The sequence below is a fragment of the Eublepharis macularius genome, chromosome 14 (assembly GCF_028583425.1).
Source record: "Eublepharis macularius isolate TG4126 chromosome 14, MPM_Emac_v1.0, whole genome shotgun sequence".
In the NCBI taxonomy this organism is placed as follows: Eukaryota; Metazoa; Chordata; class Lepidosauria; order Squamata; family Eublepharidae; genus Eublepharis; species Eublepharis macularius.
The window spans coordinates 21,651,515-21,794,289 of record NC_072803.1 but is presented as its reverse complement, the minus strand read 5'-3'; the positions used below and the strand labels follow the sequence as shown (position 1 = coordinate 21,794,289).

The following is a 142,775-nucleotide window of genomic DNA, read 5'->3' as shown; positions in this document are numbered from 1 at the left end:
TGACCGGTATAGGACTGCTGCTTCTGCATGGTGAGGGGGAATTTGAGAGAACAGGTGGGGCCCAGATGCCCTTCTCACTTCCACCAGGTCTAATCTCTGGGGATTATTCTGCCTCTCTCCCAAAAAGCCATTTAGCGGGAGAATTTTCCAAGTTGCCAAAACCCAGAACATAAGATAGGCTTATGGAAGCACACCTTGCTGGAATGTTTTGTCTGTCCTGACCCTGCCTCACTTCTTCGGGGTGAAGATGCCCCAACTACTCCAAAAATACAAACAAGGGCCAGCCTAGAACTTTTTTTCTTGCTGTACTACTTTTTTTGTGTATGGCAGGGATTTGAGGAGAAGCTTTTAAATATCGTCCCCCTGCAATCTGAGGTGGAATAGCCTGAGGACTTTACCAGTCTGTTGTGTGGCGTGTGTAGAGCAGGCCTCAATCACATCAGCATTTCTCAGGACATTTTAGCAGGTGCAGCCTCTGTGGGGTGTTTCCTTCACTTGGATTAATAATCGATTCCATTGTTTGCTTACAGTATAACACAATGATGCTGTATCTGTGACACATGAATGGCTAGCTCTTAGGGACAGCTAATTCTCAGGGATATGGCTTGTGTGTGTCTCTCTCTCTTGAAAGAATAATCCATGTCATAAAGTATTGCTCGTATGAACAAGTTATCTTGGGATCTTCTGCAAAAGGAAAGGCTTTTTTTTCTTTAAAGACCATCATAACCTTCATCATATTTATCTTCTGTGGCATCTGACAGATGACAAAAGATCTGCTTATTTTATATTATGTGAGAAAGTGGCCACTCATGCGGGGGGCAGCTCTGCTGACTGAAGTTCCACACTAGAATTCTTAACTTTACCGTCTGCATTTCTCCCCTAGCTAAACTCCTGTTCACATTTGCATATATCAAATATTCCTAAATGCTATTTGGGGAGGATGATATGAAGTAACTAAAAAAGATTATTTTTAAAAATATCCTGCTTTTCCTTCCAAGGACTGACAATTATAATCCTAATACTAAGAACAGTTTTTTTAAAAGCTTTAAAAACAGCAATAGAATTTTTTTTTAAAAAAAAACAAGTAATAAAATGTTAGATGTGGTACCTAAACAGGGGTGTTATTTTACATGCCTGATACTCAAAGTTATACTGGGGAAGAGCCATGGTTTGGTGGTGGAGCAATTCCTTTGCAGGCAGAAGGTCCCAGGCGCCATCCCTGGCATCTTGGAGAATCTCAGCTAGCAAACTGGAAAGACCTTTCTCGGCTTGAAACCCCAGAAAGCCACTGCTGATCAGAAGAGACCACGCTAATCTAGATGGAGTGGTTCAGTCCAAAGCTGCTTCATGTGTCTGTAAAATGAGAGAACTGGAATTGGGGTGTCTTCCGTGCAAGAGCTTAGTAGTCAGATCTTTATTTTTTATTTATGTCATTTATAGTCTGCCTTTCTCGCTAAGACGCAAGGCGGATTACGGAGTGTGAGATTAGTGCAGTCAGTATCAAGGCAATTTCATTAACAATGCCATAGGGTAAATAAACACAAGTTTACAAAAACATAACAGCAAGAATCCAATACAGAGTTGAAGAAATGCTGAAGCAGAACAGAAGCAATTCTAACGCTGACATAGGAGCACATATTTAAAGCAACCAACAGTACCGTAGGCAACACAACAGTATGCAAGGCAAAATAGTGGTGAAGCCTATGGGTGAAGTCTATGGTCCCTAACTCATTAGTGGAGCAACTGAGACCCCTCCCTACAATCCAAAAGCCTTTTTGAATAATTGTGTTTTGCATTGTTTGCAGAAAGCTAGGAGAGTGGGAGCTCTCCTGACCTCCTCAGGCAAGCTGTTCCACAGGGAAGGGGCCACCACAGAGAAAGCCCATGTACGGGCTGCTGTTGATTTTGCCCACGTGCAGGGTGGCACCTGCAGGAGACCCTGTTCAGATGAGCGAAGTTGCCGTGGAGGGACATAGGGAGGGAGGTGGTCCCGTAGGTATGCCAGACCAAGGCTGTGAAGAGCTTTGTATGTGATAACTAATACCTTGAACAGAGCATGGTAACTGACAGGTAGCCAATACAGAGTGACTGCAGAATGGAGGTGATGTTCATGCTCCTGCTCGCTCCTGATAACAGTCGAGCTGCAGCATTTTGTATTAATTGGACCCTCCTAATTAACTTAGATGGGATACCTATGTATAGTGCATTATAGTAGTCAAGTTTTGATGTTACCATAGCATGGATCCAAGTGGCCAGGTCAGCCACGTCGAGGTAAGAAGCCATCTTCCAGGCTAGAGTGAGGTAGTAGAAAGCATTTTTTTGCGTCTGCCTTAACTTTTTTTTGTTTTTCTAGTAGCAGTATTGGATCCCCTAGGCTCTTAGCTGAGTTTGCAAGGGTCAAATAAACTCCATTGAAAGTGGGGTGGGCAATTTCTTTTAAGATTTCTGCCTTCCCAACAAGCATCACTTCCGTCTTGTCTGGGTTCAGTTTCAATTTGTTCATTTTCAGCCATTTCACCACATCAGGACTTGCCAATTCCTTCTCCCATCCTCTTTCGAAGGATCCGCTTCTTCCATCAGAAAAAAAAAAACCGAGTTTATCTTGCATCCTGATTCTTTGTTCAACTTCTGTTTCTGCTGGTACACAGCCTTCCCACCCACCTCCCACTACACCTACATAGTCTTAAAATGTTATTTAAGGACAACCACAGTTGAGAGGGAAGCGCTTCCTGGTAGCTTCTACCATTTGGCCCAAAGGACCCTGTACTGTTGAGAAAGGCTTTTAGCATTTCTCACATCCACCACTTCGGTTAATTAGATATGGGTCTCCCCAAGGCTTGACCAATCCCCATAAGTGCTCCAGTCCACCAGTATTTGTGGCAGACTTAATGCTGTTAATGCTTGCACTATAAAACCACAGTTGAGCATCCCCAGAGGACCTTCCAAACCTCTTTTGGTTTACTTCATTTTTTGTTAATCTCTTACTGATGATCTCCAAGGCAATGCAAAATTAAACACTGCTGTACCCCTCCCTGAAAGACACAGTCTTATTGCTAACAGACTTGGTAAAAAAAGCCTTAAGCCTGCCATAGCTTTGCAACACAATTTAAGAGTGAAAAAGGAAGGCCTCGTGATTTGTTAAGATTTCCCAGAGCGTCCTAGTGCTCACAACCAGTGATGATTTTGAATTTCTCATACCTTCCTTTCTGACCCAAAAAATCTAATATTTGTTCTACTTCTCCCTGGAGCAAATCAAATCCACATTTTTTTATTTGAGGGCCATATGTTTTCTCGTGCTATAAAAAGTACACATTTCACTGTTGTTTGCCAAATCAACATCATGCACATATTCTAAGTAATGACATGCACTATACATATGAGTATCACGTAAATTGTGTATAAATTCAGACATGTATACATAATACAAGTAAATCTATGAAGCCAGTCATGAGGAACAGGGAAAAGAGATAGTTGAGGAAAGTATTTTTAAAAATCTAAAAAGAAACTACTTAGGGAACATACTTTTATCTCTACTTTCTCTGTGACATTATTACTCTCTTTTGTCAGGTACAGAACTAACTAATAGAGAAACCAAGTGAGTTCATCCCTGAACCAGGATTTGAAGGATAGCCAGTGTGGTGTAGTGGTTAGAATGTCAGACTAGGATCTGGAAAACCCCAGTTCAAATCTCCACTTTGCAAAGGAGGCTTACTGGGTGACCTTGGGCCAGTCACACACTCTTAGCCCAAGTGACTTCACAGGGATGTAGTAGGGGAGAGGAGAATGACATAAGCTGCTCTGAGTTCCCACTGGGGGGGGGGGGGGAAGATGGGGTATAAATGAAGCGAATACATAAATACAGATCCACCGCCACACTGAATTATGCTATCTTCTATGGTGTTAACTGGCAAGTGAGCATGTAGTGGCATTTGCCAATCTCATCCCCTCTAAACAGGTTAATGGGCTTTAACCAAGAATGAGAATAGCATCATTAGCAATGTATAAAACGATTTAGCAGAGAACTATCAAGTGTTTAACAAAATATATGGATGGACATGGGACAGTCATAAGGATAGTATGATAAAGGATATGTCCCCTGTTCTTTGCCCCCCCCACCAAATATCTAGCACTTTGAAGTATGTCACCTCTGAATATGGAGGATACAGTTTTTTATAGTACTGAAAACCTTATAAGATCTTGAAAGTCTTATCTTTCATTAATTTGGCTCAGTGAACCCCAACATGTACGGTTGCCAACCTCTAGGTGGGGCCTGGATATCTCCTGGAATTACAAGTGATCTCCAGTCTATAGAGATTTATTCCTGTGCAGAAAATGGCTACTTTGGAGGGTGGACTCTATGACATTATATCCCATTGAGGCTGCTCCTCTCCCCAGGCTCCACCCCCAAATCTCCAGATTTCCCCAACCCTGCTGGTTAAGATGCCTGAATGCATCAGGGTGCCCACCAATATGTTTTCTGGAACCCATTTCCTTTTTCCCAAAGCAAAGCCATTCCTAGCATTTTTCTACTTCACCAGAGCAGGAGGTGTTTCTGAGGACCCCTGGAGCATCATCATCATGTCTGTAGAGAGCATCCATGCAGCAATAGCGGCTTACATCATTGGATTATGTTGGCTTGGAACCTCCTAATGTTTTATGAGACCTCCCAACATTTTATGATTGGTTCCACCCACTCCCATGGCAGCCATTTTGTGGTGGCCTCCAATATCTTTTCTCAAAATTCCAAAAAGATTCGTAGACTTGGCAATGTGGGGAACCCGATTTAGTTAATTCTTCTTTAAAGCCATATGTGCTTAAAGTCAGTGCAACACCGTGGTGCAATAACTCATAAATTGGTAGACTGGATGCCATTTATATTAGGGTATATATTCCAGAACTCCTTTTGCTTTAAGATCAATATTTAGGCTTAAATGGCTTGGGTCCTAGGTACCTGAAGGACTGCTCTCTCCCATATTGTTTAGCCTGCTGGTTAAGATCATCTTATCCAGACTTGCCCTTGGTGCCAACATCTGCAGAAGTAAGGCGGGTTTATGCAAAACAAGGGAATCTGCCCGGATAGTAAGGAACCACAACAAACAAACAATTCCGGGAATATGTGTATAACTATCAATTTTTATATTTTTATATGGTGCAAAAGTGCAAAGTGCAAAATATGGTGCATAAATATATACAATAGTAATAAATATACAATAAATACAATAAAATTCTGATCTCTCTGTCTCAACACGCAATAAATATAATAAATATAATAAAGATACAAAATGCCAATGGTTATGAAATATATTTTCCAAGGAAGCAATGTCCATAGGCTAATTAAGTTGAAAATGTAGCAGCATGCAGATTTCCTCAAATAGAGCTCCAATGCAGATGTGCGGGAGGCATAAGGTGGGGAGTTCCAGTCCAAACTGCAAATAAGTCCACAAGTGCCGACGGGATTATGCGTGCATATTTATACAATTCCCGTTTCGTATAACATACTTCTTCATGGACACAATAACTATGGACTGTGAACAAGAGTAAAACATAGTCAATTGCTAACTCGCCAAACATAGAGAACTCTGTATACACATTCCATCTACTCACCAGCCCCCACTTCACCGGTAGCTCCAGTACTGCTGCTTATGCCATTCTGATTCAATTTCAAAAAGCATGAATTGACAGACAGAAATCATACATAGGAGAGGACTCTCTTAATCCCAAAGCAATAATTGGATGATTGGCCAAATTACAATGAAACAAGCAACAATTACGTAACAGCACAAACCTCAACACCACTTAGATCCCTTTCCGGTTTTAAAGAGACAAGTAATGTAGAATGCACCCTCAGCAAGGCAATACAGTCTATAACCCCCAATGGGTAGGGCAACGCCGGGCATCCACTAACCCAAAAAGCATGAGTAATCCACTTCACTATTGAGACCTCCTGGTGCCAAACTCCGTATTTTAAAGATCCACCTAGACTCTAGTTGCAACAGTTTCCTGGGGCCATCCTGAACCCCCTCCCGAATCATATCAACCACTGTTACCCTAAGGTCTCTAGGGTTATGCTGAAAACTCAAGAAATGTTGGACTAATGGTGCCTCTCTTACCTGATTACGGATTCTAGATATATGTTCCTGCACTCTAATTTTAAGAGGACGTGTCGTGCTGCCAACATAAATTAAAGGGCACCCGCAGCGGATCGCATATATCACATTAGATGTCCGACATGTACTAAATCCACCTGGAACGTCACGGCGTTCAGGGAACAGGTCTTCAAACTTTGTCATCAGGGCACAGACGTTACATTCCCCGCAGGGGAAGTGTCCCCTCGGCGCTCGGTTAGCGGAGCTATGTGGTAAATTTTGCTGTTTGAATTCAGAGCGAGTGAGTATATCCTTAAGGCTGCGAGTTCTACGGAGACCGATCTTTGGACACATCTCGCACCCGGGAATATTATCAACAAGGTGCCAATGCTGTCGGACAATTCTGCAGATGGGGGTGGCTAGGGTGGTGTAATCAATAGCCCATTTTAAATGTGTATTCCCTTCCTTAACTTTGGGAACCAGTAATTGTTCACGCGATGTCCTCAATGCCCGGTTCCTGGCCGAATCAATGGCAGCCGAAGGGTATCCCCTGCTAGCCAGCGCCTTTCCTAATTTGGTGCCACTGTCCCTGAAATCCACATCCTGTGATGAATTCCGTTTCAATCTAAGGTATTGACTAATGGGAATATTATATTTTAGTCGCTGTGGATGAAACGATGAATAATGAAGGTATGAGCACCTATCCGTTTTTTTCTTAAAGGGGCGCACTCCTAGTCTCCTCTCACTACACTTGTAAATAGTCACGTCCAAATAGTTGATACATTGACCATTCCCCTGCCAAGTAAATTTAATGTCCATACTGATCGTGTTGATCCATTGACCAAACTGTTCTGCACTCTCCTGGTTTTCCATAATGGCTATGATGTCATCAATATATCGGCGGTAAAACCTAATGGTCGCCTTGAAAGGATTATTGGTATCATTCAGTATGTAATCCTTTTCTAGTTGTGACATGAATAAATTGGCGATGCTGGGGGCCGCCGCGCACCCCATCGCTACCCCCCTTTGTCTGGTAATAAAATTCCCCATTGAACTTGAAGTAGAACTCGCAGCCTTAAGGATATACTCACTCGCTCTGAATTCAAACAGCAAAATTTACCACATAGCTCCGCTAACTGAGCGCCGAGGGGACACTTCCCCTGCGGGGAATGTAACGTCTGTGCCCTGATGACAAAGTTTGAAGACCTGTTCCCTGAACGCCGTGACGTTCCAGGTGGATTTAGTACATGTCGGACATCTAATGTGATATATGCGATCCGCTGCGGGTGCCCTTTATGTTGGCAGCACGACACGTCCTCTTAAAATTAGAGTGCAGGAACATATATCTAGAATCCGTAATCAGGTAAGAGAGGCACCATTAGTCCAACATTATTTGAGTTTTCAGCATAACCCTAGAGACCTTAGGGTAACAGTGGTTGATATGATTCGGGAGGGGGTTCAGGATGGCCCCAGGAAACTGTTGCAACTAGAGTCTAGGTGGATCTTTAAAATACGGAGTTTGGCACCAGGAGGTCTCAATAGTGAAGTGGATTACTCATGCTTTTTGGGTTAGTGGATGCCCGGCGTTGCCCTACCCATTGGGGGTTATAGACTGTATTGCCTTGCTGAGGGTGCATTCTACATTACTTGTCTCTTTAAAACCGGAAAGGGATCTAAGTGGTGTTGAGGTTTGTGCTGTTACGTAATTGTTGCTTGTTTCATTGTAATTTGGCCAATCATCCAATTATTGCTTTGGGATTAAGAGAGTCCTCTCCTATGTATGATTTCTGTCTGTCAATTCATGCTTTTTGAAATTGAATCAGAATGGCATAAGCAGCAGTACTGGAGCTACCGGTGAAGTGGGGGCTGGTGAGTAGATGGAATGTGTATACAGAGTTCTCTATGTTTGGCGAGTTAGCAATTGACTATGTTTTACTCTTGTTCACAGTCCATAGTTATTGTGCCCATGAAGAAGAATGTTATACGAAACGGGAATTGTATAAATATGCACGCATAATCCCGTCGGCACTTGTGGACTTATTTGCAGTTTGGACTGGAACTCCCCACCTTATGCCTCCCGCACATCTGCATTGGAGCTCTATTTGAGGAAATCTGCATGCTGCTACATTTTCAACTTAATTAGCCTATGGACATTGCTTCCTTGGAAAATATATTTCATAACCATTGGCATTTTGTATCTTTATTATATTTATTATATTTATTGCGTGTTGAGACAGAGAGATCAGAATTTTATTGTATTTATTGTATATTTATTACTATTGTATATATTTATGCACCATATTTTGCACTTTGCACTTTTGCACCATATAAAAATATAAAAATTGATAGTTATATACATATTCCCGGAATTGTTTGTTTGTTGAAGTAAGGCGGATTGGCAACCAGAGACGGGGCTTTTTCAGTGGTGGCACCTTGCCTTAGAATGCCTTCCCTAGGGTTTCCAGGCCCATCCTGGCAACCAGTGGAAGACTGGGTAGGACAGGGAAATGGGGGAATGACTGTCAGCAATGGTGTGATGTCATTTCTGTCACACCTCTAGGAATTGCATGGAACTCTTTGGTAGAACCACAGAGTTTTCAACAATTCCTAGAGAAGACTGTCCTAGTTGTGAGCCATCTTAAGCAGGTCTGTACAGGCAGCATTAAAAAATTCTAAATAAATATATAATGGCATACCACTGTAAGAATAATATTGGTGTGCTTACCTGGCCACAGGACAATTCCCATACCACTGGCTATACATCCCAATGACAGAAGGCAATGCAACCTCCAAGCTTGACTTTTCCTGTTCAAGTACTTCCATAATGTATGCTGAGGCCATTGGAGAAAATCAAGCTGAGGTAATGCACCATGCTTTGAGGAAAACATGGGCCACAGAAGTACATGGGGCTGCCAACTTAAACATTGCATTGCCTTTTATCAGGTGGATATATATTTGTGACTTACTATCAGTAAGTGGTATAGAATTTGCATGTGGTCCCGTAAACACAACAAAACTCTTTTTTACAGTGATATGCTGTTATAAATAAAACAAAACCATTCTTGGTCTGGATGGGAAAGTTTCAGTCTGAATTATGGATTGCTTATCAACAAAGTAGCGGTTGTGGCTCAATGACAGAGTACCTGCTTTACATCTAGAGGATGCAAAAAACTTTCACCCAAGACCCTAGAGAGTGACTAGGAATCAGATCGAAGAATGCTGACCTTGATAATCTGGTTCAGTATATGGCATCATACACCCCTGCTCTTTTTGATTCACATGGTAATTTGTTGATATTCACAATACATTTTATTTCAGTCAGAACTGCTGGTGTTTGTGATTCTTCACAGAGAAATAAAAATAGGGCAACCCCCACGAATGCTGTCCTGAGCTCCTTGGAGGAAGGATAGGAACAGATGAACTAATGAATGGCAAGTTTCTTCCCTTCCAGTGCTAAATTAAACATCATGCAGAGTGGGCAGGTACCGACATCCATTGTACATTCACCAAATACAGGTTCTGACTCAGAGAAGCTGACAAAAAGACAACTCAAAGCAGGCTGATTTTCTAGCTAAGAAATGCCCCCCCGCAACCATATTACGTCAGAGGTATTGAGCTCAGATGCAATGCAAGCTTCACCCTAAACATATTCTCAACTACTACAACAAGGATACACTATGCAGAATTAAAATCCCTATACCTATAACTTGATTCCATGTATCAGATCCATAATTTTCAATGGGGGTTCATTCTAAATCAGCATACATAAAATTTCAGTCTTAAACTGTTGATAATACAGAAGGTCTATATTTTATATTGCTGTGGGGACTTGCCTAAATTCTGGAGTAAAATCTCAGCAGAATATTCATGACCCGGTAGAACTGTAAATTTCCATCACGTACTGTATGCAAAATGAGTCTGTGTCTGCAATGCTACTTGCATGTTGGTGGGATGACTGCTAGAAGGGGACTAACCACTGTAGGAATTATATTTAACTCCTCAGTAGCAACATGGTATTAAAGCTGACTGACAGTGGAATTCTATGCAGAGTTACTCCAGTCTAAGCTCACCTAAGTCAATGGGCTTAGACTGAAGCAACTCTTCATAGGACTGCACTGTTAGTTGCTAAGGTCATCAGCAATTCCAAACACCTCAAAGAAACTTGTTAACAGAGCTTTAAGATATAGGCTGATAGCCTATGCAGTTATGTGTGTAGTGGAGCTGACTCCCAAGTAAACATGCATGAAATTGGACCACAAGTAACAATAGAAAGAGATGGAAAACTTATTTTTTAACATAATTGCCAAACTTAACTTTCCTGGACCTGGGGCACATTTTTAGCCCAACCTGCAGCAGGACTCCAATTTTACTTGTTTATATTTCTGTTAATTCCTGTGGAGTTCAGGAGATACTCACATCTTACTAAACTAAACCCTCAATATTTAGGAGTGGGGTTAATGATGGGGACAGGAGAGACATCAGGAGAACAGCAGAACAGATATTTCAGAAAATCACCATGGAAGGTGATGGGAAGTTGGTTCTCTGCCCCTGTTAGCCAGTTCCTCAATCTTGAGAGAAGCTTCTTCAACACTAACACTCTGTAAGCAGGCCTGGTGCCAGGTTTTGTGGCGCCTGAGGCTGGGGGCAGCTTCAGCACTGTTGCTGCCCCCACGCACACATGTGCGTACACCTGGACTGCATGATGACGTTACGCGGCAGGCAGCTGGGACAGCGTGTGTGCGTCCTCCCAGCCGTCCAGCTCAGTTGCTCCGCACGCCGCCCTGGCCACCTGCTGCGCCTGGCCTGCAGCTGCTGTGCCCGGCCGGGAGTGTGTGCTGGTGGCAGCAGCAGCCTGGGGCGGCTGAATAGGAGGGCTTGGAGGCTGCAGCAGCTGTGGGCCAGGCGCAGCAGGCGTCCGGGGCGGCGCACAGGTGGCTTCCCAGCCCTCCAGTGCTGCTGCCGCCAGCTCTGCAGTGCATGCCCCCGCCCCGGCACCCCCTATGGCACCTCAGCACTCGAGGTGGCTGCCGGACCTGTCTCTATGGACGCGCCGGACCTGTCTGTAAGTAAGCTCCACTAATCAGCAATTGACAAGAGAGTGGATGTAGCAAGAGAGCCACATAAGAAGGGCAGAGAAATGGGGAGGCTGAGAAGAGTTTACAGCAAAGAGACTACTGAGGGATGGGATACTAGCATTTTGAACAACTGGTTATTTGTTACCTTTGACCAACTCACTCCTCTTCTCCTAGGTCATGATATTTTGCTGTGGTCTCTTTGTCATACATCTTAGGAAGGATGGAAGCCCTATATGATGTGGGACAATGCTTCTGTGCTTTCTGTAATGCTGTGGAGGATGCTACAGTGTGTTTCAGGGATTACATGCTATAAGCAGGAGACCTGCAAGAACTTGTGGGGGGCATCTAATTTTCCCCTTCTCTACTATTTCCTCTTTCCTTTCCCTGAAAACCCCCATATGCTCACCTTTCCCTGCTTCCTTCTCTCCTTCCCACCCACCTTTTTATCTGCCCCCCAGGATCTCCAACTATATTAATTATTTATTCCCCTCATTTATACCCCACCTTTTCCCCCAGTGGGGACTCAAAGTAGCGTATATCATTCTCTTCTCTTTCACTGCATCCTCACAACCACTCTGTAAGGTAGATTAGGCTGTGAGTGACTGGCCCAAAGTCACCCAGTGAACACCATGGCAGAATGGCGACTGAAACCTGAGTCTCCCAGAGCCTTGTCTAAAATGCTAACCCCTACACTCATTGGCTTTTATGGGGGAGAACTGCTGTTGAACAAGAGCAAGTAGCTGGGTAAATCATGCAAGTTGTGTGGTACTGAATAGAGATGGGCAGGAATCGAATTACGACCCAAAAAAACGCACGAATCAAGCTGGTTCGTGGTTTGCGAACCAGTGGTTCGTGGAAGGTCGTTTCCGGGAACTTCCAGGAACTGGTCTAGTGGTTCGTTTGGGTCATATTAAAGGGGCAGTTTAAATGGCCATTTCCCCAGGGAAATAGCCATATAAACTTTTCCTGCCTCTTGCAAGCGGCAGGGCCCTTTAAACTATCAGCTGGCAGGCAGCAGGGGGCGATCCCCCCTTGCCGCCTGCCAGCTGATAGTTTAAAGGGCCCTGCCACTTGCAAGGCAGGAAAGGGCCCCTTACACTGTCAAATGCTTCTTTCCCTGTTGCTGCTAAGCGGCCGGAAAGGGGCATTTAAACCCCACGAATCACAAACTGGTTCGTAAACTTGCCCCAGTTCATGGTTCCTGGTTCCTCGTGGTTCAGTTTTTTTGTGGTTCATGCCCATCTCTATTATTGAGTCACTCAGTAGTTGCCTGCCAGGCTGGCCCCCAATGAGTCTTCCCTCAAAGGCCAAACAGTGCTGGGTAGCAGTTGTAGCTGGGTATGTAGCTCAGTAAGCTTGGTCTTATTGAGTCTAAATCCAACACTAACCACTATACTCACAGTCTTCTACTAGGGAGCGGGTATAAACTAGAAAGTGTTAATGAGATGAAGGAGTAGAGAAAGATTATATCTAACTCAGAAGATCAGGAGTTGTGGGCCCTCTTCTCACTCCAAACATTACACAGCTATTGTTAACAGTACTGGGGACAAAACAAATTATCTGCAGACAGGAAGATGTGGGTGATGGGACCAAAACAGAATTGGGAAGGTGGAGTGTGGGGAGTAAATGGTATCCTCACATCCTGTTGCCACATAATTGACAGTCTGTGGATTGTTCTCTGGTAACTCTTCGTAATTCATATGCTTTCTGTACAATGCACTAAAGTTCAGGAGCTGTCTATCAAAGAACTTAATACTATTCACAAATCACAATACATACGAGATATTGATGAATTGGTATTCTAATGAAATGGGATAGTTTTAAAAGAAACCCTTACATAGTTCCTAAATTTCTTACAGAAAAGTGCAGTGGAGAGTACATGTTAAGTACACAATCTAAAGGCTTTTGCATATAACAAGATGGTGCATAGTGCATTGGTTGACTAGCTCCCAGATGCACATCATACTGCTGATACGCACTTACATCTACACGTTTCAACAAAAGTATACATATATGAAAGCTTGGGGCCATACGCACAAAATTACCCTTTCTCAGGCAGGGTAAATGTGAACAAGTACATGGTCACTAGTAAATTTCTAAGCCGCATATAAGTTAGGTTGATTACCACGGTCATCTATTTACATAAAAGAGAAGAGAAAACGGAGGTAATTTTAAGGGCCTATTTAAGTCTGTGAGTTATTCTGGCAAAACGCAAAGTCAAAGTGAGAGGTAGATCACTTCATTTATACTTACCTGAACTTGATATTAAACAAAAATGTTGGACTTGCTATTAGAAGCTTATAGATAAATACATTCCTCACAAAGAATTTGATTAATGCAAGGAACCAACCTTAAGAACTTGTTATACTGGCATGAATAAACCTCTGCCAGAAACCCATTTTAACAAAACTGTATTATCTGAAGCTACTTGTTAGCTGAATTTGTCATTGTAAAAATGGTATTAGCCATTTTTTAATAAATTCCAACCAACCTGCTGAACAAACAATAGTAATTCAGACAAAGTGGCAATATGGTTAGTCAAACACTGAGTTTTTTGTGGCTGGGTGCTCTAGTAATAATTTAGATTGAATATAGCTGTTAAACACTGGTCAACCAAAATAATGTTACAATGAAAAAAAATCAAGCTGGTTTCTCGGGTTATGATGAGATACAAAGCAGAACAGTGCTCTTGAATCTTGAAAAGTTGCACGCTAGGGAACTGCAGGTCAAAATCACACACACACTACATTGTGATTAAAATCCAACCTTCGTGCTTGGCCATCAATTGATTTAGAAACTTAATAAGAACACATTTAAAACCAGTTTTCTGTTTTTTACATGTGCACACCAACAGCAAGGGAAGGGCTCAAAAGTGCTTCAAATGGCATGAGTGAATTTGATATTAGGGAAGATACAGCTTCTCTGACCACCGTGTTGCAATTGTGGAAAAGGCTGCATCTATTCAGCAGTACAAATTCTTCCTCCAGAACTGAAAATCTGGCATGACTAATTATCACTCTTTTACTCAACATTACAGAAGCGGGATTTGAGCTCTCGCTATCACCTTGGCCAAAGCAGCCATCACCTTCTTCCCTGCAAAGCACCAAGTCACCTATATATAATTGCAGCATGTGCTAGAAAAATCCTTTGATCAGCAAGACATAGGGGAGGGGAGATCACAACCCCAAGATGTTCATACTGCTGGACCAGCAACTCAAACAGCAATAAAGTCATTGGGAAGAACAAGACAAAATGCAGTCTGTAGTCCTTCATTAGTGACTTCAGATGGATGTGTTGTGTTACTTATAGGCCTAGCCATTCTACTGGTCCTAGGCATAACTGCAAACATAACGATGTGTAAGGAGCTGCCATTGCTCCAATTTCTTCCAGAGGCAAGGAACTTTGGGCTGTTTTCTGTTCCCAGTGCATCCTGGTGGTTGCTGCCCAGGAGCACCAAGGAACAGCTTAATGGTAGAGACACAAGAAGATCAGGCAAGAAGAGAGAACTGACTGAAGCCTGGATATGAGACAAGTACAAATGAACAACAACCTGATGATTGAGGGACAGGAGCTCACTAGAGAAGGAGTGTAAGCCAGGGGGCCTCTCTCCCAGTACAGAGAGGCTCACTTGGATGTCTGTGGGAATATCTGAGTGGATGGAGATCTTGTTGAGGTCCCACAAACTAGTGGCTATGAGATTCCAGAGTTCCAGGATGGTTCCATCTTGATATTTTGTCTAGGTTACCAAGGTGCCCAGGGCCAGCCTCAGATGTCCCCAGAATTACATAATGAAAACTTCGCTGGAATCCAATTAATCAGGTTTGGTTCTTATCCTAAATAAATTGTGCAGAGCTCTACAAACATTAATGAAAGCAGATAGCATCTTTTGCCTGAGCACCTGTAACACTTTGCTGGTACTTTGGTCAGTGATGGGGGGTGGGGGTGCATGGAACTCCACAATTTTTTTCTCATCTGTATCCTTTGTCCTGAAGACAGATTGGTCATCAAGGCCACTGGGAAAAGTCCCAAGGGGTTGATTGCCTGAGATGGAAGCTGCCTCCCACACCAAGGCCATAGGGGCACCCCTCACTTTGTATGACGAGGAAGAACAGCTGCTAATGGCTAAGCCACACAGGCAAATAGCTAGCAGGCTTCCCAAGCCACCCATAAGCAGCCACTGCAATAAGTGAGCCAGTTGCCTAAGGGAGCTGTGGCTGTGAACAAACTCAAGCAGCCCACAAGCAGCTGTCTGCTTTTCCTCTCTCCCCTCCATTAGGAGGGGCAGGGGCAAACCAGGGCAGGGACAGGGTCCATTTTGTCCTCCCCATCTGCCCCTGCCTAGTCCACTTTCACTGCTGCTAGAACTATTGCATCCTGTTACAGAAGTAAAATAGAGGTACAACCCAGTCTCCAGAACAAGAGAATCTTTGTGTATAATGTGATATAGACTGAAGGTTCACTTACACTTCTGTTGCCTTCAGCCTTGATTCTGAAAACATGCTGTGAGTTTCTTTAAGGAGGTATGAACATTTGCTCCAGGATGCAACACTTACATGCAGTGCCAAGTATGTATACTGCGAAATAAATTCCACTGAGATCAATTGGACTTAATCCCTAGTAAGTGTATTTAGGATTGCTGCCTAAAACTGCCTCACTTTGCAAAAGACAGAATTCCTGAATGTTATAGCCTGAAAGTACATCTTGATGTCAGAACATAAGTGACCATGACAATTCAGAAGACTTTCACAAACAATACATTTATAGCACAACCAATCTGTAGTTGTTACTTTTTTCTTACAGATGGTTTTCTCCCCTTCCAAGCTGCTCCTCCAGTTTAGGGACGTCCTAGCACATGTCATAAACTGTTGCTGGACTAATGCAGTTCTTTTGAGTAGTTGGCAGTGCCCTGTATACTGGGAAGATTTCTCTCTAAACAATCAGTTCAGAATATACCCTTCTCCATCATTTTAGTCTTTGTGGGATTGTCCTACCATCCTGAGTTAAAGGCACTAGCAGATCTTCAGTCATACAAGTGCGGGGAGGGGGGGGGAGGTAGCTGTCCTGCAGCTTTCTCTCTCCCCATAGGTTCCCCAGCCCAGGAACCTGCTCCTAAAGACAGGACAGGTATGAAAATTGCAACTGCCTAGTTTGCAAAGCTGTTCATGATAGGATGTTTTGGAGGTCATTAATTCATAGGGTCGTCATAAGTCAAAGCAACTTAGAACCATGGAATCATAGGGTTGGAAGAGACCTCCAGGGTCATCTAGTCCAACTCCTTGCACAGGGAACTCCAGGCAGGAAATCCACAACTTCCCACTCACCCCCAGTCTCACACCCAGTGACCCCTGCTCCATGGCCAGAAGATGGCAAAACACTGTCAGGATCCCTAGCTAAACTGGCCTGGGGAAAATTGCTGCCTGACCCCAAGATGGCGATTGGCATTACCCTGGGCCACAAGAACTAAGCACTGATGTAACCTTTTCTGCCTCGTGATCTACCTAGATCCACAGAATCAGCATTGCTGTCAGGTGGCCATCTAGTCTCTGGTTGAAAACCTCCAAAGAAGTAGAGCCCACCACCTCCTGAGGAAGCCTGTTACACTCAGGGGCCACTATTAACTGTCAGGAAGTTCTTTCTAATGTTTATCTGAAAACTCTTTTAATTTCATTTTAATCCGTTGCTGAGAAAAGAACAGGCTGTTGGTTCTGGTCCGACCTTCTGCAGCAGTGGATAACAACTCCGCGCCATCCTCTATCTGCCCTGAGCCTGCTGATGCGGGGAGGGAGGAATATAAATCAAATCAAATCAAATAATTAAATAAATAAATAACAGCCCTTCAAGTACTTGAAGATGGTTATCATATCACCTCTCAGTCATCTCCTCTCCAGGCTAAACATTCCAAGCTCCTTCAACCTTTCCTCATAGAACTTAGTCTCTTGACCCCTCACCATCTTTGTTGCCCTCCTCTGGACACGTTCTAGCTTGTCTATATGCCTCTGAAATTGCGGTGCCCAAAACTGAACACAATATTCTAGATAAGGTCTAACCAGAACAGAGTAGAGCGATACCATCATTTCGCTTGATCTGGACACCGTGCTTCTGTTAATACAGACCAAAATAAAATTTGCCTTTTTAGCTACCACATCACACTCCGGACTCATGTTCAGTGTATGGTCTACTAAGACCCCTAGATCTTTTTTTGCACATACTACTGCCAAGACAAGTCTCCCCCATCCTATAATTATGCATTTGATTTTTCCTACCTAAATGCAGAACTTTCATTTTGTTTGTTTTAGCCCAGTTTTCCAGCCTGTCAAGATCATCCTGTATTCTGACTCTGTCTTCTACTATATTTGCTATCCCTCCCAATTTAGTATCATCTGCAAATTTAATAAGCATCCCCTCTATTCCTTCATCCAAATCATTTATAAAAATGTTGAACAGAACAGGTCCCAGGACTGATCCCTGAACCATTAACAAGCACTCTTTGGGTATGATCTGTCAACCAATTACAAATTTACCTAAAAGTAATAGGATCCAAACCACATTTTACCAACTTGTCAACAAGGATATTATGTGGATCCTTCTCAAAAACCTTACTGAAATTGAGATAAACTTTGTCTACAGCATTCCCCTGATCCAGCAAGGTAGTCTGACATGACTTGTTCTTGAGAAACCCATGCTGGCTCTTAGTAATCAGTCATATTTTCTAAATGCTCAAGAACTGACTGTTTGATGATTTGTTCTAGAACTTTTCCAGGTATAGACGTCAAGCTGATGGGTCAGTAGTTACCCAGATCCTCCTTTTTTCCTTGACAACATTTGCCCGCCTCCAATTTTCTGGCACCTCGCTTGTTCTCCAAGAATTCTCTAAAATAATGGACAGACCTCAGAAATTACATCTGCAAGTTCTTTTAATACCCTTGGATGCACTTGATGGCACATAACACACAGTTTTAAGGCAATGGGTGGAAAAGACCTTAGCTGCTTTACAACTCAGGAGCCATGTTAACCAAGACACTAAAAGTGCCAGTTTATAGTCATTAACATGTGATTAATGTGTTCTCATGCTGACCTTCACCTGCAGGTTTCACATGCCAGGGGACATGTGAACACCCTCAAATGTCTGACATTGAAGACATGATGTCAGATTTGAGACTGAAGACAGGCTGAGACACTGTAGATAGCTGAACACTCCCTGAAATTGAGAGGCCCAGTTTGTTACACACTCTTTAATATGAAACAAGCTGCTGCCCCTTTCAGTGCCTTTCACCACAGTAATCTCACCAAAACCAACAGGGCTCCTTGAGGAGCAAGTGAATCTGAGTCAAAAATGTGTGAGAAATTTATGACTTCATGCCAAAAATACCTCAGGAAGAACTAGTGCCTATTTTGGGGAGAGAAGAGAGACAGCACCAGGAATTCTGCTACTGTGAGCAGGGTAGCAGTCATAAACGTGCAATACATGTACTTATGATTTTTTAATACAGAATAGCTTGTGGGTTCAGACCTCTAAAACTGATCCACCTTGATTCCAATCATACCCTCATGGGCTGAAGGGAGAAGCTACCATCATATAAAAAGTGGCATCCATGATAAACGAGACAAAATAAACATAATTAAGCAACACAATCTTTAGTTATTCCAGTCTAAACCCACTTAATTCAACTGTTTTTGCAATTTCAATTGATTGGAGAAATCAATGGGTTTATACTGAAGTAATTCTGAATTTGAATGGCCCGTTAAAGCTGTCTCTCTCACCCTGACACATCCCTGCTTCTTTCCAGGTCTAATTACATTCTCTTCCCTTTTGCTTTCCTCAACCCCGTTATAGGAGCTCAGATCTCAAATACAGATTTATTTCACCCCTGACTCCCCTTTGCCCTAGGCCATTTTCCTATTTAGGCTGTCAGCGGCTTATTTCCCAATAAACACACATAGGATAAGATTGTGTAAGGGATACGCAAGGTCCAGTGGAGAGTTCCTAAAACCCCCGAGTCCATTCTCGCCCCCCCCCAGTAAAGAAACTCAGCCCGATTCCCCTCCCCCACCCCGTTCCTCCCCATCAACGGACAACCGCCCCACTACAGCGCATGCGCCAAATTACATACCTTTCCCGGTTCCCGCCTCTCACCGAGACCCCACCCTCACTGAAAGGCGCGGGAGGTTGAAGTACCGCCCTTGCCCACCAACTCCTGCGCTGATTGGTGAACGGGGCGCTTCACTCTGCAAACCCTTCAAGCCTTGATTGGCGAAAGGTCGCGTGAGGGAAGGTCGAGGAGGGGGTGGGGGAAAACGGATAGCGCTCCGGCTATATAAAGCCCGCGGCCGCCCGCTTTTCTTTTTGGGGTGCCGAGCTCGCTTTCGCCGAGTCGTTGCTGCTGGTGCTAAGGCCACCACTGCTTTTATTATTATTACTTTTATTTCGTATTCCCTCCCACGCCTCGCTGGACAAATTTCCGCCATGGCTAACCCCGTCGTGTTCTTCGACATGTGTGCCGACGGCGAGCCTCTGGGACGCGTCACTTTTGTGGTATAAACAACGGCGGGCGGCGAGGGAAGGAGGGTGGGAGGCGAGGAAGAAGCCTGGCTGAGGCGGCGAGCGCCATTTCCTGGTAGGGCGGACGGGAGGGAGCGAGGGCGGCGGGGCCATTTTGGGAAGCTGGCGAGAGCGAGCGGCGAGGAGCTTTGAGGAGAAGGGCGGAAGCGTTGAATGGAGGGAGGGAGGGCGGGGGAGGGGAGGCCGCCTTGCTGTGGGGTGGGGGGGGGGGAGAGCTGCGCGCGACCCTGGCTGGCGGGCGGGAGGAAAAGAAAAGGGGGAGCGTGGTCGGGACGGCGGGCGGCGCCTCCACGTGGCCTCCGCAGCATGCCCTGAGGGAGCTTGGACGGGCTGTCTGCCTTGCCGCCACCCCTTTGTATGCATGGCCATTCTCTCCCCCCCCCACACACACCATTGTCTTCCTTCTTCAAATCTGAAGCTCTTGACTGTCGAAAACTCTTGAGGATGGGATGGGTTTCTAAGGTGCCCTTGGACTCCAATCCTGCTGTAGGGGATCCGCAATCTTGAACGGAGTTTCACTCCACTTAAATTTCCTTTCTTGAGTCAATAGGGTTAGAAGGACAGAGTTCTGTTTGGCGTTGCACTGAAGAAGCGAGCTTTGACTCTGGGAGGTGTTGGTCTCTAAGGTGCCCTTGGAGCCCAGATTTGCTGCAGGCCGACTTGGCTATCAGCCTGAACAACCCTTCCCCCCCCCCCCCGAAAATGAGGCGTTATCCCTTGTAGGCCGTTGTACTGCATCCGGCGTAAAAACCTTTCCACCTTTTCTTTACCCCCCCTCTTTTACCCAGGCTGCCTGTGCCCCTCCCTTCCGTACTGCAATAAGGCGAATGGGGGGGGGGCGTCCACCTCCCCACGGCTAGAAGCAGCTCCGTTACCGAGCAGAACGGGAAGGAATGGCGGCAGACGGCCGGGCTGCGGGTGGAGGCGGCATGCCCGAGGCACCCAGAGATTCTTCTCCCCTCCCCACCCTTAACTTCTTAAATGCATCTTGGTGTTTTGTCGAACTCAAGATTTCTCGCCCAGACGAGCGGGGTGGGTTGGGGGCTCTCCAGCGGTTCACCGAAGCTGCTTAGCTTTTACGAGATTGTTGCCACCAAGCCTAAACCGCTCCCAGGTGTAGAGCTGTGTAGCTTTCTTTGCTTCCATTCCTGTTCCCTTTTTTAAACTGTGCTGCAAATGTTTGGGTACGTGCGCAGTGGGAGATAGGACAGTCACGGGTGCAGCTGCAATCTTCTTATGCGCCTTGTCTGAACAGTGATTCTTGGTTCTTTGCTGACCCTAAGCCAGGGGCCTTCTGAAACGGAACATTTTACCGTTACTGCCTGATGCTTTCTGCTTTCATAATAAAAGCTAGATCCCACAGTGTGCAGAATTTCAGGGTATTCCTAAGCTGTTGTGCCGCAGCTGGTTTGTGTAAGAAATTCGGTTGCAAGGCTTTCCTGATTTCCAGATACGGGATCTAGGGAAATTTGATATTGGAACTGAGGAACATGCTAGTTGTCAAGTTAATGTGTAGCTGATGTGCAATGTTAACTGCCTTTGCAGTATGCTTGGTGAAATGTCCACAGCAAGCAGTGTGAAGTCTGCAGCGACTGCTGCATATCTTGAAACCCAGAAATCAGGGAAGATGGTTAAGTCTTCTTGTGACAAAGGCATGGTCAGCTATACTAAACATAAGCAATAAACTTGGTGAGATAACAATTGAAATACAGAGAATAAATGGCTTCATTCCCAATTTAGATGATCTTCTCGGTTTCCTCCTAATAGGTGATAAGCCACCGAGCCATTTTTTAGCAGGAGTGTGCCTCACTCTCAAGTATTCTGTTTTCTTTAGAGCTCCCTCTAGGGCTGTTCACTGATCCACAAACATGCTCTGCCAGAATTCTGTAGCTTGATCCATTGATTGACACGTGCCTTGAACATTATAATTATTCGAGCTTTTTCAGCTGAATAAATTTGCTTGTAGGAAGTCAGCACTTGGATTAGTGCTTGCCCATGTTCTGAGTTGATCTTGGGACATGAGTGAGTTTACTCATTGTTTGGAATTACATTATTGAATGCTGGTGGCAGCATTTAAATTCCTCCACAACCCAAGTCTAGTTACTGGGAGAAGTGACTGTTCAATTGCTATATTTCATTCAGGCCATAATGTGCAAGTGTATATGTGCATCCAGGCCAAATGCAAAGTTCACTAACATCTCCTTTTCTCCTTCCTCACAGCTGTTTGCAGACAAAGTTCCAAAGACAGCAGGTTTGTAAACTTGATACCTTAATCACTGCTTATGTTGTCCTAGATACTGTTGTGCCAAAAGCTTGCTTGTCTAGTTGTGTTTGGTTAAATGATATTTTCAAATATTTAAGCACACATAAAAATGTACACTCAAATGCTTGTATCTTATTTCAGAGAACTTCCGTGCCTTGAGCACTGGAGAGAAAGGATTTGGTTACAAGGGGTCCTGCTTCCACAGAATCATTCCGGGTTTCATGTGCCAGGTATGTAGCAGTTTTATGTACGTTCTACAAGGTGTTGTGATCTGCTTAAAGCTTACATCTAAAGCATTAGCACATTTTGTATTGTGACTGGACATTAAAAGAGATGTGGCCAGTATCCTGATATAATGGCTCTTCTTCCCTAAGATTCCACAGTAGTTTCATCTTTTTATTTAAAACATTTCTATGCCACCTTTCCACCCAATGCAGAGACTCCCAAGGTGGTGAACATTAAAACATAATACTGTACTTCAGCTAAACATTGCTCTGCCTTTCAACAGGGTGGTGATTTTACCCGTCATAACGGAACAGGTGGCAAATCCATTTACGGTGAGAAATTTCCTGATGAGAACTTCCTCCTCAAGCACACAGGCCCCGGCATCTTGTCTATGGCAAATGCTGGACCCAATACAAATGGGTCTCAGTTCTTTATCTGCACTGCCAAGACTGACTGGTGAGTACATTTACCAACTCCTCTACTCGAATGGCCTGCTATCTAGTCAGTGGAGTATCCTTAGTGAGCAGTGAAGGGCACGTTTTGCCTAAAATTATTCAAAGAGGCGTGATCATCACTTTGTATTATCTGGATATTTTCTGCATCTGGCCTACTAAATGTTGACCACATGGTAGCTATAAGGAAGATGTGCTTTGAAATGGCTTCATGGAGAGTGGCAAGATTCATAAAAGATTCAACGATGGTTTTATCTTGTTTTTTTCCCCCTTAGGTTGGATGGGAAACACGTGGTCTTTGGGCAGGTGAAAGATGGAATGAATATTGTGGAGGCAATGGAGCGTTTTGGATCCAGGAACGGCAAGACAAGCAAGAAGATCACTGTCTCTGACTGTGGGCAGCTGTCATAAAATTCCTTTGTCTTAACAATCAACCATTCCTTCTGTAGCTGGGGTTAGCACACCACCTGGAGTGCTTTAGTCCCCTGTAACCCTTGTGCTCCTGACTTACTGCTGCTTTTTTATTGGGTTTCAATTTCTGCTCCCTCACAAGTCCAGCTGGACTGAAGACAAGTTTGTTTGCAAAATGAAATAAAACAAGTTAAACCACATGCTAGTTTTGTGTGTTCTGCCCTGGGGCAAGACTTGGAGGTATTCTGATGGTTAGATCTTACTTCTAAGAATGTTGCTTGTCTGGGAATGAGTTCTAAGTATTGAATGATCTTGGAATCACTGTTAGCCATTATAGTAGCGGCTCATCAGTACTTCCTGTTTGGGAAAGACTATAGTTTGATGGCAGGGTAACAAATTCAGTCCCTGACATTTCCAGTTCTTCAAAGGCAAATAACTATGCCTAGGTAGATACCACTGAGTATATATATTAGTGGTCTGACTTGACATAGAGTAACTTCATATTAGCCTCTATGATAACGTCAGATTAACTTGGTCACGCAGTGTGGCACAGCATTATTGTCAGCATAAAAGTGGTGAAAGGTAACCAGCATCTGTAAAGCAGTATTTGTCCGACAGTGGGGAAAACTCCAAAGGCGTCAAGTGATTTGAACTAGGAGAAGGCTACAAGAGACTTCGCCTCTTAATCTCACTTCAAGGCAAAATTTCAAAGTGATGTCTCTGTAAAGGCTTGTCCTTGTACACAAGTGGATGGATTAAAATCACGCCATCCAACCTGGTAGCTGTACATATGGGCAAGGCAACCTCTATTTTCTCAGCTCTGCAGGGTGGTTTTCCCTTTTATTAACAAAGGTATTGCTAACTAGCAGGTTGCTGCTTCCATGCAGTTGTGAATATAGTATTTCATGAGGCATTGTGAGTTGCTGGAGTCCTACAGGGGAAGCTCACTTAGGAGGTGGTCTAGTATATCCTGCCATGATGATCACTAGCTTCCTGCCTAGTCCTAATAGATGTAGCATTTTGTATGTTAAAATGTGCACACTTTCAACACTGTTAACTATGTCTAGCTTGCTCTTTGCTCCAGAACAACGTACGCATCTTAAATGGACTGACTTGGTTGCATATGTTCCTTTTACTGCCCGCAAAAGGGTATCCTTAAATTTAGGGCATAAAGCCTACCAGAGCACCACCTTTCCTGCATTGGCTTCTCACGTGTTTTAAATGCTTTCTGAATGCTCCTGAAAGGGAATTATCCCATGTTTAAGAGTAGATAGTACAAGTATTACTGAGCAGTTGTGGGCTCTTCTGCCTAGGTTAAACAATTAGTTGAAAGGAAAATCTAACTCCAAACATGCTGCATTTACAGGGTGAGGTAGTAATTGATCCATTTTTTAAAAAAAAGCCTGCAAAGTAGTAGTACAGACTTTAGAACCTGACTGGCTTTGTGGCAGTATTCCAAATGCATACTCTGCAACAGCTGTGAGCGTGAATCACAGGATTGGATTACTTGCTTTCCATTGAGATTATTTTACTGCCTCTGTCGATGCCTTGTAAAACATTCTTTGGGGAGGGGCGTAAGAGTTACTAGGTCAATTGGCATGCCTCTGTCCTAGGCCCCAAACATTTTTGGCTGCAACCATAATGGCACATTGTCATGGAGTTTGATACTGCAAAGTGAAGAAAGCACAGAATAGCTACTCCAGGACTCTGGGATCTCAAAGTCCATCCAGGCCTGTAGAAAAGGTGAGTTTTGAACCCTCTTGTGGGTCAAGTGGGAAACTTGGTGGCTACAGTGTGTAGCTCTTCAGTGCATTCTATCTGGCTAGGCTTCAAAAGTAGGGTGGGTTGAAGTCTGGGACCATACCTTAGTGTGAAATACTCCCCAGCCACTTGTATACAGGATTTTACTGTTCATTTGAAACTAGTAAGGAAAAAAGGTTTATTGTGATGACCTTTTGACAGAAATTCTGTTTTAAAAGTCAGGACTAATGAACTCAACCTGGCATAGCTACATAATTTTTACATGGATATTTAATAAGCTGACCCATTCCTAATGCTGCAAAACTGGAACTCTTCCTATTTTTATACCTTTGGATCCGTAGTTCCTGCAAAGCAATTTTATCTGCAGTGAAATGGTACAGGAGTAATAATGTGAGCCAACATGTCTGCAGCTTTTTCCTTTCCTTTTTGTCTCCATTAGCTGAGGAAAGGGGAGGTGCTGCAGACATTACACAACAGGGAGATTCCTGTCCATCTGTTGGCTGAAAATGAGATAGGAGGGAGGATACAGCAAAGGGAAGCCTGTGCTGTGGATTACATCATCTGCTGATCCTGCTACCCCTCTGAGCCAGGTTTGCAGAGGCAGCTTTGCTGACATGGGTTCCTTTTGCTGCAAAGCATCCTAAGGAAATGATGTGGCTAACTGTTAGGTATAAGCAGGGCTCTCCTATGCTTAACAACGAGCATTTGCCTTTGTGAACAGCTGCATGCAATTTATCATGCATTGCCTGCCCTACCATGTACAGGGAGGACAGCAGAACATGACAGCGCTATCACCTTGCTCTGCACTATATTCACCTACAGCAAGAATGGAAGGATTATCTTACCTACCTAGCCTGTCTTCAGCATCCAGAGAAAAGATTAGTGAAGGTGTGTGGGGTAAATAACTCCCAAACAGATAAAACTGCATTAGCCATTTTCAGAAAACATTTAGCCATGGTTGCTTTGGTTAAGGCTCTAGGTATCCTTCCAGGCAATGTCAGTACAATATACCTGAATGCATCAAAAGGTCAAAGTACCACAACGTTTTTACTTAACAGATAATGTAACAAGAAGTGAGTTGCCGTTAGCAGGCTGTTGTGGGACTCCAGTCTTGACTTCTGCTTTTTGTCAACTGAGGGCTACCCATTTTGCTGTAACAAGTGTACTGCACATGCTGTGCATAAAGATGGGGCAGGATCAACCCCTGGCTTTTCTTTAAAAGATCAAGGATAGAACCCAGGAAAAAGTGTCCAATCTTGAGCCACTGGCCACTCTCACAGAAGTGGAATAGCTAGGTCAAAGGACTGTCTCTTTGGAAAGTCTCATCCTTCCCAGGTTTCAAAGGGCCAAACTGCTAAAATCTTACTGTTTTTCTAATAGAAGAGTCTTTGCCGCAACCCAGTAAAGCATGTGACAGGTTGAAAGCTCAGCCATCTGCCTATGAAGTTTGCAACTCTGTGCCCATGTGTGACATGGCTTCTGGGGTGGCCTCACTGCATGTCTTCCCAGTGCCTGCTGCTGCCGTGTTTGTAGTGCTAAGCTAGCCAGTTTTGCAGCTGTATCTCATGCTCCTCTGCTAGGTGGAGTTGCCAGTACTATTTGCCCAGCTAGGAATTTATCTTTGTGGTCAGAATGAAAGGGACAGGGCGAAAATCTACAGTTTCGTAGTTTCCAGTTTAGGATGAAGTCAAAACGAGAGATCTGCTGAATGCTTCTATTCAAAAATAACATGCACAGTGAAAATCTGTCCTGTGATGCATTAAGAGGTGGTTCCATTCACACACAAAAAAGCTACTCCGGATCTATTGACTGCTTTTTTTATGCTGCTCCTCTGTCAAGCTCACAGTGGTGGACATGAAGAGCAAGAGTCCAGTAGCACCTATAAGACTTGACCAAATTTGAAGATATCTGAAGAAGTGAGCTGTGACTCACAAAAGCACATACCCTACCACAAATGTTGTTAATCTTACTGGTGCTACTGTACTCTTGCTCTTTTCTACTACTACTACCAGCAGACTAATACGGCTACTCATCTTGATCTGTCTCAGTGGTGGATATGGTTCTTTATTCTTACAACGACCCTGTGAGGTAGATTAGGCTAAGAGAAAAATATGGTCTGAGGCAGTCGAGTCCCACTCCCCCAGAAGAAATGATCATCTCTCAAGGGCACCCGGTTATCCAAGCCCTTCCCAGTAAGGTTCTGGTTCTCCTGGATTGAATCTGTATCTGCTTCACCGTTCCACAGCGCAGGGAAGGTCTTAGCTAATTGAATCTTCCACCTATGAAACTAGGGGCAAAGGTTACACGCCACCCTTAATCCTAGCAGAGTCTCCCCCCTCCCCGCGCTTGGCATTAGATCGCGCTAGTCTCAGCCTAAGGTCAGGAGCAATACGCCCCCGATCCAGGGTTACCGTCTCCGCGCAGAGCGTGGATCTCGCTATTGCATTGCGTAATTGCTCCTCTCTGCTCTCCGGGGCTGTGCCTTCGCCTCGCTCAGCTGGGGCGCCTGCTCTTTCGCTCCGCAACTTGCTGCAATGCAACACGGCGCGCTGCCCACGTGCGCCGTCTTGTTTTGCGCCCCTATCGCCCCCTCCCCCGCGCAGAGCAAGCCCCGCTCGCAGCCATGATTTCCACTTTCTATGCCAGCTTCATGCAGCAGAAAGACGCAGGGGGGAGCCTAGGCGGTGCAGCCCCGGTTAATCCTAGTTGCAAAACAGACGGGCCAGTGAGAAGGACGCGCATCTTACCATGCAAGGCAAGGTACGTCCTCAGCCCCGCAACAGTCCATTTCATTGCAACAATTTAACTGTAACAATCAAAGCCCTCCCCCCGGACAAAGCCCCCAGAGACTAAGGCACAGCCAGCGCCCTATGACTCATCCGGCTCCGTGGGCGGGCGGGGTTGACAAAGCTGGCGGCGGTAGCCCTGCCCAGTCCGCGCCAGTGGAAATCTACAGCTCCCTCCCTTTTTTTCTTTTCTTTTTTTTGTTGGCGATGGTTAACCTTCAGCCAGTTTCCCTTCTGCTGCCGCAGTTCCCCGGCTGCGAAAGCGGGACGGGGAAAGAGCGCCTTCCAGCGGCAAGTCGTAGCCGGTCTTAGCGAAGCACCAGGCGCGCGTCCGGATCGTTCGGGTGGGTTGAACGGACACCCCCGCAGGGTTTCATTCATTGCGGCTCACAGGTGGAAAGAATTCTTTGACTGTTCTGTCGCTTCCTCTTGGGAAAGTAGAAAATGTCCCACCCACCCTCGAGTCGGAGATGGTTTACTCTCGCGCAGTGCAATCCGGTGCGCGTTTACTCAAAAATAAGTGCCCCTGACTTCAGTGGGACTGACCTCCGAATAAGTGTGCTGCCATAATTGAAAGACGCTCAATAACTCTTGCTTTTATATTTGGATTTCCCCCTCTCCAGCCCCACGAGGTAGTACAGTTATGGATCACGGCTCTTGACTAGGCAATTTCTCATCCATTTATGTAATAGATTTGACCAAACCATGACCTGGTAAGCCAGATCTCAGAAACTAAACAGGGTCAGCCTTGGTCAGTAATTGGATGGGAGACCTCTAACAAAGACTAGGGTTGCAGAGGCAGGCAGGCAATGGCAAACCACCTCTGGTAGTCTCTTGCCTTGAAAACGCCACCAGGGGTCACCATAATTCAGCTGTGACTTGAGGGCACTCCTCCACCCCACCCCCCCAAGCCCAGAACCCTTCATTTAGGGGGGCAAGTAGGCACCTAAGAAAATACTCCCTAAGGAACCGCTAGAGCTTGTATTCAGGTAGTAATGTCATAGGTTTCCATTTTTAATATGTTTATGATTTATAAACTGGGGTGTGTGTGTGTTAATTCTTAGAGCTTAATGAGGTGTCCTATAGCCTTTGATCTCATTCCTTGCAAAACTGGAAGGTGGGAGCAGCCACCTTTCTAAGCATGTTGTTTTTCTTGTAGCTCTGCAAAGAAGGGGGCTAGGAACATTATTCAATAATGAACATAATCATTCAATATTTCATTATTGAATGAATGAAATGTTCAGGGAACCTTTCTAGAGAGGATCAGTCCCCTTAACAACTCTGGATTATATTTTAGCTGGGGAGGGGTGACGTTTCAAGGTATTCCCCAATTATAAAATGTATATTGGGGAAGAGGAGCAGACGAGCCCTTCTAAATCAGATGCCTCCTTCAGCTTTCTGTGCCCTAGAGTTGCCTGCCAGATGCTTCACTGAAGCCCATAAGCAGAGCAGGAAGACAAAAGCCCTCCCTGCTGTCCTCGCCCCCCCTCCCCGCAGCAAGCACTACAGGCTTGCTGTGGCGGGGGGGGGGGGACCTCTGAGCACAGAGGTTCTGATGGCTCAGCATGGCTAATAGCCATGGAAGGATCTATCAGCCCATTCAGACTTACAGAAATAAGCTCAGTAATAGAAGAGGGAGTGATCGAATCTACTGTCAATTATATACACACACATGGGGATCCAAATTCCATGTTTTCTCTCCTTTCTTTCATACTATTTGCACTTTAATTAAAAATGATTTGAGATCCTCCTATAAATTATGCAAAATTCATGGGTTTAATGAGAATCTTGGATGGGAATTTGTTGAAAGGTTGCTATCTCCCAGCTGAGCTCCAGCTGTTTTACATTTAAACTTTCCGGAACTGAAAACAGCTTGGTTTATTTCTGGGCTTTGAAAAATAATAATTGTGTTTTCCCCACCCTTTATGCCAGAAGCTTGAGGTGGTGTGCAGCAACCTTGCAAGGTATGTTAGGGTCACCCTTAGTAACAGGCCAAAGGTTAAAATGGTTAGCCAGGTTAGTCTGTCTGTAGTCAGAGATGTTCTGCCAGGCATATGGTTGAGGCTCGGCTAGGCCTCCACCGGCCTGGTTAGAGGAGGAGAAGGGAAGACCCGATCCCTCCCCATTAGAGCCGTCCACCGTCCAGTTTTAAAATAGCAGATAAACTCCCCCCAGTTCACTGACTGCTGCCGTATATTGTAACTGTTTTTTTAATTTTTATGCTGTTCATTGATTTTAACTGTTTTTAAGGTGTAAACTATTATAAATGTTTTTATTTGATGTAATCCGCCCTGGGCCTGCTTGTGCGGGGAGGGCGGAATAAAAATTGGAAAAAAAATAATGTAGTAGTGGAGAAGAGCAAGAGTCCCATAGCACCTATAAGGCCAAAGGTTATTCAGCAAGTTATGGGCTGAGTGGGAGATTTGAACCTGGGCCTCTCTAATCCTAATTCAATACTCAATAGACACTGTGCTATACATTCCTCCTGCTTTACTCTTAAGGCAGCTTATAACATTAATGAAGTCAATAAAACATAAAAAACAAAACTACAAAAAGCAGTAGTGGCTTATAGCTCCAGCAAGTCCTTCGCTTCTCTGTTGAATAGTGAGTGACACTATTTGGTTCTTTTTGCTTAAGTGGGAAAGCCTGCTTTGAACGCCCCTCCCCACCTCTGTTTTATCTCATTACATTCAGGATAATCTCCATGCAATAGAGGATGTTTCTGTACTCTGCGAGGTTTCAGAGGAGTGGAATAGCTAGTTAGAAACACTTTTTATTTATTAATGTTTTTATTTTATTCGATTTATACCGCACCATTCCCGCAAGGGGTCTCAGGACGGCTTCCAACAAAATACACTGTTAAAATATAATAAAACATTATTGCAAATAGCATAAAATCCAATATTAATCTACATTAATCCAATTAGCGTAAAAATCCAGGTGCCACCAAACAAATCAGGCTACTACAGAGTCACCATAAACCACGGGCGCCGCCATGATGTAACTTCAGGGCAGCTACAAAAGGAGGTTCTGGCAATCAGAAGGGGGGGACAAAATGCTAATCTTATCTTTCATGGATTTGAATCCCAAGAGCTGTTAGTGTGTGGAATGCACTTTAATTATTTTTTTAAACTTTATTTATAACCCCCCTTTCTCCCCAATGGGGACTCAAAGCAGCGTACATGGTTCTCCTCTCCTCCATTTTTTATTTTCATTATTTATATATTTAGGTCTTTCGCTTTCCTTTCTACCGAGGCCTCCAAAGTGACTTATAAGAAACGCAGAACAAATGTAATTTAAAAAAAACGAATGTGTCTTTCTGCTTATGAAAGAAAAGGGCTCTTTGGCCATTTCCACACACGTTGAATAATGCACTTTCAATGCACTTTTGCAATCCTTTTGAAGTGGATTTTTTGTTCCACACATGGAAAATCAGTTTCAAATGTTCACTAAAGAGTATTGAAAGTGGATTATCCAACATGTGTGGAAGCAGCCTTTGATTTTCCTGCCATCCCACCCCGCCATCCTTGTTGTTCTAGAGGGTCCCCCTATCTCTAATGAGCCTTTTATTAAAAAAAAAAAAAACAGTGGATCTTATTCCCGAAAAGTAGTGCTGTGAGATTGCTTCCTGGTGAATGTGAATGGGTTTGGCCTGAAGGGACGAAGCAGGGCCCATGACACAGGAATGTTAGTATTCCTTAATAACTGAGGATGCTCCTCTTTGGTCTTGTTCAAGTATGCATCAAAGCATGGAGAAAATGTCCCCTTTCAGCTGGGTGTGTGTGTGTGTGTTTGTGAGTGTAAGAGAGAGGACAAACAGCCATTTTTGAGTTTTGAAAGAGGTTGACTGCTGTGAGCTGGCTGAAGCACTTTGGATCTCTTTGGGAATCTCTTTGAAGATCTGCTGTTTGTAGGAGATCCACTTTGCTGGTACCCATGCTCTATTGAACATTTGCTTTATTTACAAATATATTTATTTTATTTGATTTATATTCTGCCCTCCCTTCAGGGCGAATTACATACAATATAAAACATGAAGATCTCTCTCTCTCTCTCTCTCTCTCTCTCTCTCTGTGTGTGTATACACACACACACACACACACACACACACAAAAACAGAATTAAAATCACGTAAGTATTATAAATATTTAAAACAGTGTGGCGGAACTCACAGCCACAAGATTTATGGAAGATGGGCCTCTTGGTGGTTATTGGTCATGAAAGCTGAATGGAGCCTACTGGGTTACAAGGAAGAATTCTTCTGATGGCCAGATGCTGGGGGGGACAGTCAGAAGGGGTGGGCTGTCATGTGTGGGCCATGCTTGTGGGCTTCCCCGTGGCATCTAACCAGCCACTGTTGAAAACCAGGTGCTAGACTGGTGTGCCTCTGATCTGATCCAGCACGGGTACTCTTTTGTAAGATTTCAAGGAACTAACAAAAATAATTGGACGGGGGATTAAATTATTTTTTTTATTATTCATCTCTACAAACAGAGGACCTGCAAGGAAGCAGTGAGAGAATTTGGAAATCCTGCCTTATTCTCAACATGATTCTATGAGCCCTCCACACATTTCTTAATCTCCCTGGGTTTGCCTTTTTCTTCCTTTAACTGACCTCTCAGCAGTTCTCATCATTTCAGGCCTCCTTGGGCATGCTCAGTCCATATCGTGCTGTTTTCTTTTGGGTTAATTTACAAAGACGGATATTTCTGTATGCCTGGTAAGTCACCTGAGTATGGCGAGGCCCTCTAGGTTGTCTTTGGGGACCCTAGTTTTGTTGCTTTTCTCATCTGCACAGAGGACTAGTCACTCTGCTATTCAATATAGTTTTATGTATGTATGTCATTTATATTCACCTTTCTCACTGAGACTCAAGGCGGATTACATAGTGTGTGAAATTAGTACAATTATTGGCAAGGACAAGGGCAGGCATTTCCATACAGCGTCAAGAACATTTCCATAAACCATGTCATAGGATAAATGAATACAAGTTTACAAGACATAGCATTAGCGAGGATCCAATATGGGGTTGAAGAATTGCTGAAGCAATTCATTTATTTATTCGTCTTCATATTTGATTTGCTGATCCTTTTAAAACTGGAGCTGGGAGAGTTCCAGCGCTGTTGCGTTATTATAGCTACGCCTGTCTCAGATTGGTCAGTCTTGCTGAGGACCCTACATAAGCGAGTCTGAGCTTCCCTATGGAAAGGTGAAATACAGATCTTTTAAATAGTAAAACAGTCCCTATGGAGTTTTGTGCCACTTTGGCTAAAACGGAAAGAGTTGAAAGAGATGTATTTATACAGATGAGGCTTGAATGTAAACCATCAACGCTGCGGCCTGCCAGGATACTACATTCTAGTTGTTCGCTGCTCTGTTGCCCGGAGTTTAGCATTGCCAGAAAGAATTTCTATTTGGTTTCTCCCATCCCAACACCTTGTTTGCAGTGCTAGTAACTTGCCAGAATTTTGCTTTGTCAGCTGACATTTTCCAGTCTTTCTCTCTGCTTCTTAGCCTTTGTTTTATTTCTGGTGGCAGCGTTCTTATCATCTGTCATGAGGGTGCAGGAAGAATGCTTGTGAGGCAAGGTGGAAATTTTTAGATCCAAGTTGTTTGAATCAAGCAAAGGGTCAAATTGCCCTTTGGCGGCCGGTGGGGGGTGGGGGTTGATCTGTGATTGATTTCCTGGCTTTTAAGTTAAATGCAGCCCAGGAGGGGGAGAGGAAGGACTGGGAAGGGAGTGTTTCACTGTTTTCCATGAGCCATTTCCCCCCTCAAATTCCTCCTCCTCCCAACTTCCATTTGCCCCCATGGTATTTTTGCTCCATATGGCAAACTCCAGCAAAAGCGAGGGTAGTTCTTGATGTAGGAGTAAGCAAGAAAGGAGAGTAGTATTGTTTGACATTAGTCCAAACGCAGTTTAGTTAGTGGTCCTTTGGCCATCTTTAGGCGTCTAACTGCTCAATATAAACTATTGCTAAGAAAACTTAAACTAGGAGTTCACACTTGGAAATCATTCTAGAGTCATAGGGTTGGATGGGACCTCCAGGGTCATCTAGTCCAACCCCATTATGGTCAGTTAGCAGTCCTTACCCTGAACAGAATAAATGAAATCAGGAATGTAAACCACCTAATTCTTGGCATAATTGGTGCGATCATGGCCCATCCCAGTGTGGTTTTAATCTGTTAGAAGGGAGTGGCATCCCACTCCACTTCTAGCACTTGGAGGCAGGCTCATGTAATGTGAGCCAGAGTGCTATAACAGTAGTCACAGGGCTTTTTTTCTGGGAAAAGAGGTGGTGGAACTCAGTGGGTTGCCTTCGGCGAAAACGGTCACATGACTGGTGGCCCCGCCCCCTGATCTCCAGACAGAGGGGAGTTTAGATTGCCCTCCGTGGAGGGCAATCTAAACTCCCCTCTGTCTGGAGATCAGGGGGCAGGGCCACCAGTCATGTGACCGTCTTCAAGAGGTTCTGGAACTCCGTTCCACCGCATTCCAGCTGAAAAAAAGCTCTGCGTAGTCAGAACGTCAGACCAGGATCTTGGAAACCCTGGTTCAAATCCCAACTCTGCTGCTGAAGCTTGCTCGGTGACCTTGGGACGGACACACACTCTCGGCCTAAACTACCCCACAGGATTGCTGTGAGGAGAAGCTGGAGGAGAAGAGAATAATGTAAGCCAATTGGGGAGAGAGGTAGAGTATAAATGAAGTACATAAATACATGAAATGGATGACAAGGACATTTTAAAGATCTGTTCAGTCTATTTTTTAAAAAATCTGGAAAACAATTGTCTCCGTGCGCCCTGTTCTTCAGCCCTTAGTGCATTAAATTGCTCTTGCATTAATTGAGGGCTATGCACAAGTATATGCTGTATTTGTAAGTTTCTAGACTTCACAAATGTAAACCATATAAAACATTAAGATTGGGACTGGTACCTTTTTTGTAGCAGAGGTTATATCCCTTTGCTAGCTTTGTGACAAGCAGAAATTCCACAGAGGTAGCTTTTAAAGGCATTGAGCTTTGTTAGAAACAAAAGGAGGCAGATACCTTAGAGTTGATAATCCTCTTCACTGGGCATTGATGGTGGGAGGAACTTCTCGAAGCCAGAAAAAGAAGGCAGAAAGTTCTTTTATGAGATCGTCCTGGGTCTGTAGTATATAACTGGTATCACTGGGAATTGTGATGAAACATAATTGTCTCCTAGGAATGCAGGAGGCCTTTGATCTTGCTTTAGGTTTAATTTGCATACTACAATATGATTGGCTACAAAGACAGCTGAGCAGGTAAGTGACCAATTCTTGTAAAGATATAGACTGCACCTGCTATCTGCTTCCTGTCAATCCAACGTTAATTCATGTCTTCTTTATCACATTGGCTCATCTATTTCTTCTTTATCACATTGGCTCCTTGTACCTCTCCCAACGTTCTAGGATGAAGTGATCATCCTACATGGACTTATTGGAAAGACTGTTGTATCCAAAGTGATCCAGTTACCATTCCTTCATGCCAAAGGTTTAGCATCTCTGACTGGGTACACAAAGGCGTAGGGTCCTTTCCAGAAATACTCTCCACAGCTGGAACAAAGCAGAATCCGTGAAAACAAGGGAGAGACAAACACTCAAGGTGAGATCTTTATCAAAACTGATATTATATTGACAGAAAAATTGACATCCATTTGGGTGACGCAGAATGCTTCATTAAAGAAAATGGACAGGAAGGCAGTTTTCACATCTAACTAGCCATCAGGGGTTACTAGTTTTTGGACTATGCATGTGTTTTGCACAAAAGGTTTTGTAGGTTAAATAAATTGATTTATTATTATATTACTGTATCTTGTGTACTCAGAGCAAGCTACAGTATTATTTAGAACAATGCACCGTGATCTGTGTGTGTGTGGTTGGACGGACTGCATGTGATACAGCAGCATTGTTAAACCGAAGCAGGTAAACATATCTAAATCTGGTCAGTGCCATGGAAGTCTTGGGACTTTTATACCAAGCCCCCTTGAGTTCCATCATGCAAGAAAGGTGAGATAGATTTATATAGAAAAAATGAAACCCTGCCCTCAAGTCATAGCTGACACAAGTCAACCCCTGGTGGGGTTTTCATGGCAAGAAACTAACAGTGGTAGTTTGCCATTGCCTGCCTCTGCAACCCTAGTCTTCATTGGAGGTCTCCTATCCAATTAATAACCAAGGCCGACCCTGCTTAGCTTCTGAGATCTGATAAGATTGGGCTCTTCTGTGCCATCCAGGTAAGAGCATATTTATGTATACATTTCAGTAAATATTCTACACTGGTGCCATATAATAAGCTGTTTTAATTAGTAATAATTCTGAAATACTGGAGTGGATAGGAAAAGACTTCTCTAAAGCTGTAATCTTTGTATTGTTTACAGTAGTTTGTTGCTTGTAGTTTGTTGTTTGCGTTCTCTGGTTCTGTCATCCTAGTCCTATTGTGTTATTCCTTGGCTGTCTTATGCTGTCTGATCACACATGTCCTGTAATCCACCTTGTGTTTCAACAAGGAAGGTGGACTGTAAATAAATAAGTTCTGATGAGTGTGAACCCAAGTTGTCAGATCTGAGACAGCACCTGCCCTTCTTAAGTGTTACATTGAGGAGAGAAGTAAGATTGGAGTCCAGTAGCACCTTAAAGACCAACAAGATCTCCAGTGTATAAGCCAGGGGTGGCCAAACTTTCTTAATGTAAGAGCCACATAGAATAAACGTCAGATGTTTGAGAGCCACAAGACATGATGCATTGAAGTGACTTCAGATGAAGAGGTGGGTTTGGGGGAGTGTCCTGAAAGTGACATCACAGGAAGGGGTGGGGTTTTGGTGCAGTATTCTGGAAGTGACATCAGAAGGGGTGGAGCTTGGGAAGAAACATCACCTGACCTTTGACTTGGAAGTAAAATCACAACAGTGATGTCACATCCTTGCTAGGTTTCACCCCCAAAGTCCCCAGGTATTTTCTGAGCCAGACCTGGCAATCTCAGCATTTTAATTGAAAATATGAAAGACATGGAAAGAAAGAAGGAAGGAAAGGAAAAGGGAGGGAAAGACATGGAAAGAAGGGAGGGAGGGAAAGACATGGAAAGAAAGGAGGAAAGCGAGGGAAAGGAGGAAATAAACTAAAATAAAATGTATGGCCATGGTGATACTCAGAGACCACCGGGAGCCACACAATATGTCTAGAAGAGCCACATGTGGCTCCCGAGCCAGTTTGGCCACCCCTGGTATAAGCTTTTGAGAGTCAAAGCTCTCTTCAGATAAAAGAGAGCTTTGACTCTTGAAAGCTTATACCCTGGAAATCTTGTTGGTCTTGAACGTGGTACTGGACTCAATTCTTGCTCTTCTATTGCAGACCAACTCAGCTACCCACCTAAAGTATTAAGGAGAGAAGAATTTCATTAGGTGCAATGCTGGCGCAAGAAAAAATTAGTGCCAGCTAAAATCCTCCTAAGTAATGTGCAATGTATGACTGGGCAATGTTGGGGTTTTTGGTCAATGAATAACCTTATCAGCCAATAAAGCGTTCCACTTCTTTTGTTACTTTTTTGAGCGTGTGTAATGGCGCCACCTGGTGGCACTTGCATAAATGAACCCTTTAGATCACTGCAGGCATTTGATTTTCTTAGAGAAATGGCTGCATGCATAAGTCACAGCAGAGAGCAAGGTACCACGAACCCCTTTTCTCTTTCCTCAGCTGCACACACTAACCAGCCAGCTTAATGCTGCTGGAGTAGTTAGTCCAGGGCTCATTTGGAGCCGGAACGCACAGGAACAGCGTTCCGGTAGGTCTAAAAAGAGGTCACATGGGTTTTGGCCCTGCCCACGTGATTTCCTCCGAGTGCAGGCCCAGTGGTGCTGGGCTCCAAAGGAACAGTAAGCTGCTTGGATTCATTCTGCCCTGCTCTGTTACTTTCATTTGTGAGGGGGGGGGGAGGGAGAGAGAGAGAGAGAGAATGCCGAGTGGTGCTGGCTTGGCTTCTGACTGGCCATTGGAGTATTGATTGGCGTGCAGATTTTTAAAAACATTGCTTTGGAAGAAACTGCTTCCACAGCATAAGGATCTTTACTGTGTGACTGAAGGTATGTTGCAGCGGCCATTTTATGGCTGGCTTCATCTTCTGCAGCAGGGTTGCCATCTCCAAGTTGGGAAACTCCTGGAGATTTGGGGGGGGGGTGAAGCCTGGAGATGGCAGGACCTGGGGAATGAAAGGACCTCAGCATGGTATAATTCCATAGATTCTACCCTCCAAAGCAGCCATTTTCTCCAGGTGAACTGACCTCTGTGGCCTGGCAACCAGTTGTAATTCCAGGGGATCTCCAGCCACCACCTGGAGGCTGGCAACCCTATGCAGCAGACATTTTGTGGCAGCCATTTTGTTGCTGCACCCACCACACTGTTTCAGAATTCCAAATGTGCCCACAGGCTCAAAACAGTTGGGACTCCTTCCTTAATCACTGTACCAGTGGCTCAGAACAGCTGTCGTTAGTCTTATCTGTAAAACAGCCCTTAATATGACTGTCTTAGGGTGGGCACCTGACAGGAAGATTCCTGTGTTGTTTGCAGCTGCATCGAGAGAAAATCAACAGGTGCAGCTTTTTGGATTGCTATACAGTTATCAGCGGGAAAACCTCCTGTTGGATTTTGCTCACTTAAAGTCACAGGGTTCTCCTTCTGAAAAGGAAAGTGGACACTCCAGCCTTTCAACCTAACTCTTTTGCAACAGGAAGGGAAGTGAAGGAACCTGGATCCCACCTGAGCAATGCTCTCTGTTTATTAAACCACACTTACTCTGCATGTCCCCTTCAGCCGTAAGAACATAAGCAGAACCTGACTTGATATCAGACAGATGTAGGCTAGCATTGTGTTTTCACAGCATCCAGCCAAATGCCCCCCAGAAGCTCAGAACCAGGACAGGAAGGTAATAGTATTCCCCGTCATGTTGCCCTCAGCAGCTTGTATTACTAAGTATACTATCTCTGAATATGGAGGTTCCATTTTTTCCACATGGCTGGTGGTTTCCCATAAAAGGAAAGAAGCTCTGAGATCTCCATGGTAATGCAGGGATACAGAGGTCAGCTCTTGTTTAAATATTTATACCTCACTTTCCTCTGCAGTGGAGACCCAAAGTATCCTTTCCTTGATTTTATCCTCCTAACAACAGCCTTGTGAGGCAGGCTAGGTGGAGAGTGTGACTGGCTCAAGGTCACCTGGAGAATTTTCTTAGCAGGGATTCAAACCTGGGTCTCCCAGATCCTAGTTCCACACTCTTAACCTCTACACCATACTGGCAAAGGCACGCACAATTCCATCCCAGCTTCCTGGGTTCCAGGAAGGCAGGGAGGGGAAATACACAATGCAACTAAATGAAATGACTGATGCTAGAACTAAGTGGAGGGCTGAAGTGATAAGGCATCACATGCCATTCTCCTGGGCCAGTGAAAGTGAAATGGACCCCTCAGATGCTTGTATTGCTATGGAGATCCAGCTCTATCACGTGCTTGCCCTCTTTGTCTGGTACAGCTCCTGTGCTTTTAATAGCTGCAGGTGAAGCAGAAATTCAGTGGAGGATTGTTTTCCCCCAGCATAGAAATGTAATAATGGGGAGAGCCTCCTATGCTGATTTTACTTCTCACCATCCTGGCAAGGCACAGCAGCCTTGCCAGAAAAATAGTTGGCAACTGTGCACATCCAGCAGGACATATATACTCAGGAAACCCTCAGACTGATTGCACGTTATAAAATGCTGCTTGAACCAAGGTGTGCTGTGTTTTGTAACCTGTAGACAAACACAGAAAAGTCAGGGCTTCAGCACAAAATAGCCAATAGGAAGCCACCTCTGAAGTCTTGAAAACTACGGGGGACGCCGTAAGTCAGCTATGACTTGGCAGCACTTTCTGCCACCATGTCAGTCGAACCTCACCAGACATTATTAGTGCAAGCTAGTTGGATAAAAAATGAGCGCTAGGACCCAAAAGCCACTTCCTCTTTTGGAGAGTAAGGCATTCTGGGAACTGTAGGAACAATCACAGTTTTGAATCATTTCCTGTGCCCCCTCCCCAGTCCAGTCCATTATAGCAAGTTCTAAAAGTAAAACAGCTGCTTAACTTTTTTTTTAAGTTGGCATAATAGAGATTGATCAGGTTTAGGGGGTGTGGAAGGGATGGGCTTTGGGGTAGGGCAAAAGACTGGGCATTGGGCTTGCTGTTGGCTAGCTTTCTAGGAGTGCCCAGGGGCTTCAAGAGAATCTGTGCAGGCTTTATGCCCAGCAGTACAAAACTCAAAAGATTGTCTTAAAAAATGCTATAAAGCATCTCTTCCTTTCCTTGCCTTTATACCAAAGGCTCTTAATTCCATGCACTTTTTGAAGGATTCCTTCGTATAGGCAGGGACATTGGAGGGACTGGCTGGATCCTTCATCTGCTGCAGCCCCACCCCACCTTCCATTGGTCTGCGTTACTCCCTCACTTTCCCAATCACCCTGGACCATCTGGCTTCCGTGTCTGTTCAGGAGATAGCAGCAGCATGAGAATCCAGTGCTGACCTCTTCTTCTTCCCCGGGCATTTTAAAGTCTGCAGTTTGAAACTGGAAGTTGCTTTCCATCTAGTATGACGAGATGGATCCCAGGAGCCTAAACCCAGACCCCCTTCCCTATCTCCTCCTCTTGCAACAGCCCCAGAGAGAAGGTCACAGCCCTGCCAAGCTCCAGGCTATTTCTGGACTTAGCTGCAAGGAACACTTCTCCCGATTGCTATTTTTGCCTGTAGACCATAGCCTGGAGGGAACGTGTGACTGGCTGTCAGCAGTTGTCTTTCTACTCCAAAGAGGGTGCTGATTGGCCAGAAGGGTTGAAAGGAGGGGGGAGAATCATATAAACAGTGGGAGCACATCCATTAAGGGTGCTGATGCTCAAGGCAGGGCTGGCGCTTCCTTTATTCGTGCTAGCCTTTTGCTGAGGCACTGTCTTTCTACCAGAGCAATGTCACCCCACCGCCTTGTGATCGTGCGGCATGGAGAGAGTACCTGGAACCAGGAGAACCGTTTCTGTGGCTGGTTCGACGCCGAACTGAGCGAGAAAGGGAGAGAGGAAGCCCAGCGTGGGGCTAAGGCTATAAAGGATGCTGCTTACGAGTTTGACATCTGCTACACCTCTGTGCTGAAGAGGGCTATCCGCACGCTCTGGTATATCCTGGATGGCATCGACCAGATGTGGCTGCCCGTGGTGCGCACCTGGCGCCTGAATGAACGCCACTACGGGGGCCTGACAGGCCTCAACAAGGCTGAGACAGCAGCCAAGCACGGTGAGGAGCAGGTCAAGATCTGGAGACGCTCCTACGACATCCCCCCACCTCCAATGGATGAGAAGCATGCGTATTATCAAATTATCAGCAAGGTGAGCGCTGACATAATCCAGTAAGGGAATTGGTCACCCAGAGAGGAACGGTGTTGCCAGCAAATTTGGCCATTGGATGGAGTCCAAAATGTAGCAGGAAAATATGCTGGGTGTCTAGGATTTTTGACTGGAGGTATATTTTAAAACTAGGGTGATGTGTGATCAAAATGGAGAGGGTTTATTTCTTTATTTAGATATTTATATCTTGGGTTTCTCCTCATTGGGGACCCAAAGTGGCTCTTCCGTTGTTCTCCCCTCCTCCATTTCTCTTACAACAACAGCCCTGTGAGGTAGGTTAGGCTGAGAGAGTGTGACTGGCCAAAGGTTGCCCACTGAGCTTTCATGACAGAGCGGGTATTCAAACCTCGGTCTCTCAGATCTAGTATGGCACTCTACCCGCTGTGCTATGCTGGCATTCTGCAGTGTTCCAAGGACAAAGGAAACTGTAATGAAAGGCAGAAGAGGAAAGGTAAAAAGAGCAGGGAGAAAAGATTTTGCAGGGAAAATTTGACCAAGCCGATAAAACTTATTTTGGACCTGCTTCCTCATCCACCAGCTGCAAAGGGCAGCTGGATGTTGAGAAATGGAACATGGTTCTTAATGCCTTGATGATAACCTGTTGCGGGCCGTGGTGGCAAGACACTCAACATCTGGTTGGTGGGGCAATTTCTATCATGGATTCATATATTTAGAAAATGGATATGCTGCCTCTCCAGAGATCTGCTCGGGGTGGTTCCTTTCTTTTGCACGCTTGGAACCTTGATTCTCCCAGCCAAGCAGCCTATAGCCAGAGGGTATATCTTGGGAAAGAGCCCACTTTTATGGGATGAGGTTGGTACAAAGTTTTAAGAGCCCAGAGGCTTTTCCTCATTGTCATATAGCATTCGTGGAATCTTGTCAAAGGCGTGAAGACGTGTCTGCCTCCTCGCCCCATGTGCTCCCTCCCCCTCCCCCCTCCTGCAGGACGTGTCAGTAGGTGGGTCCTTTTCCTTTCAAGTTGCAAAAGACCCTTTAACCTCTGTTCTCCTTCCTGCTTGCCGCACAGTTCCCCTCTTTGTTGCTCATACACCAAAGCTTTTATCATTCGCCTTTAAAGATATGGCCCCCGAAGCATCAAGTGGCACACCAGGATCTCTTTTGGGAAACCACTAGTGGTGATCTAAAAAGCTGTTGGGCCTTGCCTCCCAAAGGAATGTTGCTATGCCCTGCCTTTGTCACTCTCTGATAGCAGCTGCAGGAAGCTGCTGCGTTGTTAACAAAGGCCAGTCTAGTTTACCAACATGGGGGTGTGAGCAGTCTTGTATCCCATCTCTTTCCAGATCCCTTAACTGGCCTGCTGATGAATTCAGAGAAGAGGGGTGCCCTGCATAGTCACCATTTAAAAACCTGCCGCATGGCCTCTCTAACAGTAGGGAGGGGGGTGGCATTCAAGGCCAGCATTACTGACCTTCTAGGTCCTTAGATTTTTGACAGACTGCGGATGGCTGGGTTGCCAGATCCGAGTTGGGAAATTCCTGGAGGTTCGGGTGGTGAAGTCTTGGGAAGGCAGAGTTTGAGGAGGGGAGGGACCTCAGCTGCGTGCGATGCCGTAGAGTCCACCTTCCAAGGTAGCCATTTTCTGTAGAGGAATAGTTGCCTGGAGATGGTTGTAATTCTGGGAGATTGCCAGCTACCACCTGGAGGTTGGGAACCCTAGCTGAAACTGCTAGGTTTGACCTGAGGGTTAGAGACTGCAGACTGCGACGACTGTGGGGCTTATAGTTCTCTGACTTCACCCTGAAAGGGAATGTAAAACTTGGGGGGATCAGCAGAAGAAATCCTCTTGTTTCCAGCATTGGTGAGATCCGACCTTTGATTGTACGTTGCATCATTAAAATGACAGGAACACCTTTGCTCTTCCTATGACGTGTCCTGTCTGATTGGTGGATCCCAAACATCTAAGCCTCATCCCTCTTTCTAGGTATAACCTTTTGCCTCTTTGTTGCATTCTCCAGGCAAGGCGCTATGAAGGTTTGAAGGCTGGAGAGCTACCCACTTGTGAGAGCTTGAAGGATACCATTGCCCGTGCCCTGCCCTTTTGGAACGATGTGATTGCTCCCCAAATCAAAGCTGGCAAGAGGGTACTAATAGCTGCTCACGGCAACAGCCTTCGGGGGGTTGTCAAGCACTTGGAAGGTAAGGACCTCCTTGTGTCACCTTACCAATCATTCTGTGACTTGGTGGTTTTCTTGTGTTTCCCTGTCTGTCTTAAAATGGCACATTATCCAGTCCAGAGGGGGAAACTGCGGGGCATATGGGCTGCAGTGACTATCTGCACGGATCCTGTAACTGCATCTTGTGAATGCTGAGACTGACACAGCATTTGAGTTCACGCTTCTGAAAATCTCAGCCATTCTTCTTTAAAAAAAAGCAAGTTTGCAGTCCATAAGGCTGTGAAAATAGACTGCTTGATGAAATCTTAGGATCCAGAGAGGCTTCTGAGCAGGACTTCTTATAGTTGATGATTGGGCTTCAGTGACTTATCCTGCAAAACTTTTTAAATATAAACTGAAGCAGAATAAATTGTGCAGATAAGGCAGGTATATGCATATCCAATACATTTAAATCATTGATGCAGTTCACAGAGTTTTCCACTCCTGGAATTTGGGTTGCAGAATTGCACTCTTTTTAAAAATACATATTAAATGTACACAACCCTTCCTTCCTTGACATCTGCAATCTGAACTTTTGCAAAGAAGTAATTCGGTGACCCAACGGTCAGCAGTGTAGAATCTGTCGCTTAGGAGATCTAGTGCAGAGATGCATCTCAGATCCCGCAGCCTGCTTTGCACTGTAGTGGGTTTTTTCAGCTCCATAAAATGATCTTGCAGGGATGCTCATGGAATGCCGCTGAGACCAGGGTGCCCGAGTGGACATCTGGACCGTGGCCATGAGGATGAACTATCTCGCTTACAGGCGACCTTTAGCCGGGCAGAGTGCCAGGCCTGTGGCTTCCCAGCTATGCACCCAGCCTACTTCCTGCTCAGATCTCTATGGCTTCTGCTTGCTTCTTGAAATATACCCCAACCTTTCTGGAGCATTTTCTGAGGAAGCATTGTTCAGGAGCGTAGGGCATCCTTGCAGTATATAGAAATCAGCAGGTGAAGCGTCTGCCATTGCCAAAGCACCCACATTTCTCAGACATACCTGCGAGTGGCTGCAGCTAGGGGTGTGCAAGATACCAGGAGCTGTTCTCTTAATAAGGTTACCAGGTTGCTGCCCAGAGATCCCCTCTGTGCCTTTAGATCTACCGCGTAATCTGCGCTTTCTGTTCTTGCACCTGCCTCTCCCTTGCCTGTTACATGGAACACGGCAAGTCCTGCTCCGGCTTCCAACCTGGCAACTGCATCACATGGTGTTACTTCTGCATTAGGAGGCGCTCAGCCTCCAAGTGTGGTCTGAGCGGTTTTCTAGAGGCCTGCTCAGCTTGGCAGTGTTGCCATATATGAGCCCCAAAGAGCTAGTTTAGCTGTGTAACCAGCTGCTACCATGGACTGGACAGGGCATTGTTCCATGCTCTAACCTACAGACTTGCAGCCATTTACCGTCTCCCCTCGGCTCCCTTTTCATCCCAGTTGTGTAACGTGATGAGAACGGAGAGTGGGACTGGGGACATGTTTGCCTAGGTCAGACTTAGTAGAGATCTTGTTATGTGTGCTTGGAAAGTTTGGGTTGATTGGAGTGTTGTTGTTGATCTTCCCTCTTTCCCTTCCCAAGAATGCCAAAGTCATCCCCACCCATAGTAAGAACACTTTAAAAGCATCAGTCTGTTAAACAAATGCTATAAAAAAGGGCCCGCGTGCACGTTTAAAAACACACTTATCAAACAACAACAAAAAGCAGTCTCGAGATGGACCAAATGAAATAGTACTGCAAAGGAACTCACTTGTGGAACTCCTTGCTACTAGATGAGGTCACGGCTGCTGACTTAGATTTATTTTAAAATGGGTTGGATAGATCTGTGCAAGTTAGGTCTCTCATTGGCTGTTAGCCCTGATAGCTAAATGGGACCTCTGAGTTTGGAGGATGATACCTCGGCTTTGCCCACAGGCCCTGTTTGTGGGCTTCCAAGTGGCATCTGAGAGGCTGCTTTTGGAAACAGGATGGACTAGAAGGGTCATTGGTCTGATTCAGCAGGGCTGCTCTTATGTTCCATAAAATGGTGGCAGAAAACCAATAAAAGTAGTAAGAAGGAGTGGGAGAACTATCAAAAATAGAGTAGCACTAAAAAGCTTTAAAACTTGTTTAGTGGTCCCCTGGTCCTTTTCTCATGGTTTGCAATTTGATATTGCATCCGTTGCTGAACTTTCTGTAATGAAGGGGCCTGAGTGAAATAGGGGATCGAAGCAGAACAGCCAGAACTGAAATACTGGTAGTCTAACAAATGTCAAGTGACTTGGCTGTATTTCCATACTACTAACATTTAGCTTTATAATTTTATTAAATCAAGACCTAATGCATGTTGATCACCCATGTGCTATTTCTCCCCATTGGTCGCAAGTTGGCAACAACTTTGCTTAATGCATACAGAAGATACAGAAGCATGGACCCAAATGTACACAAATTGTATTGGGGTATATTTGCTACCCTAAGCCAAATTCCAGTATACCTTTTGGGTAGTGGTGGTGGTAGTAGTAGTAGTAATAACAACAACTACTTTCAGTTTATATACCACCCTTAAGGACAACTTAACACCCACTCAGAGTGGTTTACAAAGTATGTCATTATTATCCTTAGAACAATCACCCTGTGAGGTGGGTGGGGCTGAGAGAGCTCCTAGAAGCTGTGACTGACCCAAGGTCACCCAGCAAGCTTCAAGTGGGGGAATCAAACCTGGTTCTCCAGATTAGAGTCCCGTTACTCTTAACCACTACACCAAACCGGCTAGTAGAATGTCATCCCCAATAATTTGGGTTTGTGGTTGCAGAAGTCACTATGTTTTGCAATAGTCTGATCCTATTTCAAACATCTATTATTATTAATTCTTATTCATCTGGTATTTGAGGGTCTTTTTCTGCCGCTAGCCTTTGTTTCTGGTGAGGATAGATGTTGCCCAGGAAAACCCATTGTTTGCATCAACCTACAGACAACTTGTAGCACTTCACTTCAGGGCTTCCCTGGATCAGTTTTCATTTGCAAAAACGTATACAACCTTTTCATTCCAATACGATGAAAACATAAAGCTGCTTTACATTATATTATTGGATTTGTCTGTCAAGATTAGTATTGTCTCTTCTGACTGGAACTGGCTTTCTGGGGTGCCAGGCAGGGGTCTTTCATATCACCTGCTTCTTAATTCTTTAAACTGAGGGCTAGTGTGATGTAGTGGTTAGAGTGTTGAACTAGGATCAGGGAGACCCAGAAGTTTGCTGGGTGATCTTCAGCTGATTAGACATTCTTAGCTAAAGTTAGCTCAACGATGGTTGTTCTGAGGATAAGGTTGTTTTGAGGAGAGCCAGTTTGGTGTAGTGGTTAAGAGTGCGGGACTCTAATCTGGAGAACCGGGTTTGATTCCCCACACCTCCACTTGAAGCCAGCTGGGTGACCTTGGGTTAGTCACAGCTTCTCGGAGCTCTCTCAGCCCAACCCACCCTCACAGGGTGTTTTGTTGTGCGGATAATAATAACATACTTTGTAAATTGCTCTGAGTGGGTGTTAAGTTGTCTTGAAGGGTGGTGTATAAATTGAATGTTGTTGTTATTATTAAAATGGAGGAGAGAAGAATAATATAAACCGATATGGGTCCCCATTGGGGAAGAAGGCAGAGTATAAATGAAAATAAAACTGGAATGTCAGGGCTTGATCCTGGGACTCATTCTAAACAGATGCTCTACCACAGGGCCACAGCCTCTTCGTGTATTATATACACTGCAGCAAGGAAATTACCCCAATGGTGAAAAACAATTGATTTTTGAGGGGTTGTTTCATGCTGCACTGCTACTTATGCAGAGAAAGCTGTAGGGATTAAGTGGCTGTGCTTTGAGGACAATGTCCTGAACGGTTGACGTTGGCCCACTTCTCTATGTGTTTTGCCAAAGAAAGCATAACCCAGGGTGACTTTTTTATCCCAGATTTTTTAAATTGGGCGTAATAGTGTGTGTTTTCCTTATATATCCATGGATGGCAAGGCTAGAGGTGTCTTTTCTTTTAAACAAAACTTGAAAATTCAGAAAAAGGACTTGGCATGTTTGCTTGAATAGCTTCTAAACATATGGCCTGTAAGCCTTTTACTGCGCTGGAACTGCTCTCTGGGCTCCAGCACAGTGTTTGGGATTGCATAAGTTTATCGGTGGTGCCCTGGTGAGCGAACCAACCCTTCTTTTTGATGTTAGCTGGTGGTTTTGGGATTCTAAGACCTAAACCTCAGTCTCTCTGTCCGCATTCAGTGTGTTCTCCTCTGCACTGCTGGTGCTTCCAGACAGACGGCTGACAATTGGACGGACCGCTTTTGCTGGAGTGAATTCTATGCGTGTTGACTATTCCGTGGTTGATTTGAGTCCATCCAGGAGTGCAACTGGTTGGGAAACGATGGCTGAGCATGTGTATATTCAGACTTTTAGCACAGCGGGCCTAGGGTTGCTCCCAATCCAACCTGAACTCTCTGCCACTTGATACAAGAGCTGGGTGCTCTGTGACCTGTGGGCTGCTGAAGGTTGTGTTGCTATTTCCAGTCTGGAGTCACATTACAAGACTTGAGAGTTCTCGTTCCCATGCTTGGCTACCGGCATCTGACTCTCAGGCCTTGCCTATAGCCTTCTGTCTATCCCAGGATTCTGTTTCTTTGGCCTCTATGAATTGAGCCTGGTCCTGAAAGGTCATGGGCATTCCAAGGAGGTCTCTCACAATTCAAGAGGAAAAGACGGCAGTGTGCATTTTAAAAATGGAGGAAGCAGAGCCCTACAGCCTCAGGACTTCTACAGTGCCCTCTACTGGTCACTGTTGAGACTCTCTCTGTCTCTGTCTGTCTGTCTCTCTCTCTCATTGCTGCTTTGTACCATAACCATATTTGTGAGGGTATGCTGCTTGTGTTGTCTGTGCTGCCTGTTGGTGTACTTGCAATGAGCAGAACCCACATGCTATCTTTCGGACTTGACAGTGAACGTTTTTTATTTATAGAGATGGATTTACAAGTAGGAAATTGTACCTGCCTTAGTAGGTGGTTCTTGAAGGTAAATGAGTTTCTTGCAGGGTTTAAATTCTCTGTGTGTTCCAACATAATAGTTAGTTGAGGGGGAAAGCAGTTACTGGTATACTTCTTCCTCTATAGGGTTAGCATTTCAATAAATTTACCTCTGAAATTTCATCTGGTTTCATTTGATTACTTTTATATCAAAAATTATTCCAGCAGGTTACTTACGTAATTTTTTAAAAAAGGAGTCCAGTGGCATATTATGGATTTAACAACATTTATTTCAGTATAAGTTTTGCATTTCAGTATAAGTTATATATTTCAGTATAAGTTATGCATAGTGGCATAAATCCATCAGATCTAATTTACATACACAACAGAGGCGAGTTTAAAGCTAGATCCAGTCGAAAGAGTAAACTGTTCACTCAACAGGAACATGAGACACTTTCAGCTGTTGTTAGTAGAAATGTAAAATCCAGTGTAGGATGAAGTGAGATAAACGGATACAATAGAAAGTACAGAGGTATAGCTGATGTAATTGACATCTGTGTGGGATGGGAATGAAAGATAGTGAGTAAAGAATTACTTGTCCCTATTAAGACCTGGCGTAAAGATAGTGTTAAACCTTTTGATGAAGGTTTTCCTTTCAGGATCAGAATGCCTTGGAGAGCCACAAAGACAAAAGAGTCCTGCGGCACCTCATAAAATGTGAAGCACCTTAAAGACCAACAAGATTTTCATGGTTTAATTTTTGTCCCCTGGAAATCTTGTTATCTTTAAGATGCTACTGGACTTGAATCTTGTTCTACTGTAGACCAACACAGCTACACACCTGAAGCTAGGGTGTGTGAGCTATTTAGAATAATCCTTGGGGGTCAGATGGTCTTCTACACAGAATGAGTTGGCAATATCCAGGGATGTTAGAAAGGGTTACACCGCTTCAGGCTGCAGGTAGGAAATGCTATTTTTGATTGCTCCTCCAAGGAAAGGGAAAATAAACCTCCCTGCAAACAAAAACTAGTGTAAGAACAGTTTTGTGCAAATTATCAAAAATATTTTTTTATGGGAAAGCTAGAACAGGCTCAGGAGAGCTGGGTTGGAGGGGAGGGGTGGACGAGGGTCTCTGATATGTAGATGATCCAGCTGTGTGGCAGATGTGTGGGTTGCACTGAACTTCTAAAATGAACCTGCCGAAGTTCAAGAATTTTAACATGTCATGTGCCATGGAAGCCTCTTCCTGTCATGCCTAGTAGTGCCAAGTGATTGTGGTTGCTCAGCAGACAGAGCTACTCTTCATTTTCTCCGTGTTGAAGCCTGAGACCTCTTATTGCAAACAGAAACTGCAGATTGAGCAAAGTCTCAAATTCAGCCCTAGGTTTGAAACTTTTACTGGATTCTTTCCTGCTTTTCAATCCAGAAGGCTCATCAAATCAATTTGTGTAAATAATAAAATGCAATGGTTGTTGTGGGTTTTCCGGGCTGTATTGCCGTGGTCTTGGCATTGTAGTTCCTGACGTTTCGCCAGCAGCTGTGGCTGGCATCTTCTGAGGTGTAGCACCAAAAGACAGAGATCTCTCAGTGTCACAGACGTGACACTGTGACACTGAGAGATCTCTGTCTTTTGGTGCTACACCTCTGAAGATGCCAGCCACAGCTGCTGGCGAAACGTCAGGAACTACAACGCCAAGACCACGGCAATACAGCCCGGAAAACCCACAACAACCATCGTTTTCTGGCTGTGAAAGCCTTCGACAATACATCAATAAAATGCAACTGTAAGAAAAACTCAATTAAATTGGAGCAGTATCTGTCCTCTCCAGATATTGACCTAAAGTGATTCTCCTTCAACCCCAATTCTTACTAGGCTGCTGCAGGTTTTCCCATCCCTTTCTTCTCCAGGGCTGGGAGTTTGATCTATGCTAAGCTATCTTCAGCTCCCTTCCACCCCAGGACAGGATCTTTTCACTGCCTTGGGGTTGAGAAGATGTCCATTGAGGCAGTGAGTGATAGTTCTTGTTAGAAAATTGCTGGCTAGACATTCCATAGTCCCCTTAGTCCCCACGTGCAGTGCTGTTCCTTGCAGCCAGGTATATTCTCCAGAGCGCATATGATAATTGGACAGCATGGTGTAGTGTTTGGGATCTGGGAGGACCCGGCTTTGAAACCCCGTTTCTGCCATGGAAGCTCACTGGGTGTCTGTGGACCAGTTGCACTCTTCCAACCTTACCTACCTCACAGGGTGGTTGTTATGAGGATAAAATGATGCAGGAGAGAAGAATGCTGTTGTAAGTATTTTTGATTCCCCTCTGGAGAGAGAAGTGGGGTGTAAATATATAAAATAAACAAAATGGACTTCAGGAGTTTTAGAACCAGGTATTGACTGCCAGTTGCAGACGACCAATGAAGAAGGTGCTCTTGCAGGACCCATCTGAACCTGTTCCCTTTCCCCACCCAGGAATGTCCGACGCTGCCATCATGGAACTCAACCTCCCAACTGGGATTCCCATTGTGTATGAGTTGGATGACAACCTGAAGCCGACAAAGCCTATGCAGTTCCTGGGTGATGAAGAGACCGTGCGGAAGGCCATGGAGGCTGTGGCAGCCCAGGGCAAAGTCAAAAAATGAGAGGGAAGAACAGTGGGTTAAATAAATGGTTGAACCAAAAAAACACCCCTTGGAGTGAGTGAAATGTGTCCATTGGGAGCTCTTTGCTGCACAGCAAGGGTGGGCAGTGGGAGGAAAAGATCACTTTGGAAAATGGGTTATTATTAACAATCTTCTGCTAACTAGTTCTTGCAAAATATATTTTGCCTGAGGTCTGATTAACGCCATACACAATAAGGTCTTTGACCTTAGGATGATTAAAAAAATATAGAAGAATGTTTTCTAAAACCATTGACCAGGACCCACAGTTATTCTTGCTAAACTCCAAGTCTCTCTACACAAGACATTTGACATGTGAAGAACACGTGTCAAGAGATGCTGTGTTGGCCAGGAAAGGTAGTTTAAAAAGACAGAGCAGTCAGCAGGGCAAAAGCTTTGCTTTACGCTGGAGTTGTGTGAAGAGGCTGTGAAATGCCAGAAGGGAAACACCTCTCCAGGTCCAAGCCCTGCTCTGGAAGGCAGCTCCAGCCCATTTCCATTCCTTACTGCCCTCTGGTTGTGATCCCACACAGTTTTAGACTGGAGAGGTGAAATTGACACAGCCTTCCGAGAGGCAAAGTTGAAATTAAGAAACCCTCTAAGGAGCAATCTCTGCTGGCTCTGTCTTTTTAAACTATGCTTCCCGGCTAGCATTGCATCTCCCTACACTTGATAAACACATGTTGAGGCCTCTCATATAGAGTGACTCTTGAGTTGGGATCCCTGAAAGCATTCAGGAAATCCTGAAGATGCAATTGCTAATAGCTCAAGAAACTGAATGCATTAGACACCATTTAAAACACCCACGTATGATATTGTCACATGTCCCAGTTTCTAAAACTAATTGAAATGTTGTAGAGTGCAGCTGCCATAGGGGGTGGGGAGGGGGTTAATTTAGGATCTCTTGATTACAGACCCAAAGCAGATTTATTTAAAACATTTATAATACTGCCATTGCACCCAACTTAGGTCTCCAAACAAGGTAGCAAACAATCAAAACAATGTTAAAATACGGATAAATATATATAAAATATTTAAAACAAAACATGAGCACAGAGACAAATAGCTTATAAAAACAACTACTTTCAGGCCCTCATCGGCAATTTCCTGTGACTGACAGGGGACTGGAGAAGTTCTTTATATTTGCACATTGTTTTTTTTAAGCATGCTTGATTTACAAAATGGTATTTTTCAAGAAACTAGCTACAATCTTTCTCTGCTAATTGTTTCTTTCCTGTTCATGTTTGTCGTTTCATTAGTAAGTTCACACTACTTTGCATGATATTTATTATTTTATTTATTTAAAACATATCTATGCCCCCTTTTCCATTAAAAACATTTTAAACATTAAAACAGCATTTAAAATATTGAAGAATTCAATAAAAGCATACAAACACAACAGTATGTTGAGAAGCCACATGATATTTGGGCTTGCCATTTTTTTTGTGACAAGCTTAGAGCCCTTCCCAACACTGCATGCAGAAATTGAGTGCCCCCCCCCACACACACACACACTGGATATGGAGTGATTGTGAAAGCCACTCTTGAATTTCTGCCCGTCGTGCAACTGCTAAACACATAAGAGTTTGTGTTGCATAGAAAAAAGGGTTGTACACACACATGCTGGTACTAAATGTGCTTCCCTTTAAAAGAAATTCATTTTTTTTTCATATCTCAGGCTTGAAGTTTGTTCTCATGTATATTTGAAAACATTTTAGTACTGGATATAGGATTGTTGGTGTTAACAGTTGCCTGACAGACAAATGAACGAATTTCAGCAGGTGAACCGTTTACTGCAGAGGCAATGATGGGACAAGCTTTGTATATTATATTTCCGTTTGGGACACAGTTAAAAGCACAGGAATGTTACTGGGGAAATGTTGGTAACCTTATGAATAATATTTTTTCCAAATGTCGTCTCTCTCTCTCTCGCTCCACCACCAATGGTGATCCTGTGCAATGCTACATAAGATTAGAACAGCCCGGTTCTTGTGATTCAAAAAATACTAAACCATACAGTCTAGAGAGATTAGTTTCTTGGGAAAGGAACATGACAGCATGATACCAGATACATATATATTCAGATTTTTGCATTCTGTACTGGTTAATCAAGAATTGCTATTTTTTTAAAAAAAAACAGTTTTCTGTAGACTCAATTGTTAGTGTAGATTGGCACGCTCCCTTCCCTGATCATTTTGCAACCCTGCAAGCACCCTGATTGTATGACAGGTAGTTGAAGAGTGTAAACAGATGTCTAATCGGTATTAAGTTATAATAAGGTATGGAGAACTTTGAAAAGAGTCCAGTAGCACCTTTAAGACTAACCAACTTTACTGTAGCATAAGCTTTCGAAAATCACAGCTCTCTTGATCAGATGCATGGAGTCAGTTCTCTCTGACGAAGAGAGCTGTGATTCTCGAAAGCTTATGCTACTGGACTCTTTTCGATTTTGCTACTACAGACTAACATGGCTAACTCCTCTGGATCTATGGAGAACTTGACACTGAGGAAATCACCATTGTACAAGTTGCCCAACTGAGACTGAAACTCAAAATGCTTAGTTTAAAATAGATTCCACTGAAATCGGTGGAAACTTTCTCTGACTAAATATGCTTAGGATTGGGTTATGAGTTATCTTAATTCAGCCTTCTTGTAAAGATGCATTTTAATACCATTTTTAACTGTGTGATCCCATATTCATAGGAATATGAGAAGAACTTTGTTGGATCTGACCAATCTAGTCCAGCATTCTGTTTCCACTGGTGATTAGACATATTCGCTATGTGTCTTGCTTCATTCAGTACTCTGATGAGACTTCTGTGATGGTTGTAAAACAATGGGGGAGGGGGAATGTCATTTTTACAGGGCAGAAGTTTCATTTTGATTACAAATTAAGGCAGCCAGACATGAACAATTTCTCATACTGCACACGTATCTTCCCCGATGTTCTTGTGCAGTAACGCCAGCTGCTGCTTTGCAATAATGATGGTGCTGAGAAAAAGGTTTGCAATTTGTGATAGACCATAATTTGGAGGATCCTAAGCTATTCTTGTGAATTATGCAAGAAAATCAAACCAGCACAGAGTCAACAATGTCTTGGCCAGGCAGAAGATTGTGTTGTCACTACCAGAAGTGTAGCAGGGAAGGCTTTTCTGATGCAATGCAAGATCAAAGTCCTCTTCAGTTTGCCGTACCTGCCAAATCTGAGCACGTAAAACCATGGAGCCGTTCTGTTTTAGTCATTCTCAGTTTCTTGAATCCCCAAGCATTAAAATTAACAAAATGTTTATTTTAAAAGAAGTTGTCTATGCCTTCCAAGGCCATTGGGCTATTAAGGTTGGTATTGTCTACCCTGATGGGCAGGAGCTCTCGTTCTCCCACTAGGCCGCAGCTCAAACTGTTTACGTGTATATTATTCTCCAGATTTTATCTTCAGCTACAGCATTATGGGAAAGTTAGGTTGTCATCTAATCTAGAAGCAAATCCCAGTGTTTTCTTTTAAAGAATGACAGTCCATGTGAAAGTCTTAAACAGGTTGCCATGCTACACCCAGCTAGAAAGTTCTCCGAAATGGAAGCAAAACCTCATTTGCTTTTAGCTTATCCAAGAAGTCTGAAGGTAGGCAGTAAGTGTTAAAATTCTTCCCGTCTGTCCTCCAGCTTGCACCAAACAAATGATATATTGAGAGTTTAGTTGCACAAACTTGGAGTGTTCTTTGATCTTCCCAGGTGATAGCTTGTGAAAATATTTGAAGGTAACAAAAGAGCTGTCCCAAGGGCACCAAACAAGCAGAAAATACAAAGAGCCCTTAGGAAAATGCAGTCAACAATTATCCCAAATTCATATATTTAAGGTGCTAAAAGTGCTCAGTGCGAGTAAGTCCATCATATGAATTGTTCCATCATACAATTTGTCATATAACAAATATCAGCGATGGTATGAAATCACAAATTTCCTTCAGACATCAACAGTGGTAAACAAGTCACAAAATTTCTACAAGCAGTACATGTAAACAGTACATAAGGTGCTTGGAAGCCCTAATAGTCCCATATAAAGCCAGAATTTTCCACAAGAATGTAGCTTCCAGGTCACAGAAGTCTCTTGAGTAATGTACGCTGCCTACGGGGTTCGCCAGCATGCAAAACGTCCAGTCCTGTTTCTCCCCAAAGGCTTCTTCATAGGCAAGATATCAAGTAACAGTCAATCTCATTCCACCATTGCAATTCCTTCCAGTCAATCTAGTGTCGTCTCAAATACGAATTTGGGATAATTGTTGATTGCATTTTCCTAAGGGCTCTTTGTATTTTCTGTGAAAATATTTGAGCAGGTCAAGCTAAAATGTGGAAAACCCTGGGCAAACTGGATTATTATCTAGTACTGCATAAAATGTTTTTTACGTTCCTCTCACTATATTGCTTCATCAAATGCTCAGTTCACGGTTGAACCTACGGTCCTCAAACTCTGCATGGATCTGCTCCACACGCTTCCTCAACATACGATTTTGGCGTTATAAATTCCCTTTCACGGTTCTTCCGTTTTGCCTTCTTTTTCCCTTGCTTTTTCACGGACTTCCTTGGACTCTGAGGTTATTATGAACTTGGCCTCCTCACTAGATCGCATACTTAGGATGGCTCCAGCTCATATGCCCAGCTTTCTGCTACCTCTGTTCGCCAAGGTGTGAGAACTGTGCCTTCAGAGAACACTTGTAGTTCTGAGAGTTCAGTAGATTGGAAATGTAATCTCGATTGGCTGCTATTTCAGATGAAAATCACTTTGTTTTCAGTCTTGGTTTTCTTGTCTTTAAATTAGTTGACAATAATGCTTTCCTAGTCTGGGCTGTTTGTGTGCAGTGAATAGAAATGCATTAATTTGAACACATTAGCTTTTCTGAGTCACTGACACAAATTGTTGTGGTGACGGATGCCTCAGAAAATGTTAAATGGAAATGAATAATGTTAAATTTTGTGAGAGTTTGGGTGGTGTTTTACTATGTCAGCTACAAGGTCATGTATATACACTGTCTGCATAAGGTCCCATCAAGTCTCAGCTGGCTTATGGGGACCCCATAGGGCAGGGGTCCCCAACCTTTTTGAGTCTGTGGGCAGATTTGGAATTCTGATACAGGCGCAGCAAAAAAATGGTTGCCATAAAATGGCTGCTGCAGGAGATGGAGCCAGCCGGAAACGGCTACTACAGCTTATCTTCAGTCACACAGTGAAGATCCTCGTGCTGTGGAAGCAGCTTCTGCCAAAGCAATGTTTTTAAAAATCTGTACAGTCAATCTGATCTCCTGTGGTCAAAAGGGTTCCCAGGTGCCCGCCAGTGGCAGGCAAACTGCCCGGGGTTTGCTACCTTGCCTGTCGACCCGCCAGTGTTCAGTGGAAGTTGACAAGCTCCAGGAGGTTGGCAGGGTGTGCCCTGGGTGGCACGGCATGCTCTAGCATGGCGCAGCAGCCCAATTTGGGCCCGAATCTCTCCTGAACTGGGCCGCTGTGGAGCATAGCAATGCTCTACAGCGGCCCAATCTGGGCAGAATCGGCCCAAATTGGGACTGAATGAGCCCGGAATGGGCCCAAATCGGCCAGAATCAGGTTGCTGCAGAGAGCAGCAGTGCTCCTGCTCTCTGCAGCAGTCCGATCAGGGCTGGATCGGCCCCCTGTGGAGCTCAGGAGTTCTCCCAGGGTGGCACGTGCCCTGTACAATGATGCCGGGAGAACGTGAGTGCATGAGGAGATCATAATGGGAATTGCCAGGCCTTCCAGCTCCCGCCCAGGGGTTAGGAGGACCTGGCAACCCTAATGGTCAATCAAAAGCCATGCTCGGCAAAATCCCTACCTGTTCCACTCAGGGCTACCAGTCTCCCAGTGTGGGTGTGGCATCCCTCACTCCCAGCCTCTGCCCCCTGCCACCTCTCATCTGGCCAGCAGGGGAGAAAGGAGTGGAGAACGGGCCCAGGAGGCAAAATACCACCCTACCCCCACTCCGGGCAAGCCTGCAGCTGGCAAACTGTGAACGAGGGTGCGACAACGTAACTTCCGGAAGTGACATCGTTGTTTAGGCATCTCAAGTGTTCCAAAGGAGCTCAAGCAGGGCTTTTTTTCAGCTGGAACGTGGTGGAACGGAGTTCCGGAACCTCTTGAAAATGGTCACATGGCCGGTGGCCCCACCCCCCGATCTCCAGACAGAGGGGAGTTGAGATTGCCCTCCGCATCACTGAGCGGCATGGAGGGCAATCTCAACTCCCCTCTGTCTGGAGATCAGGAGCGGGGCCACCGGCCATGTGACTATTTTCTCCTAGGGCAACCCACCAAGTTCCATCACCTCTTTTCCCAGAAAAAAGCCCTGAACTCATGCATCTTGAAGCAACATGAAAATGTTTTCGCCAGCTTTACAGTATTAGAAAACAGTCTTTAATTCCTCTTACGGTGTCTGGCACTCCAGACAAGCACTCTGTAGGCGCCTAAAAAGCCTGAGGGTGTAGACCCACCACTAGTGGTGTTTTTGATCTCTTCCGTCTCTCCTTTAAACTCCCTTATTGTTGTTTTATTTTCTGCTTGCCACTGTTAAGAATTTACACTTGCTTTCTCTTCTTCACAGATTCAACAGTGATTAAAATATTGGAGGCATTTGTGGACATCTTGATGCATGTCAGCCATTGCGTTGGACAGCATAAGACTGGGGGGGGGGGACCCTTTTCTACCACCTCATCACACTTTGCTAGGTTTGTTTTCACCCTACAGCCTGTCTAATTTCACATACACACATCCGCCTCAGTAGGAGCTGAAAGGCTCTCAAATAATTGTTCTCTTGCCATTTTCCCCAAGCCAATCACAGCTATTTCTGTTGTCTCTTTCTGCCTTCTCCAACCGAGCATCAATTGCGAATTAAAAAGGACTGTGTGTTATATGATCAGTCCCCTTCCCCCTTCCACTTGATTAAGGAAGCATTTAATTAAGATGGGACTTTAGACTAATCTCTAATGCTCATCTCTCTCCCCAGGCTACCTCTCCATCAACAGCTTGTTTTTGTTTTTTTGTTTTTAATCCTAGGTGATTTGATTTTTTTTAAATCCTAGGTGATTTGATTTAATGCCCTCTGAGACTGGATCAAAAAGGCTTTGCTGAAGGCAGACGTATTCCCATGATGTTGCACTTGAATGCCTTTCTAAAATAGCATTGTTTGCTAGAGTATTAGATAGGAAGTAATTTTTAGAGGGGCAAACGACATGTTAGGATTTTAGGCTTCCACTGACCTGACTTTGATTCAGACAATCTCGAGTGTGGAGGAATTTGTTACCCGAGCTTGTGAGGCCACAAGTTGCGTCCAGAGCAAAGTGCAGTGGGAGGAGAGACTTCATTTTCTTCCCACCCCAACCCCTGTTCTTTCTTCCCAACCAAAATGCCCTGGGGGTGGGATTTATTTGCTCCTTTGGGGGAGGGACTGCACATGTACTGATGTTAGATTGAAGTCACTTGGATGATCTTGGGCCAGGCTGTTTTTGTCTCCCCCCCGCAACCTCTCATCCTAAGTTACCTTGCAAGATTGCTGTGAAAATACCAGGAATGCTGTCTTGAGCTCTGTGGGAAAAGGGAAGGATAAAAAAAGATAGCTAGACAGACAGGTACGTAGGTAGACACAGGATGTAATAGATCTGCCAGAAACTATCTCAAAAGCATCATGAGTCAGAGCTGCACAGAGAATGACAAGGTTTGGAAAATTATAAAGGGTTTTTTTAAAGCATCAAAAAAAATTATATTTTTTAAGAGCAGTAATTGCAAGATCTTTTAATGTTCCTTTCAGCATCACTGTATCGTGCCTCTTCCTGCATAATAGTGGTTCCAACTGTACGGCTTGTTAAAAAGTTTAATGGCCCTTGAAAATGAAAAATATCCACAAATTCTGCTTGGAGACTGGTAACAGTTTCAAGATATGATCTTGCATTGTACAATATTATGATTGTATCTTATAATACATATAAAGGACTTTATGTTTAAAGATCTGTTTTATAGTCTTTAAAAAAGTGTAATAATTAAAACATGTTCAAAAAGCCCCCTACTTTGTATAGCCAGTCAAAAATTTCTGACATCTTTTAGAAATTCTTGGCCAGAACAATTTTTTTCTAATGGAATTAAATGGCAACCAATGATTCTACTGCAAACAACATTTATTTCAGTGAAGCAGATTATGCAAGTAAAGTATAACGTATAGAGGGACTTGTTTTCCCTAATGTATTGTTTCTGGTAGCTATGGGGAAAGGAAAACAGCCCACTCAAAATCGTGCAAAACTCCTTTCAGGCTTCTAATACTTAAGCAGGCATTGTCTTTGAGCACCTTTCATCATATTTCCACTATCATAAGGGACTGAAACTTGCTCTACATGTTTCAAAATGCAGAATTATTTTTTAATTTCTATGCTTACATGGAATCATCAAGCTGTGGATATAAGATGGTATCATTGGTTCAACAAAATATTATTAAATGTAACTGGATTTCCCCACACTGAAAAGTCCAACAACAGCAAAGCAGGATTTCCTTTGGAAAGGGCACCATAGACTGATGGTGTCTTTGTAGTTTTTACTGATTTACAAATAAACAGGCAGAATATTTTCAGGAGCAGACAATACCACCTCTAACCCTGCATCAGTTTCCAGGAGACAGTGATTGCACTTCAAGATGCTTCACCATCAACCAACTCACAAGCTCTTGCTCTTTCCGTCCAAAATCCAAATTGCTTTCTTTCTAGCTGATTCTTTGTCCTTCCGCCAAACATTCTGAAGGTTTGCACCACCAGGAAACATTCAGCCGTTTTGTTAAATCCCTGATCACCTCTCAAGTTTGTGTGATGGCAATGCCTAGGTGACCAACCATTTATAGCAAGACTAACAGTTATTAGATCAAGATCAGCTCACTAATTCAGTTTAACAGTTATTAGAAAGTTATGAACAATTTCTGTGTTAATTTCAGCCAAGAGAAAATGTAATTAGAAGCCCTGAACAACCTTTTTATATGTAGAGACAACCCAAACAATAACTGAAAAATAGACATAAAAGGATGGATATGTAAGAGCCATACTCATTTTAATTTTTTTTCCAAACTCGAAAGGGTCTAATAAATCCAGATCACTTGCCAATTCCAGGATGAGTGCTTTAATATATTTATATACTATATTTTATACATTTTCTGTTTGTATTCAGTGTAGTGGCCTAAAGCTTTTGCTGCAGGAATCAAATCACTTATTAATTTACCCTCAATTTCCCGCTCATGCAGCCAATCCTGGGTGGTGAATATTGAATTGAGGTGGTGCGCCTGGAAGCTGGTGAGTGCACTGCGGAACACTAGAGCAGAGATGTGAGTCACGTGTGCAGGGACACTCTTTTGGATTGCATCGGGTAGGCCAGAGAAGTCACTTGGCACTGAACACAATCTCTGGATCTCACCCATTATTTCAATTAAACAGAGCTGTCGGCACAGTCCGGGGATGTTTCTACTCATGGAAAAGACAGACAATTGAAGGCCTTAGTAAATTGTTCCAAATAACCATCCCTGCCAGTTTGTTCCTGGAGCTGTTGAACTAACCCTCTATTTAGAGCTGCTTTTTTATTTTATTTTATTACTTCCCAGCCTCTCACCCACACAGGCAGGGAATGAGCCGTTAGATGTTTTTCCCCACCTCCTTCCTACCAGGGTGCCAGCAAGACAAAGGATGAATGGATGAGCTGGTCTGACTCCTCTCTCTCCTGCCACAGCTGGGTGGAGGCTGGGCTTCTGGTTTGCACTTCTGTTTCTAAGGCATGCCAGCGCTACTGTGTAAGCATTTGATAGAGTTGTTGTCCTAGAGGAGAGGGGGAAAAGGATGCTGCCTGGAGAGTGTGAACATGCCCTTTCCCCATGAGTAAGCAGTGCCCAATATGAAATGGTTCAGAGTTGAGAGCTATTCCTCTTTCCCAGGATGGTGCAATAAACACAGCAGGAGTGGTGCCCACAAAAATACCTGGCCTGTTCTTTGCCAAACTGGAGGAAATTTGGGCTGATTGTAATGACTTTGCTGGGAAAGTTGAGAATACTGAGAACATTTATTTAATAATAGCTTGATACCCATGCTTTGCTATACACATATACGGACTCCCAATATTTGTTTAAATAGCCTGCTCCTGGACTATTTTAATGACTTTTAAAAAATTATTATTGATTTTATGGTTTTATCACTTTTAATGTATTTTTTGAATGTTGTTAGCCGCCCTGAGCCCATCTGTGGGGAGGGCGGGGTATAAAGCAAATAAACAAACAAATGGTATTTAACTACTTTAAATCCAGTTATAATACTTATGGGCATGTAACATTTTTTAGTTTGTGGGGGGAGTTGTTGGCAACCCTAGTGAACTTTTAGGGGAAGACTGGGAGATGCATTGTACTTCAGGACACATTCAATGACTCTCAATAGCAACTGCATACTGTTTAGAATGTGGGGGGTGAGGACCAATCAGGCCACATATGCAAATGACTGCTGTGTTCCAACTGTCTCTGGGGGAGGGCATGGCATGAGGTGTGGAATGTGAGCCCCAATCAGCCCGCATATGCAAATAACCTTGAAAGGCTGGCACAATCAGGGAAGAGTAGCCAAGCTGACAGTGGGCGGGGGCGCAAACAGACAACAGCCTGCCAGCCACACAGGGAAGCTGTATCCCTTTGGGAAAACATATTTTACCCTCTTTTACCCCCTTGGGGGGCAAATTTCTTATAATCCCTTCTTAGTGGGTGTTTACATCATGAAAGGAATGTTCTCCCCAAATTTCATGTTTCTAGGTCCAGGGGTTTGGGCTGGGCGTTGATGAGTCAGTCAGGACACTTGTCTTTATATAGAGAGAGTTCTTTTAGGACAGTACAATAAAACAAAAGCTCTTAAGAAGTCACATTTCACTTCTCCTGATGAAATGCTCTCTGACTCACAAAAGCTTCTGCTGAGTTAAGTTCCCTTAGCTTCTAATGGACTCCTGTTTTATTTTGCTGCCACAGACTAACACATCTACTACCCATCTGGAATTACCTGTCAGAACAGGAATACTGACTTAGTTGGCAACTATTTTTAATGGTGGCCACAGTGACAAAAAAAGTTAAGAAATTCCATCCCTCGAGGTTGCCGGTTGCTGTTTTATTTCAAATCAGAATCCCCAAACCTTGTAGGCCATGTAATTTTCATTTGGAAAATCCAACATTACTTTAAGCTTTTAAGTTCTCCAGAACCCTTATCATGATGGATGTTATCAAAATAAAGGTGGGGAGATGCTCACAAAAAAAACCACTAGTATACTAAGCAATTAGTGTGGGTGACATATTTTGATGTCCTTAGCTGCCTATTTTTAATCACAAGGGGACCAAATCTCCCCCGCCCTCACACACACACACACCAGTGGCTTGCTCAGAATCCCACTTTGTCCCCACCTGTCTTTGATTATCTGAAATGGGAGACTGATAGAGACCAGAGCAGACCTCTAAGGAAGGAATTTTTCCTCTCACTGGGGTATCCAGGCCCATAGACTAAATCCTTCCCCCACAACTGGTATCTCAAATGCTGTGCTGCTGGAAAAGATCAGTCAAGCCTAGGAAGAGGAGAGTTCCTTCCTTTCCCAGTGCAATCTGGTCAATGCTGTCTTTCCTGAACATATTCCAGGGTATTGGTTTGCAACCCATTGGTCTTGACTATGGTGCCGCTCCAGTTTGGGAAATGCCTGGAAATTTGGGGGTAGGGCCTTTGGAGGATGGGATTTGAGGAGGGGAAGGATCTTAGCAGGCTATAATGCTATAATGGCCATCCTCTAAAGTAGCCATTTTTTCCAAGGGAACTGTCATCCGGAGGTCAGTTGTATTTCCAGGAAATCTCCAGGTTCCACCAGGAGGTTGGGAACCCTAGTTGCAATCCACAGGTGGGCTATTGAACTGTACCTGCCAGGCTGTGAGCTCCTAGATAAGTCACCTTTTTAAAATGGTTTCAGGTGGGTAGAACAGCAAGATTTGAGTCCAGTGGCATGTTGAAGACCTACAAGATTATCAGGGTGTAAGCTTTTGAGTGTCAACTCTCCCTTTGTCAAATACCACATATCTGAAGAAGCATGGAATCACAAAAGCTTACACTCTGAAAAACTTGTTTGTCTTTAAGGTGCCACTGGACTCAAATCTCACTTTTAAAAGCACTTTTTGGAAGGACCTTCTTGATAGGGTGCATGCATAGAGAGCAAGTACACCACACCTGCTGTCTTTGCACATATGTTAAGGAACTGAAGGACAATGAGGCAGGATCACGGATAGTTCCACGTTTCTGTAGAACCCCCCCCTTGTCCTTCCCCATTGGTATTGTCCTTTCCTCTTCTAAACATTCCTCCTTCTCAGATTGGCCTCTCACCTTTGGCTCCCTTCCTCCTTTCATCACACCCTGAAGACATGGCTGAGGGGACAAGCTATCACACCCCAGCAGCCTGCTCCATCCTCCCTGCGCCTTGAGCAGAGAGAAAGAACACCTACTGGCAGCTTGTTCAGTCCTTATTGTGGCTGCTACTCTTCTTAGGCCAGGGAAGAAAAAACAGAGTTGTTGCTAAATTAGCAATGCTCTATGGGTGGTGGCAGAATTGGGGGGCCCCAGGCAGCCCTCTGGTTCTGCTAACAGCCCTGCCTTTCCAACTACTGATGCTGGCCAGGGGCGTAGTCATTCTGAGCTGGAGAGGATTCCTCCAAGTCATTGACCCTTGGCTTGTTCCTCACAACAGTACTTCTCCTGGTACTCAACTTACTGTTCTTGGCTCTCTTAGTCCACCATCCATGGTTCCAGCCTTGACAATAGTAAGGTTGTCTCACTCCCCCTCTGATATCACATTACTATGATATCACATAACTTTTGGTCACATGCTCACAGCTCATTGAACCCCGTGTTGCCACCTGAGGAACGAAAGGTTGGTTCCAGTTTGGAAAGGTTGAAGACTGCTATACTAGAGAATCCATGCAGGGATGGATAGACCGGAGGGGGCACTTCTCCCAATATATACTTGTGTGTTTTATTCCTCCTAGCAATATATAATGTCTGCTCCTTCTTTGAGGGAAGTTAGATCAGCCACAGTCTGTGGTGGGGCCTTTTCTGTGGCAACTCAGCTTCCAATGAGGTGAGGGCAGCAGTGTCTATATTGACTTTTAGTAGAGCTGTTTTGGAGAATAAAGAAGGAGAGCCACCTTTAGGGTTTTTTTGTCAACTGTATGGGTTATAAACTTACCAATGGTGGTCTCAGGTTTTTAATTTTTTTAGAAATTAAATGGTTTTAATGGCAGATTGGATTCACGTTTGGAAACTGCTTTGCATTTTAAAGGCAAGGGCGGTATACAAATAAAGAAAAGAAAGCACGCCAACAAGCACTGCCCTATTGCACCACAAGTGTGAAAGCACTCAAGTAGCCCTTTGAAAAGCAAAGAGCTTCAGCAGGGTTTTATCTTTTCTCAAAGCAGTACTTTGTCATTTTGTGCGTTTTTTTGGTAAACGTTTTAATTCAGTTCTTCTCAGCACTCAAATTCACAGTCAGAATCCTGATGCCTAATGGTTGTCATATGCTCTTTCTGGTGTCACAGTGCTGCTTTTCACTTTTCAAAGCCCCAGTGATAATTGGCACATCAGTGCATCAGAGTCCCCTGTTTGTGTTCTTCCACTGCATCTTTGTCTCAGAGAAGAAGACTCGGCAGCATTTTGACCTTCTAAAAGCTGAAAGGAAAAAGACAAGGCAGGCATCCTTTTTCATCCATACTACTTGAAAATGCAATCAGCACACATGATGGAAATAATAGGTTTTGTTCCCTTATATGGCAGTTTCAAGTGTGCACAGCACTTCAGCATTTATACACAGTCAGAACAATCCTAGGAGGGCAATTAATACTCTCATTTTCCTAAAGGGAACTGACACACACACACACACACAAAGAGAACCAGTTTGGGGTAGGGGCTACCGTGTCGGACTAGGATCTGGCCAACCCAGATTTGATTCCTTGCTCTGCCATGGAAACTTGCTTGGGTGAACCTGGGCCAGGTACATAAAACTCTCAGCCTAACCTACCTCACAGGTTTTGTTGTGAGGAAAAAATTGAGCAGAATGACGTAAAGCTTCTTTGGGTCCCCATTGAGAAAAAAGACGGAGTAGATCAAGTAAAATAAAATAAAAAATAAAACAGACCTCTAGAGAACAGAGATGCAGAGGTTCACCATTGTAACATTCAAATGGCACTGATAAAATGGGAATAGGAGGCTCTCACTCAACTGAATCTCCATTTGAAATTTCTGTATATTTAGCATTTTTAAATGAATGGATGTTTACTGTCCTTTGCTTATTTTATTGTGTCATAACCACCCTGGGGGCTTTATAGTAGAAAGGATGTCTATAAGTGAACTAACTTGCTACTATATTTCATATATTTGTTAAAGCACAGGAACTTGAAGGGGGAAAGGGGTGGCAGCCCCACACTGCACATGGACTTCAGTAATGTGGCTGCAGCTAAGCAACCCCCCCCCCACACACACTTTTTTCTTATGCTTGGGTATTTCCTCTCCAGGACCACTTGCAACTTGATTTGATGCATGTTCACTCAAGCCATGCTTTGTTAAATGGGGCTTACTCCCAAACTATCATGTATTTGATTGCAGCTTTAAATTCCACTAGAGCTCATCAAAGCTTTTCTCTTGGACCTTTTTTCCCCCTGGACTGTGTGAAATTAGGTTAGGAATCAGCCAGTATCAGGCCATGTTGCTAATCCAAAAGTCAGAGTGATGTATGGGGGAGCAAAGAGGAAGAGCAGTCGGAAGAGGTAGCAGCTCAGCCACACAGAATGTTTTTTTAAGAGGACCATTGCTCAGCGGTACAGCACATGCTTTGTACACACAAAGTCCCAGGTTCAAGCCCAGACATTTCCACTCAAGCAACTCACGTGCTGAGAAAAACGTTTCTGTGCTTGAGACTTATAAACAGTTGCTGCTTACTCAGAGAAGGCAATGCCCAGCTAGATATACAAATGTTCTGATTCATGGTATGGTAGTCTGTATGTCCTGAAGTGCTCCTGGAAATACACTCACTGCATTCACTATTAAAAATCAGTATCACAGAAGACATTTTCATGGGAATGCACTCCTGGCAGGCACATCTTCAGAGCAGTACCCTAAACCAAAGTGGGCAACGGGACTTGGCATATGAAATACCCCTCCCAAAGCAAAAGTTGTGGAATTCTGTCTACAAGGACCGAGCAAAATATGACAAACCGATGTGCACCACAAAGCTGTGCAAGCTTTCAAGTCGCCCCAAACTCTTCATCCAATTGGACATGTAGTATAAAAAGTTTAAGAAAGGGATGGGCACAGGTGATTGATGGTTTGGAGGATGGTGAGTTATTGGGATGGTGGTGGCCTACAGTTAGAGCAGCCTGAAGATGGGATGGGGTGGCTGAATTTCAGATGTCAAGATCTGCAGGTGCAGAGATTATTCCATTATGTGCTTCACACACACTCTCTCTTTTTTGTGGTTGGTCTTAATAAAAGGTATGATTTGAGGAGGTGCTGTATCTCAGTGGGAGAGCACCTACTTTGTATGCAAAACGTCCCCGGTTCAATCTCTGGCATTTCCAGAGATCAGGTAGCAGGTGATGGGAGCGAGATCCAAGAGAACAGCTGCCAATTTGAGCACCAATGGCCCAATGACTGTTTCCCCTGTTCAAGGCTTTGCTTTTCGAAATTTCCACCAGACTTCCTACAATCTTTGCAGCGGGCTCCTCTCCGCATCAGGACTCAAGCAAACACATGTAGGAAAACAGGAAGAGATTGTTCTGAGCACGTGCAGAGCTCCCAGCAGGGAATAAACGGTAACCACGGCTCCTTTCTTACCGCTACATAGATATACTTCCAGGATTAGATATAATCCTTTCTTCCAGGGATATAACTTTTGTATCAGATTCCGTTCCAGCCTCTCTCATTTGGGGTGGGGTGGGGGGGTTCAGAAGAAGGGGGCGGGGGGCTTGTTTGTACAGCGGGTTTTTTATAAAAAAATCACAAACTCGTGGCTGCAGCCCCCTCCCCCCAACTCACACAAGAGGCGATCGCGCGCGCCATAGGGGCGCGCGTTCAGACGTCCACACGTGGCTGCAGCAGCACCGACTGCAACGCGGCGAATGGCTGAGGGAACACGCGGTGAGCTTCAGGGAGGGATGCCCAGATCGCAGCCCGACTGCATGCACGGAAGTCGTGGCTGGGAGCTCGGCGGGTGGGGAGAAGAAGGGTCTTGGCTACCCGCGGGACGCCGAGAAGGACGCCCCAGGCGAAACCGGAGCGGCGCTGCTTTAGGCGAGAGCCGAGAGGGAGGGTTATTCGGAGAGGCTCCCCCGGGGTCCCTCCCCCCCCAGGCCGCCTGCTCTCCGGGACCGTCCCTTTCTTTGCCGGGGGCAGAAGGGAGTGGGTGGCGTCTCCGCTGCTCAGCTTTTCCAGCCCAGCTGGAAGCATTAGAGCGCCCCGCTTGCCTGCGAAGGGCAGTTCTCTCTCTCCGTCCGCGGCCAGGCTAGCATCTGGGGACAGAGAGGGAAATAGGGACACGGCAAAGCGTCGTTTCCTTCAGAGGAGGCTGCGTTACCAGCTCCAGGTTGGGAAATTCCTGGAGATACGGGGGTGGGGTCAGAGCCTGGAGAGGGCAGGGTTTGGGGAGGGAGTTCAGCGGGGTATAATGCCACAGAAGAGCAAGATTCGAGTCCAGTTGCGCCTTTGAGACCAACTAGATTTCCAGGGTATGAGCTTTCGACAGCCAGAGCTCATAAGTTAAAATCTACTTGATCTCTAAGGTGCAACTGGCTCAGATCTTGCTCTTCTACTGCAGACCAACACGGCTACTTACCTGAAACTAATGCCACAGAGTCCATCTTCCAAGACAGCCATTTTCTCCAGGTGATTTGATCTCGGTGGCCTGGAAATACGTTGTAATTCTGAGAAATGTGCAGCCACCACCTGGAAGTTTAGACTAAAGAACAACAGGGATATGAAGTGCAGTCAAAAACGCTTCAATTAATATATTGAAGTTGGCAACTCTAGCAGGAGGGTGCACTCTGATTCCCATGGCATGCGTTATTAAGGAGCCCATACTGTATGGTAAAGGGGGAAAGCCCGGGATGTGTGAGTGAGTGAGAGAGAAAGACTTGCCCCTTGGGACGGAGTGACTGCTGGATGTGAGGAATGGACCTACATCCTACCTTGATCCAGGGTCCCAAGCCAGGCTTACAGAACATGGGCCTGAAAACCTGCTAAGGAGTGGCAATGGAGGGAGAGGGCAGGGGGGCTCATCATCAGCCCTGGTTGTTTCCATTTTCACGAGTGCCCGGTTGATCCTCTTCTCATCATGGCCGAGAGTTGGCTTGTGAGACTGTGAGTGGAGATTTCAATACTCTCTTCCCCCTTCAGGAGAGATACTCTAGGCGTATGATTTTAATTGTGGGCAGCAGTCAGGGTGGCGCTGTGGTTAGAGTGCTGGATTAAGACCTGGGAGACCTGGGTTTGACTCCCCACCTTGTCAGGGAAGCTTGCAGGGTGCCCTTGGACCAGTCACTTTCCCACAGCCTAACCTACCTCACAGAATAGCTGCTGTGAAGATGAAAGAGAGAACAGTGTTGCCAACGGTTTTGGGTTCCCCACTGGGGAGAAAAGCGGGTATAAATATTTAAATTATTTCTGAAAATGTGTGGCCGCTGCTGTTGAGATATTTGTGAATGAATATTGTAGACTGAGTGATTCCGCACACGTTGGATAATGCACTTCCAATCCTCTTTATAGATCATTTGGAATGGATTTTTTTGTGCGTGGAACAAAAAATCCACCTCAAACGATGGAAAAAGTGCATTGAAAGTGCATTGTCCTACGTGTGCGGAATCAACCTTAGATTAAGCAAACTGGATCCTAGAATAAAGGCAGCTGAAAACCTTGTTCAGTGGATTTCATGTCATTTTAGATTGCCCTATAGAATTGGATCCAGAATGTGCAGCTCGTTATTTTTTGGATCCCAGAATTTGGTTTAAAACCACGTAAAGTGCATGGCACGTTATCTTCAAGACAGGTTGCCTGCACAAATAGGTTACTTGTTCTTTTATTCCTCCAGTGCATAGACTTCTTCTGGTTGGTACCTTTGGCAGTGGGTTGACTTACATGGCTGAGTTCTGCAAACTAACCACATCCTTGATTTATCTCCCAGGACACAATATGGAAGGAGGAGACTAGGATGCAAATGGCATGTTTGTTCTATGGCGATAATGATTTAGAACAAGTATGTAGAGTGGACGGCAGCGCATACCACACAAGAAGAACCTCCAAACCATGGGGCTCAGCTGCTGAGTACATCCCATTTTAAAACAAATCTAGCTCTTCTGCCAAACCATCTCTGCGAGGGAATTTTTGTGCCTATCTGCACTAGCACCAAATCAGAAGGTCTCTGTTGAGGGAGAAAAAACCTCTGAAGAATCAGGATTTTAAACACAAAGATTGCGCTAGTGTCCACCTCTGACCTACAGAGGCCCTCTTACGCCCGTTTGTTCCTTTGGGTGGCCATGTTGGCATTTCCTTGGCTCCCAGGGCAGCTGCCCACCAACACCTCTCCTCCAGGGTCCATCATGGCTATTTGGCTGGACAGAATCCATAACTTCTCCGTTGATTTCAGCGTCTCACCAGGGACTCCTCATCCGTGTCTTCCAAATCAGTGTCAAAGAGATTGTGAGCTGGGTGTGTGGTGCTCTGAGGGGTCTCAGGCTGGCAGCTCCCTGGGCCCAGCCATCTCCTTAGTGCTGCCCATCATCTATGCCCTTATCTGTGCTACTGGTGTCCTGGCAAATGGACTGGTGATCTCCATAGTGCTGGGCTGCAAGCAGAAGATCGTGTCAGACATCTACATCCTGAACTTGGCAGTGGCCGACTTACTTTTTCTGGTTGGGATGCCATTCATCATTCATCAGCTTCTTCAGGAGCAAGGCTGGGTTTTTGGAGATTTCCTGTGTTGGGCGGCTACTACCATGGATCTCAATAACCAGTTCAGCAGTGTGGCCATTGTCACCTTGCTCTGCATAGACAGGTACGGGCTAGGAGAGTGGAGAAGTAAAGCGAGGTGGGGAAACTTGATTTCCTGGGTTCCTAGGAGGAGAAAGCAATGTAATTGGGGAGGAGGGCATTGAAGTTGCTGGAGAGAATAGGCTAATGTGTGGCGTCCCAGTTTGTGATGCCTCTCTGTCTGCTAGTTAAAAACCAGTATTGAAAGATCCCATCTCTAAAGGAAGAATCGGGAGGCCTTACATAGTTTTTTTATTCACAGTGGAGGGAGCTTGTAGAATTGAGAAAAAGGATTTCTCTCCTCATTCTTGTTTCCCCCCTTTGGATGGGTATTTGGTAGCATTGAAAGAATGTCCTTTTTCATATAATTTTGATAGTACAAGTGGGGGACTTGGAAGACTCACAGTGTGGGAGGACTCTCCTTTCCTTGCTTTCTCTCTTTCTTGTCTTTCCTCTTTCCCTTCCCTGGTAGTGCCTGCAGATTTTCTCCTTCTCTTCTTCCCACCTCTCTACTTTCTTACCCACCTCCATATTCAGCTTTCCCTCCCCCATGGCAGCCTTTCCTTTTTCCTTCTCTTCTTCCCACTTCTTTACCTACCTATTTCTCTCTGTTGAGCTGAAAATGAAATGTGGCCTTAGCAGACTATTACCAGGAGATGTGGGCTGTGATGGGGCACCTGAGGCCGTGTGTACCTACAAGAGGAGCCCCTGCTGCTTGGGACAAATGTTCCGTTTTGCAGAGGATTGAGACAGCTCTAATCCGTGCAACTTTTTGGTGATGCACAGTGACAAGGAGGAAGTAGGAAAAGTGCTTGCCAGGATGGAAACGCAAGCTGGGGGAGGTTTGCGTGTCTTTAAAAATATATATGGAAAAAGTGCTTACGGGATTATGAGGCGAGAATGGGAAACATTTGAGAGGGATAAGCTATCCAGAATAAGTGTATGTTTGCTGTGGTTGTTTGTATGTAGAGAGCATGATGGCCCCTTTGACTCCAATCTCTCTTCCCCCTCCCCAGATACGTGGCAGTGGTATACTCCTCTACCATCGGCCAGAAACGGACCTTGCGCTGTACAACTCTGATCAATGCTGGTGTATGGGCTGGAAGCCTAGCTCTGGCCACGCCTGCCATGCTGTATGCCCGAGTGCAATGGGATAACAAGACTGAGATCTGTCTCCTTGACTTACCAGGTCCTCACAGTATGTACTGGTACACCCTCTACCAATCACTGGTAGCCTTCCTATTGCCCTTGCTGGTGATTACCGTGCTGTATTCGTTGACTCTGCACCACCTCTTCCGTGCCATGCGACGTGTGCATAGGAAGGCATCTGCTCGCAGCCGGAAGGTGACCCGCATGGCACTTACAATCATTGCTGCCTTTTTTTTCTGCTGGACACCCTACCATGTGCTGCAGTTGGTCAACCTAACAGCCACACCTTCTGCTACCTTCTTCTACTTGTATCAGGCTACTATATGCCTCAGCTACGCCCACAGCTGTGTCAGTCCCATTCTGGTTATTTTCTGCACTGAGTTCTTCCGTGAGAGGATGGCGCAATCCAGGTAGGACTGAGAAAAAGAAAAGGTGTGGTGGGAGGAAGTTCAGTGGAAAGGAATGTCTATCATGACAGGATCTCTGTAAACTTACCATCATCCCTCTTTTCGGCTGTACTGTTCTTAGTAGACAAATCCAAAATAGGACCCGAGTTCAGATCTTCCTGGAACGTCCAGAACCCTGTCAACCTGAAAGGAAGGGCTCTGGCTCAGTGGTAGGAGTACATTCTTGGCATGAAGAAAGTCCAATGTTCAATCCCTGGACCCAAATCTTGCTCTTCTACTGCAGACCAACACAGCTACTGAAATTTTCGGATTGAGATTCTGTAGTGCAAGGATCTCCATTCTTGTTGAACTTGTGGATGCTTTGAAGATGGGGAGTGGGCACCACCACAAAATGGCTACCATGAAATAGTGGTGCCAATCAGAAAAGGCTAGGAAGTTGCAAACTTAGGTATGGAGGCAGCTCCTTCTGAATGGGTGCTTTTTGCAGACACAAAGGGTCTTCCTGGGTTCTTCTGAAGCACCTCCTGCTCCAGTGAGAAGTACAAAGAAAGCCAGGGCTGCCTTTTTGCCTTAGGGAAGTAATACATAGCAGAAGTAGCAGGCAGGTGCCAGGAAACCCATGGGTGGCTGTCAAGCCTCTTGAAAGTGAAGCAAAGATAGACCAGTGGTGGGATTCAGTAAAATTTCAGCTTCATAATTCAGATTTCCCAGCAAAGAATTACAGGACCTGGGAAGACTTACCAAGTGATCAAATACGCAGGAAATAGTGGAAAGGAATAGTGTGTAAGTTATAAGGGAGCAGTGCAAACCTGGTGATATATGGTGAAGAAGGAAAAATAGGGAAGGGGAACGGATGGGGTCAGAGTCCTGGAAAGGTGTGCAGGGCATTGTGATGACTTGTGGGGCAGTGGGGCATGGCAAGAGGGATCTTCCAGAGTTGGATCTGAGTGAATCCTAGCAATAGTCAATGCCTTAAGCTCTAAATCCAGTCATGCTCAGCAGCCCCTTTATCTCCTGTCTGAGTCCCTCTCTTTCTCTCTTTGCAGGTACTGCAGATTTCTCACCAGGTGGAGAAGGACAAGGGGAAGAACTTCCTTTTCTGTCCCAGAAATCACAGCCACGGTGTATAGCCCACAAGTCAGCCACGTTATGTCTCCATGCTATCACAATCCATTTGGGCCAGAAAAGCCTTTGTGTTCCCTCTCTGAGACCACTGGATTCAGTGATGTTGTCAGCGGGCATGAGGAAGGTGTTGAGGTTCAAGAGCCTGTGTGATTGCTGTATGGACGTGGTAATGAAATTTCTTCTGAAGCACATGGCTCAGGGCCTGTTGCAGTTCTGGAATGAGGTTTGGGAGGTGTTGAGGAAGCATATCCCAATCCAGGAGCCTCCTGGGAGCAAGAGGGATAGAAGGGCAGGATCAAATGGAAACCATCTAAGGACTCTTGTAGAAGAATTTAGATGAGGACATTATGAGTTGTGGGTGGGATGGCTTGTGACACAGCAAGGTTTTGGTGTTCTGTGCTGAATGAGGTAAAAACCCTTCATGGTCAGCACTCTTTTAAACATCCAGAAAAACTGGGAGAAAAGGTCTGGGCTAGTCCGTGTGTAGAAAATATTGAGAGGAAAAGAAAATGTGAGATTTCTGGATCCTTCCTGATGAGGGAGGAGAAGACTGAGGGAAAGGCTAAAAGGATATTGTAAGGACAAGTTATGTTTGTGGGCTCATGGTAAAGAACACAAGTGGGATTTTTTTTTAAACCAATCTGACAGAATAAATAGTGAATACAGTATTGTACTCTTGAAATTATGTGTGTATGTGCTATCAAAGCATACTTGACAGGAAGTAAGTCGGTTTGAACGTAGTGAATTTACATCTGAATAAACACAGGATTGGGCATTTAATTAAGATAATCAAAGGCAATGTGGATCATGTGTACATAGGCACATTCCTGGCACTTATACTTATTTTACATACAATTCAGATAATATACGGTCACAGCAGCATCCTAGACAGCCGTAGATTACTGTCCTCTAGTGTACATCTAGCTAATCTCTGATTATATTTTATCCTGATACATAAGTCAGGTGTTTCAGTGAGATGGGAAAAAAAACATTGCCTTCCCAAAAGAGTTTTTTAACACCTTAAAGACTCAGCATATTTTTTGCGATATACACTTTACTGTAATAGATCTCTCATCTGAAGTGAGTTGTTGTCCTTGAAAGCTTATGCCACAAATCTGTTTGTAAGGTATCACAAGGCAGTTCTGAGTATTGCTAAAACATGCTAGCATGGCACGCCTTCTGAAACATACTTGTCCTAAATACCATGATTTGAGAAACATTGTAAAAACAAAATTAATTTTTGAAGGGTAAAAAGAAGCTTTGGGTCCAGATAGTTTGTTTTAATAGCAGAACAGTTGTTTCTGTGTTTTAGAGTGGCTTTTAATAAATTTGAAGTGATTGGAACCGCAATGCTTAAGCACTGTAGCAATCCATATTTCTTTCTCTTTGATACTTTGTGGATTGTCAGCCTCAGAGTTGGTGGCATGTGACAACTAATGAAAGTCAAGACTATAAAAGAAGAGTGCAAACAAGGGTAGAAACTGTTTTTGCAAAACTCTGCAGTTTTTTTGTTACTGTTCCTGATTTTTCACAATAAGCAGTAGCAGTTTGCAAATTCTCAACTTCCATGGAATTCTTTTTCGTTAACTTGCCTACAGAGGGGGGAGGGAGATGCCTGAACATCTGTTGGGAATATTGCAGAGGATCCTGGAGCCTTTTTAAGGGTATATGCTTAGGGTGAAGACAGACATTCATTCTAAATTACATCTATAAGTCTAAAGACAGCTGTTCTGAGCCACTGGTACAGTGATTAAGGAAGGAGTCCCAACTGTTTTGAGCCTGTGGGCACATTTGGAATTCTGAAACAGTGTGGTGGGTGCAGCAACAAAATGGCTGCCACAAAATGTCTGCTGCATAGGGTTGCCAGCCTCCAGGTGGTGGCTGGAGATCCCCTGGAATTACAACTGGTTGCCAGGCCACAGAGGTCAGTTCACCTGGAGAAAATGGCTGCTTTGGAGGGTAGAATCTATGGAATTATACCATGCTGAGGTCCTTTCATTCCCCAGGTCCTGCCATCTCCAGGCTTCACCCCCACCCCCCGCCAAATCTCCAGGAGTTTCCTAACTTGGAGATGGCAACCCTGCTGCAGGAGATAAAGCCAGCCATAAAATGGCCGCTGCAGCATATCTTCAGTCACACAGTAAAGATCCTTATGTTGTGGAAATAAGATTCACATCCCGCTTCTTTCAGGAAAGCTTTGCAAATGATTCCTTTTATATCTGCTACTCTTGTTCACCCTATAGAACAGCCTACACTTTATAATCTGGAATCTGAAGCTCCCCTAGAAAACCAATTACTGTAGGACCTCCATCCCCACCCAATTTGACAGTGTGTGCATGTGGGAGGAGGGATGGGGTTAAAGATATCCAGCAATGGAAAGGGAGAGTCATTGGCTGTCCCAGTATACCATCCACCCTAACTTCCAATGTAAAACAAGGGGCTTTCATTTTCCCGGAGATGTCAAAGTAATAAATGGTGCCCATAGGGAATGATGGCCAACAGTGGATTTCCATTTTTACTGGCTCTAGCCTTTTAAAAAACCTCTATGATGGGAATTACCAAAAAGATGTCATGTTAACACACAAAACTGTTGAGTCAGACCATTGGACTACCAAAATCAACACTTGCTATTCAGACTGATAGTTGTCCTCCAGGGTCTCAAACTCAGGTAGATGTCTTTCACATACTTAATCCTTTTAATGGGAGATGCTGGGGATTGAACCTGAGACCTTCTGCACACAAAACAGATGTTCTCATTGATGAGGTAAGGCCCCACTCACAAATAAAAAGCAAGCTGCTTACATCCAAATAATGTTTAAAAAGGACAGCTGCTAGCCTTGTAGTGAAATAATTCAGTAACTTTTAAACCTCAAGATGGGTATCAGTGTTTGTAGCAGTAAAAGAGAGTCCAGCAATAGCTCCTATAAGACTAACAAAATTTGCGGTAGGGTATGAGCTTTCGTGAGTCACAGCTCTCTCCTTCAGCTCACTTCTTTTGAAGAAGAGAGCTGTGACATATGAAAGCTCATTATTACAAATTTTGTTAGTCTTATAGGAGCTACTGGACTATTGTTCTTTTCTACTATTTTAAACCTCAATCAGGCCTATCCAACAAGAAAAGACCGAGGGACCCTCTTATATCGACAGTTTCAGGTGGGTAGCTGTGTTGGTCTGCAGTAGAACAGCAGGATTTGAGTCCTTAGAGGATTTGGCACCTTAGAGACCAACATGATTTTCAAAGTTTAATCTTTCCAGAGTCAGAGCACCCTTCTTCAGATATGAGATATTTGGTACCTGAAGAAGAGAGCTCTGACTCTCGAAAACTCATATCCTGAAAATCTCGTTGAGTGTAACGGGAAGTTGGACGGAATGTTTTCTGTGTCGGACCGGAAGCGTTCGGAAGCGCCGGGACTCGGGGTTGCCGTGACAGCGGAAAACTCGAGGCTTCGGGGGCTCGTTGCCCGGGGAGGAGGCTTGGCAAGCGGGGGCGTCTCCACCACCACCGTCGCGCCCGTGGGCCTAGCTTCGGGGCGGCAGAAGCTGGCTCGTTTCCCGGAGCGTCGTCCCTCCTGGTGACCTCCGGCCATGGAGCGCGCCGCCGCTATGACGGACATGTACGACCAGGCGCTGCTGGGCATCTTGCAGCATGTGGGAAACGTCCAGGAGTTCCTCAACATCCTCTTCGGCTTCCTCTACCGCAAGACGGACTTCTACCGCCTCCTGCTGCAGCCAGGGGACCGGCTGGGCTTCCCCCCGGGGGTGGCGAAGACCATGGCTGTCAGGGTGGGTATAGAGGTGGGCTTGACCCTTCAGTCGGCCCTAGGGTGGCCGTCCCGCAGGTGGGGCCTGGAGATCTCCCGGAATACTAACTGATCTCCGGACAAGAGAGTTCAGTTCCTTTGGCTACTTTGGAGGGTGGACTCCATGGCATTATACCCCATTGATATCCATCCCGTCCCCAAACCCTGCCTTCCCTATGCTCCACCCCCCATATCTCCAGGAATTTCCCAACCCAGAGCTGACAACCTTAACTGGGCCTCTAGTCTGCTCTCCTCAAATCCAAGTCGAGAGACCTGTCTGGTCTTTTTCTCAGATCTCTAAATTATCCCAAGAAGTTATGCAGTCTCTTTTATTAGCACCTTTTTGCAGGCTTTGTTCAAGTTTTCCCTATTTGTTGTTTTATGAGTGTAAACATTTTCTTACTGTGACAGAGAATTACAGAAGAGTTTTAGAAGTCCTCATGGAGGTAACCTCTGAGATCTGTTTCCCAAATACTGTGGAAGTAGCTGCTTACTAGGAATCTTTGCTCAGATAAATGAGCTCTGAATGTTGAAATTATTTGGTGATTGATTGCAGAATCACATAATTGATAGCTATAGGTCCAAAATTCCTCCCCTGTTTCATAAAACATTGAAGCTCCTTGCTTTAATTATTAAAAATCTCAGCCTTTTCTTTTGGTATATTGTGAACTCCTAGTTCCAAAAGCTGTTTTGATTTGCTGGTGACAACAAGGTGGTGGTTGCAAGTCTCTCTTCTCTCAGCTCACAATGTTGACATATTTTAAAATTATGAGGATCAGCTAAGTGGAAAAAAATATCCAGTCAAAGTTGCCTAGAAAACCCTGGAAACAAACATGGAGCTGATGAATAATTTCACTGCCTTTCCTTTGTCATGAGGGCATTGTTGTTCAGTAGCCTGATCTAGAAACACTTTTTACTATAGAGTATAAAGAACAGATTGTAGAAATAGATTGTCATTTCCACTCTTATCTATGAACAGGCCTAGACTTGAAGTGGTGCTACCTGTACTGTATTTGGAGGAAGGGTGTATTGGTACCCCACACCCGCTAATGTGGTGTGGAGGTTAAAGCATTGCAGCAGGACCTGAACGACCAGTGTTCTGATCTCCATTGTACCATGAAACTCACTGGATGATCTTGGGCCTGCTTGATCTACCTTGCAGGATGATTGTGGGGATAAAATGGAGGGGCGAAAAGCTGTCCCAAGCTTCTTGGAGGAAGGCAGAATGAAAAGTGATAGGCAGAGATGGTGTCTGGTCTTAAGTCATCTAGTCACCTTCATAACAGAATAGGGATTTGGACATGGGTGTTATCAGTTCTATTCACCGCAACATCAGCTGTCTGATTTCATCTTATTAGAGCTTCTTTAGCAAAACTAAGAAAAACCAGATCTGAAATATTTTTATTATGCTTGTAAGCAAAACATTTCTCATATTTCCAAAATGCTCTTGTCCAAGGTCCTATCTCATATTCTTAGCTTTCCCAATGCTGTCACATCAGAGGCTCCCAGATCTGATGTAGAACAAGGAGGACTATTTTGATAGTTTGAATTAAAAGTTGTTTTCAAGACTTTATGTATGTCCAGAAAATGAAAAATAAGATTGTTACTCTTGTTTTTTAGCAAATCCTAAAATAGGTAGTTTTTAAAAGAGAAAGAAAACCTATGTTTATGAACAATAGAAGGGACAGGTGTCAAAATCTTGAATATGTAGCTAGCAGTATAATCCTAAACAGAGTAAGCCCATTTATTTCAGTGCACTTTGAAGGGTATAAACTTTGCTTAGGATGCATTGTAAATCCCCTACTTTGTTCCTGCTTTACCACTTATTGCCCTTTCTGCCTTAGCAACTGCTTTTGGGGATTATCCCACTGCACAAAGTTCCATTTTACTCTGTATATGTTTTGAAGAAATTACACAAGGCTCAGGCTATTTCTCTGGAAGATTTAAATGTTGGTATCAGGCTGTTTTGGTATCAGGCTAAACACTGGTGTGTACTGTGCCCCTTTCCTCCAGGCAGCACGTTCGCCTACATACCATGTTTTATGTACCTTAAATAATACACTTTGAGACATAAGTTTGGCCTCAGATTTATATGTACTGTAGCCTCTGTATCATTAGGTTATTTTTGGCATGGTTGGTACCTCTAGAATGGCTACTGAGTTATTTTTGACAGCAGCTTTTTAGAAACTGGGTATCATCAGTATGAATGGATCAGAATATGGCCATTGGTATGCGGTGGGGTGTTTGAGCTGCTGGTCTTATTTGCATGGGGGATGGATGCAAATAAATGGCAGTTATGAGAAAAACAAGCCTGCGGTTCTTACTAGTGGAATGCTGCTGGAGTATCTTCACTCCCACCCTGCATTGTACTTGGCTGCCATTAATTTCCTAAAAACCTACGGATTTCCAAATAGGAAACATTTCAATTGAATACTTCTCTGTCATGTGTTCAAGGCAGATGCCAGCTAATGCATAAATCAGTTTGTTTTGTGATAATGATCTTTGTCCCAGGTGTATACATTTACGTTTATTTTTGCTCCTGATTATTCTTCTTTTTGAGGGGGGACCATCTCTAATTTTGCATCTTAAGCTTTTTTTATGCAGCATCCCGCCAGGAGCTTTTATTTACCTGGTGACTGGCTCATTTGTTTTTGTTTTGTTTCTCCTTCCTGCTGTGGCTTCTCATTGATATGAATAATATACACTGACCCACCTTTACACATTTCACTATTGTATTATTTAGGGGTATAAACTGCAAGCTAATGCAAGGTGCAGGCAGGAGTGCAACTGTTGCTTTTCTGAAATGAGTGCCCTATTCCCCAGCATTCTATAGTTGGCTGTTGTATGATTTGCTGTCTCACTTTCAGGCATTCAAAAATTTTGAAGATTTGGCCCGTCAAGATGATGAGAGAAGACAGCGTGAACTTCAGGAGAAGCTGAAGAAAAGAGAAGAAGAAGCTACAGCTGTTGCAGCAGAGGGGATGAAGGTGCCTGTTGTAGCTGAGGAGGTTGAGATCAGCTCAGCAGCAGACCAGAACTCTGCATCAGGTGATGGAAAGGCTGCCGAAGCATCAGATTCTGTGACAGTGCAGGAGGAGGTAGAAGCAGAAGCCACGAGCACAGTGGCAACTCCACCAGTAGCTGCTTGTCCCGTAGAAGCTCAACCAACACAACCGCCAAAGTGAGTGGCTGCTACAGTGCTTGGTAGAATGTTTTGCCTAAGTGGAAATGAAGTGTTGAGGTCCAGCCAAGGATGTGGTTTAGTCTGCCATTCTGTAAGCTTCAGTGGAAGAGGTGTAGCATTGCTTAACGAGGTGGGACAACTCGAGAAATTTCAAACATGGGACAGTCTTTCTGCTCCAGTGAATTAACATAGCACAGCAGCATTCCAGTCTGCATATGCTGATGTATCTGTGAAAAGGTGGCTTAGGCAGTGCATTTGCCAATCTACCTGCCTAAGAATAAAGGAGAGGTGTCTACATGCATATGTAAGAGCATGTGTTCTGGAATGTCTTTAGTTATAGTAGTGTACCTGCTAAACTGGTTATGTTGATGTAATGAGTCAAGTGCTTTAGGGAGAGCCCCTGTAATTTGGAAGGTTCAGGGCACCTGCTCCCAACTGTTGAGTGCTTGGAGTTTTGAGGCAAATGGCATTTGAAACTTTCACATCTGTTTGATGAAGATGTAACCATAAAGTCAAACATATATTGCTTTTCTCCCCTCCTCCCACTCTGGTGGGACTTCCAGTTTTTCCTGTGGAGTGCCTCACAATTCTAGGTTGGGCCATGCGTGTATGTTGCGGAGCAAAGCTAACATTTGTTTTGCTAACTCATTTAAAAATATATTGGAAATTAGTTTAAAAATCTTCCCCCTTAACCTTCTTCATTTCTGTCACGCTGCTGATGTTTTCTGTTCCTGAGCTTCTGCTAATATAAAATGATATCAATGTTTGAAGATAACCTTGTAAAGATTCTTGTCACTAGAAATAATTTTGAGAAAAAGGCACTTTTGCTCTTTTATCTGGATCAGCTGATGCTGAAGGGCTGGGTCCAGCTCTGCCAACCAGCATGTCAGCTCCCTGCCTCTTGAGAGGAAGTAGTTCTCTCTTGAGAGAGCTGGGTCATCATAATGAGGCACAGGCAGGTTATAGCCCTGTCTTTAACAGGGACATAGAAGGGCAAGTGAGAGTTTCTGGCTTCCTACTCCAGACTGCTTAGGAGATGAACCAAGGAGTAGAAGAGGGAATCCTCACGTGTCTCCAGCTGAGGTCATGTGGGAAGTGGCCTGAGGCCCAGGGCTGCTCAGTGGGAGGCACCAAAATGTGCCCTTTGACAATAGTGTAGTCATTGGTTAGAGTGTTGGTCTGGGATCTGTGACACCCATGTTCAAATTACTGTTCTGCCATGAAGCCTGCAAGGTGACCTTGGGCCAATTGCACACTTTCAGTCTTATCTTCCTCACAGGGGTTTTGTGTAGATACAGTGAGGAAGAGAGAACCATGTATGTTGCCCTGAGTTCTGTGAAGGAGCAGCAAGATAAAAATACCACAGACAGAGTGACTGGCTAGATGATGATGTAGTAGTAGTAGTAGTAGTCATAGTAGTACATGAGTCACTCCAGTCAACTTTGTTGAGACTCTCTTTCCTGGTGATGTTTAAAGGTGAAACTATTGCTCTTGAAATCACTTCATACCCAGGATGTTTTGTAACGTTTTTTGGAAGTCTAGACTCTTTTGTTAAAATGAGCCGTATAAGTAATACTTGTTCATTCTAGCATGAAGAGCCACCATGGAATTGTCTGCATTGTTGCTTTTTGTCATTGGCCATGTGATTTGACATCTTCAGTTTAGAACCACTTGGGATGTCCTTTCTCTTAAATACATATGTATATTAGATGGATGGCTTCAGGTGGGTAGCCATGTTGGTCTGCAGTAGAACAGCAAGATTCAAGTCCAGTAGCACCTTAAAGACCAACCAGATTTCCATGGTATAAACTTTTGAGAGTCAAAGCTCCTTTTGTTAGATATAACATTCAATTTATAATAACATTCGATTTATATACTGCCCTTCAGGACAACTTAATATCTACTGAGAGTGGTGTACAAAGTATGTCATTATTATCCCCACAACAAAACACCCTGCGAGGTGGGTGGGGCTGAGAGAGCTCCAGAGAGCTGTAACTAGCCCAAGGTCACCCAGCTGGCTTCAAGTGGAGGAGTGGGGAATCAAACCCGGCTCTCCAGATTAGAGTCCCGCGCTCTTAACCACTACACCAAACTGGCCCTTTGTCAGTTATCTGATGAGGGGACTTCCGAAAGTTATACCCTAGAAATCTTGTTGGTCTTTAAGGTGTTACTGAACCTGAGCATTAGATGGAGAATTACACTGTCTGCTAATAGCATTCACTGAATATATTGATTTATGGTTAGTAAGGCCTTCGTGTTGTTTTGGCTTAATCAGCACATTTGGGAGGCTGCGTATGGGCTTGAATTATCAGGCTTCCTCTGTCAGATTTGCTGTCGTTGGTCTAGGTTTGCCACTGGGTGGTGGTGGTGTCCACTGAATGGATAACACTGGCTCAAATGCATATTGAAGAATCAGTAAGTTTCTTACTGAGCCACCCTTAGACAAAATCAGTTGACAAGATTGCATGAATAATGTACATTTTGAGCAACAAATGGATGCAAATGAAAACAGTTTCTTCCTTTTTTAACTGAAGACAAAAATATTTATTCATAGGGCAAATTTTACTGTAGATGGTTTGCAGTGCAAATCTTTGGGTTTAAATTGGAGTAACTCTGCATAGGCCTGCACTGTTCTGTTCTTCCCGGTCCATGTAAAATAAGGGGTTATTTTAGCTGTAGGTAGTATGATACCTTTCAAACTGTAGTTGCTGTTTATGTAGTGTATAGACAGCATGCCTCTGTTTCTTCAGTTCAATTTATACAAATGCATATCTTTGAATAAACCTAGTATGCATTTTTTCTGACTGCAGAAATGGGGCTTCTTACTCAAATTTGGGATGTTTTAAGGTGATTATATGGTAATGAGACAAGCAATTCACGAAATGTGCTCTGCCAAAGTAGAGGCACAGGTTACTGGGACTCAGGATCATCAGGCAGTTCAGAGGCTTTGGCTTCATAGAAGGAAAACTGTATCTCTAAATCTCTCCTGTTCCTTGACCATTGGGGAGAAGCAACTCCCTTAATTTTTATTTATATATTTATATTTGAAACCTGAAATTAGTCTCTTGTAGACAGTGCCACAATGGTGTTATTTTCATGCTTATTTTATCAAAAAGTCAGACAGACTTTTTGATAAAATAAGCATGAAAATAACACCACTGTCTCCTGTGAATTAATATGGACATAGACCTCCTTGCAGGACTGATGTTCAGCTAAACTTTCTGAGCATTCTTGCTATTTGAAAAGAGAGACAGACAGACTTTGAATAAATCTGCAGAACACTAGACAGTGATTGATATGTGTGCTGTCCCATGTGACACACTGATAAGATGGTGTTCATCTTGAAGTTGGCAAGAATGAGTGTGAGTTTCACTCTTGACCAAACCTCAAGAGCCCTGCCTGGGCCATCAAGGTAAGCATAACTTGTCAGGTGCATGACAGCCTCTCGTTAACTCAAGAGCTATATTATCCCGCCTTCTTTTCTTGCTTGTATGCAACACATCATATCTTTGCAAAACTCTATAACAAACCCCTAGTTTAGTGAATGTAAGGAGAAGGTGTATTCTTTTCCCCTAGTGATCCTGCCGAGGCCTACTAATTTGGTTTGCATCTGCACAACGTCTCTTGCAAGATGTGTCACCATCTGATCCTTGTGCCTCAAACTTCTGAAGGATCCAAGCAAGGGAAAAGAGTGCATATTTTGCTGCCATCTGTTTTGTTCAGGACTGTGAATTGCACCCCATTTTGTGCCCAGACGTTCCCATCTGCCTTGACAAGCGGTTTGTTCAATAATTTCGGATGTCTGAGCTCAGCTCCTTTTTTATTTTGAGAGCCTTCCTTCTCACTTGGCCCTCTTTTTAGATTTTACTGTGCATACATTTGCCTTTCAACATTTAAAATAGTGTCTTGTGTACCGCAGAGCAGTCTGCCTTCTTAGATCTATTTACATTGCTTGACTCTGATTCTCAGTTCCTCCTTCATACTTTTTTTTTCTGTGCAAAGCTTGAACTTCCATACTTTCCATTTTCTTTTGGAATTTCTGATGTTGACATTATTTCTTAGCAAGCTAGTAATTTTCAGATTTTTCGCAATGCTTTAGTATTGGTGTTTTTCTCTGCATCTGCAATCTGGAGCTGATGATGTTGAAACTGTATGAGGTCTGAGCATGGCAGTTAGATATGTCTTGTGTGAATAAGCCTGCTGCCCAGTCTGGAACTTGATATCAAGTAGGATGGCCCAGCATAGGGTAGAAATGTCTGCTCTTCCATCTCTTTGTTTGCTGTCTTAAACAGGAGCCACTGCCTTGGGTTTTCACTCCCAGCTAGAGAGGAGTTATTCCCAAAACCTGGGCTCGGATCACTATACTCTTTTGATGGTATTTTTGGAGCTATGCCATTGTGTCAATGCAAGGTTAGAATGAAGACAGAGGCAGGGATTTAGCAGAATAGTTGGAGAAAGCTTACTTAGAGAAATCAGAGTACTAGCATGCAGTCAGAAAAAAATTAAATATGTTGCAGTACAAAAATACTAAGGACCTTAAGGACACCTAGTCTTCAGTTCCAGTACTCACACAATATTTATCCATACTGCAATGCATATCTGAAAGACAATTAAAGAGGAGATCGGAAGAAAAGGATAGCAAGGAGAATAGACCTACAGCATTCCAAATACTAAGAATTTCTGGAGCGGGGGTGTCACTTGGCAAGCATGCCAGGCAGATGTCTAGCCAGCACATCAAGTAGTAATCAAAGAGTTCCAGAAGAGAGAATGGTAAGGAGCCTAGGAATGAAAAGCAAGTCAGGACCCTGGGTACACAGCTGAAGCAGAGATGAGCATGAGTTAGAAAGCAGCTTTTGTTATAGTGGCTGGGAACAATAGAAACAAAAGTTTGATTTTTGTACAGTTGATGGGAAATGGAGTTTTACTTCATTTCTAATCTAACTGGGACCCAAAGCAGCTTATATCATTCTCTCCTCCCTTCCTTCCTCACAATAACCCAGTGAGTTAGGTTAGGTTGAGTGTGTGTGAGACTGGCCCAAAGGTGCTCAGTAAGCTTCCATGACAGAGCTGGGATTCAAACCTGGGTCTCCCAGATCCTGGTTTGACATTCTAACTTCTATACTGCACTGGCTGCTGTTACCTGGAGGAAATCTCTGGCTTGACTGAATGGGAGGGATGGAGGAAGGCTTGAGGTCAGGAGAGGTTTTCAAAATACAAGTCTTTCTGAATAAAGGGGAGCTGGAACAAGACTTAGGTAATCACTGGGAATAGCCACTTTTAGTCACAGGCTGAGATCACTGGCGGTCTTTTTTTTTTGTGAGGCTAGGTTGAGTCCAGGCAAGAGGACTTTATACTTTGAATGCATTGAAATGTTTTTAGAATAATGCTCCTGGAGCTGACTGTACCTCATTGAGTCATCTCTCGAGGCTTCTCTTTTTGTTTCAGGGGCTTCGTCTTTCCATAGCCAAATTAGGTGGCCTTTATAATCCATGATTAAAACTCTGTTTTGCATATGTGGTCCACCCCTGCCTTTCTGCTAGTCAGTCTCACCTCCTTTTGTCTTGTACCCACGCACACTTTCTGATGGAGGCTCACAAATTATTCTAATAAACTACGAGGGCAGGCAAGATATCTCTTGGACAAGTGGGCTGGTCACAATCAAAAGAGGGCTAGAGGTGACAGCCACAAAATAATCATGGCAAAACTGTTGCAGCATCAAGCACATACTTTTGTGGAGAGGATTGTTGAGAGTGGTACAGAAACTCACTGGAAAGGGAATGTTAGGTAGGCAATAATGATGGGATGAATATGTACTTGAAAAATCTGTTGCTGTGATCTCACCAGACTGCTTGCAGAATTGTGCTAGCTACTTAGCTGTTGTAATTTGCCGGAGCAGAAAGATGCTTGGCAAATTCAGTTTTCTCAGTGTGAAAGTTGCTTGAACAAGAATGTAAGTAGAGGCTGGGTCTGTAACATATTATGTCTTAATCAAAACACAAAAAAACAAACAGGAATCACAGTGTAAATAACTAAAGAACAAACAACACTGTGATTTATGGCTACTATATTATATCATTAAATGACATCTGATCCTAACATATTACATTAATGGCAAAAAATCACAACAAATAATGTGAACCAGTATCACAAATTTAGAAAAGTCTCATTCTTGTGATATTATAAAAGAGCTTCTGTAATAAGTTGTAGTAGGACAAGCCAATGAGCATCTATATGTAAGGCCATTTTGTAGTTGACCTTCCTCAGAAGTTATTCTTAACAAACCTTCCTCAGAGGTTGTCTCCCTAAAATTAACCATAATCATCATAACATAAGGGACACCATGCTGCTTAATAGAATTTTAATATTATAAAGGAGAATGTGCTATATGACTTACCTATTGTTTACAATTCAACATTACCATAGGGTATAAGCCAGTCCAATACCCTTTCTTTAATCGGGTACAAAGCCTTCTGCTCTAATACTAGCAGGCAAAACACTCTAAACATATTAGCAACACACCCTTCTTAAGAAAAACTGTCCCCAGTTAATTCCATGCAGTCGCATGTGAAACTACCACATCCTTAAAGGTACAGATCACAATTATAGTAATGATCATTATCAACTATTAAAATATTTATAACATCAAAATACAGCCACTCGTTTCTTTCCTCTAAAACTTGACAAAAAGAGAAGTTCAAGCTGGATGAATATTTTTATATGGTGGTGATTGGCTGAGAAAGCAGTGGCCTCTGTTTTAGGGCAGTCACATTTGATTTATCTGATTACCACTGCAGTAGTACATGAGACAAAATGGAGAGCAGGAATCATGCTGCAGTGCTGCTTGTTGTGTTCTAAGGATTGTTTCCTTTAAAAGTATCCTAGAAAAGGAAATATTTTCCTTGGAGCTTCCAAACATTACACCTACTTTGACATTAGCCTGCACTTGGAAGATTCTCTCCTGGAAATAAAGAAGCATGGCATGACAAGAACCAGAACTTTACCAAGGGAAACTAGGCTGTTTTGATGAAATGAAAGCCACATAGAATGCACCCCAAGCTCAGCCCTCTCCACTTCAGGGGAGAGTAGTTGAAGCTGCTACATGGAGCAAAATTAGGTTACACAATAGGAACAGCAGAATTAATGCACCTGTGTGACCCTGTTTGTGGCTCGCTCCCTTTCCAAAAGTACTGCATGCCTGGAAGGTTCCCATGACCTAGAATTAGAGCAGTAAGTTTCAAAGGTCAGGGAAGCAGAGTAACCATGTCATGCCACTGGGCACCAACCGCTACTTTCGTAGCCAGGATTTTTAGTACAAGTGACACAGGACTACTGCACGTAATGAGCACTGCAGGAAGATTCTTTGTTGCTTTGGAAGATACCTCAGATACAGGAAGCTACAACAGAGGATCAGTTCACAGGTATCACACTGGAACATGCCTGTGTGTAGGTGGCTATCATAATGGGTTCCAGACATGTCATTAGCATCAGTAAATATGGATCATATCCCCAACTCTGCTGTAGCAGGAAACATTGGAGTTCTACCAGGGGGTGGGATGCTTTGACATTGACATAGCCCCTTAGTTGTATTAGAAGTCCGGAGGCAGCATAGCTTAATTGTCTGGGAACAGCTGGCATTTCTGCTTCAACTGAGTAAGAGACTGTACTAAGCATCCATGAGCCCCAGTATCCTGTTCCCTGACTGGCATCTCCAGTAGGTTGCCACAGAAGAGTTGTGGACGGTACTGAGGATTTGCAAGGATGTGGCTGCTTGCAGTGCATGGAGGAGTTTAGACTGATGTAGTGGAGAACTGCCCCTGATTGCATAGAATGTATGTATACAGACGTGGGTGCAAAGCATGCTTGAAAGAAGTCTTCCCGCAGCTAGTTCCTAAATGAGAGTCCCTTGAAGATGTGCCATTGGCTTAGACACTAAGATGGAAGAATCTGGGCATTTATGGGTCTCTGTATGGCTTTCATTTTCTTACAGGCATGATAGATCATATTCTGGAAGCAGAATGCAAGCACGATCATGCAAGATTACAGTCTGGTTCTTCTGATTTTTTTTTCTTGCTGTTTTCTTGATTGGCAGCTATGTAGATATGGTTCACATTTCAGTGTTGCTATGTTGTATGTCTCAGGAACAGCTGGAAAGCAAGCCAAGGAAACACAAGTGAGTTCTCTTTTGTGCAATTGCCTCTTGCTGTTCTTGTTGTGTATGGTACTGTGAAGGTTCAATTGATTGCCCAACAGTGGCTCTTGATGGATTTGTACAAAGCAAAATATTTCAGGGGTATTGCAGAGGGGAGATGTCTTACTAGTAGCAAACCTTTACAAGATGCTGGAGCTTTTTGTTCATATTTTATTATGGCAGGATGAGTATCTTGGCTGATGAAGGTGAATAACTTGGAATATTTGATAGCAGCAGGATTTTTGTTTAGTGCTCTGATACATGCCTTGGGCAACCCCCCCCCCCCCATCACTATTAATATATTATGAGGCTTCTACAATAATCAATGTATGTGTTTACCTTTCCTAAGGAGCTCCATTGGACCCTCTCAGTGCTATGTGGTAAATTAAACTGCAAATGATCTAGGCTCTTCCAGTGAGCTTCATGGATGGGCACATTTATACCAGGTCTCTTCACAATAAAAGAACAATGAATCTTTCTTGCTGCAAGAACAAGGTTTCCATCTGTTGCCTAAATTCTGTTATGGCTGGGACCTGACAGGCCATCTCGGTGCATATTCACCAGTCATAGTTCCTCAGCAGAGAATGTCCCACCACGAACTTCCATTGATTTGAGTTGTCAAAAATATGGTACCCAGAATGGAGCATCGTCACATGTTTTTGGAGGGATGAAGCATTGAACGTAGGAATCTGTCTTATATTGAATCAAAGGATTGGTTTATTTGGTTCAGTATTATGTATTCTGACTGGTTGTGGGTCTCCAGCAGAGAACAGTCTTCCCCGAGAGTCTTCCAGCACAGAATCCAGGGATTCAATCTAGGGCTTTCTGTGCACAAAGCCTTTACTGCTCCACTAAGCCATGCTGCCTCCCCATCCTATAGAAAATATTTTCTCAACTTTGGAGTTATGCACAACTCTTGTCATGCATAATCAAAAGGTAGCTTTCACTGATGGAGAAAGCACAGCTATTTATAAATGCATATATTCTTGGCCACAAAACATTTAGTGCCATCAAATGGTTTTTGTATGCAATATGCTGGCTTGTCAAGGAAATGACAGACAGTTGTAGTGACCAGAGATGCCCAAGATTTCTGTTTGGTATTGACCTACATATTTTAGAAGAGGCTGTTATTGTTTTTAATAAGCTTGGGCATCTAGAAGTTAGGCATAATTTTTTAAAAGCAAGGCAAAGTAATTAGAATAGGAACATTTGAATTTTTTTTAAAAAAAAACAACCACCACCAAATTCTCTCAGGTGCAGCTAACAAACGGTTCCATCCATAACCACTTTCCTCTTGTTCAAGGGAGAGTTAGGCTGGGCCCATGTAATTCGTACCGGGGGCCTTGAGTGTGTTCTGTCAAGTACACCACATGCTACTTTTGGCATGTGTAAGTAGGGCAGCTGTGACTAGTGCTAGGCAGATTCTGACAGTGTCTGCTGAGTCTGGCTTTCTGATAGGCTTGTCTTTTGTCACCTCTCACCATGGTCTTGAATTAGAGCGTCTTGGCTGCGGATTCTCAGCCAGCTGAGCAGGCTGGCGCATTTAAGGCACTTATGTTTAAGGATGTATGTTGGTACAGAAGAGCAAAGATGAAAAAAGGCCGAAACCTTCATTGTATTGTTAAACATAGCGTTACATACTAGGCTGTGGTACCGTGCCAAGTAGAGAGGGAGCTTTGCTTAAACTTAATTTGTTGCCATTTGACATCCTCTTGGTGCTTCCTATTTTGCGTATGGTGTAGAGTTGCAAATTCTAGATCTGCAGTTGAGGAAAAGTTATTTGAGGAAGGCATGGCCAATTGTAATAGTGTAAACACAAGTATTTTGCACATATTCACAGGTGTGTATATTCTCTTTTGCTGGCACACCCTTCTGCCTCCCCTTTTTAGAATTGTTTTGATTGGAAGCTCTTTCAAAGGAAGAGGTACTTGAGGAGTTTCAGGAGGAGGCATGCTTTTATGGCCCTGTTTTCACTTTCTTGGTGTGATGGTAATGAAGTAGTTTTTTTGCTCAACCATTGCTGCATTGGTCCTGAAACAGGTAAAAGAGAGGCTCTGGTGAGATGCTTCATTGCAGTTTCTTGGAGGCTCCTATGAAGAATGGTTCCGTAGATACAACAGGCTAAAGATTTGCAGTATGATACAAGGAGAATAGGGGGCAGTGGAGGTCTTCCAGAAATATGCCCCCGTCTGGTCTGTGGTCATATTGGGGAATGAGATTGTTGACAAGCAAACGAGAATGGCATTTGTTTGTCCCAATGAAACAAATATAATAAATGAGTTTGTTTCTGTCCCACATTCATTTCTGCAGTGGAACTTTAAGTGGCATTCGTAGGGATCCCAGGAGGCCTCTTCACAAGCACTGACCAGACCCTGACCTGCTTAGCTCCAGCAAAGTTGCTGCATTTTTGTCCTCCATCCATATACTGGGCTTACAGAAGATGCAGTCAGTTTTTTTGAACTTCATGGGCTGCTTGGGCAATTGCTCCTGATGCCCTTCCTTTCCGCTGTAATAATGAGACCTTGACTACAGTTGTAAAATCTCAACTAGGGCCAGACTGTCGAGAGCAGGAAGCTTAATCAGCTGTCAGAACTCTAAATGTGGCTGCTGAGCTCAAACGCACCAGCTTTTCCGTCTTGCGGTTATTTGCTTTGGGATCTGGGTGCCTCACTTTGGAAATGAGGCTGCAAAGCCCAACTTAAACATTGCTGGACCTACATTTTCTATTTCTCTCGCTGCTTCTGTTAATAAAGAAAAAGCTCCAGGGAGGAGGAGAACATGTGACAGGTTTAAATCAAACATGGCTGCTTTGCTAGAATCAGTGCTCCTCAAAATGGGGAAAAGCCAGTAAAGTCTTTTCCAAAACAGATTCTGCACCTGTTAATGCAGCATTGTGGCTTCAGAAGTGAGTCGTTCAAACTTGTTCAGCTTGTGTATTGTTTAGTTTTATACAGGTTTAAACTGGTATTGGAAAAAGTAAATATGTCCTGTTTAGCTGCTGGACAGCCCTATTATAATGTATTGTTTATCATCTTTTAAGAAGTCTCTTCTCAAAGTGCGTGCAGCAATGTAAGCATTTTGTGAAGTTCCCTGGAGCCATTTCTTTAAAAAGGCATGTCCTGCTACCCTTGGCCCAAATTTCAGTGGCAGTGGAGTCTAGCCTTCTGTCAGTGACTTCATGAAATGCTTCTGCCTGCCAGAAGCTGTGTTTTAACTTGGTAGTTGAGTCCTTGCTGCCTGCCCTGCCATAAATAACTTGCAATAGGTAGCTTTCATTCTGCTGCTGCTGCGGGTGACTGTGAACAGTAAGCATGTTTTCTGAGCAGAAGTATATACTTTGGAAGGCAAAATATTAGGTTTTGATTGAGTGACACATGAAACAAGTTCTCTTTAAAAAGCTTTTCTACCTTTCATTTGTGAGATGCCTACAAGTAAAAGCGTGCCTAGTAAAGATACACTTCTTTTATTTAGAAAATATGTATGCCCATTCTCAAGACCTGCTCAAAGCAGTTCACAACAGAATAAAATTAAGCATACAATAAAAACAAATCATAACAGTAAAACATAATAAAACAATCCCAGTCAATAATAAAACCTAGCAATAAAACCACCATTAAAAGCAAGCCAAGGCATAAAAGCTCATTAAAGGGAGCCATGTAAACTGATATTAACAAAACAGTCCTCAGGTTTTTAGATGGCAAGAGCTCACTGAACAGGCTATGAGGGCACAGTATGAGCAGCTGTGTTTTTTTAAATCCAGCTCTGGGCCCAGCTGTCTATGTAAGAGCATTTCTGGGCTTTGAGTTACTGCTGGCAAACAATTTAGCAGCTGTAATTAAATGTGCAGCAATGGCAACTGTGGGAGTATTCCTGGACGAGGCTTTAGGCTTGCAACTGAATATGAAAATGTCCTTGGCTCCTTGCAAGAGATGTGTAGCATTGGTCCATCCAGCCTCGTATTTAGTCACTGACCAGTGCTAGATTGAGCTGGAGAGCGATTGAAGGTTGATCGATCCATCCGCTAACTAATCTGTGCCCTGCTAGCTACCTCATCGTCTGTTCCTCATCTTGAATGAATTTCAGCTGTGTAGTTCATGCTTAACATTCTCGCAGGGATACCTTAGTGTTTCTGAAAGCTGGTGAGCGCAATAAGAATATGTTTAAGTAGTACAAGTGGTACAATCCAAGCCTTGAAGAAGGGCTGTTCATTTGAAATTCATGCTTGGCGGGATGTGCTGCTAAGTAAGGAGCGTGATAATTAACTCATCTGCACACAGTTGCATACTGTTAAACAAGATTGGGTGATTGAAATAATAACGATATCGACAACGTCATTAAAGGAGTTTTTCCATGGAGTTCTGCCATTGGCAAAAGGAGGGAAGGAACCAAGTATTCATAATTTCCCATACACCAAAGCTTGCTAGCATAATATCTGTACCTATATAACCTGTGGAGGATCACCAACAGTGGTTAAGTAGTTCGGCTACGAATCAGCACTCTACTGGTTCAGATCCCACTACTGCCATGAGCTCAGTAGGTGGCAGCCACTCTTCTCAGCACTGCTCTGGGTGAGGCACTAATCTGTCTAAAAGAGTGGTATATAAACGCTGTTGTTGTTATAATAGACCTTCTTCCACTAACAACAGCAATCAGACTGGGAAAGAGAATTCAATTGATGCAGAATGCTGCAGCTTGATCATTATCAAGAACTAGAAGGAGCATGAATATTACTCTCATTCTGCAGTCACTCCATTGGCTGCCTATCAGTTCCTGGGCTCAAGTTATTGGCTATCACATATAAAGCTCTTCATGGCCTTTGTCCATCATATCTATGGGACCACCTCTCTCTCTTTGTTCCGCCCTGGCAGCTTAGCTCATCTGAACAGGGCCTTCGGTAGGTGTCACCTTGCACATGGACAAAATCAGCAGCTGTTTGTATATGTGCGTTCTCTGTGTTGGTCTCCACCTTATGGAATGGCCTACCTGAAGAGATCAGGAAAGCTCCCACACTCCTGGCATTTCACAAACTATGCAAAACCGAATTACTTAAGACAGCTTTTTACTCAGATAGGGCTGTACTTTAAGGAAGTGGTCTCGAAAGAGATGCATTAGTAAAGGGGTAGGGAGGCTTTATAACTATGTACATAGATGCAGAGGAGTTAGCCATGTTAGTCTGTGGTAGCAAAATCAAAAAGAGTCCAGTAGCACCTTTAAGACTAACCAATTTTATTGTAGCATAAGCTTTCGAGAATCAAGTTCTCTTCGTCAGATGCATGTTACAGAGACTGGTCAAATATAGAAGAGGAGGAAGGAGAAGGGGAGGAGAGAGAAGAGGCAATTAGTCTTAAAGGTGCTACTGGACTCTTTTTGATTTTATAACTATGTACTGTCTGTTGCTGTATGATCCTGCTGGGTAGTGTTGTTTAATATATTGGGCTTAGAATTGCTTATGCTCTGATCCGGCATTTCTTTAGCTCTGTATTGAATTTCTGCTGGTTTTAAATCTTTGCAAATTTGCATGTATACCCCCTGTTACATTGTTACTGAAATGTCTTTAAAATGACTCTACTGATATACACTGTATAATCCGCCTTAAGTCTTTGTGAGAAAGGCAGAGTATAAATGTTTTAAAAACCCATTTCCTCATTTTGGTAGGTTCTGGTTATGATGTTATGAGCTTGTTATGAATGACTTTCTCCATTTGTTAAATTTCGGTCTATTCCCTGAAGCCGCTTTCTCATGTCATGGAGACCTGCATCTGGTATCTTGTTGGTATTTCACAGCAGCTTTTGCTGTGTTTTTTCCATCACTGTGACAACAACTTCTTCTGCTTTAGACAGCACCATAAAGATTTATTCCTAGGTAGAATGAAGAAAATGCTGAAATTCAGTGACTAAAAGTAATTATTGCTGAAATAATGTGAAATATAAAGCACTCTGATTCATTGAAACATTTGGCTTTATACTGGACACCTACTTTGGCTGACACATGGAACTGGCACTGAGATGTATCTGAGGTGCCAGTCAGTTGTGTGTAATGGATATGCCAGTTCCGGAGCAGAGGGAATATTTGTGGCAGGGTTGTAGTGAAAGATCTGAGAAGTTAAACATTTTATGCTGATTAGTATAGTATGCAGGAGACTTATAGGATATTGTTGGAGAGTAGATTAAAGCCCAGAGTGTAATAGCTGGAGCTCTAGTATCAATAAGGCTGTAGGGAGCTGTAAAGAGCAGAAAAATCTCACACTCGCACTGCAGCTGCTGGAAACCCTTCCTAGACCCTTTCTTTTAGCAGATGCTACTTTAACCTTTTGTGTAGCCCACGTATCTCTGATCCGTGTGTTCTGTGCCATGTGCTGAGTGAGTGTTGCTGGGCACTGGGGTAAACAGTTTTCCTTCTCTTGCTGCGAGGGATCATAGTCCACTCGCTTCTATCTGTGCTTTTATTTTCCCTACTGCACTTGCGCCTGAATTGTTAATTCATTATCTGGAGCCTTAGTTACTGCAGTGCAGGTGTGAAAGAGGTGATTTGGGATGAATTATATCAGGCTGTTGAATAGGGTTTTTTTTAGCTCACTACCTTGATTTGGGGAGTTGGTGGAACGCCCTACTATTTTTACTTGGGAGCTTTACAAACTTTTGCTTTCCTGTGGCCTGTAAAGTTCAAGGGCAAGCACTGAGATTCTGCCTAATCTGGTGTTTGCTTAATGATAAATAACAGAGGTAATGTGCATGTGATTCTTAAAGTATGGAAATAGCACAGCAGACAGTTGCAGAAATGCTTGTGTTCTAGAACTTTACCACAGCCATTATACAGCCTCATTACAAAAATGAAGCAGCAAGACTTATTACCAGCACAGATAGCCCCTGAAGTATCATATGGTTTTCAGGCAGGCACAGGACTAGGTATTGGAAGCAGTTGCTTAAAAGATGCAATTTTAGTTTCCCTCAAGCCAATTCACCAGTTGCAAATGGGAAATTTAAAAAAAATGTTTTGGGATCAAATTCCCAGGTCCTTTGTCTTGTTTAAAAGTGGCAAGTCTTGCAAAGGACGCTGAAGGTTAAAGAAGAGAGTATTTCTGAGACTACTGAGTTACCTTCCTGTCCAGTCTCTGTATCAGGCATCTGACGAAGAGAACTTGATTCTCGAAAGCTTATGCTAAAATAAAATTGGTTAGTCTTAAAGGTGCTACTGGACTCTTTTTGATTTTGCTACCACAGACTAACACGGCTAACTTCTCTGCTTCCTGTTCCTGTGACCTCAGGTGGGGGGAATGGGGCATGTGTGGTTTCATTGTTTCCAGACTGTTGCATGTCTTCCATGGCTCCATGCTGTTGAGTTTGAAAATTTCACCACCACTTATGTGCTCCAAGTCTTCATCTGAGAGGGGGGGCTTTGAGGTACAGGAATGAGGAATGCCTTGCTGCTATTTCTCATTGGCCTGTGGCCTACTGAAACTCCATAGCCTGCTGCTTCCACTGCTAACCGGTAGATGGTGCAAGCGTATCCTTTATAGTCAGAAGGGAGACTTCTGCCAACTACATTACTATTATTAATTTGCGTAATCCACCAGTCTCTTAAACAACTGCATAAGGATTTTATAGGGGTCGCTGCGTTGTGTTGCAGCAAAGACCACACAAAATCTTGCAGCACTTGGTATATCTATTGCAGCATAAGCTTTCGTGGTCCAGAGCTCATTTTGTTAGATGCATGAAATGGTCACCCAAGTGGATTTATGTACATAGACTGAAGGAAGAAAAACCCCCATGTTTTTTACAAAAGGAGAGGCTAGAAAGTCAGGTGGTATGTCACAGGATGGGATATATACTCTGCATCTAACAGAGTGGTCTCTGACCTTTGAAAGCTGAGGTCAAAGTAAGTTTGTTAGTCTTTAATGTATCACAGAACTGCTGTTTTTAATAACAAGTTTGAAGCTACATGGGATTTAAAAAAAAAAGATCATATGGCATATTTTGTTCTAAATGAAATCCTAGGGAAATAATATAAGGAAAACCTAAAGTTGAATGTGATTTCTGGTTCCAGAAATCAAAGGAGAGAGACTTTGTTTTCTAGCCCAAAGAAGAGCTATTGATATCAGATAAACAGAAAAGATGGCATTTCTGATATGTAATTCTGTGCTCAGGGAGAGGTGGGCTTGAAAATAGGGGTGAGTAAGAACGAACGTAAGTAGCCTCAAGCCTCAGCTCCCCAGGAGATACCATATATAGCTTTCAAAAACATACTTATTTGAACATCAAGGCTAGAAATGTGCTTTTTTTAAAAAAGAAACTGGTGGAAACTGGACTTTCTTGCACTTGGATGGATGAATTACATTAAGGCTGGAAGCCTAATTCTGGAATTTGTAGTGCATCTGTGGCAGTGTAATGAATCTAAGTGGTGTCTATTAGCATGAAGATGGGTATGCTGAGCCTTATACAACAAGGACTGAGGCTTCTGTTGCTTGGCAGAGTTATTCCTCCTTCCCCTCCCTCCCTGGAATTACACTGAATTTCTGGAAATGCTCTCTTCCTATTTTGATGCTTTCCATTGCCACTCATCTGTCAATAGAAGTATCTCATATAAAATCTTCCATGTCATCCTCAATGCACTCCTTTGTCATCACACTCCAGTGTTTCTGGCCTCACAGTTAATTACTTTGATGGACTCTTCTTGCTGTAGGCCATTGTCAGGAAGATGATTTGAATGCCTGACCATTGAAATAAAGGCAGGTCTATTTTTCCTGTAGATGGGTCATCTCTGTGAAATTCCATGCTTGCAAACGTGCTCATTTGGTGGAGTTTTAGGAAAGTCCCCTAACTGCATCTCATACAGTTTTTGTACTTGCTTGAAACTTGGTTATTTTAGCGAAATAGTTTTACATTTCACATGAATTTTCTCCCAAGTTTTTAGGGGCCCTGAACAAGGAAGTATCTGGGGTTCACCACTTTTTTCTGAAAGGATATGTAGTTATTTGTAGACTTTTCTTAACCCTGTTGTGATCAGCTAGGGTTTGATCTGAAGATGGGAAAACATTAGTAGTAGGGGCACATTTGGTTGCTTAGCAATAACTAGCGCTTCTTCATCGTCCTTTCTAAGGATAGATATCAGACTAGTTTTTGAGGATCTTGCTAAATTGTCGCAGGGTGTTAGGGAATAAATCTTTGTGAGTGAATGATGGGTTGATTCCATCTTGACCTTATTAAAGCACTAGGTGGATATTGAGATATTGCTTCCAATGTGTAGTTGTGGCCATCATTTTACATGGCTTCACCATATATTTGCTGTAGGTCCTTTTGGTTGTGCCATTCTCTGCTGTCTTGCATAGAAACTTCTGCATGTCATTTATCGCTCGTAAGCCACCACAGTGGGAGCCATTAACAGCTTTTGATCAACTTGTGACACGTTTTTGTTCTCAAAGAGCACAAAGTGACTGAAATAGAAACTTTTCCTAAGGCAGAAATCCATCAGACAGTTTAGGAAGTTGAGTGTCTTTTAAAAAAAATGAAAATTCTGTGCTAAAACACCCCAATTTTTGTGTTACATTTTGGCAGGAGAAGGTATGTTGATAAAGGAACATCATTTAAAGACGAAGATAGTTTGAGCCACACAGCAAGCACACTGCTGCCCGAGTGTTGAGATTACTGGAAAGCCTTTATTTAGTCTAGTTGTAGACTCCTTTTCTGATAAAGAAATCTCAAAGGCAGTTTACAACATGCTCAAGAAGATAAATAACATAATTTCAGATGTTTTTTCGAGTGGTCAATTTCCAACTCAGTGGCTGTTTGGACACGGCAGGTCTTCAAACTCATCCAGAAGGTCTTCACGGAAGAAGCAATTCTCAGCTCCTGAGAGAGGTCATTCCACAGTTGGGGGGGGGCAGTGGGAAGCAGCCAAAAAAGCCATCTTCTGGGTTCCCGCTGGACAAACCTCCACTACAGGTGGTTCTCAGAGAAAACCCTCTGGTCTGATCTCAGGTTGGTTGATATGGGTGGAGATGGACCTTCAGGTACTCAGGGCCTAAGCTATATAAGACTTTAAAGGTCAAAACTAGCACCTTTTGTTGAACCCAGAAGCAGTTTGGAAGCCAGTGTAGTCAGCATAATGCGATGATCACTCCAGAAAGTGCCTGTCAGGATTGTAGTTGCTGCATTTTTGGATCACTTGAACTTTCCAAACTGTCTTCAAATGCAGACACATGTAATAGAAATCAAGTCTGGATGTTAATAAGGTCTATGTGACTGTGGGCAGGTTGCAGCTGCTGAAGTGGCCTCAGATGTTGAAAGGTGTTCTGGGCTACTTCCAATGCTTGATTGTCTAAAGACAGTGATGAGCTTAGAAGCATCCTCAAACTGCATGCCTAGTCTGTTGAGGGAGTATAACCCAATATTGGGAGAACCTACATTTCTGATCAGTCTTAACTCCCCACCCCATGCAATTTATCCTCTACCGTTTCCAAAGATCAGTTTAACACTTCCATTCTCCCTGGATTTCTACGAAAAGGAGAGAGGAAAAGCTGTGCGTCATCTGTATGCTGGCACTGGGCCCTGAATCTTTGAATAATTGCTCAGGAGTTTCAGGGATGAGGTTGATCGTTGTGGTTCCCCGAAAGGCAATGACTATGTGGCTGAGCGTGGGTCTCCAAAGATCATCTTCTGGTGCCCACCTGCCGGGAAGGAATGAAACCAGTGTACTAATGTTCTCCCCAGTCTAACATGGTGGACCAAATAGATGAGGACCAGTGGTGCTGCACTCCCCCTGTCGGCTGTCTGACATAGATCATTTAGTAACTGGCTATGCATCCAGATTGAAAAAGATCTAGATACTCTGCTTCATCTATGAATGGTTGATGTTGCTTGGCCATCACTGTTTCCATTACCTTCCTGCCCCAAATGGAGACTGGATATTGTCCTATTATTTAAGTGTGACGTGTTGGACTACTGTCAACAATGTAGGCATTGCTCCTTTCTGTAATTCATGATTACTTCAGATCCTCTAATTCCACTGTGATACAGGCTCCAGTGCAAGGGAGAAGATGCTCAGGAGCAATTGAATTGAGCATCCCAGTTCTTGTCTCCACATGACTACCAGGGCAGCCATGTCAACAGGAAATCCCACAGAGCACTAAAAAAAAATCTCTTGGATCCTTCTTTGAAGGCAATTGGTCCTTTGTGCCTGCAGAGGCCTTGAATTACCTTTAGTTAAAATCCTACTGGATAATTATCTATAGCAGTAGAATAACACTGATTTACTCTAACCTCAGACTAGATGTTTCACCACCTGCACAAAACACCAAATTAAGGTAAGAACACCTGTATGGATGGAAGAAGATATTTTCTGAGACAGCTCCATAGTTGCCATGGCAGTTGTGAATTCCTTACCCACACCAGAAAGTGTCTTCTCAGCATTCATATTAAAATCCCTTGAGACTAATAGCAGGCAGTGGGATGGAAGAACCACAGAAGAATCTCACTTCTGTTTGAAGATTTCAACTTCATATACAGACCTTCAAAATTCACACGTTGATGTTTAGGATGCCTGGGAAGGGAGAATGTTATAATGGTCTTGATATGTATATGAATCATGAAAGCTTAGATTGTAGAAGTGGTGCTTGTTTTTTAAAAGTATTCTTAAAAATCCAAGCTCTAGTCATTCATCATATTTAGTAGGGAATCATGCATGACTGAAATTCTGGATCAAGATGAGTAGCCATGTTAGTTTGTCTGTAGCAGCAGAAAAGAGCAAGAGTCAAGTAGCACCTATTCTTCAGATACCTGAAGAAGTGAGCTGTGACTCACGAAAGCTCATACCCATCCACACATTTTGATAGTCTTATAGGTGCTACTGGACTCTTGAAATTCTGGAAAATCACTAGCCTACAGTTTCACCTTTTGAATAGTAGTAGTAATCTTGATCAGTATAAACATAGGAACGAAGATCAGATATGCTGTTAATAGGAACAAAGATCAGATATGCTGCTTCTCAGTGGTGCCTGGCTTTAAAGTTTTCACCTCCCCCCAAATGACACATTGAAGCAAAAAATAGAACAAGACAGAATGCACAGACCCACCCATCGTCCTGCTACCATCAGTGAAGCATGAGCAATGCTGAACCCTTTATTTAAAAGCTGATGCTTTCCCCACCCTCTACTCCCACAGTTTCAGTTTTCGGTTCTGATTAGCTGATTATGCCAGGTGGTTGAAATTAAAATGGATCTCTCTTCCTGTGGGCCAGCACAGATGCAGAGCTATAGCAGGCTATTTGCTATGGTCACGGGATTGGGATTGGTCCAAATAGAGGTCAGGTGTCTGCAGGGCAGGTATCTCTAGGTGATCTAAGCAAATACTTGACTGCATCTTCAGTTCTGCGTCTAGGTACAACACGGGGTCACTTTCCTGCATGAGACCACTGATGGCCTTAGCACTTCGTCACTAGGAACCAAAGGTCTCTTAGCAAAGAACATCGATTTTATCCACCTCTCAAAACTGGAACTAGCTTTGTACTGCTCGTTTGAGGTGGGCATATGCAGGGAGCTCAGCAGGTGGCATGGGCAGAGGTTTCCGAAACTGGATCCTCTTGAAATCTAATGAGATACCCGCCAGCCAGAGACAGCCAGGCATCTCAGAGGCTAGTGAGAATCAGGCTGAGATAAGTTAGGCTGCGTGTGTGTAACTGGCCCAAGGTCACCCAGCAAACTTCCATGGCAGAATGGGGATTCAAACCTGGGTGTCTCAGATCCTAGGATGGCATTCTAACCACTGTACAACATACCACTGCACCACACACACGCAACCTACCACTCCTTTAATATTTTCTTTCACATTTCCTTTTAAAACAGCATGCCAGGTGCCAAAGTAGCCTTTAGAAAATCCTAATATGTATTCTCACGTTTGTTTATTTCACTGGTTAAAAGAGACTCTCACTCCAATTAATCAGATAAAGACCTAGTTGATTATTGACTGAGGTTGACACCCTTAATTCTAAGCTATGCTTGTATTCAAGCATAGTCTCCCACCACTTGTGCTCTAAGAGTTCAACCCCCCCCCCCGACACTGCTTCACCCGTCACCTTGCTGCTAAGAAAGGGCAAGTATGGCTTTGACAGGCAAGTGGAGACACTGGAGTAAAGTTCTCACATCACTTCTCTTTTCCAGAACCGCCAGAGGTACTGGCAGAGAACTCACTTGAAGATGTCCTAGAAATTGCAGACTCTGTTGCAGGCTGGAAAATCTCTTAACTATGCCTCTGCAACTGTAAAAATTAGAAATCCCTCTAATTCGAACCTTTGGATGGTAAGATAAAAATTTATTATTGGTGGAGAAGCCCAAGGGATTAATTCAATGTTTTAAACATATAAATTAATGGGCATGCCTAACTTGTCCTCTGTGCATTAGAAAATGGTATTTAGTACCCACGTCATGTCAAGGTTTGTGGGTCAAAACTAAAAACTAAGATGATGCCTGAAAATCTACAGAAGGACAATGCAGATGACAGTAGAGAACTTCTGCACCTGCAGTGTGATCATGGTGACCTGTCAGGAGATGCGTTGCTTATATTCAGCAGTAGTAAAAACTTCTTAAAGTCATCAAGACTGAAGAATGTGAGCAAGTTTATCAAGAGAGTACATATTGTGAGGAACTGGATACTGTCTCTCTGTTTTCCTGTTCAATTTGTTCTCCAGCCCTTTTGGCTCCTGAAGTCTCCAGGCATTTTAGGAAGCTGGAATCAGCCAATGGGGAGGTTTGTTCTGTGCTGCCATAACAACTGTCTCCATGGAAATGGAGATCCAGTGAGAGAACTTTTGCAAAGTCAGTTTCAGCACCCGTCTTATCATTGCTCCATTTCAGAACCCATTTTTAAAAAAAGAACTAATGTCAGCCAGCCACGGAGCTAGCAGTCCATGTCTTTCGATTTTCCCATGTCTTTCTCTCTATCTGGAATTGCATTACGTGCCTGTGGAATGTGGCACTAGTTAACACAAACCCAGATTGTTTTCTTGCTTTCTGGGGTTGCCCTTTAATAACGCACATTTATATGTTGCTCTATAAATAGTAAGCCTCAGTATTTATGTGTGGACACAGAGGGTGGAAAACGAGGTTCAGCAGCATTGGTGAGGGTCCCACATTAGAGAACACCTATCCTTGCAGAAAAATATGAGCTTGGGCTTACCCCTGCCTACCCTTCTAAAGCCCTATTAACCCGGGCTTTCTGTGCACATTTCTCTTATCCTGTCAAGGAATACTCTCAGCTGCAGAGAGAAGCATGAAGGTACAAGACCTGGGAACGTTGTCCCTTTGTTCTTCAAGTTCCCGGAATGCATTGCAGGCCTCCTCAGAGTTATCTTGCCCGTTGGTTCCCTGTAGCCGTCAGATTAGAACTCCTTTTGGCAATGAATGGTGATGACTGTCTCTTTGCTGTTCCCAAGCAATGGTGGGATTGGGCTTCAAGGGCACCGTAACAATCTTTTGCACATTCTCAGACCTTACTTCATCCACTCTAATTCTTTTGGTAGAACCTCTGCTGCTAAATCCTGCGATGTGGAGGGGGAACCACGCACATGACTTCAGAGCCCAGTTCTTCCCTCTCCCTTTGACCTTTTTGGTGTTGCAGAGAGAGCCTCCTTCTGCAATGAAAATTTCACAGGTGCCTTCTTTATAAAACAATGATCCTTGGTCAGCTAACACTTCTTGGGTGGTTCAAAGTTTAGTGGTAGAATATAGCCTAGAATATAGCCAGTCTCTGAATTTTAGCTGTAATTTGAATTCGTTTTTGTTTCTGTGTGTCGCTTCAAAGAGTCAATTTTAGCCAAAAAGTAGAATAATAATATAAAGTAATGTAAAATAATAAATTAACTCTGTTCCTGAAACTGAAATATCAGTATTTCAGGGTATTCTTGGGCTTGTGTAATTTTTTTCTTTGTCTTGATTAGATATTTGCATAGGCCTGTGACCCATCCCCTGGTCAAGGCCGTGTGACCCGTCCTGTGTCGTGACCTTCCCTGTTACGGAGGGACCCTCAAGGCTTCAGACTGGAGATGGGAAAGGGTGGCACCACAAGATTCCTCCTTCCTGTACCCTCCCCTCTCACACTGTGCCTGAGCAGGGATACTCCATCCTCCCTCCATCCCCTGGCTGCAGATCCTCCTTAAACAGGCCAGCCTTCCAATCCCCTCCCTTAACTTGCTCGTCCCTTTCACCTTTTCACCCAACCAGAAGTGTTCTGGAGCCCTGCCTCAACTGCAGCTGCTTCTTGCTGTCTTTTCCAGGCAGGTATTGATGATGTGACTGGCCCCACCTGGCTGCCAAACACCTGCAGCCTGTCATGCCTGTTCTGTGCATGTCGTGCCCGGGCTGTTGTAGCTGCCAGTTGCCCCTGCAAGTCTGGGGCGGGTCCCATTGCCGGACAAGGCCACAACCTTTTTTGCTTCCAATTTTTTTGTGCCTAGAGTTAGATATACAAAAACTCATTTTTGAACATGTATTGCAGCAGTGTAATGCTGTAGTGACTGAACAAATGCAGTGTCATAGTTGATGGGAAAAGAGACTGAATGCTATAAGTGAAGAGATCGGGGCAAGAGGCATGGATTAGGAGGAGGGAATTACTTGTACAGTTTGAGAAAGGAATGAAGTCATCTTTTCTGTCTCTTCATATCTTGTCCGCCCCCTCCAGTACTTTACTGGGCTGTGTGGCCATTATTTCATACAGGTCCCAGACCCTCAAATCAACTTTCCTAGGGCAAGGACTGTGGATTCCTGGATCTGGTTTATTATATTAAAAGGTTTAGAAAAATAATCCCTGTGTTCCCTGGCTCAAAGACCAAAGAAACAGTGAATTCCAGTGTACTTTTTTTAAAAAATCTCTGTTGTAAACCAAGTTACTTTGGATGCTGGAATACTTCTAGCTTAGAGCACCAGGATTTTGATTACCTGAATTTGAGAGGAGGTAAGGGCAGACAGGAATGACAGATACACCGCCTAGTACTCAATCAAGTGTTGCACCCCTTGGTGTATGCAATCCGTGTAGTTGGCAACCTCATTAGGAGGATTAATCTCCCCAATTTGTCTCTTGTCTTGTAGACAATATCAAGATGCCTCTAATTCTGCAGCATGCTGATTTTTAACTAAAACATAGTGCACCCTGGTGTTGATTAAAGCTTGCTAATGGTCCAAAGAATGCAGGCTGCAATTTTGAGTTATCAGCAGTGTGAATCGTCTCTATTCATCAAACTGATTAGTGGCCCTTACTTGCATAATTCCGAAAATGCAAGCAGCCCATTTCTGTTCAGATAGATGTATTAAAATGCTCTTTTAAAAATAAAACTAAGCATCAGTGTTAGATCAAGCTCGAAGGCTTTAAACATATCCTGCTTGACAATGCGTGTCATCATCACTGGGTTGAAAGCCCTATATAGATCAAGGCAGTAAATATTTGTCTCAGTCCATAACTGTGGAAAAAAGAAATTAAAGGTGTGTGCCGAGAGGAATACAGGACACAGTGTGCTGCCTGGAATCTAATGCACAAGGTCTCCCCTACTTCTATCATGAGGGACCATTTGCAGATTCTTTCATATGGACTTCTCTCTTTAATAATGGCAATAGCTTCTGAGTAAAGCATTCTAGAGTATTTTGCACGAGCCTGTAAATGTTGAGAAGCTTTATCTATAAATCTTTAAGAGCGAAGCTGACTTCTAAGAATATAATAATTGCTTTGTGGAGAGAATGTGACAAGCAGCATGCAGTGACATTTTTCCAGCTTAAACTCCAGTCATGCACCCTCAGTCTGGCTCTTGAGCCCAACCAAGTACACAGAATTGGCTCATAAGAACATTTTAAGAGCTTCCCTTGGATATTCGGGTCTGATGAATAACTTATAATTCTTCCCACATAAGCTGCTAAGGCTAATTTGACTGTTGGTTTCTGGGCTCAGTTTAAGGTGAGCCCAGTTTAAAAGACCTTTGTGACCTGGGATCTACATATCCAGAGGACCATCTCTCCTTGTATGAACCCATGTGTCATTTGTGCTTTTTCTTACCAGTGCCTGTTTGTTACCTCTTAACACTGTATGAACCTCCTCTACACCGTTATTTGCTTTTTAAGTTATTCTGATATGATGGAATGATTTGCCGGAAGAGGTTAGGAGGGTTTCAGTGCTACTGGCTTTTAGGAAACTGGTTGTGTTCCAGTAGGGCTTTTTGTTTTAGTAGTGAAAGTAGCCTCTCTTCTAATTGGTCTTAGTCTGCTGATCTGATTTTTTCCTGTGTTGTTTTGAATTTGTTGCATTTTACTGGCAGCTATAGTACCTGTATCTGTAACTGTATGCTGTGTTTTTAAATTATTCATTTGTCTTTTTAATCTGTCATATGCCTTGTAGGCTCAGTAAACTGCCTTGTTTGGGAAAAATGGGGTGAAAAATATTCTCAACATATAATCAGCCAAAGAACAGCAAGAATAATTGAGGTGCAAACTTGAAAACAAAATTAGGTAGGCAGAGTGTATTATAGGGAATCCTGGGTGCAGAGTCTTAATTTGCAAGAGTTTAAATGGCATTAACAGGTAAACAGAAAGTTAAAATACAGGCTTCCCACACTGCCTGATGTGAGGACAAAGCCAAAAAGAGTAGAAAGGTTAAGTTACAAACTGCTCAAACTATTTCAAAATGGAGCCGTGTCATGTTTTCTTAGAAGGAAGAGGTCATCAAGAATCAGATAGTTCTTCCCAGGGGTCATTTCGTAGAAAAAGAGCTGGAGGAACTCATTAGCATAACTCATTAGCATATGCCACGCCTCTTGCCATCATCAGAAGTATGTCATTAGTATAACTGATTTGCATATGCCACACCCCCTGACATCACCTATTCTGGCTGTTTTGGACCCAATCCTGGCCATTCAGGGCCGAAATTGGGCCCAAAATGGCAAAAATGGGCTGAAAATGGCTGAAAAGGGGCACAAAATGGTCAGGATCGGGCCGCTGCTGAGTGGGAGAGTGATCTACCACCTGTCAGACACCCGATCCAGGCTGTTTCGGCCCCAATCCAGGCCGAAACGGGCCCCAAATGGCGGAGACTCAGGTGGGTGGGGCCACCTGACATGTGACCTCTTTGGGGAACTGCCGGAACTGCGTTCCTTTGCATCCCCCCTTGAAATGAGCCCTGGTTCTTCCCATGGTGGCCTGAGAATCAGCTCCTGCATACATGATAGCTTTGCTGCAAAGAGAAGCTGACAGTATGGGATCAAAACTAGAGTCAGGATTGGCATTTTCCTAGCCAATAACGGAGAAGATTAACGATTGCCTCCTGGTCAGCGGCACAGTATTCAAATCGGTGTTTGACTCTTGATATAAATGCACATTCCTCTGTTTGAACAGATTGGGCACATGTACACATACATGTGCTCAGCAGATATGTTGCTGATGGTGAGGGCTGTAGACATTAAGAAGCTGGTCAAGTTTAGCTGAACAGAATTTAAAATGTAGCCCAATAAAAGCTGGGTTTGTTACTCTCTGCTGGACCAGATCAGACCTTCTCACTGGTGCAGCACAAACCGGCCCGGTGACAGCTATCAGCTGTTCCAGAATCTGGTATCAGACCAGAGGAGCTTCTGAATCTGGAGGTTCCATTTAGCTGTCGTGGATAAAAAAGCCTGTATTTCTGTGGATATATCCAGCCTTCCCTCCCCAAGTTATTTATGCAGATATCTATCACATCATCCCATGATAATGTATTATATTGATTAGGTCTGTGTGGAATAAAAGAGTACTTCTCTCTGCTCTGAACCATCAGTTTCATAGAATGACATGGAGTTGTTTTAATATTATGACAGACAGATTATTTTTTGAATTGTCCAAGCATTTCATAATTGTATAAACCTCAGTTAATAGCCTTTTCCCTAAATTAAATAACCCAGTTTAAATAGCCTTTTCCTCCTAGGGGAGGATGATTCAATCCTGTGATAATTTTAGTTGCCCTTTTCAGACTCTGGTATATCTTCTGAGATGGGAATTGTACACAGAACTGTATACAGTATTCTAAATGGGTTTGCATCGTAATGGCAAGGTATTTGCTGCTATTTTCACTCCCTTTCTTAATGATTCCTAACATTGAATCTGCCCTTTTCACTGGTGCAGCACCAAGAGTTGACATTTGTAGTAGACTTTCCACTATGACCAAGATGTTCCCTGAATGGCTTAAGACAAGCAATCAGCCCTCATCTGCACAAAAGCATAATTTTTATGATAGTTGCAAGTCAACTGTTTACTATTACCTTGTCTTCTTTGCTACCCTGTTGGGATTTTTTTTGTACCCCAGTAGCACAGAGTCTTGGTTGGGAGGATTATTTTGTGCCCTTAGTATTAGATTGCATTTTTGGCATGGCATTTCTACCCGTAACAACTCTGAATAAATTTAGCTTCTTTCAATATTTATAATCTATTGGACTTAATGCTTTCCTTGAAACAGAACAATACTACCATGAGCACAATGTCTCCTGTCTTTTTTTATGAATGTGATTTCCAAGGATAACTATTTCCCATTCTGTGAATATCAAAAACAATCTCTATTTTCCATAACTATAAGACTCTAATTCTCCAATTTTGGCTTCTGAGTTTTTAGAATTGCCATGTAAATACATATCTATGTCTGTATTCTACCTGTGGATAGCAGGAGTCCCCAACATTGTTGAGAAATGGGCTCTTCTGGAATTTTGAGAAAGGGTGGTGGGTGACACCACAAAATGCCTGCTACCGGAGGATAATTATAAAAAAGGTAAGAGTTTCCAAGCCAAGCATCCTTTTATGATCAGGCAGCTATTTCCAAATGGGCACTTCCTGCAAACCCAAAGATACAATACCTTCGGGAGTCTTCTGAAGCATCTCCTGCTCCACTAAGATGGAGGAAAGCCAGGAGTGGCTCTTTGCTTGGAGGACAAGCTGTTTTAGGGTGGAAGCAAGTGGATACTGAGAAACAAATAGGTAGTACTATGGTGCCCACATGTTGAAGATCGCTGATACAGAGAGAGCCCCCCCCCCCCGTTTCTTATTTGTATGTAATTTTCTCTATTGTTTATTTTAAAATGCTGCATTTTCCCCAAGGACCTCAGGGCATCATGTCTCGACAACAGTCCTATAAAGTAGATTAAGTTTAGGAGAATAACTGACCTGGTATTGTCTAATTAGCTTTTGGGCTGAAACTATCCATATTGATCTTTTTATTGGCTCCAAGTTCAAGTGATTGTTTATTCAATGTTTATTCTACCCTCACTTTGAACATGAAGACAAATTAGAGCATAATCCCTAGTGACTAGCTGGAGCAAGATGCATTTATGAAAATGCTCTTTTGGAGGCCCCGGAATTTCAGCCACTTCCTAATCTAAATCTTACTTCAAAGACCCCTTGATTAGATTTTCTGAGGTCATTGGTACACTTGCGCATCATAACTACTGATATGCTGCATTTTGACACGTCTTTTTGGATAACCTCTCAATGACTGCATCAAGCAAGCAAATTGCCCTTTTTTGGCCTGCTAATCTCCTTCCCCATTTATTCACCTTTTTAAATAGATAGTGGATCCTGAGTGGATCCTTTTTATTGTATATTGTGTCTGCAGTAATTCTTGGGAAATTTTCCCCTTAAGTATAAACACTCCAATTCTTTATTAAATACCTATGCTTTCCTAAGGTTAAACATCTCAACACGACTTGATTATGTAAATTTTCCTTTAAAGGGTGCATTACATATGCTGCTTCCATACTGAGATAGTTCTCTGTGTAGCTTTCATAGTGATTGTGAATGCAGAGACAGAGAATCCACATGGCAGATTACCTTACACTTCCATTGCTTCAGCCACTCCATAGCCACTACCCTCCCTCCTGCACCTTTAAAAATCAGCACTTGATATGTCGCTATAGTGTTATAATAATCTTAGTTCCTCAGAATCCACAGATTTCATTTTGTTTAAAAAAAGTATATCTCTAGCCCCTAACTCTGAAGAGATAAAAGGGGAAAGGCATTTCTCCATAACAAAAAGAGCTAGAGACTAACTTATTTTTTAAATTAAAGCTGGGAATTCAGAAGAACTAGGAGACTTATTGTTCTGTTATGCTGTAGCAGTATGTCAGTTACCATTTTTTTTAAAAAACAAAACCCAAAACCCCTTCCATTGTGGGGAGGGGGAGGGGGAGACATGGGCGGCAAGAAAGGGACCTCCTATAGAATTGTACACCTTCTTGTTCACATGGCATACAAATGAGGCACCAAACATGGCATACAAAATAGCACCAGACTAAGCTTGTGAATGATTGCAGCAAAGGGGGGAGGCAGTGAAAGCAGATGACTAGGGCCAACACCATGTGGATGCTCCAAAAAACCTGCTCTGATTTGAATGTTGAGCCTCTGTGTGGAAACAGCCATAGATTAGTTTTGTGGGTCCCATTTAGTTAACAAAAATAATTCATGTTGTTTCTTATTAGCTGTTTTCTTTATACAATCCACTGCTGACGATGCTTTCACAAACACCCTGTGGGTTTGTGAGAGATGGGATTGGTATAGGGATGGAAAAGTGGCATTTTAAGTTGTCTAAATATACCTATTACTTGACACTTGGCATGAGAGAACTGTAGCAGTGTGTGAGGCAATACAAAGGAAATTATGCTCTGTTTTATTGTCTTTACTGATCTCCAGTTTTATGTGGTAGTTACAGCATTAGATTGAGATCAGGGACCCAAGTTCCAATACCCACCATGCCATAGAAGCTCATTGGATGACCTTGGGCCAGGCACTCTCTTTCACCCTAACCTACCTCACAGGGTTGTTGTGAGGATCCAAAGGAAGAAATGAGAGCCATGTTATTCCACTATGAACTCCTAAGAGGAAGAGCAGGATAAAAATGTGGTAGATTTCAAATTATCTGTGGCTTAGAGCCCATGTCAGAATACAGCCTTCTTGGTTTGGAGTAGGGGAAGGAGGCTTGTTCTTTATCTTGCCGCTGAGTGGCAGTAAGCCAAGCAGAATATCCTTCTAATTCCCAGTGACTCGGAAAGGGCAGCTCCAAGTGCTTGCTGTTCCATTACCATTTTCTGTCACTGTGGTCATATGTCACTCTATTCAGCTAATTTCAGTAGTACAAAATAAATCCAGGTAAAAAACATTGGAGGTGGGGTCAGAGAGTGAGTTGTTCTAGTCACCCATTTCACAAGGTTTGTTGTGCTGATTGTCTTTGCCATGTCTCTTGTTTTTCCATGTTACTGACCGCATCTACCCTTTTGCTTTGTCTATTTTTAACCTTTTCTTTGTCTGGAGGCTGCCAAATGTTCGAAAGACAGGAGGTCTGGGGTGAGGAGGAAGAGAAGGGTTTCATGTGATTTGACTGACATGATGACACACAACCCTCTAAACAGCGCCAGTGGCCCTTTTGGAACACTGGGTGTTTCCCTAGTGGCTTTGAACTTTTTGGCAGAAAGATTTAGCTGCCTGCTTTTAACCCTCTAAATCCCCCAACAGCCATTTTAACACAAAGCAGTCAGTGGTATGGCAGCAAGCAGTCTGATTTTTGAGATCTCTTGTCTTTATAGAATATTAGCACTTTAAGGGGAAGGGGCAACTCTGTAGCCAGATTCTGGTGTCTCCTGGGAAAGCTAAGTGTATCCTGGAGGTGACTCCAACATGTGGACTCACACACAGATGCTCCTGGAGTGGTCTTCCACGTGGACGATTGTAGCCAGAACATTGTGCCTCTGCTGCTTGTAGTTTGTAGGTTTCCTGGTTTTGTTTCCTGCTCTTCTTACATTTACCCATTATTATTTTTAGATAACTTAGCATCTTGTTCTCTTTTCACTCCCCTCCTCCAGGAAACAAGAGCAGTTCCAGGCGAATCCTGACAGTTACAATGGAGCTGTGCGAGAGAATTACGCCTGGTCCCAAGACTACAGCGACCTGGAGATCAAAGTGCCAGTGCCAAAGCATGTCCTGAAAGGCAGGCAGGTAATGAATGCCCAAGCTGTTGGTTGGCCTCTCATGGGTGATCAATGTCTCCAATACACTCCCTCTCAGCATGGCTCAATTGGTGCATAAAAGTGATGCTGGCTCATGATGGGACACAAATGCATGTGATACGTTTGTCTCAGATCTTCCAGCAGAGGGCCGCACCTCAACAGTGGTAGAAAGCAATGGCCCTCTGTAATATAGTCTTATAGGAATGGCTGTAGGACGGTTGCTCTACTCAGACATTGAATTCGCCTCCCGCTTGTGACCTGTCAGCAGAATGTATTACACATTTGCTCATTTCCCCCATGCCCTCTGCACAACTGCCCTAAATAAGCTCAGGGCCACGGATACGATGTTTCAATTATCCAGGGATAGCTACCCAATAACTCATTTTGATTTCAAACTTGCTTGCACATTGGAAGGATGAATCCAAGTGAAGTGGATTGAAACTCATTGTTCCCCCTGGCAAGGTCTTGACTTACTACTTTCATCCTAAGAAAAAGGGCAGTGTAAGCAATAGGAGAGCTATTATCTCAGCTGGGAAGAGGTCAGCTCCATTCATGGTGGCCTGAGAATGCCCCAGATAATCAGTAAGTGTTCCTTTTGCAGTAATTATAATTTCAGCATCGTTGTTCTGAGATGATAAACTCCAAACCATTATTGTATGGACAACTTCATTGGTTTCTAGCTGAATTTTTCCTGTGGGATGGTATTTACCAGGATTTCTTTTCTGCTGAATGTCGTGGGATCCTGCCTCATGGGCTGTGAAGTATTTTTAATTGTTGCTTGTTGAATAACAAGCAACACGCTCGGGTTTCTCTTCAGATCGCACAAATCTTTCGCATTAGTTTCATTCTTCTACATGGCTTTCTTCTACCCATTATGTGCCAAGAAAGAGGAGTGAATCTGATGAAACCATAAGTCAGGGCAAGCTGGCCAGCTGATTTCCTCATGACAGTTACCTTTGCCTCAACTGCTTCTTGGAAGCTTAAACAACTCTTCTGTGATTAGCCTGCTGTGGTCAAAGTTTAACATTTTTACATTTGTGTTGATGGTTGCTCAGAAGGAAATTTCCTTTTCCCTAACAGATATGTGACTTTAAACCTCTTTCCTCCATGTTAGCTTAATAGCTTGAAACCTACAAATTGCTCCTGGCTGATTAGCTTCCTTCTCCGTCTTTCTCCATTTCCATTTTAATATTTCTTTTTTCTGGACAGACAAAATAAACCATATCTGTCTTTGATAGGGTTGCTGTGGTGATTTGCCTATTAGCGAGAGGAAAGTTGAGGAGACAGAGAGATAAACTGATTGAAGTGGTTAGAAGGGAGGCTTTTCTTTTTTTGCTTCCTGCTATCAGGAAAGATGGGGGCCCAACGATTCCAAGTCTCCTTTCCATCTGGGAAATGGTTTTCTGTTTATGTGTATTCAGGGTGACTGAATTGAGCACAACTGGCTTTTTTACATCAGCTTCAACCTGCACAGCTTTACATCATGCCAAAATAGCTCTGTTGTTGTAGGAGCATTAATTGAAAGTACAGACCTAGAGATATGGGTTGATACCGCAGCTTATAGTAGCTATGGAGCCAGCAGAGGGAGCACAAAACGTACCTTTTAAAAAAGGAGCAAATATTCTTAGCATGTTAGGGAGCATATCAGAATAAACAATAAATTGTGTGTTTCCCCAGTCTTGATGCAGTTTTTGAAGAAGGTAAATTCTGAACAGGCATTCGTATAGCAAAATAGTCAGTTGGAACTCTGTGGCCCAGAAAGTGAAAGGTGCCAGTTACATGCGTTTATATATTGTCTTGCACTGATGCTCTATAAACCAGCCTGCGCTTCCCTAAACCTCTGCATCAGGCTATGCCCAAACTTAACAGAGCTTCACTCCAACAACTCCAACAACCGTAGCTCATCCAGTAGAGAGACACAAATCCAGGAACATAGATCCAGAGGAGTTAGCCATGTTAGTCTGTAGTAGCAAAATAGAAAAGAGTCCAGTAGCACCTTTAAGACTAACCAACTTTACTCTAGCATAAGCTTTCGAGAATCACAGTTCTCTTCGTCAGATGCACCCAGGAATCAAACCTTTCAACTGTTCTAGATGCCAACTTTGTCTACATATATGCTCAGGCAATAGTATTATGGGACCTAATAACATCAGCGACACCATCTTGGGCTCATTTGATTGCACATCGTATAATTTAATACATACCCTTGTATGCCAAAATGTCCGTATACTGGCTATATTGGACAAACGTTTTGGTCTCTGCATGAGAGGATCAATGAACACGAAGTGGATATAGACAATACCATTTTCTGCTTGTTTAACATGTCATGTTTAGTAGTTATGCTTTCTTCAGGTTGCTGCTTTTGTTTTAGATTTCTGAAGTTCTAGTCCTGTTACATTGCTTAGTAGAGATATCATCTTATTTAGTTGCATCAGCTTACTTACACATTGATTGCCAGTCAGTTTCCAAGATCAATTCACAGTGTTGGTTATGACCTTTAAAGCCCTTCAGTATCTGGGAGCCACATATTTGAAGCAAAATCAAAAAGAGTCCAGTAGCACCTTTAAGACTAACCAACTTTATTGTAGCATAAGCTTTTGAGAATCAGAGTTCTCTTCGTCAGATGCATGGAGGGCAAGAAGAAACTGGTCAGTTATATAGGTGGAGAGGGGAGGGAGGAGTAGATGCAAACAGTAGCTTCTGATATGGAGATCAGTTTGCTTCGTTAAGGAAGTCAGTTACTTCTGATAATGAGATAACCATTCATAGTCTCTATTCAATCCCAGCTTGACTGAGTCAAATTTACATATGAATTCCAATTCAGCAGCTTCCTGTTGGATTTTGTTTTTGAAAGGTTTCTGTTGAACTACAGTGACCTTTAAGTCCTTGATGGAATGTCCTGGTAGATTGAAGTGTTCTCCCACTGGTTTCTGGATGTTGTCACTGTAGTGGCAACATCTTGGTTTACTCGCTCTTGGTTTACTCCAGAAATGAAATCAGAAGAGCGAGTAAACCAAGGATAAATCAAACAACTAAGGAAAAACAGTCTCCTACAGGAAAAGTGTTTTTGCCATATATCAAAGGAATCACTGATCAGATGGGAAAGCTTATGAAAAAGCACAGCTTGCAAACGGTATTCAGACCCACCAGAAAAATACAACAGATGCTACGTTCAGCAAAAGACAGTAGAGACCCCCTTACCTCTGCAGGAGTATACCATATCCCCTGCAGCTGTGGACAAGTTTACATCGGGACCACAAAGCGTACCATCCAGACAAGAATAAAAGAACATGAAAGACACTGCAGACTTGGCCATCCTGAAAAATCAGTAGTGGCTGGACATAGCCTAACTCAAGCAGGACACAGTATCCTATTCCAGGACACTAAAATACTTGACAACACTTCCAACTACTTTGTCAGACTGCGCAGGGAAGCCATTGAAATTCACAAGTATAAGCACAATTTCAACAGGAAAGAAGAAACCTTAAGAATGAACTGAGCATGGTTTCCAGTCCTGAAAAACACCAGGCTAACAAAACACTCTATACCCGACAATAGCTCTGCAGAGAAGATTAGCACATCAAGCACCAATCCATATGCAAAAGAACCTCCTCAGGATACAGTGAAGCCTCCCACCATTAGCATTCCGCACCCTGGGAAACTCTTACAGGATGACTCAACCCAACCTCAACCCTCCTGAGTAGATATAAATGACCTGCCAACATCTTTTCCACACTGTGACACTGAGAGATCTCTGTCTTTTGGTGCTACACCTCTGAAGATGCCAGCCACAGCTGCTGGCGAAACGTCAGGAACTACAATGCCAAGACCACGGCTATACAGCCTGGAAAATCCACAACAACCATCGTTCTCTGGCTGTGAAAGCCTTCGGCAATATATAGAGCTTGTACCTTTTCTATTGTGGCCCCCGCTCTGTGGAATGGGCTCTCTGAGGAAGTGAAGGGAGCTCCAACTTTGGAGATCTTATGGAGGCACTGCAAGTCCTGTCTTGTTTGCCAGGGTTTTAAGGAGGTTTGAATGGCAGGCATCTTTTAAGGGGAGGAGGGAGGGATTTGGGGGTTGTTTTGGGTTTTCATTGTACATGTGTTTAATCTACTATTGTAAGCCATCTTTAACCACAAAAAGATGGGGTAAAAAGTTTTAATAAAAAATAAAATACTGAAATATTTTCAGTTGTCACTGGATTTCTGTTTTATTACGTGTAGACATGCCTTTATCCTTGGTGTTAAAGTCCAGAGGCACAGAACAGACAAGGCTGAAGTTCAAGTTAGCTTACCAAAAACTGGGCTACAGTAAATCAGTGGTGGCTTGCACTTTTTTTTTTAACCCTTGGTTTTAATGAGCAGTCCAGCTCAAGCAGTGACTACACCTCCTGTTCCTGAAAGCCATAGTGTGATGACTGATGCAGTCACTTCATATTATTTTCCTCTCATTTTGCTTTCTGTTTCCCTGAATCCATCTGCCAGGCAGCAGCCTGATTTCGCTGCAGGAAAAGCAAATCTTTGTATTCAGAAAATGGAATTAGCTTGAACCAGTCTTTTTTATCTTATAAATGTTATCATAATTACATTGATTTAACGCTGATAATATTATTTCAATTGTTCTTGTGTTTTGGGGGGGTATAGCAGGAGTGTGCTTAATTTATAGAAAAGGATCATAAAAAGTGCCTAGCGAGAAGTAAAGGGATTTTCCCTTTAATCAGCCTTCTTATCCCCATTGTCTTAATATCTTTGTTTTCTGAAAGCCTAAAGCTAGAAATGGTGGCCATCTTTCTCGGGTGGCCATTGAAGCCTTAACACCTCTGACACATAGACCTGAATTTTGAAAACCTGTACACCTGAAGCGCATATGACTGTTGGTTATTATCTGTTTGTGATAAATTGCCACCTGCTCCTCAGCCAGAAAATGGTGCTGTCTGCCCCCCAACCATTCTTCATGAATGGCGTTAATTTGTGTGGGGGCAAAAAGAGGCTGCAACTGCATTCTCCTTCACCCTCTCTGACTGCTCAGCAATTAATTGATCAGCTGAGAAAAGCTGTTACCTTTCTGAGCTCTGCGTGTGCCAAAGCTATGTGCGTGCTCTCTTCCCCCACCCTGTTTCAGGTTAATTTGTTGAAGCCCTTGATTCTTCATCTTCTGAGCACACACCGCCCCAGCTGCATAAGAAGTGAATCTATAAACCTGAGTGGAATATTACCAGTGTGTTCTGTCCCTAGCATTTATGTGTTTACCATTGCTGGTTGGTATAGCAATGATATCTATGCTAAGGGATCCTATTGTGATCTTGAAAATCAGGACTGTACGATTGTGTTGTGCATAGTGAGCCAGCAGAGCACTGCATTTGCCCAAGTGGTCAAAACTCTTCCTGGCTTGTAGATAAAATGAAAATATTTACCTGATTCTGGTGAGGTTTGAAAAAGGTTGTGGTGATGGACAGAGTTGAGTCCACCCCCTTTTATCTCACGCTGTGTATTCTGCCTTGAGTCTCCGTGAGAAAGGTGGACATAAGGATGACATAAATAATTTTACAATATCTGCCAATCCCATTTGAACCCTGTTAGCAAGGCGGAGAAACCAGCAATGAGCAGTTATTGCCTGTGGAACTCTTGAAGGGAGAGGGGAGGGAGGGAGGGGACAGAATAAAAAGGGTAGTTTAACTGATTTTTAGTTGAATATGGCATACCTGTTACCTAGGCAGGTTAGGGATTGCACTGTATCCTAGAGATTGAGTCATTGTGATAGCCTTGGGTGGGCCACACTATTAAGGTTTTCTGTTGTGAAGAAAAAGCTATGTGACAGGGTGCAGGCTGCAAGATGACAGCTTGGGTGTAGTTCCAGGGAAAATTAAGAAACCTGAGAGAAAAGTCTCTTTAACTTTCATTCTGAAGCTGGTGATAGTTGCTAGTAGTCTCTCTGCTTTGATACAAAATACTTAACTGCTGAAAGAAATTGTATCCTTGACTGTCGACCATTACAGAATGCTACAGTTGTTTAAAGTGTTATTTCCTTCCCAGTAAAATAAGCCTGTTCAGTTTGTGTTTAATTTTCTGTTTTCCTCCTTGGTTTATAAAACAGTGGGCAAGGTCTGGAGGGAGGTCTACCAAGGCAGGGCATAGGAGCCTCTATATCATGTAGGCTTTCCAGCTCTGAGTTGAGAAATCTCTGGAGATTTGTGGGTGGAACCTAAGCAGGGAGGGACTTTGGTTGGGTGTAATGCCATAGAGTCCACCCTCCAAAGCAGCCCTTTTCTCAAGGGAACTGATCTCTCTAGTCTGAAGATTAGTTGTAATTCCAGGAGATCTCCAGCCACCACCAGGAGGTTGGCAACCCTTGTAGCACCATCATAGATTTCTTCAGGAGTAGTTTTATTTTAAATATGTTCAGAGGCTGACAAGCCAGTAAATAAAATTCTTAGTGGCTTCTGTATCAGCTTGCCTTGGTGGCAAGCGGAGAAGTGTAGTGTTCGTTTTACTCTTCATTATACACAAGTTATTATTGTAATCAAACTGTCTTAAAGAGGATAGGGGCTCAGTGAGGTTGTGCTTTCCCACCAAAAGCACAAGAGAATAATTCCTTGTGTGTGCCACTCCAATAGCCCTTTAGGCTATCACAATTGTACAGCTGTACTGGACCATGCATATTCCAAAAGATCCTTGTTCGGGGTCATATTTGGTCATATGCAGCGCTGTGCTATTCTGTGTGTTTAAAGGCTGACAGATTCATGCTATCCCAAGCAGGTATTTGCAGAAGCAACATATAAATTTGGTGCTTTGGTGCTTCTTTTTCATTCTGCATGGTTACTAGTCCACAGCTCCTTTTTTAAAAATTGTTTTATCCATGGTCTTTGCCCAAAAAAATAAGCTAGGTACCTAAAATACAGTTATGCAACACAATCCCCCCCCCCAATCTCCTATCTCCTTCTAGTCTCTGCATAACATCCCATTCTTTCAGGTCTTTATGACATTTTTCAGTTCCTTATCGTGAAAGTAGAATAAAGTAGGGCTGCCACCCAAATCAAGAAATCTTAAAAAGCAGTCCTAAGTAGGTCTAGAATCCTGAGTAGGGGCTTATTTCCAGTAACTTGTTCTTAAGATCACAGTGTTAGGCTATTAATCATTTAGGTTTTAATAGATTTATCAGTTAACAGTGCATTGTTGTTCATTTGAATAAAACATTTTCAATGTCAACACAGTTTCCATATTTTTAAATGATGTGTAGCATCTTATTGCAGGTACCATCTTACAAGAGGCATTCCCTCTTGTGTGAAATAGAATGAGGAATGCCTCCTATAAGAATGTTTGGTATTGTGGTTTTTATAAGTCCTTGTATTCAGATATATATATTTATTATTAAAAATTCTGGTACCTGATTACTCAGAAATATCCTTGTAATCAAGACTCCTTACAACACGCCAATCAACTGAATAAACACTCCAGCCCTAAAATAAATCAATGAGCAAGAGGGAATTCCTTCTTGCATTTCCATTTGCTTTGCATACTCTTTTCAATTGCCTCACAAATCTTTTAGCTCCATATTTTTTATTCGTTTAGGTTTTAGTAGTCAAGTTTTTGGTTCCCTGCTTGGCTGCCTATTGTTTTGTAGGGTATTCACCTCGCCTCTTCTAAGCCTAGAGTCTAGACAATTATCTGTCATAAGTGTTTTTCTTTTGTTTTAGTTCTTTGGCATCTATCACAAGCACTTACGCACAGTTTCTTACTAAATCAGCTTCCCCCTCTGTTTACTTCCTACAATGAGTCACTAAATGTCACCAAGGTAATGGAGAATGCAAGAACAGTTTCAAGACAGGAGAGACTTGCTTTTCAGGATGTGTTGTATTAAAGAACTGGTCCCTGCTTGCTCTCCTTTTGTATCCAACTAAGCCTAAGTCTTGACATTATAAGCTGCAGCTGTTTTTAAAAAAGGCACTCTGAACAGAGTGTGCATGCTTCTACCTGCCTCTAGAGAAACGAAGCACACCACCTCAATCTAACCCACAGATATAAATAACCAGCCCATTGCAATGACAGTTTTACAGTTTACGTACTGCTAATCTTAGGTACTCTGCTATCATAGAACTCTGATCGAGTTGCTTGTATCCATGGGACAAGGAATACTATACTTGCTTCTTCTCAGTTTAAAGACTCTCATTTTGCGTGTTCTGAACTCTGTTTCATTGTGATATATTCCAATCATTGTTGGAAGGATGAATAAAAAGCACCCCTTGACTTTGGCTATCTCTATCAAATCAGAGCTGAAAGAGACCAAATGAGTCCTACTACAATCCATTCCTCTCCTCTGTTCTGAAGCTAATTATTCAATACTGAAATGTTCCCCACTCGATGCTTATCCAACTTTCTGGGTTTGCCTTTTATTCCACCCTTTTAGCTAAAATTTGCTACCCACTTACTCTCCAATAATGAACAAGAGTGCACAAATATCAAAGTTCATTTTTTTAAAAAATGTTTCTTAGAGAAAGAGGGGCCATGGCTCAGTGACAGAGTATATGCTTGGCATGCAGAAGGTCTCAGGTTCAATCCCAGCATCTCCAATAAACTGGATCAGGTGGTAGGTGATGTGAAAGTCCTTTTCTGGAGGCCCAGGAGAGCTCCTGCCTGTCCGAGTAGATGATATTGACTGTGATAAATCAGTAGTCTGACTCCTAAGGCAGCTTCATGTGCTTGTTCTCAGGGGATTCTGAAATAGGGCAGGGTTTAGGCACAGTGGAGGAGCACCTAACTGCAGCCTTCCTTTCATCCAATGGCACATTTGATGGCCCCTGGAAGCTAAAGGTAAGGGGACTCTCAACTGGAGCACAGTGTGATGAAGGTATGCTTCTGTCCCTCCCTACTTTCTGTTGTCACACACACACCTTTCTGTTGAAAGCCCCTAAGGAGAAAATTATTCTGCCACCTCTCAAAGAGGCAGTCTTCCTCTGAGCTGTCCACTTATCAGTTGTGTTGTCCTCCTGGTTTTAGAAGGGTTCCTTCTATTGCAGTAAGTAAAAATCCCATTCATCATCTTCAGTCCTAAACAATGATTGTATTCCAGCCCTGTGTCCTAAACCAGGAAACTTGTGCCTGTATATTCGTGTGGCGGCCCTGCTTATTTTCTTACCCATGTTTTTCAGGTTTCTGTGGATATAGGCAGTAGCTCAATCCGTGTAGCAGTGCTGGAAGGAAGCGGGCAGCGTGTACTCATGGAAGGCGCCCTCACCCATAAAATTAACACAGAGAACTCTGTCTGGAGCTTGGAACCAGGGAAGTGTGTCCTCGTAAGTATTGCTAACTTTGCTTCACTCTGAGTGTGTGTACCTGCACACTTGCACATTCCAGTGTATGGGTGCTTTTTGAGGAAGCCTGGATGCTGTAAGTTGCTTCTGGGCTGATCAGGAAAGGCAAATGTTTTCTCTTTGAAAATTATAGCCAAGATGCATTGCTCAGGCATGCTATCCAAAACCGATTGCCCAGATTGCTCCATCCTTGTTGTCCTTTTGCTTTTTTTCATCCGTCTCTGTTCCCTACTCCATCTTGTTCTCTGTGCATTTTTGCTGTCTTTGCTTTTGCCTTCTTTTATTTCTAAGGGCATGTTTATGGAAGTTTTTGTTGCCTTGCAACAATTTTGCACGTACGCCCAGAAAAGATAATAGCCCATCCTTAAATTTGGGTCATTTATGTCTTTGGGGACTGTGGTCATGTGTGGAGACAGAATCAACTATCTACCATTGTATAAAACCACCTCTTTTGGTCAATGAGAGCCACTTTTTGCTTGCAAAAAGCAAATTAGTAGCTGCTTTGGAAACCTGCCTTACTAGACAGTTGTTTTAGCCAGTCTGCAGACTTGGAGATTCCTGATCAATCCTTTAGTCCTGGGCCTGCCTTGGATTTGGAATTTCTCCTAAACTAAAAGTTATGTATTGTGATATCATATGATGGTATATGGAAGCTGCCAAACATCACAGGAAAAAGGATATCTATCCTGAAGTAGCTGTTCTGTCAGCAAACTTGCTAGCTAGGAAAGCTTGCACGGTTCTGCTATGTTAATATTTGATCTAGTGGCAACTGATGCAGCAATCACAATACATTGTTGCAGGGGGATCCGCATTGTTGCAGGGGGATCCGCTCTCCTCAAGTTTAAAGTAATTGCTGAAGTCTTGGCACACTGGCAGTATATTCTACATGCTACTCAAATGAAGGTCTTTACGTGTAACACAAATAATATAGTATCCTGAACAACAAACAGTGTTTGGTCCTCAGAGGCTGCTGTTCACCTGGCACTTGCTCAGATCTGAATATAACTTATGTTCAGTTTTCAGATTGGTTTCAAATAACAGATTAGTTTACAGGAAGAGCATTTTGCTATTCAGTTCCTCTTGAACACCCTGTTAGTCTGAAATAGTACTAGTGTAATACAAGTTTCATTTTAACTGCTAGCCTTTAAAAAATATCTTCTCATACTTATTTTCAGATCTGGGTACGCAGCATTGTGATCTGTTGGGCCAGCAGGCTCTATTTATATGAGGTGAAGTTTTTAATAATGCTCAATAATGAGTGTGTGTGTATGTGTGCGTGCGTGCGCACACTTTCCTACATTTATATTTATACTGTAGCAATGCATTGGCAAGAAGCCCTCTGGTGTTACAGTGATGTCACCCATTTATTCTTGGTAGCTGTTCAGGCATTCTTGTAATGTGCTGATAGCAGTGTGTTTCCCACTTAGTTAGGAGTCTACCCACCCATTTATTTCACATGCAAGACTTCCAAGGTAAATCCAGAAGTTGGCTTCTGATTTTGACTCTCCACTTCCATTGCTGTGGGGAAGGAAAATTGAAGATGTAATTTAAAACTCTGAAAATGCCCAACTCTGTACCTGGTACTTGAGTCCGTGCTCGAGAGTCAGCTTGCAGATGATAGGTATACACGCACCTGATTTCAGGATTAGCGTTAAGTGAGTGATGTGAAGAGACTGGAGGAGCAATTGAATAATATAAAAAAATGGAGAAACTCCTCTATCAACAGTTGTAAAATTGTTGGTTTTTTCTGACTTTACCATTAATTTAGAGTTGTGATACAGGCAGCAACAATTAATTTACTGGTGCTGATTCAGTGGCAGGATATTGTAAGCCTCAAAAATAATTTTAATGTTTCCTGGCACAATTCAAATCCCGTTATGACAGAAAGGAAGCAGTACAAGCCACAGAGTGTATCAAGGACATTTCTGGAGGAGCTTAAAAGAATACTGCTTTTCAAAGACGAAGCCAAAGGGAACAGTTTAAGCTCTTAGATCAAATCCAAGTTTTGGCGATACAGCACCCTACAGCCCTTCCACTGTTCATTGACCCAGTTCCCCTCTGCCCAGTTACCAACAGCCCTTCCCAAGGCCAAAGGAAAAGAGGAACAAGCCATGACTGGATCCAAGTCTCATTAAGCCCTGCTCCCTTAAACAGTGAAGGCCTGGGCGGAAGAAAGGTTTTCAAAGAAGTTTTCCCATGGGGCAGCGGGGGTGGGGGGATGGAAGCTTGAGGAATTATTTTTTTAAAAACTTAAATTAATATTGATTTTCTTTTGGAATGGATGGAATGCTTTTAAGACACTGTTTTAGAAGTTAGCAGTTACACAGTAAAATATCTGGAATAATATCCCCCATGGTTGTAATGGACAGTGCTCTTCTTAAACTTTGTATATGTGGCATATCTTTGTATCTTGAACATTTATAACTCTTTAATGAGGCACTATCACTTTATATTTATATGCACTGGTCACTTTTTCATTGTTATTTAGTACATCTTTATTGTATTTAAGGGCACTCAGCACTTTATTGTAGTACGTGTTACTACTTTAGTTTTGCTGTGAATATGTGACCTTGATTGCTATTGTGTACTGATTGATTGTATGTGACTGCCTCGGAGTTTTCTTGCTATACTTTTGGCAGTAACTGTTTTTGAAATTGACCAATAAGATTGAAGAAACTTACAAACAAGACAACTTTCATTGCAGTGTATTGGATAGTAAATGTTTTTGTAGTTAGTTGGTCACAGCGCTGTTTGCTCCGTAGTTTTGATTTTGTCCACAGACGAAATCAGACATACTGTGTGTATGATGATTATAATAGTTGAAGAGAGTATTCCAGTACTGTTTGATTCAATATTCTACATTCCCTAATACTGTCACTTTGTAAAGACTGTCTTAGGACAACTAATGAATACATTTTATTTGTTTGTTTGTTTGTTTGTTTGTTTAGTACATATTTATCCTACCATTTCTCCAGTGATCTAAAAGTGGCATGCTTTTGTCTCCCCTCCTTAATTTTACCTTCACAACAGCCCTGTGAGGTATATTGGGCCGACAGAGCACAAGAGACCCAAGGTCACCCAGTGAGCTATAGGACACATTGAGGAGTTGAACCTGATTCTCCTAGATCCATTCCTATGCTTTAAACCACTACACCATGCTTGCATTCTTCTGTTTACTAGCAAAACCTAAGAAATGTGATTAGAAAGACCTGTAGCAATTTACAGCTCTGTCTTTTATTTACTATTGGGTGAACTTGTAATGTTGTTTTTGTTTTTAACTTTAATAAATAATATCTAATCATAAAATTTAATCTACCAACAAAATTATGAAAGGTGTTTTTATATACTTCATGTCATAAGATCAAATTTCCTAAGAAAGTAATTATTGCCTATGTTTTTATTTTTCCTAAAATTTTCTGGTATGGGGGCAGCTTTGTTTTGTTCTAGCAGGGCATCAAAATTTGCAAAACATTTAAATCTATATCCCTGAACACATTTATCATACTTCTTTTTATATTTACATTTTAAATCGCCATGGGCTGTTTTGGAAGCCAATTGTCGGCTGAAAAGTGGAGTTTAAAATAAAATGCCTTTGTTTTTACCGAGAAAGCGTTATACACATTCCACTAGTACTTGGGAAAAGAAAATGACATAATGTGGAGTTCAGCATTTGAGTCAGATCCCTAGAAACAGCCTTTAAATAAAAATGACAAGCCCAGAGAAGCACTTTCAACATTCTCAATACTGAAATATGTTTTCATATGGGGAGAGCTCAGTTTGGTACATCTGGGTCATCCACAACAAACGTTTTGATAGAAATAGTGTGGTGAAAGAGTAGATTAAGCAAATTGATGTCTTCTTATGTTACCAGAGCTTGGTTGTTTGTTTGGCCATGTACCATAATCTTAGGCCATTGTGGATGGATTTCAAGGGCTGAAGCTAGTTTAGAAAAGAATCTTAGAATTATGAAAATTAAGCTCCATCCTCTTTAATTTGTTTAAAGTTGAACCCGCTAATTGACCTTCCTCCAAGGAGACGATAGGTTATCAGAAATAAAACAGAAAGATGTGTTTCATGAACTGTGACCCTCTTCTTTGGAGTGCTTTAGAAAAGATAAAGCTATATGAAGGAGTGTATTTTCCTCCTACTCTTCTCTCCCCCTTCTTTCTTTTTGTGTATGTTCTTTCTCTCTATGCATTTCTGGGATTCAGTAATGTATAGATAAATAATTTGCTGTTATATAAAGTGTCCTAAGGTGGCTTCCTTTGGGTTGATATTTGGTCTGTAAGTGGTATAATACTGCTGAAAAACACTCTTTAACATGACTCTTTTGAGGGTTTGTGACAATTTTGAATAAATTTTTAAAAATATGGAAATGCTTCTAAATCTGCATCAGAATGTTTAGCTATTTCCTTATTTTAAGTATTTGTTCCCTTTGACAAATCATTATTAATGTTTGCTGTTTCCCCAGTGATATTTGTGAGTATGCTGCTTAAAAGTGTGCACTAAAAAAAAGGTATTATATAGAATCGGGTATTTGGAATACCATATACATTCAGTATTCCTAATATTTGGATCCAAAAATACCAATATAGTATTTGGATTTGGGTTTTATTCAAAATTCCAAATATATTGGGCTCCATTATTCCCTATGGGGAAATATTTCTAGGGGGCTGTAGGAGCCATTTTTTTAATCAAATTACACCAACATTGTAGGGAACCTAATCCTGCCTGTGCACTAAAGACCCCTCCCCAAGTTTTGAGTGAATTGGGCAAAAGGGTCCAATTCTGCAGGTCCCTGAACAAGCTGCCCCCAGCCATTCTCCATTATTTCCTATGGGAGGGAAGACTCCAGGACATTCTCCAGAAAACAAGAAGCCATAGCCAAACACAGAACAGCAACCAATGACCAAACGCAGTTTGGACGCAGTTACAAATCCAACAGAACCAGTGTCACTCAAAAAATGCCAAGTAGAACCCAGGGCCAATACAAGTCCAACAGAACCAACATCAACCCAGAGAATCTCACTAGAACCAATGTTAAACTAGAGAATCCCGGCAGAGCCAAACTGAAGCAAGGGACACTATGACAAGTTCAAAAAACCCAACATCAAACCAGAGAATCCCAGCATCCAATCTAGTAAGCCAGTAATACCAAGGCAGTACCCAGACCTGGTGGTGGCATCTGGCAAACAAGCAACACTGACACAGACCGCATGCAGTGATGCTGCCTTACTTCCCCCTCCTCCTGTTGCTTGAGAAGCCTGCAAAGGTGTAGAAACAAGCTACTGAAGCTGAGAGCCAGTTTGGTGTAGTGGTTAATAGAGCTGCAGGACTCTAATCTGGAGAACTGGATTTGATTCCCCACTTCTCTACTTGAAGCCAGCTGGGTGACCTTGGGTCAGTCACAGCTCTCTCAGAGCTCTCTCAGCCCCACCCACCTGACAGCATGATTGTTGTGAGGATAATAATAACACACTTTGTAAACTGCTCTGAGTGTGGCATTAAGTTGTCCTGAAGGGCAATATATAAATTGAATGTTGTTGTTGTTATTTATTTTTATTTCATTTTTATTTTATTTTATCGTATTTATATTCCACCTTCCCTGCAAGCAGGCTCAGGGCAGATAAAATGCACTTAAAATGCATTTCCTGAATATTCCAAATATATATGGATAATTCGGTAATGTAAATACCAGTTTATTCAAATATATCCAATTATACCAGATATACCTGAATAATTCCAAGTATGTATTTTTGGCATATATTTGGTATTTCTGAGCACACCCCTAGTGCTAATTGTTTCCACACTTTGTTTCTCTTCTGATTTGGCAGGATGTTCCATATGAGGAAGTTTTCCAGGTTCCTGCTTCTGCATGTAATATCCTTCATGTGTTATTCTTCTCCGTTCACTAATTAATTTGTCAAAGAGTGAGATTAAAATATCCTGCATGTGTGATCCGTCTCTGTTCACTAATTAATTTCTCAAAGAGTGAGATTAAAATAGATTCACATGAACTGATTTTAGAAACCCGTGTTAGGTGTTGGGCAAAATGCTTTTAGTTTCCTCTTTCCAAGTTCTCAGTAATAAGTGGATTGCTCTTTGCTGTAGAGCTGATATGAAATTTCCCTGCACTTTGGCACCACAGTAGCTGCATCATGGCTAAGTTGTGCTACACGTTTCTACCATAACGAGCCATTCATCATCTTTTTTAAAGGTCTACTTGTCATGGCCCCCGTGCTCCACAAGAGGGCCGGGGGGGGCATCAGAAGCCAAACAGAACTGGGGAGTGAATCCTCACTGCCCAGGATAGCATACCACCATCAGTCTCACAGAGTCTCCAGCTCTACCATGTACTAAACAAGATGCCAACCCTGCATGGGAGGATAATTGTGGATTTTGTTCCACAGAACAGTTACTTGGGTAGCTGTAGCCCAAATGGACCAAATAACTGGACTCAGATTAAATCCCCCAAACCCAAATAACAATACAGCAGTATAATGAATAGAGTTTATTAAGAAGAGTGCAAAAGATTACAAATATGGACATGTGCAAACCGGAAAGAAAATAACAAAGCTACATAACTATCCTAAAACACTACACAGGGCTTTGGTCCTCTGACACAGATGTTACTTTGCCAGGCTAGAAGCACAAAATCCAGATAGAACTCCAAAAGTCCAAGAGCAAGAGTCCCGGACTGACAACTGTTCTGGTAATCATGTCGAGAGCACTAAAAGTGTGGAGCAGCAGGTATCCACTAGCAACCACACTGAACAGAGAACAAATTAGAATGAAGACTGTTGTGTTATGGCCAGGCTGTCTGCTGTGGTCCGATCTTAATTGACCAATCAAGGATCTTGCTAGACCTTGTGATGGCATGCCTCTGCAGCTAGCATGTATTCACACCTAGAGCAAGTTGCTCTTATCCAGAATTCCTTGCTAATGAGATAGAATGTACATGCTAAACTCCCTCTTAGCTTGGTCTTGAAGCTACGGTCTCATTTTGTACCTGTGTGCTTTAGTTCCACCTGTGAAAACTGCAGAGTCATAGCAACTATACTTTTCCAGAGAAAGGCCTTTGTATATTAACCAGGCCTCGAAACTTGAACCAAAGGTTTGATAAAGCCAAGAAACTAAGATATGCCAATTTCTTGACACTGTTGGAATGAGTGGAGAAGCAAATATAGCATGAAAGCATTGGATCCAGCCAAAGGATGGCAGATATTCCTAGCATTCCCTTCACCTCAGTAGCCATTTCCAACCCCACAAAAGTTCATTCCTGGGATCATAGGAGCAGCATGAAATAATAGTCGGTGGACTTCAGTGATGAGGAGGAATGAGATGAAATCACTCCCTTCTTCCTCTTCCGTCAGAGGAACTCCACTGACAGATGTGGAAAGAGTGCTTTTGTTCCTTTCCCTCTCTCCGCCGCAGCTTCCCAGTCTACTTAGCTGTTACTATGTGCCATGCAGGTCCCATTGTCCCAGGGTTGGAGAGGACTCCTAGGAGCAGAGGAAAATGAGGAAGATCTCTGACCATCAGTAACTTCTGCCAAATGTTGGATCCAACCCATTGAATGTTTCTTGATTTGGGGATGAAAAATTTAGCAAAGATCATTTAACATCTTTCCAAGCAGTCTTTTTGGAAAATTACGCACAATTTGTCATGTAACTGTCATCTTTTGGAAAGGATCTACAGAGTCCACTGTGCATATTATAACATTTGCTTGGAGAATAGAGATTTAAGAGGATGATTTTGCCCAGTACTGGGGGGAAGAAGATGTTACTGAACTTCTTAGTATTACATAAGCTTATGCATTGAGTGAAAAGCTGCTAAGCGGCAGGGTTGCTATACAGATTATTTTTCACAGTTCAAAGCCACGTAGTCAAGGAGATGTGAGAGAGGCATCCCATACTGCATTTGTGTAATGCGCACAGTTGATAGGATGCTGGGTCATGTGTTGCATGTTGAATGATCACAGTACAACTTTAACTTTTCACAGTGTCACATAATCAACATGTCCATTTTTGCTTTTGACAGTCTATTTAATTTGTGGATTAGTAGCACAGTTATTTTACACATAAAACCACTATATTACTCTCATTTTTGAAGGTACTGCAAACTGTCAGAGAGCAAACCAGTCTGAGGAATCTTAGACTAATCAGTCTAAGGGAGCAGTTTAATTCAAGGTACTGAATTGAGTTATAAATGCAAGGTCAGCAACATGTAAATCTTAGGAACGAAAACGTTAAAGGCATAGCAATAGTAGGACACCTTTGATGACTTCGGGTAGGACACTTCCATTTTATTTCACTGGTGCAAATTAGTTTATCTAGTGCAGGACGCGTTCCCCAATGCCAGATGCTGTTGCATCTGTGTAAGTGTCTTGCATCATCAGAGGACTCCTTTGTGTCAGAATGTGTTGGCACTGATATAACAAAATGGTATGGTATAATCTTTTTCACATTTCTTGACGTGTATGCGGTCTTGAGATGAATGAATGGTCTTGATCCCCCAAGTAAGTGGAGGAGGGCTCTGCTGCTGTTTTATCTAGACTTGTAAGTTATTCAGAACATCTCTTTATTTCTTGACTGTCTTCATTCTGCTGTTTCTTATCTTTGCTCTGAAGCTTCTCTGCCATCTGTTATCTGGACATACTTCTGTGTGTCTTCAGTGGATTTCTATTATATGTATGTACAATGCATAATAATGTTCAGGTCTAAGTGATTTTATATGCATACATGCACATGTGCCTTTTGCTCAGTCAGCTTCCCTCTCCACCTTAATCACAGATAATCAAAGAATGCTGCAAAAGCTACTGTGTCATAGTGGCTAAGACTATTCTCTGATCCTGGAATTTCCCAGTTCAAAATTCACCTCTACCGTGGAATTAATAGATGGGTTTAAGAAAGTCATTGCCCTTCAGCTCTTCTCCCCCCTGCAATATTGGGAAGATAATTCTCGTTAACTTTATGATTTATTTTAAGGATTATTGAGAGTTGCAGATAAAATATTATGAACACTTTAAAATGCTATATTTTAGTGTTGTGCTTGTAGTGGTGATGCTTATGGTGCTGATTGGCTGAGCTGAGAAGGTGGCATAGAATTCCTATGGATATTCCAACAATTCAGGGGGAGAAACTGTTACTGTTCACAGCCCAGCTTTTTGTGAAGGAAGGGACGGTTGTCACTTCTGGCTGAGCAGCCTCACACAGTTTGTAGGGACAGGAACAGCTTTGTTGGGTGGGCTTCAGACTGGAGAAGAGAACCAACAAAGTAGAGAAGCTACGGCATTCAGATACAAAGAAGCTGAAGGAAGGGTGTATTGTGAAATAGAAGTTGAAGAGAATTAAGGAGACGTGAGGAGAAAGGCAGAGTTGACAGACCACCATCACGAGAGGGCTGTGAAGATTCCTCACTATGATGATGGGGCTGAAGGCATGCCAGGGAGGCCAGCAGAGATGAGCTGGGCAGAAAAAATGGCTCTGGAGAAGGGCCCCATCTCTCCCCCTCATCTATTGGAAGGCCAGGGCCAGTCATACAAGGCTGTAGCTTCCTGCCTCCCTTGCCTGACCATCCCTGTCAGCAGTTTCCTTCGGCTGCCATGGCCAGGAGCAATTGTTGATGGAGCCAGATGAACAAAGACAAGATAAGAAGCTTTTGGTCTAGGTAGGTGATGGTGAAGACGGGCACTGCATTGTCCAGTGGCAGCAGCCTTACTGACCTGCTCACTTCCCACCCAGCCCAGCAGCAATGGGGCAAAGCAGGAGGTAATGAGGCCTGACGCTTCTCCGCCTGCCTATGCCCAGCAGTAGGTGTAACAGCATCCTCACTAGCTGTCTTGCTTCCTAAGTTGGGTCAAGAGAGCTCAGGAAAGATGGCACACCAGCCCACCAGCATTTTTTCCAGCGACTATAATGGCCAATTCACCATTATACAAGATAGGCAGTCATCTGAAAGGCTAGTGGGGACATGAAGAAAGGAGGAACTAAGGAGAAAGAAAATTGTAAGAACAAGAAATGAGTTAAGGTTAAGAGAAGTATGGGGAACTGGAGGCTATGGCCCAGGGGGGCTAAGGGAAAGGGAAAGAGAATTATTAGGTCAAGAGTATAAGTTTAAACAACTCAGTCTGTCCTTAGGAATTCTGTCACCATACTTCAACCCAGTAAGGAGCAAATGAGGCTCAAGAAGCAGAGAGAGGCTGAATTTCACATAAAGGTTTGAACTAGTCTGTTGTTCATGGTTGGTATGGGAATACAGAAAATGACAGCATCATTTTAAAGGGAAAGCATTTCTCTCCCTAAATCACTTCATTAGCTTAGGATATCTATATTGCATATGTGGAGCAAATTCTAAGAATTTCCTTTGAACAGGTTTAAAAACAATGGCTTCTTGTCTCATACACATTTTCAGGCTCTTTAAAAACCACAATAAAGGCCACAATTCGTACCAGTGATGAAATTCATAGGTTAATGGAACTATGCCTTTATTTGGGAACAAAGAGTGTTCACAGTACAGTGTGCCAGCTCTTGGGTACAAAGGATGCCTCCTTAGGCTGGATGTGAAAGAAAAGCCTCTTAAAAGGGAGGGAGAAAGGATGTTTTTGAATGAGGCCATAATGTTAAGGTTGTTTGCTGCATTGTCTCTCCACTGAACAAGCCCTTATGTTCTGTCTCAGATCTTTCCATAAGTCATTTCCATTGGGCATATTGTAAGCTACACCAGCGCAACAAATGTAGAAGGACTATGCCAGAAAACTGTCAAAGAAGTGAAGCTTCAGTTATGGCCATGTTGCCAACTCATTTCTACACTTTAAATGGCTCTAAATAAACAGGGCCGTTGCTTCTTCACTGTGGACAGAATTGCTAAGGTTTTGGTTGATTTGTGGGAACTACTGTGTGTTGCCTGTTCTGCTGCACTAAGGTCATGCTTGAGCATATTTAACTTCCATATGAACATCTCTGTGTGTGTGTGTGTGTGTGTGTTATGTGCTCTCAAGTCAACATGGTAACTTTATGAATTAATAACCTCAAAAACATGCAATCATTATGAGCATCACTGCCTTCCAAAATCATCTGGCTGGTGTCAAATTTAATTTTTTCCAATGAAAAAATTTGAAACAATTAGACTGAGGGGACACTTAACTATTTTTCTAACCCTGTTAGTTTTTGCGAGGGGTAGGGGTGGGGGGTGTCAAGGGAGAGTTGCTTGAGGACCTAATTTTTTTCTCGTCTTTAGTTTTCTCTTTTTCCTTTTAATTTTTGTTAAAGACATCAATTAACTTGTGAAATGTCTGCTTTAAGAAAGTGCTTTATTTTTTTAGCTTACACACTTCTTTTGCATGGGTTTTCCTTTCTACTTGTATCTTGTCAATAACTAGATCACAAGCCTTCTTATCTTTAATTTCTGTGAAGTGCTTAAAATAAATGAAGTTATCTAGTTGTGGGAAAAATTGTGTGTCCTGAGTTTTATGTTTTCATATTTTAAGAAGAATAATTTGTTAAAAAACTATATTGCCAAGGTTCCAAGAAGTGATGGGCCAGCTCTCCTTGCAAATGGCTCTCCCGTTGGAAGTGCTATCCGTGAATGTTTGAGAGGGGGAGAAATGTTTGCATTACAGCAAGATGCCAAAAGTTAGCTTGAAATTTTTTGTTGTTGGCAATCATAATAGACAAGCAGGGAATCCACAAGGACTTCTGGAGGGCATCTCATTTTCCCTTCCTCTGCTATTTTCCTTTTCCCTTCACTCAAATACCCAATAGTCTCTCCCCTTTTCCTGCTGCCTTCTCTCCTCAGCCACCAACCAACATATCTTTTATCTGCCCCCCACTTTCAACTGTAGTTATTATTTCCTTCACGCCCCACCTTTCTCAGATACTACTCTACAGATTCACAGATCTGGCCATGAGTGATTCCGCAAACGTTGGATAATGCACTTCCAATCCTCTTTATAGATCATTTGGAACAGATTTTTTTGTGTGCGGAGCAAAAAATCCACCTCAAACGATTGATAATGTGCATTGAAAGTGCATTATCCAACGTGTGCGGAATCAGCCCATGTTGAGAATTAGATTCATCGATGATGATTTAATAGCACATTACCTCAGCATTCCTATCTTTCGATGTATTGTCGAAGGCTTTCACGGCCGGAGAACGATGGTGGTTGTGGGTTTTCCGGGCTGTATTGCTGTGGTCTTGGCATTGTAGTTCCTGACGTTTCGCCAGCAGCTGTGGCTGGCATCTTCAGAGGTGTAGCACCAAAAGACAGGGATCTCTCTGTCTGACTGTGACACTGAGAGATCTCTGTCTTTTGGTGCTACACCTCTGAAGATGCCAGCCACAGCTGCTGGCGAAACGTCAGGAACTACAATGCCAAGACCACGGCAATACAGCCCGGAAAACCCACAACAACCATTCCTATCTTTCCTTTGTATAAAAACATTCTTCTCATACCAAAAAAGTTTAGAACCCTGCATCTTTAGTTTCTTCATAATTTAATTTTTTCCTTTGTATATGAGTGCATTGAAAATTTAGTGCCCTTTAAAAATTATTTTTTTTTTAATTCTCAATTTAAAATTTTACTGAATCGTATTGTGTTAAAACAAACAGCAGCTGATTTTATTTTTCATTTTGTGTTATTTACAACATATTACATAAGAGGCTTATGTCAAAAATTCAAAGTACAATTAAACAATCGAAAATGCTTTATAATTTTATAAATTTAAATTATACTTGATTACATGGACTTTGTAAAACATTGTCAATAGTATGTTTTCTTCTATCTGTAAGAGTGTGTTTCTTAACAGAATCACACCAGTCTAAACTCACTGATTTCAATGGACTTAGACAGGCGTAACTCTTTATAGAAGTTGTATATTTTGTCAGTGTGGCCATTTCTGCTGTTTTTCATAATATTGGCAGTCCATTCTTTATGTGAAGTTTGTTGAGATTTTCAGTTTTTTTCATTACATTTTCCTCAAATTAATCACCACTTGTATTGTCGAAGGCTTTCACGGCCGGAGAACGATGGTTGTTGGGGGCCTTCCGGGCTGTATTGCCGTGGTCCTGGCACTGCAGTTCCTGACGTTTCGCCAGCAGCTGTGGCTGGCATCTTCAGAGGTGTAGCACCAAAAGACAGAGATCTCTCAGTGTCACAGTGTGGAAAAGATGTAGGTCATTTGTATCTACTCAGGAGGGGTGGGGTTGAGCTGAGTCATTCTGTAAGAGTTTCCCAGGGTGTGGAATGCTAATGGCGGGAGGCTTCACTGTAACCCGAGGAGGTTCTTTTGCATATGGATTGGTGCTTGATGTGCTAATCTTCTCTGCAGGGCTATTGTCGGGTGTGGAGTGTTTTGTTGGCCTGGTGTTTTTCAGAACTGGAGCCCATGCTCTGTTCATTCTTAAGGTTTCTTCTTTCCTGTTGAAGTTTTGCTTATGCTTGTGAATTTCAATGGCTTCCCTGTGCAGTCTGACAAAGTAGTTGGAAGTGTTGTCCAGTATTTTGGTGTCCTGGAATAAGATACTGTGCCCTGTTTGAGTTAGGCTATGTTCAGCCACTGCTGATTTTTCAGGCTGTCCAAGTCTGCAGTGTCTTTCATGTTCTTTTATTCTTGTCTGGATGCTACGCTTTGTGGTCCCGATGTAAACTTGTCCACAGCTGCAGGGTATACGGTATACTCCTGCAGAGGTGAGGGGGCCTCTGCTGTCTTTTGCTGATCGTAGCATCTGTTGTATTTTTCGGGTGGGTCTGAATACTGCTTGAAGGTTATGTTTTTCCATAAGCTTTCCCATCTGATCAGTAATTCCTTTGATATATGGCAAAAACACTTTTCCTGTAGGTGACTGTTTTTCCTTGGTTGTTTGATTCATCCTGGGTTTGATTGCTCTTCGGATTTCATTTCTGGAGTAGCCATTTGCCTGAAGTGCGTGGTTTAGATGATTAATTTCCTCATTGAGAAAGCGCGGCTCACATATCCGTCTTGCACGATCCACTAATGTTTTCATTATGCCTCTTTTCTGTCGGGGGTGGTGATTGGAGTTTTTGTGTAAGTACCGATCAGTGTGAGTTGGTTTCCTGTAGACCTTGTGACCTAACTGAAAGTTTGCTTTGCGGATGACCAAGGTATCCAGGAATGAGAGTTTTCCCTCACTTTCTTTCTCCATTGTGAATTGTATGTTCAGGTGGATGTTGTTGAGATGATTCAAAAACTCCCTCAATTCTTCCTCCCCATGGCTCCAAATGATGAATGTATCATCCACAAACTGGAACCATACACTGGGTTTGTGGGGTGCTGATTCTAGAACTCCAATCACCACCCCCGACAGAAAAGAGGCATAATGAAAACATTAGTGGATCGTGCAAGACGGATATGTGAGCCGCGCTTTCTCAATGAGGAAATTAATCATCTAAACCACGCACTTCAGGCAAATGGCTACTCCAGAAATGAAATCCGAAGAGCAATCAAACCCAGGATGAATCAAACAACCAAGGAAAAACAGTCACCTACAGGAAAAGTGTTTTTGCCATATATCAAAGGAATTACTGATCAGATGGGAAAGCTTATGGAAAAGCATAACCTTCAAGCAGTATTCAGACCCACCCGAAAAATACAACAGATGCTACGATCAGCAAAAGACAGCAGAGACCCCCTCACCTCTGCAGGAGTATACCGTATACCCTGCAGCTGTGGACAAGTTTACATCGGGACCACAAAGCGTAGCATCCAGACAAGAATAAAAGAACATGAAAGACACTGCAGACTTGGACAGCCTGAAAAATCAGCAGTGGCTGAACATAGCCTAACTCTAACAGGGCACAGTATCTTATTCCAGGACACCAAAATACTGGACAACACTTCCAACTACTTTGTCAGACTGCACAGGGAAGCCATTGAAATTCACAAGCATAAGCAAAACTTCAACAGGAAAGAAGAAACCTTAAGAATGAACAGAGCATGGGCTCCAGTTCTGAAAAACACCAGGCCAACAAAACACTCCACACCCGACAATAGCCCTGCAGAGAAGATTAGCACATCAAGCACCAATCCATATGCAAAAGAACCTCCTCAGGTTACAGTGAAGCCTCCCGCCATTAGCATTCCACACCCTGGGAAACTCTTACAGAATGACTCAGCTCAACCCCACCCCTCCTGAGTAGATACAAATGACCTACATCTTTTCCACACTGTGACACTGAGAGATCTCTGTCTTTTGGTGCTACACCTCTGAAGATGCCAGCCACAGCTGCTGGCGAAACGTCAGGAACTGCAGTGCCAAGACCACGGCAATACAGCCCGGAAGGCCCCCAACAACCATAATCACCACTTGTTACCACTTTCAACTAAAGAAAATAAAATTTAACATTTAACATTTAAATAATACAAGCTTTATTAAAACTTTTTAAAGACCTTTTGCTTTATTTTTCTTTACATAAAACCTGCAAAGTTATAATTTCAACTCAGCTGGAATTCAAAAGGATATCCAACATTTATTAAAATACAGTTTCTACACTGGGTCATTTCTGCTGCTTTTTATAAATTTGGCAATTCATTCTGCATGTTAAGGTTGTTGGGATTTTTTTGTCATGTCATCTACAGTGAAATCTTAAGCAGAGTTACTCCAGTCTAAGCCCATTGAAATCAGTGGGCTTAGACTGGAGAAGCCCTGTTTAGGATTTCAGTGTTGCTGTGAAGATTTGAGCGGACATAAGCAAATTCCCTATCAGTTCAAGTTGACTTTCCTGGTCCCAAGTAAAACAGTTATCGGATCATAAGTTGTAATGTAACCAGCCAGCCAGCTGATCACATTCAGTCTCTTTCCCCAACACATTCTGTATTATAGCAATATTCTATTGTTTCCAACTGTCTCAAGAGTTGATTGCAGAGTCCTGCCTCGCCTTACTTTAACGTTGTCTTTTGCTGAAGAAAATTCATCCAGGAGTTCAGAATGGTTGTGCAGCTTAGCCTTTTCGGAGCTGTTAAGTATTCCTAAGGAGATGGCTTATCTGGGTTGAGAACATAGGAGCCTTGTTGGGTTAGACCAAGTGCCCATTTAGCTCAGGGCGATCCAGATACCTATAATAAGGGCATGCTACTGCCCACCCAATAGCACCTGGAGCTCACAAACCAAGGAGACTTTTGGTACTCTTGGTGAGATGTTATTTTGGGAGAGGGGATCTTTAAACTCAGCAAATCCTTCTCTCTGCCCATCTTCTTTTGGAGCTCCTCTTCCCATGCTGAACAGCCCTCCCTCAGGTTCTGTCCTCCTCCAGCTGGATCCTCTCGGCCTTAGCCCTTCGCGCTGTTGTCTGCTTCTAGGTGCTGTGATAGTGTGGGTGTCTTACCACAAGTTAGGTTCTCCCACATCTTCAGTGTCAGTGAAGAGTTTATTTTTCTTTTACCAAGCAAGTTTCTTAAGCAATGCGAATGTGACACTTCCCTCTGTTTTTCACCCTCTTCTTGCAGCATATTGAATTTGTGACTCTTGCTGTCTCCCCGGCAGCCACCCGAAGAGTTGCTTGCCAGACAACTCTTCCAAAATGACTTTTTTCCACTTATCAGGGAACAGATTCTTGCATGTATAGGCACACCCAGGCCAGACAGCCCCAGCAAGCAAAGGTGGTGGTGAAATGTGTGACCCATCTTGGCCTCCTTCCTTCCCATTCTTGTGCACATCAGATGTAACCTTCTGGAGTATGGGCAGGGGATACTTTCTGGATTACAGAAATATGAAATTGCAGTATTTACTTGTTCACCTAGTGGCGTAGTTAGTATTTGAATAGACTCTTCATTTCTGTTAGCCCTTTCTCATAGGGAAGAAGCTCCTACACACATTATTTTAATTGCCCTTTTCTATACTCTTTTCAATTGTAGGATATCCTTTTAGATGTTCCAAACATAAGAGAGAGAGACATGACTAGCTAAAGTTGCTGTATCCATTTGTAGTTCAGTAACAGCTTAAATGCTTGGCCTCCTGCCACTATAACTGCTGCATATGTTTATCTATGCAAATTAGTCAGGCCATGTTTTTTTCTGTGCTTTATAGAATTAGGGGGTGATGTCACTGCCAGCCAATCCTAGCACCTGCAACTACACCTGTTCAGATGTAGTGAACAGGCCAACTACACCTGCTTCGTGTTGTACTTCCTACAACAGAGACCCAAACATGGTCCTGCAAAAGAGACTCTGGCTTGTTTTCAGGTTCGATGAGTTAATGCTTCAGATTAATCTTGGAGGGATTTGACTCCCATAATTCTCCCTTTTAATTTCTTTCTGATTAGTCCCCTTGTTTTAGCAGAGGTCCATCTTTTGAAATCAAAAATGATTGTTTGAACTTCGGGGGCTATTTTCTGTTGACATGAATGCTGAACTTAGTAATATCGTAGTCACTATTCCCAGCTGGCACAACAATTACATCTCACACTAGATCTTGAGGCCCACTCAGAAGTTAAGTCCATAGTTGCCATACCTCTAGTTGGCTCTGTGACCAACTGCTCCAATGCACAGTCATTCATGAAGTCTAGAAAGCTTGCTTTCATGGCATGACTCGAGCACACATTGAACAAGGGGACTACCTTTACCTAAACAGGAATAACTCTGCATAGGATTGCATTGTAAATCTTTTAAAGGTGGGAATGGGCTAAGTGGCTGGGAAGATGTCAGAAATGCTCAGTGTCGACATTCCTCCAGTTTCTAAGACTGAACTCTTGAGTGATCAGACCCTGGCAAAGTGAATGTTGAGCTCTATTCATCCAGTTATGCTGTGAAAGGGGAATTTTGCCCAACTGAGCCTTGTGCCACTTTAACTCTCAGAGGAAATGTCCATTTTTGGAGGGGAAAGAAGAAACTTGCCTTGGTTACTTCTGGGGCACCAGCTGGAACTTGAAAAGGCAGAAATTGGGGTAAATTTGCAAATGAGTAGGATTGCAGTTTCATTATTAAACTTTATTATTCTGAAAGAGCTGATACCTTGAATTTACTTATTTTCCTTTCCCCATCCCATTCCTTTTGTATGCTCTCCCTGAGACCTTTTATATCTTGCCTCTTACCATTATGTTAAATCGTAAACTGCAATGAGTGCTTTGGCAGAAAAGGCAGTATCTAGTTTTATTTCTGTTATATTTTGATTCACTTGAAAGGTGACATGAGAACCTGTTCTGGTTGAGTCTGAAACCTTCTTCAAAAGTAGGAATTCTAGTTATTCACTTGGTAAATCCCTTTAAGAACTCTTATGGAGACTTCCATGACTTCCAAGGGCATCATTCTCTGGGCTTGTCTGGCTGATGCGGGTTGACTTCCTTTCTGAGTTAACACTACTTTGGTCTTGCTTTTGTTCCCAGATTAACCTAAGTAAAGTTGGTGAATACTGGTGGAGTGCCATCTTGGAAGGGGAAGAGCAGATTGATATTGAAAAAATCAACAAGGAGCGTTCAATGGCTACTGTGGATGAAGAGGAACACGCTGTGTTGGATAGACTGAGTTTTGACTACCACCAGAAGCTTCAGGGCAAGCCCCAAAGCCATGAGCTGGTATGCTGCTGTTTTTTAAAGCCCTTTTGCCTGTTGGGCCACAGATGGGAAATTGCTTTGTTTCTTGAGGGTATAGGCCTGATTTTTCTTTTTTCATATTCTGTGTGTTGATCTAACACTCTTCTTAGGTAAATTGTCAAGTAATAGGAATAATGGGGGGGGGGGTTTCTCTCCAGGAGAGTAGGTAGCTTTTAAAGAATTGGATACTTGGGACCTTTGAGGAGAAGAGCCCTCCATGGAAGGCTTCCACAATTCTACTCCAGTCTGTTTTGGGCAGACTGAGGCAGCGTGTCAAGTATACAGCTGCTTGCGGGGGGGGGGGGGAAGAGGAATAAATCTTGCCATGCTGGACGTGAAGTATGGAAAATTTGAGAATCATCCTACTGGTGCAAATAGGGAAGTTCCGTCAAGATAGTAACTGTGGATCTATTTACAAGGCAGATTTCAATACTTCCATTTTTGTGCTTCAAAATGGTATCCTGCCTTAAAAGTAGGAAGGCAGCATGTCAATCAAATGAATAAAGCAATGTAAATGCCTACTGTTCTGAGAGAGATGCCGGGTACAACTGTGTCTCAGTTGATGTGTTATGGCAGCTGGGTTATTAATTGCAATCCTTTTAGAGTGTGGACCTATTGTGAGTAAAATTTGCAGGGTTTATTATTGTTGTTGTTGTTGTTGTTAGCTTTGCTGGAAAACATCCAATTTTGTATCTGGCTCTGAATTTTTCTTCATTTACTGTCATTGGAAAAAGTCATCAGACAATAATAGTGTGTATCAGTACAGACCAGCTTGATCTTAGCATTTATATTACTTCGTATAAGTTCTTTCTTTCATTCTGATGTATGAAGTCTCTTATGACCATCTCTGGGGTTTTGGAAGCCATGCTTCAGCTGGTGTGGAACTAGCATAATAGTGCAGTCCTAAGAAGAATTATGCTGGTTTGTTGAAGTCAGTGGGCTTAGAAGGATGTAACTCTTCTTAGGATTGCATTTAAATGTCTGTGCCCCCTCACTTCTATTAGACTCAAGACAGATTGCAACAAGCACAAAATACACTCAAATCTGTGCACCTGTAATCCAGTATTAAACCTTATGCACATCAAAATGGTTGTATCAAGAAGTACCTTAGTGTATTTAGATCTCAGAGATGCACTGACAGCAGACAGTAATATACATCCAAAAACCCCTCCACTCTTCTGAATGAGAAAACGTTGCCCTGTTTTTCAAAATGATCGGAACTTCTTTGAATTTTAACTCTGTGAAGCTGAGAATCCAGAACCTCTGAATCTCAGATGTGAAAGATGTAATTGGGTAGAGATGCCCGAGGTTTCTGAGGCTGCTGGTTCCAGGATGTTCCTTTCATTGTTTCTTAGATGATTTACTGATGGGGAAAAACAGAGAAGGACCCCCTTTTATCTGGAAGCTAAAGGGACCAACTGGTTCCGATGGAGAAGCTTATCTCAAACTGCAACATCTCATCTTTTTTTTGCCAAAAAGAGATGTTTCTCTCCACTCCCAGTTGTGAAGATGAGCTTGAAAACATGCTGCTTAGTACTTTGGCAGTGGCACTTAATCACACTTTCCTTTTTTCTTTTGGTCTAAGCCAAACCAATTCAAAATCAGCAGTAACTCAGAAGGGCTGATGGAGAAGAAATCACAACTACTGAAACGATTCCATTAAAATGAGCAAATACTGCAATTAGTATCATCTGTGCATAATTCAGGGCACAGAATTTAAATTGTCTTGGAGCAGAGTTATGGATACCTAGCATAAACATCCCCACATATTGCATATAACAATCAGTTCACTTTCCAGCTGTTTCTGGGCTAAGGAAGGTACTTAGCATGTCACAGTCTATACTACCCAATATGCCAGGTGCTACTATACATAGTTGAAGCTCATAGTTTGAGTCACTTTGCAGTAGCACTCTTAAAGATAACGTTACTGCCAAGCTGTCATCTATCATGAGCACTGGGAAAACTAGGTGAGAAAGATGATCAAGCTTCCCAAATCAAACTTACTCAGTGATTTCATTTGGGGGGGGGATTCCTCAGATGTGTTGGTGGCAGCTAGGTAGGGAAGGTTTGATTGACAGGCATAGAGGTCGAAGGCCAGTGGGGTAGCAGCATTAACCAAGCTGGTGAGTGAGCTTGTTTCTCTCTTTCCATCCTCCCTCATGGTGTCCCAAAGCATCTTACATTGCTCTCCTTTCCTCCATCTTATTCTCATAACCACCCTGTGAGTTAGGTTAGGCTGAGAATGTGTCACTGGCCCAAGGTCTTCCAGCAAGTTTCCGTGGCAGAAAGGGGATTTGATCCAGATCTTCCCAGATCTGACACTCTATCCACTACAGCACACTGGTTCTGTACATTGCATGCATCTATGTATATTGCGTAAATTAACATGCCTCTGTTGCAATTTCAGAAAGTCCACGAGATGCTGAAGAAGGGCTGGGATGCTGAAGGCTCCCCTTTCCGTGGCCAGAAGTTTGATCCTTCCATGTTCAACATCTCTCCTGGGGCTGTGCAGTTTTGATGATGGGCAAATCACCAACATGTTGGGGATAGCAGGGACAAAGCAGGTGCCACTGCCATACTCCTGCTTGCCAGTGATGTCAAGAAGCCCCCCCCCCTTTTTTTGTCCCTGCGATTGTCATCTGGGCTTGTTTGCAAAATGACAGACTTGAAATGACTGGCGTTATGGGTTTGGTTTTGGGGAGGGGGCAGAAAGGGAACTGAAGTGTGAGTGTGGGTGAGTCCTTCCCTCTGGCACCAGGTTAGCATATTTGATATGCGTGTGGGGGAAGTCTAGCAAAAGCAGCATTACGTACTGCATCGCCATGGCAACCAGTGACTGCTGGTAGCGTCTCCCCTTCTCTCTTCTTGTTAATGGATTCATTTGCTACTTTTGTGAGGAGGGGTGGTGATGTTATACAGGAGTCAGTATCCCCAGCCCTGCTTTTTCAGGAATAAATGCAGTTTGGTGAAAGAATGGCAGCTTTTTTATCTTGCTTATTTGAAGCTGCATTTGGCCTCTGGTTCCATTATTTAGGAAACCCGATCTCCTTAAAGCATTGGGCAGTTCAGCTCTCTCTAAAACATGGGCAATCTGCAATCAGTGTCACTCAGCAGTCTCTAAAATGTTAGGTTTGAGCTTTGAGGCTCTAAAACTGGGAAATCGCTGTTGCAGGTTCCTGTGAATATCAGAAAAGGAGCCAGAGACTCTAGACAGCTCTGTCCTACCCGTGGTAGTGTGTAAAGCACACAGGCACGGGATTTTTAAAAGTGGGGAAACCTAAGGTCATCACTGCCCTTGTTATCCTGATTCTTAAAGTCTGAATTGTTTTGGTGGCCCAGAGAGCTGCGTTTCCGTGTTACAGACCTGACCTTGTTGTTAGTTAACAAAAGCATTTAGAATAAAAAACTTTTTCTCTCCCTCTGTTGCCCTTTAAATGCATGTGCTTAAGCTTGGACCCTGGCACACAGCTGATACTGAAAAGGAGGTAGTCTTCATGAGGTAATCTTCCAGCATGATGACCGTGTATTGGAGTGCTCTAAAACATCAGAGGCAAGTGGTGAGGCGGCTGCACAATACCACCCGGTTAGGTTTCGTACACTTTGCAACAAGGGAAGGGAACATTGATCTCATCGCTCATCGGATCATTCAGAAGACACGTTGCAATGCCAGAAGTCACGAGCAATGGCTTCTCTGCCTCAGCTGGCTGTATGACTCTGCCTGGAGCGTATCAACTTTCTCAGTAAGACGGTGGTCCGGCTTCAGTGTTCTGGAGGAGGGAAGGGTGCTAGGGAGTGCCATTTGTCTGTGGTAGTCCCCATATTGTTTGTTCTCATGTCAGCAGGTAATTTGATATCAAGGTAGGGAGAAAATGCATGGCCGAATCCACACGTCTCAAGTTTTCCGCTTTCCCCCCGCCCATTATTCGCTTCTCAGAGGGCTGTTCACATACTCTTACCTCAATCCCGCTATTCTCTTGCGTCTTTTGCGTTGCACCTCAGACTAATTTGTCATGCATTCAAACGCTTCTCTTGCGCGGTTCTCACTGTGGATGTGGACAAATAGAAGAATTTCACAAGGAGACCGCCCCCTTCAAACCACCCCACTTCCGTGTTTGCAGCCTTTCCAGAACACCATCCCTCTTTGCCATGCAATTATCAAGCTTTTCCACT

At 43.2% G+C, this 142,775-nt stretch overlaps 4 protein-coding genes across 4 annotated transcripts; all 4 read left to right on the top strand.

Moving 5' to 3' along the window:
• Positions 1 to 19,491: 19,491 nt before the first annotated feature.
• Positions 19,492 to 23,272, top strand: PPIA (peptidylprolyl isomerase A). Its single transcript, XM_054997953.1, has 5 exons — positions 19,492 to 19,694; positions 21,942 to 21,972; positions 22,126 to 22,214; positions 22,493 to 22,665; positions 22,937 to 23,272. The coding sequence occupies exons 1-5, from the start codon at positions 19,626 to 19,628 to the stop codon at positions 23,070 to 23,072; spliced, it is 498 nt and encodes a 165-aa protein (XP_054853928.1). The 5' UTR covers positions 19,492 to 19,625; the 3' UTR covers positions 23,073 to 23,272.
• Positions 23,273 to 40,525: 17,253 nt separating this feature from the next.
• On the top strand, positions 40,526 to 50,867 carry PGAM2 (phosphoglycerate mutase 2). Its single transcript, XM_054998209.1, has 3 exons — positions 40,526 to 41,029; positions 43,024 to 43,204; positions 50,653 to 50,867. Exons 1-3 carry the CDS (start codon positions 40,616 to 40,618, stop codon positions 50,820 to 50,822), a joined length of 765 nt encoding a protein of 254 aa, XP_054854184.1. The 5' UTR covers positions 40,526 to 40,615; the 3' UTR covers positions 50,823 to 50,867.
• Positions 50,868 to 69,428: 18,561 nt separating this feature from the next.
• LOC129342337 (melanin-concentrating hormone receptor 1-like) lies at positions 69,429 to 72,752 on the top strand. Its single transcript, XM_054998039.1, has 3 exons — positions 69,429 to 69,946; positions 70,938 to 71,483; positions 72,521 to 72,752. The coding sequence occupies exons 1-3, from the start codon at positions 69,429 to 69,431 to the stop codon at positions 72,750 to 72,752; spliced, it is 1,296 nt and encodes a 431-aa protein (XP_054854014.1).
• Positions 72,753 to 76,003: 3,251 nt separating this feature from the next.
• On the top strand, positions 76,004 to 142,023 carry NUDCD3 (NudC domain containing 3). Its single transcript, XM_054998256.1, has 6 exons — positions 76,004 to 76,385; positions 79,270 to 79,583; positions 110,608 to 110,740; positions 119,900 to 120,043; positions 138,399 to 138,587; positions 141,013 to 142,023. Exons 1-6 carry the CDS (start codon positions 76,188 to 76,190, stop codon positions 141,121 to 141,123), a joined length of 1,089 nt encoding a protein of 362 aa, XP_054854231.1. The 5' UTR covers positions 76,004 to 76,187; the 3' UTR covers positions 141,124 to 142,023.
• The last annotated feature ends 752 nt before the right edge of the window (positions 142,024 to 142,775 follow it).

Bases quoted from the DNA above. Each gene is read 5' to 3' on its own strand.
- PGAM2 (XM_054998209.1), top strand. From the start codon at position 40,616: ATGTCACCCCACCGCCTTGTGATCGTGCGGCATGGAGAGAGTACCTGG. The intron at 41,030-43,023 runs GTGAGCGCTGAC...TGCATTCTCCAG, and splicing joins ATTATCAAATTATCAGCAAG to GCAAGGCGCTATGAAGGTTT. The intron at 43,205-50,652 runs GTAAGGACCTCC...TTCCCCACCCAG, and splicing joins GGTTGTCAAGCACTTGGAAG to GAATGTCCGACGCTGCCATC.
- NUDCD3 (XM_054998256.1), top strand. From the start codon at position 76,188: ATGGAGCGCGCCGCCGCTATGACGGACATGTACGACCAGGCGCTGCTG. The intron at 110,741-119,899 runs GTAATGAATGCC...CATGTTTTTCAG, and splicing joins ATGTCCTGAAAGGCAGGCAG to GTTTCTGTGGATATAGGCAG. The intron at 138,588-141,012 runs GTATGCTGCTGT...TTGCAATTTCAG, and splicing joins AGCCCCAAAGCCATGAGCTG to AAAGTCCACGAGATGCTGAA.
- PPIA (XM_054997953.1), top strand. From the start codon at position 19,626: ATGGCTAACCCCGTCGTGTTCTTCGACATGTGTGCCGACGGCGAGCCT. The intron at 19,695-21,941 runs GTATAAACAACG...CCTTCCTCACAG, and splicing joins TGGGACGCGTCACTTTTGTG to CTGTTTGCAGACAAAGTTCC. The intron at 22,666-22,936 runs GTGAGTACATTT...TTTCCCCCTTAG, and splicing joins TGCACTGCCAAGACTGACTG to GTTGGATGGGAAACACGTGG.
- LOC129342337 (XM_054998039.1), top strand. From the start codon at position 69,429: ATGTTGGCATTTCCTTGGCTCCCAGGGCAGCTGCCCACCAACACCTCT. The intron at 69,947-70,937 runs GTACGGGCTAGG...CCCCCTCCCCAG, and splicing joins ACCTTGCTCTGCATAGACAG to ATACGTGGCAGTGGTATACT. The intron at 71,484-72,520 runs GGACTGAGAAAA...TTTCTCTCTTTG, and splicing joins AGGATGGCGCAATCCAGGTA to CAGGTACTGCAGATTTCTCA.